The sequence below is a fragment of the Lepus europaeus genome, chromosome 15, assembly GCF_033115175.1.
Source record: "Lepus europaeus isolate LE1 chromosome 15, mLepTim1.pri, whole genome shotgun sequence".
NCBI lineage: Eukaryota > Metazoa > Chordata > Mammalia > Lagomorpha > Leporidae > Lepus > Lepus europaeus.
In genome coordinates, this window is record NC_084841.1 from 57,137,988 (window position 1) to 57,259,883 (window position 121,896).

Here is a 121,896-nt window from a genome sequence, read left to right on the forward strand (position 1 = left end):
TTATTGGAATACTTTGTGGAGGAATATTTTGATCAAAATCCTATTAGTCAGGTACGTAGATAAAGTAATAGAATTTGGAATTAAATTCCTGTTTTGTTCCCAAATATAGTTTTTAAATATATGATTATGATGTGATCCACATTGTGTACCAGTTTCTACAATACTTATCAATGAAAAACAAAGTAACTTTACAAGTTAAGGTACACTGAGCTCATAGCTGAATTTGTCAAAAACACTGAGGAAAAATTTCTCGTGTTGCTTATTTCTTTCATAGTGACTTTTATTGTGTTGTATGTTATTATCAAGAAGAAATAATCTGTTAATCATCATTTTTGTTTTTATTTTGAGATTGGAATAATTGTTACTAAGAGTAAAAGAGCTGAAAAACTGACTGAACTCTCAGGTACGTGTAAAGTTACCTCTGTTGGACTCTAGGCCTTGTAGCCCTGTTCGTATGACTGTCAAGTAACTGACGTGAAGGCTGTCTCTGCTCTCCAGGTGAAGCCACTTAGCAATGCCGCTCACCTAACTTTTGGGATGTAAGAGTAAATTGAGTTCTGCACAGTGCTGAATAGTATTCCATTGAATGTTAAGACATATTTTAAGATCTATCCATTTGTGTCCTGAAAATAGTAAAATAAACTTACTGTAATTATTGATGAAATCTACTTAATATTTTTTTAAAGATTTACGTATTTATTTTGAAGGTCAGAGTTACAGAGAGAGAAGGAGACACAGAGATTTTCCATCTGCTGGTTCACTCCCCAAGTGGCTGCAACAGCCAAGACTGGGCTATGCCAAAGCCACGAGCCAGGAGCTTCATCCAGGTGTCCCATGTGGGTGCCGGGGCTCAAAGACTTGGGCCATTTTCCACTGCTTTCCCAGGCCCATTAGCAGGAAACTGGATCAGATGTGGAGCATCCAATACTCGAACCAGCACCCACATGGGATGCCGACATCACAGGTGGTAACCTTACCTGTTATGCCACAACAACAGCCCCAATCCACTTAATCTTCAAGTTAATTTTTTTTAAAGTTAAACATGTAATTTACAAAGCAAAAAGCATAAAAATTACATTGTACTCATTGTTAGTGATTTGATTTTTCTGCTTCCATCACATACTTCACTCAATTTCAGTATCTTAAAGATAATAATGGCAGAGGCTGGTGCTGTGGCATAGTGGGTGAAGCCACTGTCTGCACTGCCAGCATCTTATATGGGCGCCAGCTTGAGTGCCTACTGCTCCACTTCTGATGTAGCTCTCTGCTATGGCCTGGGAAAGGAGTAGAAGATGGTCCAAGTGCTTGGGCCCCTGTACTTGTGTGGGAGACCTGGAAGAAGTTCCTGGCTCCTGGTTTCGGATCAGCCCAGCTCCAGTTGTTGCAGCCATTTGGGGAGTGAATCAGCAGATGGAAGACCCCTCTCTCACTCTTTCTCACTTTCTGTCTCTGCCTCTCTCTAACTCTGCCTTTCAAATAAATAAACAAATAAATCTACAGAAAAAAAAAAAAGTGACAGAAAGGGAGAGAGAGTGTGGTATCTTCTATCTGCTGTTTCACTCCCCAAATGCTAATTTATTCCCCAACAGCCAAGGCTAGACTAGGCCTGAGCCAGGAGCCAGGAGCCAGGAGCCAGGAACTTAGTCTGGATCTGTCACATGGGTGTCAGGGACCTGAGTACTTGAGCCATCACTTGCTGTCTCCCAGTGTGCATTAGTAAGGAGCTGTAATGGAGGCAGAGGAGCCAGGGCTTGAACCACACTTCTGTGTGGGATTTGGGCATCTCAAGTGGCATCTTAACTGTTGGGCCAAATGTCCACCCTGGGGTCTCCTTTGTAACGTCATAGATGTATAAATTTTAGGAAAGGCGTAAATTTCCGTAATGTATATGTAATATTTTGTTAAAAGTGGTTCTATTTGTATTTTAGGAAACCCAAGAAAACATATAACGTCTCTAAAGAAAGCTGTTGATATGACCTGTCATGGAGAACCATCTCTTTATAATTCCTTAAGCATGGCCATGCAAACTCTAAAGTTAGTACTTTGCATTTACTTCTAGTTGATTTGGAAGTTTTTTGTTTGTTTGTTTTTGTTTGTTTGTTTGTTTTGACAGAGTGGATAGTGAGAGAGAAACAGAGAGAGAGGTCTTCCTTTTTGCCATTGGTTCACTCTCCAATGGCCACTGCGGCTGGCGCATCTCGCTGATCCGAAGCCAGGAGCCAGGTGCTTCTCCTGGTCTCCCATGCGGGTGCAGGGCCCAAGGACTTGGGCCATCCTCCACTGCCTTCCCGGGCCATAGCAGAGAGCTGGCCTGGAAGAGGGGCAACCGGGATAGAATCTGGCACCCCAACCGGGACTAGAACCTGGTGTGCCGGCGCCGCAAGGTGGAGGATTAGCCTGTTAAGCCACAGCGCCGGCCGGATTTGGAAGTTTTTTAATGAGTTAAGATGAAATGATAATATGTTAGTGTGGGGCGCCATCATCCCAGTTATTATAAAATCATTAAGCAGGAAAGATATGTTATGTATGATGTTAATTATGATGTTGGTTAGTAATTTATATTTTAGTAGGTGAGTTATATCCTGAAAGATTTTACAAAAATATGATAAAACTATAGGCATTATCAGCAGTACAGAAGAAATATGCTGATGGAGGAGTATTCTATTAAAAATTAATTACATGTGAAATTTAGTGTATCATATTAATTGTGAGTTGGTTATGCCTTTATTGAAATTTATTAACTTACCTTGCTATGTGTCAGTAAATTAATTGCATGCTTTTCCTGCAAGTTAACTATGTAGAATATGGTAGGAGCCTAAAGAAAATATTCAATATAATTAAAGCTCTTATATTTTGTTTTTGAATAATCTGTCCTGGCTGAGACTTTGTATTTTTTTAGTTTCGAAGTAGACAAGGAGGTAACACCAATATTAAAGATAAGCACAGTCCAAGATCTGCGAACAGAAATGAAGAGCCCAACAATGAAAATATAATTAGGAAAGCTGTAACTGATGAAACTGTCCCCAGAATAATGGAAATTCCTATTTAGTACTCAGGAAAACAGCTGTCCACGTCTTAAAACCTATACACTATCATTTAGTTATTTAATTAATGGCATGTGAAATTGATGTTTATAATTTTTATGACTAAGAATTATCATGAGGCTAAATTACAGTCCTTTAGAAAGAACCATGTTACTGTTATTAAACCATATATATATACAACTTAAAGTTGATATATGTGATAATTGTATTTTTGAATCTACACTTTAGACTGTATGAAATAAATTTAATAGAATATAAGTTTTGTGATGTTAGGAACCTTGTCAATCTATTTAAGAAAATACCCCTGAAATATTTATTTCAGGAAATAATTTTTTAAAAATATTTATTTATTTATTTGAAAGGCAGAATTACAGAGAGGCAGAGGCAGAGAGAGAGGTCTTCCATCCACTGGTTCACTCCCCAAATGACCACACGGCTGAAAGTGGATCGATCCAAAACCAAGAGCCAGGAGCATCTTCCGGGTCTTCCACGTGGGTTCAGGGGTCCAAGGACTTGGGCCATCTTCCATTGCTTTCCCACACCATTACAGAAAGCTGATTGGAAGTGGAGTAGCTGGGATTCGAACTGGCGTCGATATTGGACGCCAGCACTACGCCAAAGTACTGGCCCCATAGGGAATAATTTTTTAAGTGCATATCTTATTTTAGGAAAATTTACATTAAAATGTTTAAACTAGACTCACAATTGAATCCTTGCAATGCTGAAACAAATAAGGTATTCTGTAGTATAATTGTGTAAACCATGTGTGCTATCCTGTCTGGGTGAATTTTTTGCCCATGATTGGTTACACCTAATTGGAATATATTTTATCTTTCTTTAGACACATGCCAGGACATACAAGTCGAGAAGTTCTGATCATCTTTAGCAGCCTTACAACTTGTGACCCATCAAACATTTATGATCTAATCAAGGTAAAGACAATAAGTGAACACCAGAGTTACAGCATTAAAGAAAATTTTCTATTAATTACTGTTTTTCAGAGAATTCTTTATTTTTCAAATACATTAATTCGTAAAATATTTGTTTTCTTCTCCTCAAACTCTCCATTTACCTGGATTTTATAAAGACTCTAAAGGCAGCTAAAATTAGAGTGTCTATTATTGGATTGTCTGCAGAGGTTCGAGTTTGCACTGTGCTTGCTCGTGAAACTGGTGGTATGTATCTGATATATTCAGTATTTATCCATAGTTATTGTTTAAGAAATCGCTTATGAATTAAATTAGGATCTTTTAATCCTTCTTATGCTACTAAACTGAAATGAATTTGTTTTCAGTAGTCCAAAATATGGGCAAATATATCATTGATTTCACAAGAAATTTCAAAATAGAAGGAATTACCAGTAGTTGTGTCAGGGTTTGAGGAAGTACACTCTTGAAAAATGGAGTTTTCAGCATGTGTAATACTTTGTGAAGATTTTGTATCTTGGTTTTAATGAGTTATTTATTTTTTAAAGATTTGTTTGTTTATTTAAAAGGCAGAGTTACAGAGAGAGAGAGAGAGCACAAGATCTTCCATTCACTGATTCACTCCCCCCCAAGAGATGGGCTGGTCCGAAGCCAGGAGCCAGGAGCTTTTTCCGGGTCTCCCATGTGGGTGCAGGGGCTCAAGGGCTTGAGCCATCTGCCACTGCTTTCCCAGGCCACAGCAGAGAGCTGGACCGGAAGTGGAGCATCCAGAACACTAACTGGTGCCCGTGTGGGATACCAGCACCACAAGCACTGCTTTACCTGCTATGCTGTGGTGCCGGCCCTTAATTATTGTTATAATTACATCTATTCCTAGAAAAATTGATTTGGAGATACTATTTAAATAAGCTTAAGCAATAATGTAGCTTAAATTGTTATTTTGAAAATGTTGGGCTGGCACTAGGCTAATCCTCTGCCTGTGGCGCTGGCACTCCAGGTTCTAGTCCCGGTTGGGGCGCGGGATTCTGTCCCTGTTGCTCCTCTTCCAGGCCAGCTCTCTGCTGTGGCTCAGGAAGGCAGTGGAAGATGGCCCAAGTGCTTGGGCCCTGCACCCGCAAGGGAGACCAGGTTGAAGCACCTGGCTCCTGGCTTCAGATCAACGCAGTGCGCCAGCCGTGGCGGCCATTGGAGGGGTGAACCAACGGAAGGAAGACCTTTCTCTCTCTCTCTCTCTCTCTCTCTCACTCTCACTCTCACTCTCACTGTCTAACTCTGCCTGTCAAAAGAAAAAAAAAAAAAAAAAAGAAGAAAATGTTACACATTTTGATGACAAAAATTCTACTGCATTACATAGACATTGCAATTCATTGTTGTGCCTGCAAACCTGATTGATTTTTCTTGGGTTGCTTTTCCTCTTGTTAGGCACATACCATGTTATTTTGGATGAAAGCCATTACAAGGAACTGCTGACACATCATGTTAGCCCACCTCCTGCCAGCTCAAGTTCTGAATGCTCACTTATTCGGATGGGTAAGTGTTTTCTTACTTTAAAATAGGATTTAAAAAGTATGTTTATTTGCTCAAACTAAGCTGTTTGTTTTAATTTGCACAAGTTTCAATTTTTAACTCTTAGGAATTTCTTTTTTTAATGATAATTAGAAAAAAAGATTATTGAAAGAATTTTGGAAAGTGCAGAGAAGTATAAAGAGGATTAAAATAATTAATCCTGTCACCCAGAGAACACTACCGGCTTTCTGTATTGTAAAAGAAAGAAATATACAAAGACAGTGTTTATAGAAAAATACTTTTGTTAAGGAATTTTAAAAAATAAGCTTCAAAATCCTCTGTACTGTATGATTAAAGTTATGTTGTACAAACTATGCAGACAAATGTTCCAGATAAGCATACCAAAGGACTCCAAGTGATTTCCTTCAGGGGAAAGAGAATGATTAGTTTCAGATTATTTTAAAAATATTTCATTTTCCTCATTTTCCAAAAATTTCATGATGAGCATTTATATTTACATTGAAAAAGAAGACCAACTTTAAAAAAAACTATGAAATAAATTGTGTTTGTTAGTGAGGTAGAAGGCTTTTTCATCTTGTTTTTGGCCTTTTATGTTTTCTCAGTGGTCCACCTTTTTCTGTTTACTCATCTATAAAATGATATAGTATTTATCTGATTGTGTGTGGCAGAGATAGAATTAATATAGATGACATATTAGAATAATGCTTAATGTAAACATTGAATACATTTTAGGTACTGTGTTGACTAACCTTATTTGACTTAGTGATAATCTTTTTTTTTTTTTACTGATACATTTCTTTTTCTTTTTTTCTTTTTTTTTTTTTTGACAAGCAGAGTTAGACAGTGAGAGAGAGAGACACAGAAACAGAGAGAAAGGTCTTACTTCTGTTGATTAACCCCCCAAATGGCCGCTACGGCCGGTGCGCTGCGCCGATCCGAAGCCAGGAGCCAGGTGCTTACTCCTGGTCTCCCACGCGGATGCAGGGCCCAAGCACTTGGGCCATCTTCCACTGCCTTCCCGGGCCACAGCAGAGAGCTGGACTGGAAGAGGACCAACCGGGACTAGAACCCGGTGCCCATATGGGATGCCAGCACCGAAGGCAGAGGATTAACCAAGTGAGCCACGGCGCCGGCCCCACTGATACATTTCTTTACCCCTTCTTATAGATATTATTTAAACTTATAATCTATAATTTATTTTTCAGATTGATTTGTTAGAGTCCTTTAGGAATATCAAGTCTTAGTCAGCTGATAAAAATATTTTCCAATTATTTTCCTGCTTTTCCTTTGTTTTGATACATAAAGATACATGCATTAACTTTTATGTAATCTTTTTAATGGTTTCTGCTTTATCTGAACATATTTACCATTAAAAATTATACATGAAAAATAAAATACATGAAGGGCTTGGACTTTCTAAAATTTAAGCACAGAGGTATGTGCTGCTGTGGTGCAGTGAAAATGTGATGTAATGTATGCTAAAGTGACTGTAATATAAGCTTCAGTTCAGTCAGAAATGATACAAAAATTACAAACTTTTTCTTTTTTAAGATTTATTTGTTTATTTGAAAGGCAAAGTTACAGAGAGGCAGAGAGAGAGAGATAGAGAGAAAGGTCTTCCATCCCCTGTTTCGCTCCCCAGATGGCCGCAACTGCCAGAGCTGCACCAGTCTGAAGCCAGGAGCTAGGAACTTCTTCCAGGTCTCCCACGTGGGTGCAGGGGCCCAAGCACTTGGGCCATCTTCTACTGCTTTCCCAGGCCATAGCAGAGAGCTGGATCAGAAGTAGAGCAGCTGGGACTTGAACAGGCGCCTATATGGGATGCCAGCACTGTGGCTGGCAGCTTTACCTGCTATGCCACAGCCTCGGCCCCCAAACTTTTTCTTTTTTAAAGATTGATTGATTTGAAGGCTAGAGTGATGGAGAGATCTTTCATCCTCTGGTTCACTCCCTGAATGACCTTAACAGCCAGATCTGGGTCAGGTTGGAGCTAGAAGCCAGGAATTCCATCTGGGTCTCTCACATGGGTGGCAGAGGCCCAAGCAGTTGGACCATCTTCCACTGCCTTCCCAGGCACCTGAGTGGGGAGATGTAGAGCTGGGACTCAGACTGACACTCCAGTGTGGTTTGCTGCCATCACAAGCAGCAGCTTACCCTTCCATGCCACAATGCTGGTCCCCAAACTTTTCTTTTTAAAAGTGGTGTTGGTGGCCAGTGCTGTGACACAGCTACCTGCGATGCTGGCATCCCATGTGGTTGCTGATTTGAGTCCCAGTTGCTTCACTTCTGGTCCAGCTCCCTGCTCATATGCCTGGGAAATTAGCAAAAGATATCCATGTGCTTGGGCCCTGCCACCTACATTGGAGACCCACAAGCGGCTCCTGGCTTCAGCGTGGCCCAGCTCCAGATGTTGTGGCTATTTGGAGAGTGGACCAGTGGATAAAAGGTCTCTCTCTTCTCTGCTCCCTTTCACCATAACCTGCCTTTCAAATTAATAAATCTTTTTTAAAAAAAGTGTTGTTATTCAATTAGAAAATATAAACATTAGAATCTGAAGTCCTGCTTACAGAGAGATATTTTCCCTGTTTCATCTCCTTTTTCTTCTGGCATGGAAATGTAGTGAATTTCCTCATGTTATATAATAAGCATGTATGACTATGTCGAAGAGGCAAGATAGGGAGATTTTGTACAGCTTTGTTGACCTTCTGGTAGAACCATTTTAGTTTTTTGTCTTAGAATTTTGCTCTTTGCTTGGGAAAAGAAAGTAATATATTTTCTTCTATGAAGGATTTCCCCAGCACACCATTGCTTCTTTGTCTGATCAAGATGCAAAACCCTCTTTCAGCATGGCGTAAGTAAAGACCTTGAAATTGTCAATAATAAGCTCTGTTTTGAATTCCATCCTCTAAGTACAAATTGAAAGGGTAGGCTTGAAGGGTAATGGCTTCTACGAAAGATTCCCTTCTGTGTAGCTATGACAAAGAGCGAGGATTATCCCCAAATGCTTCTGTGCAGTGATCATCAAGGTATATTGCTTAGTGAAGCAGCAAGGTGGGGAGAAGTGCACAGTATGTTACTAGTCATCTAATAAGTGGATATGTGTGAGTAGATACACTTGTTTACCTTGCTGATAAAAACAATAGCCGTAGAAATAGAAAGTAAAACTAGAACAAAAAGATGTTTCTCTTGGTGAGTGTGTGGGGAAAGGCAAAGGAGTATACCCTAATATTTTATGAACTGTTGTTTTAACTTCAGAGCTTTGTATTTTTCTTTTTTGTTTTTAAAGATTTATTTATATATTTGGAAAGTCAAAGTTACAGAGAGGGAGGGAGAGACAGGGAGAAATCATCCATCCATTAGTTCACTCTTCAGATGGCCACAGCAGAGCCAGGAGCTTCATCCAGGTGGCCCAAGTGGGTGGTAGGTGCCCAAACAGTTGGGCCATCCTCTGTTGCTTCTCTCAAGCCATTGAAAGGGAGCTGGGTCAAGAGTAGAGCAACTGGTACCTGAACCAGCATCCATATAGGATGCCAGCATCACAGGCGGCATCTAAACCCACTACGTCACAACGCCAGCCCCCCAGAGCTTTACATTTTACAAAATTGTACAACGAAGGTAAAAAAGTAATTCTAAAAATTCACAGGCAAGATTTCTGTCTCCAGCTATGAACATTTAACAGGGATTAGATTTACCTTATTGCTAAAAAGGCAGAAAAAACACCTAAGCAATGGTTTGGATCCCTGAAAGAAGGGAAACAAATGAGGTGGAACCTGTGGGTGCACTGGCTTACTGCCAGCACCCAGAGTTTCCAGGTTATCCTGCAGAGCCTGGGAGTCCTGCTAAGTTAAAGGAACACAGTTTGCTCCTTTAAGTTTGGGGAAGCTGAGATGGCTGTGATGTTGCAGGGCAGAGTACCTGGAAGGAAAGAGCTGCAGAGAGAGAGAGAGAACTGTCTGGAGATCTATAGAGACTTGCCCTTAAGTCACAGCTCGGTATTGGTCAGCACGATGAACCTTCTGGAAGTAAGGAAACAACTGTGTACTGCAGCAGGCAGAATAATCCCAGAGCTCACATAGACAGGGAGTAGTTCATATTCTCATCAGTCTGTGGGAAGATGTTAACATGACAAGCTTTGAACAGAGTTCACAGTGATGGAACCAAATTAACTCGAGATTGATGAGTACTCTTAACCAGAGTTACAGTGCTTAAAAGCAAGGTTTGAACAGATCAAACTGTTTCCAAGTTACTTAAGTATAGTATTACATAACAAAGCCCAAATATTTAGGGAAGTTTTAAAAAGCCAACACCCAAAGGAAGGTAAAATTCACAGTATCTGAGATCCCATAAAAAATTATGAAGCCGGGCTGACACTGTGGCCCAGTGGGTTAAAGCCCTGGCCTGCAGCGCCGGCATCCCATATGGGTACTGGTTCAAGTCCCAGCTCCTCCACTTCTGATCCAGCTCCCTGCTAATGCACTTGGAAAAGCAGCAGAGGATGGCTCAAGTCCTTGGGGATCCCTTGTCTCCACATAGGAGACACAGAAATAGCTCCTGGCTTCAGATGGGTTCAGCACCAGCTGTTGTGACTATTTGGTGAGTGAACCAGCGGATGGAAGACTTCTTTCTTTTTCTCGCTGTAAATCTTTCAAATACATGGCCGGCGCCGTGGTTCAACAGGCTAATCCTCAGCCTAGCGGTGCCGGCACCCCGGGTTCTAGTCCCGGTCGGGGCGCTGGATTCTGTCCTGGTTGCCCCTCTTCCAGGCCAGCTCTCTGCTATGGCCAGGGAGTGCAGTGGAGGATGGCCCAAGTGCTTGGGCCCTGCACCCCATGGGAGACCAGGAGAAGCACCTGGCTCCTGCCTTCGGATCAGCGCAGTGCGCTGGCCGCAGCGGCCATTGGAGGGTGAACCAACGGCAAAGGAAGACCTTGCTCTCTGTCTCTCTCTGTGTCCACTCTGCCTGTCAAAAATAAAAAAAAAATTTTTTAAAAATCTTTCAAATACATTAAATAAATCTTAAAAGAATTATGAAGCATGCGAAAAAAATGTGACCCATTAACCAAGGAAAAAATCATCGAGAACAATTTTTTTTAAGATTTAATTATTTAGTTGAAAGTTGGAATTACACAGAGAGAGAAGGAGAGGCAGAGAGAGAGAGAGAGGTCCCATCTGTTGGTTCACTCCCCAGTTGGCCACAATGGCCAGAGCTGAGCCAATCTGAAGCCAGGAACCAGGAGTGTCTTCTGGGTCTCCCATGCGGGTGCAGGGGCCCAAGGACTTGGGCCATCTTCTGCTACTTTCCCAGGCCATAGCAGAGAGCTGGATTGGAATTGGAGCAGCCAGGACTCGATCCAGTACCGATATGGGATGCCAGCACTGCAGGCAGCAGCTTTACCTGCTATGTCACACTGCCAGCCCCCATAGAGAGAATTCTTTAAAAAAAAATTTATTTATTTGAACAGCAGAGTGACAAAGAGAGGAAGGGCAGAGAGAGATCTATTACTGGTTACTCCCCAAATCACTACAATGGCCAGGTGTGGAGCCAGGAATTCCATTCTGATGACCCATTTGGGTGGCAGGAACCGAAGTACTTGGACCATTTTCATCTTTCTTCCCAGGCCTATTAGTAGGAAGCTGGATCAGAAGCAGAACGGTCAGGACTTGAACCAGCCCTCTCATATATGATGCCATCATTGCAGTCATAAGCTTAACCTGGTGTAGCACAGTGCTGGCCCCCATAGAGTGAAATTGTAACACACTTAATAGAGTTCGTAGACAAAGGTGTTAGACCAGGGATTGTGAGTGTACTTCATCCATTCAGAGTAGGAGAGGATGTGCGAATAAGAAGAGATACAAAAGGTATAGAAAAAACCCAAATAAAACTTCTAAAGATGAATGCAATGCCTGAAGTAAAAAATACATTGGATGGGATTATAGCCGATTAGTCACTGCAGAAGAAAAGATTATTGAATTTAAATATAGTAATAGAAACTTCCAAATAAAAATGAAGAGGGAAAAGGACAAAAAGTGAATATAGTGTAAGTGAGGTATAGAACAGAAATATTTCAAAATAGAGTTAAATTTAAAATGGATTTCAGGTTTTAAGATTGAGGTAGCGTATTTTCTTTGGCTGTAACTTTCCACATCTCTGTGTGTCACCTTTTCAAACTAATCTTTCCCCACAGGCATTTGGACAGCAGTACTGAGCCAGGGCTCACATTAGGAGGCTATTTCTGCCCACAGTGTCGGGCCAAGTACTGTGAGCTTCCTGTTGAGTGTAAAATCTGTGGTAAGAATACAACTATTTACTATCAATACATTAATCTTGAATAGCTTCTTAGTCTGTATTGCTGCTAAAGTAAATTTTGAGTATGCCTGTATTTCAGGATTTAATCTGTATTGAGAGAAATAGATTATTATTTTCATTGAGTGCCTAGTGCTTTGTTTCCAAGAATAAACATAGCATCCTAGAAGAGTGTCTTAATTTCTCTTTCTTTAAAAAGTATATTCTTTAAAAGCAGTGCAATAGAGCCAGAGGACATTTTTCTAGCTCTCTTGTAAGTAAAATGAGAAGTAGTAGAAGTCTAGGAATTTATTTCATTTGTAAGTAAGCACATAGGCCAAGAAAGGTCACACACTTAGTGATAGAACTAAGACTATACTGGAATCTCCTTTGTAGTCACAGGTAAAATGAGCAAATGAATACCTGCAGTCCAAAAAACACACAAATATTTAGGCAAAGTTTTATCATTTGGATTTTTGGCCATTGTCCTTATGAGATGGTGATTATTAAACACGTATGTGCCTTATGTGTTAGGTCTTACTCTGGTGTCTGCTCCCCATTTGGCTCGGTCTTACCATCACTTATTTCCTTTGGATCCTTTTCAAGAAATTCCCCTAGAAGAAAATAAAGGAGAAAGGTATGTGGGTTTTATTATCTAAGTGGTGAAAACTAATGTTTGAATATATTATTATTGCTTTATAAAAGCTTATTCATATTAATTTGGGTAAGATTACTTCTAAGATTACCTCTAATTTAAAAGATGAGATGTAGAATACATTGACTACGATTTGAAATGACTCACTGTTAAAAGGATCTCTATCTCAAGAAATCTGTTAATTTCCCTAAAACCACCTCCATAGAGTAAGAATGATGGGTGGTGTAATGATAAATCTCTCCAAAAGAAAAACAAAACCCTGATTAGGATTTGCTGATTTCAATGGTATAAATACTCCCATCATGACCAGTCTCTAATTACTGGCCATTTAATAACCAGCTCTCAAAATTCCTGAATATTTTCACAGTTGACTCTCTAAAGCTAAAACATTCTAGCTCTAGCACACCACTGAAAATAAGAGGCAGCATAACAATTAATCAAGAACATACAGATTTTTTTTAATGCGTTTTCTGTGAACTCTCACAAGTCAAGGCTGAAATAGCAGTAGTTAATCTATTGTAGAATAGTGTTTAGGAAACAAAGATTTAAATTTTAACAACTTCCAGGGTTTAGGAATCATATTAAAAAATTTCTGCCCAGTAGACAAATGTGTATCAATCCATCTCTTTGCTCTTCACCTTAAGTAATTTTGGAAATCATTTCATATCAGCATGTCTGGATCAATCTTAGCTTTGAGATTATTGCATATTTCATGGCTATATGATGGTTTGCAAGCCAGTTGTCTCCTGTTGAATATTTAAAATTGTTTCTTTTACTGTTCACAAATAATGCTTCTGTCTTTGAAGATGCAAGTATAAATGCATGGTAAATTAGTAAAGGTGGGATCAAAGATTATATAAATTTTGATAGACTTTGTAAAGTTGTCCTTCAAAGAGGATTCATTTATTGTTTTCCTGTAGTTGGCCAACCTTAAGTTTTATGAAACTTCTTGATATTGGCCAAAACTGACAAAGAAGTGTACTCATTGTTTTAACTTGTATTTATTTACTTATGGGTGAGGTTAATTATAGTAGAAATGAAAAACCCAGTAAAAGGATTGAGAGATAAAGATGAAGAAAAATACTGGAAAGCAGAGTAAAAGGTGGAAAAAACAAAGAGGGGTAACTTAGGAAAGATGAGAAAACTTATCCAGAAGGTCCAATATCAGTATAGCGTGAGAAAGAAAAAGATAAATCGTAGCATAAGGAATCATGAAAGAAATAATTCGGAGAAATTTTCTGCAATTGAAATATAGAGCGTTTTAGGTTGAAAGGGACTGCCGAGTGGCTAACATATTGAGGGAAAAGGGATCCACATTAATATGTATAATTGTGAAATTTCAGAATGTGCAACAAATACTAACCCTAAAAATTTCCAAAGATATCGGGTCTCATGCCAGAGGTCTGGAATTAAAATTGTATGCTTTATCAGCAGCACTGGTTGCTGACAAGGAAGTCACCTTCAAACTGTGGAGTGTAAATTATTACCAACTGTTCATATAGCTAGCCAAGCCGTTTTCAGACTTGGAAGGTCTCAAAAACAGACTTTCTAGAGTGAGTGATTTATAGGAACTGAGAAGGGTTGATTATGGTGCCGCAGGTTAAGCCACTGCCTGCAATGCCAGCATCCCACACGAGTGCTGGTTTGAGGGTGAACCAGTGGCTGAGAAATCTCCCTCTTTCTTTTTATTTATTTATTTATTTTTTAAAATTTTTTTGACAGACAGAGTGGATAGTGAGAGAGAGAGACAGAGAGAAAGGTCTTCCTTTTTGCCGTTGGTTCACCCTCCAATGGCCGCTGCACCCGGCACATCTCGCTGATCCAAAGCCAGGAGCCAGGTGCTTCTCCTGGTCTCCCATGGGGTGCAGGGCCCAAACACTGCACTCCTGGGCCATAGCACAGAGCTGGCCTGGAAGAGGGGCAACCGGGATAGAATACGGCGCCCCAACCGGGACTAGAACCCAGGGTGCCGGCGCTGCAAGGCGGAGGATTAGCCTATTGAGCCGCGGCGCCGGCCAAATTCCTAGATTTTCTGTCATTCTTTTTCTTAGTTGCTTTTTTGCTTTTTAAAAAGATTTATTTATTTGAAAGACAGAATTAGAGACAGAGAGAAGGGGAGAGACAGAGAGAAAGAGGGAGATTTCGGCTGGCGCCGTGGCTTAACAGGCTAATCCTCCACCTTGCGGCGCCGGCACACCGGGTTCTAGTCCCGGTCGGGGTGCCGGATTCTGTCCTGGTTGCCCCTCTTCCAGGCCAGCTCTCTGCTATGGCCCGGGAAGGCAGTGGAGGATGGCCCAAGTCCTTGGGCCCTGCACCCCATGGGAGACCAGGAGAAGCACCTGGCTCCTGGCTTCGGGTCAGCATGATGAGCCGGCTGCAGCGGCCATTGGAGGGTGAACCAACGGCAAAGGAAGACCTTTCTCTCTGTCTCTCTCACTATCCACTCTGCCTGTCAAAAAAAATAAAAAAATAAAAAATAAAAGAAAATCTAGGAATTTGTATCTAACTCAAAACAGGGTAAAAAAGAAGCCTAGCATGAGAGATCCCATAACAACACCTTGTGTCAGCGGTGCAGTCAGTCCAGCAGAAGGTCACAAAGCTCCAAGAGAAAGCAAAAGAACTGTGGAAATCCTAAGTTAATTGAACCTACTGAGAGGATATTTAGATTATTCTGGGACAGGTTGGGCTGAATTAGTGGTTTATTTTTATTTTTATTTTTTATTTTTATTATTTATTTATTTTTTTGACAGGCAGAGTTAGACAGTGAGAGAGAGAGAGACAGAGAGAAAGGTCTTTCTTTTTCCGTTGGTTCACCCCCTAAGTGGCAGCTATGGCCGGCGCGCTGCACCAGTCTGAAGCCAGGAGCCAGGTGCTTCCTCCTGGTCTCCCATGCAGGTACAGGGCCCAAGCACTTGGGCCATCCTCCACTGCCTTCCCAGGCCACAGCAGAGAGCTGGACTGGAAGAGGAACAACCGGGACTAATACCCAGGGTGCTAGCGCTGCAGGCAGAAGATTAGCCTAGTGAGCCACGGCGCCGGCTTTTTTTTAAAAGATTTATTTATTTGAAAGAGTTACACAGAAAAAGGGGAGGCAGAGAGAGAGAGGTATTCTATCAACTGGTTCACTCCCCAGTTGGCTGCAAGGACCGGAGCTGTGCCTATCAAAAGCCACGCCTATCCGAAGCCAGGAGCCAGGAGCTTCATTTGGGTCTTCCCATATAGGTGCAAGGCCCAAGGATTTGAACCATCTTCTGCTTTCCCAGACCATAGCAGAGAACTGGTTCTGAAGTGGAGCAGCTGAGTCTTGAACCAGCGTCCATATGGGATGACAGCATTGCAGGTGGTGGCTTTACCTGCTATGCCACAGCGGTGGCCCACTATTGCACTTCTGATCCAGCTCTCTGCTGTGGCCTGGGAAAGCAATGGAAGATGGCTCAAGTGCTTGGGCCCCTGCACCCACATGGGAGATCTGGAAGAAGTTCCTGACTCCTGGCTTCAGTCTGGCCCAGCACTGGCTGTTGTGGTTACTTGGGGAATGAACTAATGGACAGAAGATTCTCTCTCTCTCTCTCTCTCTCTCTCTCTCTCTCTCTCTCTCTTTCTCTTTCTCTTTCTCTTTCTCTTTCTTTAAGATTTATTTATTTGATAGGCAGAGATACAGAAAGAAGGTAAGAGAGATCTTCAGGGTGCTGATTCATTCCCCAAATGGCCACAATGGATATGGCTGGGCCTGTCTGGAGTAGGAGCTAGGATCCAGGAGCTTTTTCTAGTTCTCCAGGGCAGGTGCAGGGGCCCAAGCACTTGGACCATCTTCCGCTGCTTTCCCAGGCCATAGCAGAGAGCTAGGTGAGAAGTGGAGCAGCCAGGATTTGAACCAGTTGCCCATATAGAATGCCAGCACTGCAGGCAGAGGCTTAACCTTCTATGCCACATTGCTGGCCCCAATAAATAAATCTCAAAGAATAAAACAAGCTCTGGTTCTGTCTCTGTCTGTCTCTGTCTCTGTCTTTCTGCCATTTAAATAAATAAATCAGCCTGTTTTTAAAGAAAAATGGCAGGGGCTGGCATTGTGGTGCAATAAGTTAAGCCACCACTTTTTATACTAGCAAGCTGTGTCTGAGTACCAGTTTGAGTCCTGGCTGCTCCACCACAACCCAGCTTCCTGCTAATATACCTGGGAAAGAAGTAGTTGGCTCAAGTACTTGGGCTTTTGCCCCCCAACTGGGAAGACGTGTATAGAGTTCCTGGGTCCCGGTTTTGGCTTGACCCAATCTTTGCTGTTCGGGCCATTCAGAGAGTGAAACAGCGAATAGAAGATGTCTCTGTCTTTCTTTGTCTCTGTCTCTCCCTCTCTGATGCTCTGCCTTTCAAATAAGTAAATACATCTTTTTAAAAAGACAATTATTAATTTAAATGATTCTAATTGTTTAAATTTGATGAATTATTATAATGAATGATTTCTTTTAAGATTGCTTCTTGAACTTTCTTTTTCAGATTTTGCTATGGCTGTCAGGGGGAATTAAAAGACCAACATGTAAGTTCATTGACTTTCTAAATGTTGAGTAATATGGTAGTACAATAAATTTTCCACAGCTTGTTGAATACCAGCCTGACATCAGGTTTTTCCTCATGCATATAATTACAAGAGGTAGAGGTAAAGTGGGAGCAAAATAATTTAATCATTAATAGTTTTATCATGCTACATTCTAATTTTGCTAATAAATATATTTTTGTTCTTTATCTTCATTTTCAGGGTAAACTGAATTATTTTGGAAGTACATAAAATTTGTCTTCATGTTATATTTTAGGCTCTGTCATAACTCATTTTGAAGTTACCATTTCAGGTGGCCACACATTGGTGTGATTCCTCTTTTGTACCAATGAGAAAATGTTACAATTTTGGAGAGGGTCAATTTGAATATATAAACTTGTATAGGGGCTAGGGCGCAGCTGATTAAGTGGCTACTTAACGATGTTAGCATCTCATATCAGAGTGTCAGTTTGAGTCCCATTTGTTCCATTTCTTTCTTTTTTTAAAAGATTATTTATTTATTTGAAAAAGATACAAAGAAGGAGGGAGAGACAGAGAGAGAGAGAGAGAGATCTTCCATCTGCTGGTTGACTCCCCAGATGGTCGCAGTGGCCAGCGCTGGGCAAGACTGAAGCCAGAAGCCAGGAGCCTCCTCCAGGTCTCCCACGGGTAGCAGGGGCCCAAACACCTGGGTCATCTTCCTCTGTTTTTCCCAGGCCATTAGCAGAGAGCTGGACTGGAAGCGAAACAGCTGGGACACGAACCAGTGCCCATATGGGATGCCAACATCACAGGCAGTGGCTTCATCCACTACACCATGACGCTGGCCCCACTGCTGCACTTCTTTTTTAAGATTCATTATGGGGCCGGCACTGTGGCACAGCGGGTTAACGCCCTGGCCTGAAGTGCCGGCATCCCATATGGGTACTGGTTCTAGTCCTGGCTGCTCTATTTCTGATCCAGCTCTCTGCTGTGGCCTGGGAAAGCAGTAGAAGATGGCCTAGGTCCCTGGGCCCCTACACCTGCGTGGGAGTCCCGGAGGAGGCTCCTGGCTCCTGGCTTTGGATTGGCATAGCTCTGGCCATTGCGGCCAATTGGGGAGTGAACCATCAGATGGAAGACCTTTCTCTCTACCTCTCCTCTCTCTCTGTAACTCTGACTTTCAAATAAATAAATAAACCTTTAAAAATATTCATTGAAAGGCAGAGTAACAGAGTGGCAGAGGCAGAGAGAGAGAGGTATTCCAGCCGAAGGTTCACTCCTCAAATGGCCATAACTGCTAGAGCTGACCCAATCCGAAGCCAGGACCCAGGAGCTTCTTCTGAGTCTCCCACCAGGGTGCAGGGGCCCAAGCACTTGGGCCATCTTTCACTGCTTTCCCAGGCCACAACAGAAAGCTGGATCAGAAGTGTAGTAGCAAAGACTTGAACCAGCACTCATATGGGATGCTGGCCTTGCAGATGTTTGCTTTACCTGCTATACCATTGCACCACTTCCTGCCCTGTAAGTTTTATCTGAAAGCACCAGTACCCGTGTTTGTAATGCTGATTAAAAAAATGGGTTTTTGTTTTAGTTGTCTTAATATGTGTCATTTGACAGATTCTTTCAAGTTTTGATTGAAAGAAAAATATCAGTTTTCCAGTTCTGAAGTCCTTCCCTAAGAGGGATTATCTGTGTTAAATTTTGGTGCTTTTCTTTCTCTCTCTCTTTTTTTTTTTTTGACAGGCAGAGTGGACAGTAGAGGGAGATAGAGAGAAAGGTCTTCCTTTTTGCCGTTGGTTCACCCTCCAATGGCCGCCGCGGTAGGCGCGCTGCGGCCGGCGCACCGCGCTGTTCCGATGGCAGGAGCCAGGTGCTTCTCCTGGTCTCCCATGGGGTGCAGGGCCCAAGCACTTGGGCCGTCCTCCACTGCACTCCCTGGCCACAGCAGAGAGCTGGCCTGGAAGAGGGGCAACCGGGACAGGATCGGTGCCCCGACCAGGACTAGAATCTGGTGTGCCGGCGCCGCAAGGCGGAGGATTAGCCTGTTAAGCCGCGGCGCCAGCCTCTCTCTCATTTTTTTAAAAGATTTGTTTATTTGGCCAGCGCCACGGCTTGCTAGGCTAATCCTCTGCCTGTGGCGCTGGCACTCCGGGTTCTAGTCCCGGTTGGGGCGCCAGTTCTGTCCTGGTAGCTCCTCTTCCAGTCCAGCTCTCTGCTGTGGCCCGGTAAGGCAGTGGAGGATGGCCCAAGTGCTTGGGCCCTGCACCCGCATGGGAGACCAGGAGGAAGCACCTGGCTCCTGGCTTCGGATCGGCACAGCACGCTGGCCGTACCAGCCATTTTGGGGGTGAACCAACGGCAAAAAGGAAGACCTTTCTCTCTGTCTCTCTCTCTATCATTGTTTAACTCTGCCTGTAAAAAAAAAAAAAAAAGATTTGTTTGTTTATTTGTTTGAAAAAGCAGAGCCACACAGAGAGAGGGAGAGACACAGAGAAATACTGATAGCTCTTCAGTCATATGGTTCATTCTTCAAATGACTGCAATGGTCAAGACAGGACATCCTAAAGCTATGATACAGGAACTCTGTTCAGATCTTTCAAATGGGTGGCAAGAGCCCAGGCACTTGAGCCATGTTCCACTGCCTCTCTAGCACATTATCAGGGAGCTGGATCAGAAGCAGAGCAGCCAGGACTTGAGCTTAGCCCACTGTACCACAATGCCAGCCCCTGTGCTTCTGTTTTTAATTGAACCTGCTGGGAGATACTCTAAACCTGAGGTGGGGAACATCTGGCCTGCAGGCTGAATAAGGCCCATGAAATCATTTGGTCTCACCTTGCCAAAGCAACCACAGGCAGGACTTGAAATTTAGTAAATGTAGGCTGGCGCCATGGCTTAACAGGCTAATCCTCCGCCTTGCGGCGCCGGCACACTGGGTTCTAATCCCGGTTGGGGCGCCGGATTCTATCCCAGTTGCCCCTCTTCCGGGCCAGCTCTCTGCTATGGCCCGGGAAGGCAGTGGAGGATGGCCCAAGTGTTTGGGCCCTGCACCCGCAAGGAAGACCAGGAGAAGCACCTGGCTCCTGGCTTCGGATCAGCGAGATGAGCCGGCCGCAGCGGCCATTGGAGGGTGAACCAACGGCAAAAAGGAAGACTTTTCTCTCTGTCTCTGTCTCTGTCTCTCTCTCTCTCTATCCACTCTGCCTGTAAAAAAAAAAAAAAAAAAGAAGAAAGAAATTTAGTAAATGTAAAGTAGGCTACTTTTAAAAAAAAATTTTTTTTTTTTTTGACAGGCAGAGTGGACAGTGAGAGAAAGAGACAGAGAGAAAGGTCTTCCTTTTCCGTTGGTTCACCCTCCAGTGGCCACTGCGGCCGGCGCACCGCGCTGATCCGAAGGCAGGAGCCAGATGCTTCTCCTGGTCTCCCATGCGGGTGCAGGGCCCAAGCACTTGGGCCATCCTCCACTGCCTTCCCAGGCCATAGCAGAGAGCTGGCCTGGAAGAGGGGCAACCGGGACAGAACCGGTGCCCCAACCGCGACTAGAACCTGGTGTGCTGGCGCCACAGGTAGAGGATTAGCCTATTGAGCCGTGGCACCAGCCATACTTTTTTTTTTTTTTTTAAGATTTATTTATTTATTTGTAAGGCAGAGGCAGAGAGAAAGGTCTTCCATCCGCTGGGTCACTCCCCAAATGGCCACAATGGTTGGAGCTGGGCTGATTTGAAGTCAGGAGCCAAGAGTTTCTTCCAGGTTTCACATACGGGTACAGGGGCCCAAGGACTCGGGCCATCTTCTACTGCTTTCCCAGGGCACAGCAGAGAGCTGGCTTGGTAGTGGAGCAGCCGGGTCTTGAACTAGTGATCATATAGGGTGGCAGAGTCCCATGCGGAGGCTTAACTTGTCACATCACAATGCCAGCCCCTTATTTCCTCATTTTTAAGGAATAGTTTTGAGGGAAAAAAAAAAGTCTCCTTGGTTTTTTTTTTCTTTTGATTTTGTTTGAAAGGCAGAGATGGAGAAATAGGGATCTGCTGGTTCACTCCTCAAATGCCCACAACTGCCCACGCTGGCCTAAGTAAGCCAGGAGCCCAGAACTCAATGGGTTTTCCAGGTGAGTGGGAGTGACCCAAGTACTAAAGCCCCACTTGCCGCCTCCTAGTGTCATTAGCAGGAAAGTGGATGGGAAACAGAGTAGTTGATACTTGAACCAGGATCTCTGATATAGAATACAGGCATCCCAAGCAGTGACTTTAACTGCTGCACCATAGGCCTACTGCAGTTGCCTTAGATTTGAGAATATATTTTACAATGGAAATGGGTAGGTGAGTAGGGAAAAACTGATAAGGATATATAAGAACAAAGCTACTTGGATGTCTTTTAGCTGTGCTGTACTTAACTTTGGGAAATCACTTAACTTCTTTTTCTTCTTTTCAATGCAGGTCTATGTTTGCTCTGCGTGCCAGAATGTTTTCTGTGTGGACTGTGATGTTTTTGTTCATGACTCTCTCCACTGTTGTCCTGGCTGTATTCATAAAATTCCAACTCCTTCAGGTATTTGATTCCAGCTTGTACTATACATTGTATGTGTTAAAAAATCAAAGGTATGAATGTTTAAATGGTTCTTTAGAGGAAGCTTCAATGAAGGCACAAAGAGTAAGTTGAAAAGAAACATCTTAAGAAAATGTTTGCTTAGCAAATATATTTTATTGAATTTTTTGTCATAGAAATTTCTGGAATTTAGTAGTATTTCATTTAATTAGTTTTTTCCATTTAGTCAGAATTTTTCAGTCAATATGCATTGTATGTAACTTATTTATAATATTAAGCTGTAAGAATTTCATTTTTTGAAATTGAGATTTTGCAATTCATTATAATTCAAAAACTTATTTTAAGAATCAGGCACACACACATACACACATGAAAAAAGATAGACACAGAGAATGAACTATCCATTGATTACCTCCCCAAATGTCCACAATGTCTGGGGCTGGGCCCAGCCAAAACCTGGAGCTGGGAACTCAATCCAGGTTTGATATGTTGGTGGCAGGAACACAATTACTTGAGCCAGCAGTGCCGCCCCCCAGGTTCTACATTGGCAGAAAACTGGAGTTGGGAGCCAAAGCTGACTGTTAAACCCAGGTACTGCGATATGGGATAAGCAGTGTCTTAACTGCTAGGCTAAACGCCTACCCCACAATTTGTTTTGATTTGTTAACTTAGTGTAAAAAGAAAGTTAAGTGTAAACATAAATCCAATGTAATATGAACATTAGTTAATAGTTATGAAATTAATACATATGAAATGAGGCTTTAAAACATTTGGAATATAATTATAAAATTGGTACAACTGAAATTAATTATGGCTATGATCTCTTTAGGTTAATCCTTTAAGCATAAGTACTGCCATGGCCACACTTGGTGCCAGCAGGGCAGCCCCAAGTGGTTCTCATTAGCCATAGTCCTCCTAGCATAGTTCAGCTGCAAGGAGATGAGATTCTCTGGGGCCATCCAAGAGCCAGGTTGTCTTCTAGCACAGCTTCAGGGTCCTCACAAGAGGTGTGTTCATTTCAGCAGCCACCACTCGGGAAGCCTGGAGCATGAGGTTGCCATCAGGTTATTTATAGTACATCTCAGTCCAGATGTGATTTCTCAATTAAGAGTCTTTCTTTCTTTCTTTTTAAAGATTTACTTATTTATTTGAAAATCAGAGTTACACAGAGAGAGAAGGAGAGGCAGAGAGAGAGAAGTCTTCCATCCGCTGGTTCACTCCCTAATTGGCCGCAGTGGCCAGAGCTGCGCTGATCCGAAGCCAGGAGCCAGGAGCTTCTTCCAAGTCTCCCACACGGGTGCAGGGCCCCAAGGACTTGGGCCATCTTCCACTGCTCTCCCAGGCCATAGCAGAGAGCTGGATTGGAAGTGGAGCAGCGGGAATTGAACTGGCACCCATATGGGATGCCGGAACTGCAGGCGGCAGCTTTACCCGCTGTGCCACAGCACCAGCCCCCAAGAGTCATTTTTCTATAAGCAAAGATACCACAAGGCTAGCTGATACTCTTGCCTTTATCATTTACCATAGTGGCAGAACTAGAAAGCTTTGCTAAGGGTGAGATTCAAATGCTGTGAGGGAAAGCATGTTGTCCAGCCCTTTCACTCTCATATACTAAGCCTTTTGCTTTAAAGGTTACTTTATAGTGCTTGCTTTGGTAACACACATACTAAAGGTTACTGTATAATAATTGGTAAAGTATTTTACTTGGTGGGGTATATCTAATACAAACATTTGGTTCTTTGCTATCTGAGACTGTTTTGCCTTATAGTTCAGGCTAGAAAGGCCAGAGTTGTGGTGTCTATCCCTGTTAACTTTACTATATTTCCTACTCAGGGACTATTTAATTTGTCTCTCAACTTTCCCACTCTGAGTCATCAGAGAAACTTAGATGAGAATATATGATGTAGTCTGTGTTTTAGATTCAAAGCAAATACATAATATCATTATGAGTAAAATTCTTCCCAGATTTACTCTGTTGGGAGTGAATCCACCTTCCATAGAAAAGTATTAAAGCGGCTGGCGTCTGCAACGCCAGCATCCCATATGGACACCAGTTTCGGTCCTGGCTGCTCCACTTCTGATCAGCTCCCTGCTAATGCGCCTGGAAAAGCAGCGGAGGATGGCTCAAGTGCTTGGGCCCTGCACCCACAAGGGAGACTTTGAGGAAACTCCTGGTTCCTGGCTTTGGCCTGGCCTAGCCCCACTCATTGCAGCTATTTGGGAAGTGAACCGGTGGATGGAAGATCTCTCTTTCTGTCTCTCTCATTCTCCTTTCAAATAATTAAATTTTTTAAAAAAAGAAAAAGAAACAAAAAAGTATATTATTATATCTACGGACTTTAGTAACTCTAAATTGAGTTTCAATATGAAATTTTTATTTTAGGTATGCTTACTAAGGAACATGATCAGTAAAGATAATGTAATTCTACCCTGAAGAGCATATTCAGTTTATTTTTGGTAGAGCCCGGAAGTTAGCATTTTCAACAAGTGTTCACACACACACACACACACACACATACACATACACACACAGATACATGACCAAACAGGTGTTTTTCTTGGTTCATTATATGGAAATAAATTTCAGCCATAGGTAACCTGAAAACTGCTAACTTCCTTCTGTTTATCAACAGAGATATCAGTGGCTTGCAGGAGATAGCTTTAACAGTGTCAGAATTTTCTTTCTCAACCCTACCTGGCTTAGAAAGAAGACCTTGAATAGTTACCTCCTGAAAAATTACTAGAACTATATTAAAGACTCATTTTCCCAACCTAATATAGTTCACAGCTTTATTTCTTTATAGTTTTATCTCTTTATAGTTTTATTTGCATATTTGATCATGCTTAAGGAAGAACTATTTTTTTCACAATAATTGAGAAAATTTTAAGATTGCAGCAATAATGTAAGACAGTTGTGGCCTCTTAATTTCCTTCTTGGAACACCACAATATGTTGTATTAGTGAAAACTATGTAACATTAGAGATCTTTCTGAATAATATGTCTGAGTTCCACTGTTCAGTTAATTAATACTTAAACTCCATTATGAAAATTAGGCTTTAAATACTTTCAAATGTATATATCTTTACTTAATGTTTTTATTTGGTGTGACAGTCTTTGTCTTAACTGAAGCATTTAGTCCATTTATATTTAGTATGTAAATTAAGTTTATTTAATAAAGGTAAATATATGTATTATTTATGTATGAAAATATACTCATATTTTACCACTTGTATATTTACATCTGTCATCTTTGTGCTGTTGGTTTCAATTATTTCATCTTTCCTTTTCTTTCTTGTCTTCTTGTGAATTGATTATTTTCTTTCTTCATCTGTTTTTCTTCACTGGTTCCCTTAAAAATTAAAACAGAAAGACCTTCTTGTTTTGGGTCCTATAACATAGAACCTGAGGCAAAGAAGCAAGTATTTTTACTTTATTTGGGTGGTTCAGACTGGGGAAGGTGAGAGTGAGGAAGAAAAGGGAAAGCAAGGCAAGGAACAACATGATGCATTGTGTTTTCACAGTGGCCAGCTTCGTGACAGGCTATGAAGAGATATTGGAATCTTTCAGCAAGTGAGTGTGAGACTTCTCTAGAAAGTCTGTGAGGAGACACTGCCCCTCCATGCATTCCCTCAAGGGGAGGGAGGAAAGATAACTTATTTTCTAGCATCTTCTGTAGCCCATTCCCCTTGGTCATAGTTTGCCCGGAAAGTTGTTTCTCTCAGTACTTCAGTGGCTGCTCAGGAAGCCAGCACAGTGGCACTGGCAAATCTGGTCAGATGGGCCTGGTGCCAACCAACTCAGGAGACTGGACACAAGACAGCAGCAGTGCAGAGTCAAAAGCAGACTGCACCTTTGGAAAGGAGGGAGGCAGTCCAGGGAATCTGAGGATGCATGGGAAAGTTCTGTCCAGTATGCACCCACAGCTTATCCAAAGCTAAAGTTATTGTGTAACTTTGTAATCTCTCCACTGACAACACAAGCACAGAATACCTTAATTCCATTTATTACTGTCTTCATATAAATATTATTACTGTTGTATATCTAACTTTTAAAGGATTAATACTTGTTATAAGCAGCCCATATTTATTAATTAAGGTTAATCTTAATCTTAAGATTTAGTCTTACATATTTATCACATTCTTGGCTCTTCATTTCTTCTTGCATCTCCTATCTATTTTTAAAAAATATTTATTTATTTATTCGAAAGTCAGAGTTACACACAGAGAGAGAGAGAGAGAGCATCTTCCATCCAAAGGTTCACTCCCCAATTGGCTACAACGGCCGGAACTGTGCTGATCTGAAGCCAGGAACCTCTTCCAGGTCTCCCACGCGAGTATAGGGGCCCAAGGACTTGAGCCATCTTCTGTTTTCCCAGGCCATAGCAGAGAGCTGGATGGGAAGTGGAGCAGCCGGGTCTCGAACTGGCGTCCATATGGGGTGCCAGCGCTTCAGGCCAGGACGTTAACCCACTGAGCCACATCACTGGCCCCTTTTTTTTTTGCATCTCATATCTTTTTTTTTTTTTTTACAGATAGAGTTAGACAGTGAGAGAGAGAGACAGAGAAAGGTCTTCCTTCCGTTGGTTCATCCCCCCAAATGGCTGCTACGGTCAGAACTATGCTGATTCGAAGCCAGGAGCCAGGTGCCTCCTCCTGGTCTCCCATGCGGGTGCAGGGGCCCAAGTACCCGGGCCATCATTCACTGCCTTCCTGGGCCACAGCAGAGAGCTGGACTGGAAGAGGAGCAACTGGGTCTAGAACCCGGCACCCATGTGGGATGCCGGCGCCGCAGGCAGAGGATTAGCCAAGTGAGCCATGGCACTGGCCCTGCATCTCATATCTATTTAAGGACCATTTTCCTTCTACCTGAAATAGATCTTTCAGAAAATACTAACATTTAGAGGATATCATATACTACCCATTATGTAAGAAAGGAGGAAATGTGTGTGTGTGTGTGTGAATAAAAAGAAGTATGAGGGAAACAATAGAGAAAATCAGTAAAACCAGAAGTTGGCTCAATAAAATTCTCATATCCTTAGGTAGGTTGGCGAGCAAAAAAAGCGATGACTAAGATCAGGAATGAAACATGAGGTATCACTACAGACCTTGCAGCTCACATATTCACCCTAAGAAGAAATTCCATACCCATTAGCATTCAGCCCCTCTTTAGTTGTTCTTCATGTGCCCTTCAATTCTTTTATTTTTGTGAGTTATACATGCGGTATGTGAATTCTGTTGGGTTTTTTACTTTTTTTAAGAAACAAAGCACTATGCCAAAACAGGGGTCAGTAGGGCGGCTACTGCTCAGAACAGAAGTAGAAAAGAACTGTAAGGATTTGTCAAGATTTCTCAATACTTTGCAACTTCCTCATGTTTGTGGTGATGTCTGTATTCAGCTTTCTGTATCTCTAATGACTGGCCAATTCCTAACCTGAAATGATTTCATAAGGGTGAGAAAGAAGGGATATAACCAGCACTTGGGAAGTGGGTTGGTGGAGTCCCAAGGCCTTTAGTGAGTGGCAGAAGTTAGGAGAAAGGGCAAGAAGTTTGAGTCCCTGCAGGAGGCTGTCACACTGGGGCCTCTTTTGAGTCTGGTTCTTTAAGGACGGAGGATACATTATTCTCTTGTCCATTCTGCTCCAGGGAAGTGTATTACAGGATGGACTGGGGTCTGCTGGCATCCGTAGGGTACTAAAATCTCACTCTGGCCCGAGCCCTGGGAACAGTATCCAATTTGTTCATTAATTTATAAATTCACCCCAAAAAAACTTGGACATCTTGTTTAAGTCTGATAGCATTCTAGACATTAGGGATGTTGACATTGAACAGAGGACATAAACCCTGACCTCATGGATCCTGTGAACCTTCCAGTCTTAAGACTTGTAAAGAAGCCCATGTGAACGTGCTAACAATATGTCGAGTGTTGTGGGAATGCCAAAGAGCAGCCATACAAGGAGGTGGATGCAAACCCTATGTCAGGTAATGCAGCTGTGTGAAAGGAGACCAGGGCAATGCAGCGTGGTGGCGTCTGGAAAGCCCCTGCCCCCTCCAGAGCCTCAGGGCTGCTGTGTGTGGGTCACATGAAGATCGTTTTTACTGTACCTCCATTTGTACTTTTTGAATGTTATACATGTATGTTTGTTACCCAGTTCAAAAAACAAATTTTCCTTGAGGCAACCATTTCCGCCCCAGCCTATTTTTCCTTCTGGGCATGTAGGTGTTCTGGTGCCATATATAGGGGAAGTAAAACACTGGGTTTTTGAAGTGAATTCTCCTAAGTTTTAAATGCTGCCATCTAATTTTTTAAAAACTTACAGGATAAATGAAACTGACCTCTGGGCCAACAGCTTGCAGACATTGGCTTGTGCAGTCTCGTCTCTGCCCCTCAGCATCAGGGCAGTGTTTTGATTTTCAGGTGTTACCGTTCCTGGGATGTACCCTCTTGGGACTAATGCAGCTCATATTTTCAGGTATTAAGAATTGACTCTGCAGGAAGAGGGGTTTTTCAAGAGCTTCTGTAATCAGTGATTCTCATTGGAGAGCTTGGACTGCTAGTATCGGCGTCATCTGGGAGCTCATTGGAAGTGCACATTCTTGGGCTCCGTGACAGACCTGTTGAATCAGAAGCCCCACGGTTATGATGAATGGCCAAGCAGAAGAGTTACAGAGGCATGTTGGTCACTTAAAAACGGGTCCTATGGATAGAATTCTACTGAATTAAAAAAAAAATTCAGGTAGATAAAACAAGACCCAAACATGGAATTACTTTCTCACTTTCTAGATTTTCTGTTAACTTAATGTATTTGCATACATATTTAGAGTTTTAAAAATTTAATTGTAGTTAACATAACGTGCTCCCGTTCTAAGTAACGGCGTGCTTTTGACAAATGTACAAGTATATACCCAGGCAGCCATCACCACAGTCAAGAGACAGGGAGTTTTCATCACTCCAAAAGGATTCCCCTGCAGTCGTTACCCCCAGGACTTCCAGCACCAGGTAACACTTTTTGTTTTCTCTATCACTGTAGATTAGTTTTGTCTCTTATAAGTTTCTTATAAGTTGAATTATATAGTCTGTGTGGCTTCTTTTGAGGTTTATTCATGTTGTTGCATGTGTCAATAGTTTGTTCGTTTTTACTTCCGATACTTCATCTGTATAAATACTTTATATATGTTTATCATCAGTGGACACTGAGGTAATTTCTGTTTCTTTTGATTGTTAAGAATAACGTTACTATGAACATTCTTATATAAGCCTTTGTGAGTTCATGTTTCCATTTTTCTTGGGTAAACCTATAGGAATGAAATTGTTAGAATGGTAAATGCATATTTAACTTTGTATGACTCTGTTGACTATTTTTCTAAAGTTGTACCATGGGGCCAGCGCTATGGTGCAGGGGGTTAAGCCACTGCCTGCAACGCCATATGGGTGCCAGTTCGAGTCCCAGCAGCTCCATTTTGGATTCGGCTCCTTCCTAATGGCATGGGAAAAGCAGTGGAAGATGGCCCAAGTGCTTGGGGCCCTGCACACATGTGAGAGACCTAGAAGAAGCTCCTGGTTCCTGGCTTCAGATCTGCCCAGTAGCTGTTGCAACCATTTAAGGAGTGAACCATCAGAAAGAAGACCCCTCTCCCTCTCTCTCTGTAACTCCTCCTTTCAAATAAAATAAATAAATAAATATTTTTAATTGTACCATTTTACATTCCTACAAGCATTGTTGGAAACTTCCATCTGCCCCATGTTATCAACCAACAGGTGAATTGCTCAGTTCAAATGTCACTATTTAGAGCACCTGCATGAACTTCAGAGCAGATGGTGCACAAAATTAAAAATTTCTGCACTTCAAAAGATACCGTTAAAAAAATGAAAAGGCAGGTCACAGATTGAAAGAGCACATTTACAATGTAGATATCTAGGACCAGTAACCACAATCTATAAAGAATTCCTGCAATTCAGTAATACAAAGGTGGGAACCATGCTGTGGCACAGTGGGTTAAGCTGCTGCTTGCAATCTGGTATCCCATTTCTGAGTGCTGGTTTGGGTCCCAATAACCCCACTTCCCACCCAGCTCCCTGCTAATGCTCCTAGGAAGGCAGCATTTGATGGCCCAAGTCCTTGGGGCCCTGCACCCATGTGGGAGACCCAGATGGAGTTCCAAGTCTCTGTCTTCAGCCTGACACAGCCCCGGCCATTGTGGCCATTTGGGGAATGAACCAGCAGATGGAAGATCTTGCTGTCCCTTCTCTGTCATTCTGCCTTTCAAATAAATATCTTTTAAAAAAAAAAAAAATACACTGGGGCAGTGTTTTGGCATAGCTGGTTAAGCTGCCACTTGCAGTGCTGGCATCCCATAGTTCTATTCGTGACTGCTGTACTTGCAATCCAGCTCTCTGCTAATGTGCCTGGGAAAGCAGTGGAAGATGGCCCAGCTGCTTGGGCTACTGCACCCACGTGGGAGACCCGGCAGAAGCTCCTGGCTTTGGCCTGGCCCAGCCCTAGTTGTTGCAGCCATTTTGGGAGTGAACCCAGTAAATGGAAGACCTCTCTTTCTCTGTCTCTGCGTTTCAAATAAATAAATCTTTTTAAAAATAATTTAAAAGTAGGTAACTTTAAACTAAGGGTGATTAAGAAGATATGAGGGGCCGGCGCCGTGGCTCACTTGGTTAATCCTCTGCCTGTGGCACCGGCATCCCACACGGGCACTGGGTTCTAGTCCCGGTTGCTCCTCTTCCATTCTAGCTCTCTGCTATGGCCCGGGAAGGCAGTGGAGGATGGCCCAAGTGCTTAGGCGCCTGCACCAGCATGGGAAGAAGCACCTGGCACCAGGAAGAAACACCTGGCTCCTGGCTTTGGATCGGCGTAGCTCCTGCTGTAGCAGCCATTTAGGGGGTGAACCAACGGAAGGCTTTCTCTCTATCTGTCAAATAAATAAATAAATAAATATGACCAATAAGCAATTAAAACTGCAGTGATGAGGGCTGGCATTATGGCATAGCTGGTAAAGCTGCCATGTGGGATGCCAGCATCTCGTAAGGGCTCTGGTTTGTGTCTTGTCTGTTCCACTTCGGATCCAACTCCCTTCAGTCCTGCTCTCTGCTAATGCACCTGGGAAAGCAGCATAAGATGGCACAAGTACTTGTGCCCCTGCACCCACATGGGAGACCCAGATGAAGCTCCTGCCTTCAGCTTGGCGCAACTCTGGTCAATGCAGTCATTTGGGGGAGTGAACCAGTGGATGGAAGGTATCTTTCTCTCTCTCTATATATATATATCTCTCTGTGTGTGTGTGTGTGTGTCTAAATCTGCCTTCCAAATAATTAAATAAATCTTTAAAAACATTAAAAGTGTAGACTCTAGCAAGACCGTTTTCTTACCTGTAGGGTTGAGATAATATCTAACTTATTTGAACTGTTAAAGGAATTATATGGACACATATAAAGTGCTTAGAATTGTGACTGGCATGGGTGGACGTTTGGTGTACTAGCTGGGATGCCATATCCCATATCAGAGTGTCTGGGTTCGAATCCCGGCTCTGCTGATTTCAGCTCCCTGCAGGTGCACTCCCATGTACTTCAATCCCTACTATCCAACATTAGAGGCCCAGGTTTCAGCTCCCTGCAGGTACACACCCATGTACTTCAGTCCCTACTATCCAACATTAGAGGCCCAGGTTGAGTTCCCGGCACCTTGTTATTGACTTCAACCTGGTCTAGCCCCAGCTGTTGCAAGCATTTTTGGGAATGAACCAGTGGGTAGAACATATCTGTCTCTTTTTCTCTGTGTTTCTCTGCTTTTCAAATAACAACAACAACAACAAATCTATGGCCAGCATTGTGGTACAGAGGGCTAACCTGCCTCCTGCAGTGCCAGCGTGCCATATTAGAACACCAGTGCAAGTTCTAGCTGCTTTGCTCCAGAGCCAGCTCCTTGCTAAGGTACCTGGGAAAGCAGCAGAAGATAGCCCAAGTTGTGGGGGACCTGGATGGAGTTCCTGGCTCCTGGCTTCAGTCTTGCCCAGCCTCAGCCATTTGGCAAGTGCGATGGAAAATCTCTTTGTCTCTTCCTCTCCATCACTCTGCCTTTCAAATAAATCTTTAAAATAAAAAAGGGGGGCCAGCATTGTGGCATAGCAATTAAACCTGCTGCCTATGATGCCAGCATCCCATAGGAGCACTGGTTGGTGTCCTGGCTACTCCACTTCCAATCCAGCTCCCTGCTCATGACCTAGGACAAGCATCAGAAGATGGCCCAAGTGTTTGGGCCCCTGCCACCCATGTAGGAGACCTGGATGGAGTTCCAGGCTCCTGGCTTCTGCCTGGCCCAGTCCTGGCCATTGTAACCATTTGGGAAATGAATCAATGGATGGAAACATCTCTGTAACTCTGATTTTCATATAAATAAATAAAAAGAAAAAAAAAGAGTCTATGGTCATGCCAAACTGTGTACCTGGTCTCATCTCAGAAGATGAGCAGGGTCTGGGCCTGGTGGTTTTCCTGGGTGGGAAACTTGTGCCTGGCAAGAAGTAGGCTGTGATACTGTGGCATAACAAATATGCATGGTCCCCATCTTGTTCCTGGCACAGATCTCCAAGAAACTTTGTAATTTCCTGAGTGATTGGACTGATAGGAACTTTAGAATATTTGGTCTTAGTCCCTGGTTCCTGACACACATGCCTCTAAGACCCTTGAAATCTTGCTATCAAAAGACGGAGGCATGATCAGAGAGCTGGAAGGTTCAGCCCCGCCCCTCGACCTTCAGCATGACTTTCATCACCAGTGACTGACGTGTGGTTTAAACAATCAGGCCCACGAGATGGAGGCTCCATAAAAGATTCCTAAGCCTCAAGGTGTGGAGAGTTGCTGGGTTGATGCAGCCCCAACTCCGTGGGGACAGAGCCCCTACAACTGGCAGTTACCCACCCCTTTATAATACCCCTTATATCAAAGCAGTAAATACAAGGAGCCATTGGTAGCCAGTTATCAAGCTGGGGTGGGGGGTGTTGTGAGAACACCTGATTTGTGGCCGAGTCAGAGGAGAGTGTGGGTGTTCTGAGGACCTGATGCCATGGTTGCTGTCTGAAGTGGGGGCGCAGACTTGGGGAGCTGAGCCCCTGCTCTGTGGGGGCTGCACTGACTCTGGGATGTGTCGGAATTGAGTCCACTGTGGGACGCTGGGTTGATGTTAACTGAGCATGTGAAAAACCCACACAGCTGATGTCAGAAGCATTTTAAGTGGAAAAATGTTTTTTTCTTTATTTAGGGTCCAGGTAAATTTAGTTTTTAATCCATAGTAATTACACAATATAATTGATGTGATATTTAGAAGTATGAACCCATAAATATTAAGGAAAAAGGCAGGACTATCAGCACACAAAATATTCTAATAAATTTTTGGAAGGTGGAAATTAATTGGAATAGTAGCAATCGAGGAAGTAGATGAGGGGTGGGTATTGTGGCACAGCGTCTTTCCTTTTTTTAAAAAAAATATTTATTTATTTGAGAGGTAGAGTTACAGAGAGAGAGAGAGAGAGAAAGGTCCTCCATCCGCTGGTTTACTCCCCAGATGGCTGCAACAGCTGGAGCTGAGCCGATCTGAAGCCAGGAGCCAGGCGCTTCCTCCAGGTCTCCCACATGAGAGCAGGGACGCAAGCACGTGGGCCATTTTCTGCTGCTTTTCACAGGCCATGTCAGAGAGCTGGATCAGAAGAAGAGAAGCTGGGACTAGAATCAGCAGCCATATGGGATGCTGGCACTGCAGACCGAGGCTTAGCCCACTACCCCACAATGCCAGCCCCTTTATGTATTTTTCAATAAAAGGATCCTGGGGGCAGCGCTGTGGCGTAGCGGGTAAAGCTGCTGGCTGCAGTGCTGGCATCATTTGGGCACCAGTTCGAGTCCTGGCTGTTCCACTTCCAATCCAGCTATCTGCTATAGCCTGGGAAAGCAGTGGAGGGTGGCACAAGTCCTTGGGCCCCTGCACCCACATGGGAGACCCAGAAGAAGCTCCTGGCTCCTGGCTCCTGGCTTTGGATCGGCCCAGCTCTGGCCATTGTAGCCATCTGGGGAGTGAACCAGCACATGGAAGACCTCTCTCTCTGCCTCTCCTTCTCTCTCTGTGTGACTCTATCAAGTAAATAAATAAATCTTAAAAAAAAAAAAAAAAGAATCCTTCAAGAAGGGCTGGCGTTGTGGCACAGAGGGTTGAGCCACCACCTGCGATGCTGGCATCCCCTATGAGCTCCAGTTCATGTCCCAGCTGCTCCTTTTCCAATACAGCTCCCCACTAACAGCCTGGGTAAAGCAGTGGAGGATAGCCCAAATGTTTGGGTCCCTGCCACAATGTGGGAGACCCAGATGAAGATGCTGGCACCTGGCTTTGGACTGGCCCAGTCCTGGCTGTTGTGGTCATCTGGGGAGTGAACCCGCCGGTCTCTCTGTCTCTCCCTCTCTCTTTGTGGCTCTGACTCTTAAATAAATAAATAAATAAAAAAACTATATAGGCTGGCGCCATGGCTCACTAGGCTAATCCTCTGCCTGCGGCGCCAGCACCTCAGGTTCTAGTCCTGGTTGCTCCTCTTCCTGTCCAGCTCTCTGCTGTGGCCCGGGAAGGCAGTGGAGGATGGCCCAAGTGCTTGGGCCCTGCACCCGCGTGGGAGACCAGGAGAAGCACCTGGCTCCTGGCTTTGGATTGGCGCAGTGCACCGGCTGTAGCAGCCATTTGAGGGGTGAACCAAAGGAAGGAAGACCTTTCTCTCTGTCTCTCTCTCACTGTCTGTAACTACCTGTCAAATAAAAAAAAAATCTATATAGAATAAAGTACTTGCTGCTGTGGGACTTGGTAAGTTTTGTTTCCTTTCCGGTCCTGACTAAACCCTGTTGTTGCAATACCATGGAGCGGTCACTGGTGACTTCTCCAATATTAGTTCCTCAAATCTGTCCTCATTGCTTCCAACCTCAGAACCAGCACAGAGCCGTCTTCCACCGGCCAGCAGTCTTCCACCGGACGGGACTCCCAGTCCACCCCCAGGTAAGGAAAGGATCACCTCCAGCCAAGGGGCTTTTCTTCCACAGCTAGACTTGCAGCCCCATGCTTGCTCTCGCTCTTGTTTCTGTCTTTGGAGGCAGACTGTATGGGGGAAAGGACAGGAATGGGAGCCACACAGACTTGGGTTTAAACCTTAGCTCCACGACATAGCTGCTTTGATAGCATTTTTGGTTGGCACTTGTAGTCAACCAAGTGTGAGCCTTGTGAATCATCGCTCCTCCCTAGAAACAGCCTCAGGACCTGCAAAATTCACCCTTGAACTTCGTCTCACTACAAAGTTGATCTCAGCTGGTCTGTGGCAACCCTGAGCTTCGCTGCTGTCTGTTGGCCGATTCTGAATGAAATGCATGAACCAGGGGCACGAATAGCCCTGTGCCCGGGTGTGAGACACACCAGAGCGGCCTCGCTCAGCTCGTTTCCATTTTGAGTTTGGTTATGCATCCCAGTTTTGGCCACCTGACCACAGGGGCATAAAAGACCCCCACCTCAGGCGGGGTTATGGCTTCTCTGAGACTGAGGTATCCTGCAGTGTCAGGTGGCGCATCACCTAATGGTAAAGCAAGTAAAGCACACGTCCCGGGGGGGGGGGGGGTGTCGTGCGGCAGTGGGTTCATCCGCTGCTCGGGACGCCCACATCCCGTATCAGAGCACTGTTGGGTCCCAGCGATGGAACCTCCTGTTGATGCATCCCGGGAGGCAGCAGGTGCTGGCTTAAGTGCTTGGGCCCCTGTTCCAGACACCTGGCGTCAGTGTGGCTGGCCCAGCCCTGGCTGTTGTGGGCTTTTGGGGAGTGAACAAGCAGATGGAAGATATTTCTCTCTCTCTCTCTCTCTCTCTCTCTCTCTCTCTCTCTTTCTCTCTCTTTCTCTTTGTTCTGCCTTTCAAGTGGATGAAAATAAGCCTTTTTCTTGAAATACATACTTCCTGTGCAACTGAGGAAGGCCTGGTGTTTCCCTGTGCTGTGTATCTGAATGTATCTTTACCTTAGTAAAGCTTTATGGAAATATACTTTGTGAAGTCCTGTGACTTTTTTCCAATTACCCAATTCTGTGTGATCACTGAAGATGGCACTGTGAAAGAGATACTCAGAGCAATTTTTCACTTGACAGTTTAAGTGATGGCTAAGATTTTGTGGGAGCAAGAAAGATAAAAATTGGCAAAAGATTCAGAGCCGCTGGTGCTGGCGGGTTGCTCTGGCATCCCTGGCTTGCATTGCTCTTGCTGGGAGGGAAAGCCTATCAGTGAACTTGAAGGTGGTGATGTGAAGTCAGAAGTCATAGCTAAACTGATGTATAAAAATTCAGACACAGAGTAAGTCAGCCAAGAATACTGGATCTTGGCAAAATGAAAGGAATGAAGAAAGAGCCGCAGGGCTTAAAATTGCTTAGACCCTTGGCCGGTGCCGAGGCTCACTAGGCTAATCCTCCACCTTGCAGTGCCGGCACTCCAGGTTCTAGTCCCGGTTGGGGCGCCGGATTCTGTCCTGGTTGCCCCTCCTCCAGACCAGCTTTCTGCCATGGCCAGGGAGTGCAGTGCAGGATGGCCCAAATCTTTGGGCCCTGCACCCACATGGGAGACCAGGATAAGCACCTGGCTCCTGGCTTTGGACCAGCGTGGTGCGCCGGCTGCAGCGTGCCGGCCGCGGCAGCCATTGGAGAGTGAACCAACAGCAAAGGAAGACCTTTCTCTCTCTCTCTCTCACTGTCCACTCTGCCTGTCATAAAAAAAAAAAAAAAATGCTTAGACCCTGTGTGGCCTTACAGTGGGAGAGCGGGATCTTGGGAGTGTGGCCGTTGCAGCCCTTCTACCACATTTGCTCCAAACTGTGCAGAATGACCAAGAGAAATCAATATAGCACAAGAGAAAGAAACAATAGACTAAGAAAAAACCTCAGGACAAGTCAACCAGTTGGGAATGTTTAGGTGGATGATTAGAAATAATACGAGAAAGAAGGAAAGAAATGGGGTTACTACTAAAAATATTTTATTTTTAAAAAAGATTTATTTATTTATTTATATGAAAGTCAGAATTACAGAGAGAGAGAGGGAAAGACAGAGAAAGAAAGATCTTCCATCTGCTGGTTTACTCCGCAGATGGCTACAAGGCCAGGGTTGGGCCAGGCTGAAGCCAGGAGCTTCATCCGGGTCTCCCACGTGACTGCAGGAACCCAAACAACACTTGGGCCATCTTCCAAAACCTTTCCCAGGCCATTAGCAGAGTGCTGGATCAGAAGTGGAGCAGCCAGGACATGAACTGACGCTGCAGGTGGCGGCTTTACCCACTATGCCATGATGCTGGTCCCGCTCCCAACATTTTAGTGTATGACTATCAGATGATTCATTACAGTTGTCTATCTGCTCCACCAACTCCTCAAACTGTAAAAAGTCCACAACAGATGCCTTATTTATCCTAAACCTGATGAATTAAGAAAAATTCTTCAGATGACACAAAAGCAGTGTGACATGAAGAAGAAGATGGCCAGGGTCTCTTGATGTCACTCAACAGGGACCTGAGGACTCTCCACTGGTACAGATAAAATGGTCTGACAGTGGTGAAAAAACTACTGGCATTACTGAGCCATGGTGCACAATTTATTGTCATATATCAACCTGCTAACGAAAAGTTAATGGGCAGTTAACTCGTGTGATATGACAGTGCAACGGTAGGGTGAAGAACAAAAAATATTCACATGAAAATGTTTACATGAGGAGCTGCTGTGATGTATATCCCATATGAGCTCTGGTTCAAGTCCCAGTTGCTCCACTTCGATACAGCTCCCTGCTACTGCACCTGGGGAAGCAGCAGAAGATGGCCCAAGTGCTTAGGCCCCTGCTACCCATGTGGGAGACACAGATAGAGTTCCAGGCTCCTGGCTCTGGCCTGGTCCAGCCCAATCTTTTGTGGCCATTTGGGGAGTAAACCAGTGGATGGAAGATACCTCTCTCTCTCTCTCTCTCTTTCTCTCTCTGTAACTCTGCCTTTCAAATAAATAAATACTAGGAAAAAAAAGTTTTTACATGAATGCACACAGCAGCATTATTTATAATAGCCAAAAAGTGTAAACACCCAAATGTGTGCCAACCAGGTTGATGAATGGGAAAACAAATGGGTATATCTATATAGTGGAATAGACTTGACAGTGCAAATGGGTATGAAGTACTAATGCATCTATAACATGTACCTTCAAAATAATATGCCAAGTGAAAGCAACCAGACACAGAGGATCACCTACTGTATGAGTTAATTCATATGAAATGTCCAAAATAGCAAATCTGTAGATAGAAGTTATATCTACAGTTGCAAGAGCTAGAAGCATTGGGAAGCAAGTGCTAATGGTATGGGTTTCTCTTGGGTGTGATGAAAATGTTCTAAACTATGCTGAATGTTGCACAAGTCTACACATATGCTAAAATCCACCGAATTCTATATGTTAGATGGATAAATTTTATGGTGTATGAATCAATATCAATAAAACTTATTTAAAAAGTGAAACATGGCTCAGAGGCCAGCATTGTGGCATAGCGAGTGAAGCTGACTGTGACGCCGGCATCCCATATGGGTGTCAGTTCGAGTCCTGGCTGCTCCTTCTGATCTAGATCCTTGCTAATGTGCCTGGGAGAGCAGTGGAGGATGGCCAAAGTTTGGGTCCCTGCCATTCATGTCGGAGACCTGGAAGAAGCTCCTGGCTCTTGGCTTCAACCTGGCCCAACCTTGGCTGTTGTGGCCACTGGGGAGCAAACCAGCTAATGGAAAATCTCTCTCTCTCCCTCTGTCTCTCTCCTTCTCTCTGTAACTCTCAATTTCAAATAAATAAATCCTAAAAAATAAAATTAAAAAGTGAAACATGGCTCAAAGTAGGAATTTGTGTGAGAAAATTTTACTTGATTATTCTGTTGTGTCTCCCTGATACATTATTGGAATGGACATGATCTGTGAATGAGGAACACTTCCCTTACCCAGGCCTTTGAAGAAAGAAATTTCATGAAAATCTGGTGTTTATCTGTTTTTAACTTTAGATTATAGATAGGAATACAATTACCTAAACCTACTCAAGTACTTTAATATAAATATTATTGGGGCATCCCATATCAGAGCATGAATTCCAGTCCCTACTGCTCTGTTTTTTTTTTTTTCTTTTAAGATTTATTTTATTTATTTGAAAGACAGAGTTACAGAGAGAGGTAGAGAGAGACAGAGGTCCTCCATCTGCTGGTTCACTTTCCAAATGTCTGCAACAGCCAGAGCTGTGCCAATCCGAAGCCAGGAGTCTCTTCTGGGTCTCCTACACAGGTGCAGGGGCTCAAGCACCTGGGCCATCCTCCACTGCCTTCCCAGGCCACAGCAGAGAGCGGGATGGGAAGTGGAGCAGTCGGGACTTGAACCAGCGTCTATATGGGATGCTGGTGCTGCAGGCCTGGGCCCCAACCCGCTATGCCACAGCACCAGCTCCACTGCTCTACTTCTGATCCAGCTCCCTACTATTGCATCTGGAAAAACAGCAGAGGATGGCCAAAGTGCTGGGCCCCCGCACCCAAGTGGGAGACCGGGATGCAGCTCCTGGCTCCTGGCTCCTGCCTGGCCTAGCCCTGGCTGTTGCAGTCACTGGGGCAGTGAACCAGCAGACAGAAGATCTCGCTCTCTCTCCCTCTCTGTGTCACGCTGCCTTTCACATACATAAGTAAATATTAAAAAAAAAAAAAAAAAAAAAAGGAAAGAAAGGAGTAGGATTTTTGGAAGACGTTTGATCATTTCCTAAACCAATTCTCTTTGGCCTTGAAAACCCAGGCATCCCTTCAATTCCCAGCTTCATCCGGAACACCAGGAAGAGCTCCTGCAGCGAGCAGTCACCAGGAGCCGCCAACCAGCTCTTCTGTCCCTTCTCAGAAGATGGCCGCCCCCGAGAGGGCTTCCCAGGACAGGATTTCCCGGTTCGATTACGATTTGCTGCCGGAGCTGTCGGTGCTCCTGGGCATAGATGCGGTTCAGTTTGTAAAGGAAATGGAAGAGGAGGAAGAGAAAGACCGCGAGGGGATGGAGAGAGGCTTCCGCCCGCAAATGCGCAGCGAAGCCAAGAGGCTGCAGACCTTCGTGACCTATCACCCGTACAGCTCCTGGACCCCGCAGGAGATGGCCGCGGCCGGGTTTTATTTCACCGGGACCAAAAACAGGGTTCAGTGCTTCTGCTGCGGCTTGATCCTCTGCGGCTCCAGGCTCCGGAGACGGCCCCTGGACAACCACAGGGAGTTAGGGCCAGACTGCGAGTTCCTTTCGGGCAAAGATGTGGGGAACATCGCCAAGTATGATGTCAGGGTGAAGAGTCCAGGGGGCGAGCTGAGCGCCCACCACGTGAGGAGCCAAGATGAGGAGGCCAGACTCGGCTCCTTCCGGCTCTGGCCCTTTTATGTCCAAGGGATATCCCCGCGGGCGCTCTCCGCCGCCGGCTTCGTCTTCACGGGTAACGCGGGGTTTGAGGGTCAGCTTCCAGCTTTCAGCTGTTTGGGCCACACTCTGTGAATCTCTCTTCACTTGCTTACTTTGGCTCTGCTTTATACCAGGTTCCGCATGTGTGAATTTGCAAAAACATTTATAAAACAATAAACGTCCTTTTGTTTAATCTGGACCTTGGACAGTACCTGCCGTATCCCTAAAGGCTCCGAGAAGGGACCATGATGTCCCCCTGACATCGGTCTCTTCCCCCATGAGCAGCTCTCTATTGCTTTTTTTTTTTTTTTAACAATTTTATTCATTTATTTGAAAGGCAGAGTTACAGAGAGGCAGAGAGAGAGAGAGGGTGAGACAGAGAGAAAGGTCTTCCATCCACTGGTTCACTCCCCAAATGGCCAAGACAGCTGGAGCTGGGCCAGTCTGAAGCCAGGATCTGGGAGCTTCTTCCAGGTCTCCTACACGGGTGCAGGAGTCCAAGCACTTGGGCCATCTTCCACTGCTTTCCCAGGCCACAGCAGAGAGCTGGACCAGAAGTGGAGAAGCTGGGACTAGAACCGATGCCCATATGGGATGCTGGCACTGCAGGTGGTGTCTTAACCTTCTGCACCACAGTACCAACCCCTCCTATTGCTCTTACATCATCTTTCCTGGGCTCTTTTCATTTCTGCAGTACTGGCGGTGGGGGAGGGGTGGAGAAAGGAGGGTATTGTTTATTTGTTTTAATATGAAGTCTAACTCCAATAGGGAAAATTGCCTTTCAGAAAATTGCTCTTTCTTTGGCTTATCCTAGCCACACTATGGATATCATAACAGATGTGAATAACTGAATAACTACTTTATGCTAGGCATGGGTTGAGCACTAATCCTAATCCAACCAAGTTGTTCCTTTACCCTCATTTTACAACCGGGTTCACTGAAGCTTGAAACATTTACAAAATGTGCCTGCATTTCTATAATATAGAACCAACGTTGTCATGGCAATGCCAAACACGCGGTCTTTTAATGGTGCTGCTCTGCCTCCATCACTCTGGCCCTGGAAGCTCAGATAACAAAATGCCAACTCTGGGGGCTGGTGCTGTGGCATAGCAGGTAAAGCCGCCACTTGCAGTGCCGGCATCCCATATGGGCACCGGTTCTAGTCCCAGCTTCTCCACTTCTGGTCCAGCTCTCTGCTGTGGCCTGGGAAAGCAGTAGAAGATGGCCCAAGTCCTTGAGTCCCTGCACCCACATGGGAAGTAGCTCCTAACTCCTGGCTTCAGATCCTTGCAGCTCCAGCTGTTGTGGCCATTGCTTCCATTTGGGGAGTGAACCAGCGGATGGAAGACCTCTCTCTCTCTCTATCTCTATCTCTATCTCTATCTCTCTGCCTCTCCTTCTCTCTGTGTAACTCTGACTTTCAAATAAATATAAATCTTTAAAAACAAAACAAAACGCCAGCTCGGGGAGAGAGGGGTCAGGCATATTGAGGTAGACAGTTTAGGGTTCCGCCTGTGAAGTGTGCTGTGGCCAAGGGGAGGGATTTCACAGCGTGGACAGTGGTGCTTCCGGGCAGCAAGGCGGTGGATGAAGAGACAGCCAGATGAGCTGAGCTAGGGGACGAGCTGGAGCGTATCTCCCTCATATACACAACAGTCACCTCTGGCGACACACCCCTGGTGCCACTGCTGGGCAACTGAACTGTTGTCCTTCCTGTGCAGGTAAAAGGGACATTGTGCAGTGCTTTTCCTGCGGTGGATGTTTGGGAAACTGGGAAGAAGGAGATGATCCTTGGAAGGAACACGCCAAGTGGTTCCCCAAGTAAGTGGATGAATGTGTTTTGCTTAGAATGTTCAGGTTTGGCCGCCGCCGCGGCTCACTAGGCTAATCCTCTGCCTGAGGCACTGGCACCCAGGGTTCTAGTCCTGGTCGGGGCGCCGGATTCTGTCCCGGTTGCCCCTCTTCCAGTCCAGCTCTCTGCTGTGGCCCGGGAGTGCAGTGGAGGATGGCCCAAGTGCTTGGGCCCTGCACCTGCATGGGAGACCAGGAGAAGCACCTGGCTCCTGCCTTCGGATCAGCGCGGTGTGCTGGCCGCAGCGGCCATTGAAGGGTGAACCAACGGAAAAGGAAGACCTTTCTCTCTGTCTCTCTCTCTCTCTCTCTCTCTCTGTCCACTCTGCCTGTCAAAGAAAAAAAAAAAAAAAGAATGTTCAAGTTTATTTTTTTTAAGACAAAAACAGAGGAAAGAACCACCTTCAGTTCTGATTGTCCCCTTTCCAAACCTGGAACACCTTAGAAGTTATTCAAGCAGGAAAGGCATGATTACACCATAAAAAGCTTAAATTATATTACTTTATATAATTTTTCAATGTTGTTTTATTATCCCAAACACTAAGATAGTTTTGCCAAGAAGTTTCATGAGTGCCTTAACTAACAAATGATAATTTACACAGGGATTGTATAAAATGGTGTATAAAGTTGGAAAGTAAATACAATATTTTTCAAAATTTTTTTAAAGATTTATTTTATTAGGCCGGCGCCGCGGCTCACTAGGCTAATCCTCCGCCTTGCGGCGCCGGCACACCGGGTTCTAGTCCCGGTCGGGGCACCAGTCCTGTCCCGGTTGCCCCTCTTCCAGGCCAGCTCTCTGCTGTGGCCAGGGAGTGCAGTGGAGGAGGCCCAAGTGCTTGGGCCCTGCACCCCATGGGAGACCAGGAGAAGCACCTGGCTCCTGCCATCGGATCAGCGCGGTGCGCCGGCCGCATCATGCCAACCGCAGCGGCCATTGGAGAGTGAACCAATGGCAAAAGGAAGACCTTTCTGTCTGTCTCTCTCTCTGACTGTCCACTCTGCCTGTCAAAAAAAAAAAAAAAGATTTATTTTATTTATTTGAAAAACAGAGTTACAGAGAGAGGTAGAGACAGAAAGAGAGGTTCTTCCATTCACTGGTTCACTCCCCAGATGGTTACAATGGCTGGAGCTGTGCCAATCCTAAGCCAGGAGTCTCTTCTGGGTCTCCCACGCGGGGGCAGGTCCCAAGGACTTGGGCCATCTTCTACTGCTTTTCTGGGCCACAGCAGAGAGCTGGATCGGAAGAGGAGCAGCCAGGAGTTGAACTGGCGTCTACAGGGGATGCTGGCGCTTCAGGCCAGGGCTTTAACCTGCTGCACCACAGCGCTGGCCCCAGTAAATACAATATTTAAAATATTGCAAATGGGCCAGCACCGCGGCTCACTAGGCTACTCCTCCGCCTGTGGCGCCAGCACCCCGGGTTCTAGTCCCGGTTGGGGCGCTGGATTCTGTCCCGGTTGCTCCTCTTCCAGTCCAGCTCTCTGCTGTGGCCCGGGAAGGCAGTGGAAGATGGCCCAAGTGCTTGGGCCCTGCACCCGCGTGGGAGACCAGGAGGAAGCACCTGGCTCCTGGCTTCGGATCGGCGCAGCGTACCGGCCGTAGCAGCCATCTGAGAGGTGAAGCAATGAAAGGAAGACCTTTCTCTCTGTCTCTCTCTCACTGTCTAACTCTGCCTGTCAAAAAAAAAAAATATTGCAAATGGTTTCATATACTGCTGGAAGAATTTTTCAAAGATTCTATTTACTTATTTACTTGAAAGGCAGAGTGATAGAGAGAGGGAGAGATAGAGAGAGATCTTCCATGTGCTGGTTCACTCCCGTCCAGTGCACACAATAGCCAGCAATGGGCCAGACCAAAATCAAGAGGCTGGAACTCCATCCAGGTTTCCCACATGGGCGGCAGGGACCCAAGTACATGGGCCGTTGTCCACTGCCTCCCAGGTGCGTTAGTAGGAAGCTGGATTGGAAGTAGAGTAGTCAGGACTCAATCCCCAGCACTCTGATTTGGAATGTGGGCATCTTAACTACCCAGCTAAATGCCCAACTCTGGCCCCAGTTTCTGACAGTTCCAGGGAAGTTCAAGAAAATTCAATGGGACCGGCGATGTGGCTCAGCACCGTTAACAACCTGGCCTTGGGCGCCGGCAGCCCATATGGGTGCTGGTTCTGGTCCCGGCTGCTCCTCTTCCGATCCAGCTCTCTGCTATGGCCTGGGCTAGCAGTGAGGGTTGGCCCAAGTCCTTGGGCCCCTGCACTCACATGGGAGACCTGAAGGAGGCTCCTGGCTCCTGGCTTCAGATGGGTGCAGCTCCGGGCGTTGTGGCCATCTGGGGAGTGAACCAGCGAATGGAACACCTCTCTCTCTGTCTCTACCGCCCTCTGAAATTCTTTCAAATAAATAAAAATAAATCTTTATATAAAAAAAGAAGATTCAGCAATTCAATACTTCTTAACAAAAGTTTATTGTCATATATGTCTGTCATAGTGTTGGGTACGCTTTAATTATAATTATCAATTGTAGATGTGAATTTCTTCAAAGTAAGAAGACTTCAGAAGAAATTATCCAGTATATTCAAAGCTACGAGGGATTTGTTGACGTGACGGTAATTTGTAACAACAAAATGTTTTCTCAAGTTGTATTTTGATGACCAAATAATATGTGAATCAGAAGGGGACGACTTCCTTTTTCAGCCATGGGTTCTGTTTGTTTCCCTCCTTCACATTTTATTCCCTTGCCTCTCTTCTGCAGAGTTAAAAAAAAAAAAAAAAAAATCCTGCCAGCGCCATGGCTTAACAGACTAATCCTCCACCTTGCGGCGCCGGCACACCGGGTTCTAGTCCCGGTTGGAGCGCCGGATTCTGTCCCGGTTGCCCCTCTTCCAGGACAGCTCTCTGCTGTGGCCCGGGAAGTCAATGGAGGATGGCCCAAGTCCTTGGGCCCTGCACCCGCATGGGAGACCAGGAGAAGCGCCTGGCTCCTGTCTTCGGATCAGCGCAGTGCGCCGGCCACAGTGGCCATTGGAGGGTGAACCAACGGCAAAAAGGAAGACCTTTCTCTCTGTCTCTCTCTCACTGTCCACTCTGCCTGTCAAAAAAAAAAAAAAAAAATCCCACTCTCTTTTTGAACTGGACCCCTTAGAATTTCTTTGTCCAGAGTTGGCATTTGATTGGTTCTGCCTGCCTTCCTGGTAATCTTGCTCTCTTTGACGGAGGTCACCTCCCAGCTTCCCTTGGCTGCCGCCATCTGAGGATCTGCTGACCTGGCACCACCACGCACAGAGGGCCTCAGAGGTGGCTCTGAGATAGGCAGAGAGACAGAGAGGGCACCTGTGCACAGATGCCACACAGCCTGAGCTGCCTCAGGCTAGGAGTCGGGACCCCAACCCAGGTCTCCCACATGGGTGTCAACAACCCAATTACTTGAGCTGTTGCTACTGCATTGGTAGTTAGCTGGAGTCAGGAGCCAGTGATAGGAAAGCAATTCAGGTACTCCAGTATTAACCACGAGGCTAGGCCCACTCTCTAGTTACTTATCTTTTTTTTTTTTTTTTTTTTTGACAGGCAGAGTGGACAGTGAGAGAGAGAGAGACAGAGAGAAAGGTCTTCCTTTTGCCGTTGGTTCACCCTCCAATGGCCGCTGTGGCCGGCGCACCGCGCAGATCCGAAGGCAGGAGCCAGGTGCTTCTCCTGGTCTCCCATGGGGTGCAGGGCCCAAGGACTTAGGCCATCCTCCACTGCCTTCCCGGGCCACAGCAGAGAGCTGGCCTGGAAGAGGGGCAATCGGGACAGAATCCGGCGCCCCGACTGGGACTAGAACCCGGTGTGCTGGCGCCGCAAGGCGGAGGATTAGCCTGTTGAGCCACAGCGCCAGCTGTATTTATCTTTTATTGGTAAGGATTTCCTAGGGGCAAGTGATGGAAAACCCAACTCAAACTGACTTAAGGAAAAAGAGAGAATGTATTGGCTGACAAGACCCAGAAGACCAGAACCCTGTCAAGAACAGGGTGAGAGTCGGACAGGAAGGGGTTTCCTGGGAAAGCGGATGGATGTGGTTATCCGAGCTGCATCAGTTGCGCAGCACCTGGCGCCCTTCTGGGTTGAGGGTCCTCCCTGTGTCAATGCGCATCGGTGGTGTCTGAGTGCAGCTCCGCTTCTCAGCTGGGTCTCTGGAAAACGTGACCGGGAGAAGGTTTCCTGTTGGTCACGGTAGACATGCGTGGGTTTTGCTGTGGTTATTTTGCACTGAGAGAAAACAGTTCCAGCAGCGACAGAAATCAGAACTAAGGGAACGGCCCTCCGGCAACCCTGCGCCTCCCTCCACGCTGGGGGAGGAGGCTCTCCCAGTTCTTGCTCGCAGATAGGCGAATACTTTAATAAGTCAGACATTTCATTGCCTGAATGCCATTTCTTTCAGGGAGAACATTTTTTGAAGTCCTGGGTGCAAAGAGAATTACCGATGCCGTCAGGTAAAGTTCAGACAGATTCAAAGCTTCCGCTTCTCTATTTCTTCTTCTGTTTTGGTTTCTTTTTTGGTCCCTGTCTTTTTTTTTTTTTTTTAATTTTTGACAGGCAGAGTGGACAGTGAGAGAGAGACAGATAGAGAAAGGTCTTCCTTTGCCATTGGTTCACCCTCCAATGGCCGCCGCGGTAGCGCGCTGCGGCTGGCACATCGCGCTGATCCGAAGGCAGGAGCCAGGTGCTTCTCCTGGCAACCGGGACAGGATCGGTGCCCCGACCGGGACTAGAACCCGGTGTGCCGGCGCCGCAAGGCGGAGGATTAGCCTAGTGAGCCGCAGCGCCGGCCGGTCCCTGTCTTTACTTTTTAACCTGTCCACATCCATTTTTCTGTCTCATTTTACAGTGCCATAACTCTATTTTTAAAAACCATTATTGAGGGATTTCTGGTCTTGTGGTGTGCTGTATTTTTTTAGTATGGATGGCCTAATGTTTATTAGGTAGTATTGGTTCCTGGACTTGACCCTTCTGTTCAAACAACTAAAATTTCTGGAGGGGCCGGCACTGTGACGTAGTGGGTAAAGCCGCCACCTGCATTGCTGGCATCCCATGTGGGTGTCGGCTTGAGTCTTGGCTGCTCTACTTCCAATCCAGCTCTCTGCTGTGGCCTGGGAAAGCAGTGGAGGATGGCCCAAGTCCTTGGGCCCTGCACCATGTGGGAGACCAGGAGAAGTTCCTGGCTCCTGGCTCTGGATTGGCCCAGATTTGGACATTGCAGCCATTTGGGGAGTGAACCTAGTGGATGGAAGACGGATCTCTCTCTATCTCGCTCTCGCTCTCTGCCTCTGCCTCTCTGTAACTCTGCCCTTCAAATAAATAAATAAATAAATAAATAAATAAATAAAACTCTTTAAAAAATCTCAATAAGGCCAGCACCGTGGCTCATTAGGCTAATCCTCTGCCTGCGGCGCCGGCACACCAGGTTCTAGTCCCGGTTGGGGCGCCGGTTCTGTCCCAGTTGCTCCTCTTCCAGCCCAGCTCTCTGCTGTGGCCCGGGAGTGCAGTGGAGGATGGCCCAGGTCCTTGGGTCCTGCACCCACATGGGAGACCAGGAGGAAGCACCTGGCTCCTGGCTTCGGATTGGTGCAGTGCGCCGGCTGCAGCAGCCATTGGGGGGTGAACCAACGGAAGGAAGACCTTTCTCTCTGTCTCTCTCTCTCTCACTGCCTAACTCTGCCTGTCCAAAAAAAAAAAAAAAAAAAAAATTCTGGATAAAATGTTTTTGAAAACACTCTTAAACAGCTCGATGTGCTATAAAGTAAAGGCGGATTCCATATGAAATGACAGCCAGAACCCCGGGATTACACGGAACACTAAAGGACGCCTTCACATTCAGGAAATTTGTAAAACCAAGTTAATGCAAGTTTAGTTTTCAAGTCCCCACGGCTGGCAGAAGACAGAGGTGAGGTTTAGGGCCAGAGTGGCCATCCCGGAAAACAAGAAATTAACCTGTCTGTTCTTAGGGAGCCACAACGAAGGCAGCCGTCCTCAAATCTTTTTGTTTGTTTGCTTGTTTTAGTTTCTTTCAAAAAAAGAGATTTATGGGGCCGGCGCTGTGGTGCAGTGGGTTAACACCCTGGCCTGAAGCGCTGGCATCTCACAGGGGTGCCGGTTTGAGACCCGGCTGCTCCACTTTCCATCCAGCTCTCTGCTATGGCCTGGGGAAGCAGTAGAAGATGGCCCAAGTCCTTGGGCCCCTGCACCCATGTGGGAGACCCAGAAGAAGCTCCTGGCTCCTGGCTTCGGATCGGCGCAGCTCTGGCTGTTGTGGCCAATTGGGGAGAGAACTAGCAGATGGAAGGCCTCTCTCTCTCTCTCTCTCTCTCTGCCTCTCCTCTCTCTGTGTAACTCTTTCAAATAAATGGATCTTTAAAAAAAAGAGAGAGATTTATTTATCCAGGTCTCCCATGTGGGTGCAGGGGCCAAAGGACTTGGGCCGTCTTCTGATGCTTTTCCTAGGCCATGAGCAGGCAGCTAGGTTGGAAGTGGATCAATCGGGACCCCAGCAGGTGCCCATGTGGGAAGCCGGCAGTGCAGGCATGAGCCTAAGTCACCACAGCGCCGGCCCCAGTCTTCAAATCTTGACACTGACTTTGGCAGCAGGGGACTCTCCTCTATTTTTTGTTTTTCTAGCTTTCTTTTGATGCTAGATGATAAAGAGATCATTTCGAAACTTGTTTTAGGATGGGCAGTTTCAAACACACACAACAATAAGACCACCGCAAGTCCAGCAGGTGGTCCGTGTTGCCCCCGTATGTCCCTTCCTTCTCTTCTCACCCTGCCTGTAATTGCTCTTAGGCCCACTCCGCCCGTGAGCTGAGATCCTTCCACCTGAACACAGGAAGGGCTGGGTGCTAGGGCCCGCTGGACTCAACTTGCGCCTTCTCTTCCAGCTTATGGCAACGACAGCGTCTTTGCTAACGAAGACCTCCGGCGGGATTCCTTTAAGAACTGGCCCCACAAGTCACCTGTAGGGGCTGCGGCTCTGGCCCGAGCGGGTCTTTTCTACACAGGTGAGTCCACACAGTGTGCTCCTCGTTCGCTCGACCTCACGCCCCACACAGACTGTGCCATCCCGGGCTGCCCGCACTCACACGCAATAGTGTCCGCTCTTCTCACTGCTCCTGCGGGATCCCTTCTTTTTGCTGCCTCCTCTCCCAGTTTTCCACACCTGTCATAGGTGGTGAAGCTCTGGACTTGAAAGCCTAAAGTTTGGACTGACCGGGAGTGCATGTCTTCGCTTGGGGATAATGATCACATCTTTCTCTTTCTACACATTGATCTCCTACCCCCTGGAAAGCTCCCAGAAACTATCACAGGGTGCTGCTTATATTTCTTTATTTTATTTAAATTTTTTTATTTATTTGAAATGCAGAGTTACAGAGAAGGAGAGAGAGAGAGAGAGAGAGAGAGAGAGAGAGAGAGAGAGAGAGAGAATCTTTCATTTGCTTGTTCACTCCTCAAATGGCTGCATTGGTCAAGGATGTGCCAAGCCAAGCCAGGAGCTGGAACTCCATCTGGGCCTCTCATGTAGGTACAGGGGACCAAGCACTCAGGCCATTGTCCGCTGCCTTCCCAGGCACATTAGGGAGTTGGATGGCAAGAGAAGCTGCCAGGACTGGACATGGCGCTCTGTACCTGCTGCACGGCGACCACCAGTGCTCCTTGCTCTCTATCATACCATTGTCACACGGCCACATCTAGCTGGAAGAAGAGTGGGGAGCCTAACCAGTTTCCTGGGCGGGGAACTGCCCAGCCGTGAGAGACTGAGAAACAGTGCTGCCATGGGTGGCGGTCTTTGCCACACTCTGGTGGAGCAAATCAGCACCATGCATTCTCATGGTTCCAAAGCACGCGGAGTCCCCCACCAGCTCACTGCTGGTCCTTGGCAAGCTGCACCCTCTCATCTGCCAGGTCATCTGGTTCCCTTCAGCGAGATCTCTGCCTGGGGTACAGCAAGGTGAGCACAGGGAGGGAGCTGTGCCATTCCTGGGTGCCCTGAGGGCTTTCCTCTGAGCACACACACACGAACACATGAGCTAGAGACCAGGTACATCAGCTGAGGAGCCAAGTAGCCACCACAGAGCAGCCGCGAACAGAGGCATGCCCTTGTCACTTTCCCTAACACACACAATGCACTGGCACAAAAACTTTTTTTTAAGACTTTATTTATGTGAGAGGTAGAATTACAGAGAGGGAGAGACAGAGATAGAGGTCTTCCATTCGCTGGTTCACTCCCCAGATGGCTGCAACAGCCAGAGCTGGGCCATTCCAAAGCCAGGAGCCAGGAGCTTCTTCCGGGTCTCCCATGCAGTTACAGGGGCCCAAGCACTAGGGACATCTTCCTCTGCTTTCCCAAGCCATAACAGAGAGCTGGATCAGAAGTGGAGCAGCCAGGACTCCAACCAGTGCCGGTATGGGATGCCTGTGCTGCATTCACAAAAGCTCCTAATGTCTCACAGTCTTAAGCCTCAAAAGAGAGTGCCCTGGGGTGGGTTTTGTGGTACAGCAGCTTAATCCAGTGTTGCAGCACTGGCATCTCATACTAGAGTGCTAGTACAAATCCGGGCTCTTGGGGGCCACGCTGTGGCACAGCGGATTAATGCCTGGCCTGAAGCACCAGCATCCCCTATGTGCGCCAGTTTGAGTCCCAGCTGCTCCTCTTCTGATCCAGCTCTCTGCTATGGCCTGGGAAAGCAGTGGAAGATGGTCCAAGTCCTTAGGCCCCTGCACCCACGTGGGAGATCTGGAAGAAGCTCCCGGATCCTGGCTTCAGACTCATCCAGCTCCATTTGGGGAGTGAACCAGCAGATGAAAGACCTTTCTCTCTCTGCCTTTCCTTCTCTCTCTTTGTAACTTAGACTTTCAAATAAATAAATCTTAAAAAAAAAAGAAGTCCTGGCTCTTTATTTCCAATCCAGCTCCCTGCCATGTGCCCAGGAAAGCAACAGGTGATAGCCCAAGTACTTAGGCCCCTGCACCCATGTGGGAGACCCAGATAGAGTTTCGGGCTCCTGGCTTCAGTCTGGCCCAGCTCCAGCTGTTATGGCCATTTAGGGAATAAGCCAGCAGATTAAAGATTTCCTCTGTCAGCCTTTCAAATAGAAGAATACTGCTTCTCTGGTGATTCAACCAGTGACTTTGCCACAAAATCCAATTGGAGAAGCGAGTAAGGTTGCAGTGGTAAAGGTCTGGTGGTTATCACCTGCTCGTCACTTGCCAAAGACACATGCTGGTGGCACTGAGGACGCTGCATTCCTTCTAGGTATAGAGGACGTCGTCCAGTGTTTTTTCTGTGGAGGATGTCTTAAGAATTGGAAAGAAGGTGATGACCCCTTGGAAGATCATACCAAGTATTTTCCCAAGTGAGTACAACAAATGTTTGTTGGAATTTGGATTCACTTTAAGAATCTGCCCTCCTGTTCCCAGCGTGGTACTGTGGCACAGTGGGTAAAGCCGCCACCTGCAGTGCCAGCATCCCATATGGGCACCAGTTTGAGTCCTGGCTGCTCCACTTCTAATCCCGCTCTGCTATGGCCTGGGAAAACAGTAGAAGATGGCCCAAGTGCTGGGGCCCCTGCACCTGTGTGGGAGACCTGGAAGAATCTCCTGGATCCTGGCTTCAGATTGGATCGGCTCAGCTCAGCTCAGCTCCAGACATTGCAGCCATTTGGATAACGAACCAGCAGATGGAAGACTTCTCTCTCTTATGCATGCTGCCTCTGCCTCTCTGTAACTCTGCCTTTCAAATAAATAAATAAATCTTTTATTTTTTTAAAAAAAGAATCTGTCCCCCAATTTTATCTATAAATTAATTTTTTTCTGTTTTTAAAATTTTTTCATTTTTTTTTGGAAAGGCAAAGAGAGAGAGAGAGAGAGAGATTTTATCCATTGGTTTTCTCTACAAATGCTGGGAACAGCCAGGCCTGGGTCAGGTGGAAGCTAGGGAAACCAGAGATCCATCTGTTTGTTTGTTTGCTTGTTTAATTTTTTGACAGGCAGAGTGGACAGTGAGAGAGAGAGACAGAGAGAATGGTCTTCCTTTACCATTGGTTCACCCTCTAATGGCCGCTGCGGCCGGCACACCGCACTGATCCGAAGGCAGGAGCCAGGTGCTTCTCCTGGTCTCCCATGCAGGTGCAGGGCCCAAGGACTTGGGCCATCCTCCACTGCACTCCCGGGCCACAGCAGAGAGCTGGCCTGGAAGAGGGGCGACTGAGACAGAATCTGGCGCCCCGACCGGGACTAGAACCTGGTGTGCCAGTGCCGCAGGCAGAGGCTTAGCCTAGTGAGCCGCGGCGCCGGCCTAGAGCTCCATCTGTATATTCCATGTAGATGGCAGGGGCCCAAGCACTTGGGCCATGTTTCATTGCCTTCCCAGGCCTATTAGGGAACTAGATGCGAAATTGAGCAACCGGGGCTTGAACTGGCATTCTGATATGGAATGTTGGCATCGCAAGCAGTAGCTTAACCCCCTGCACCACAATGCTGAACCCTGTTTGCACCATTTTATGTTGCCAGCAGCAATGTAGGAGGCTTCTCTATATCTTTGTCAATACATTTCCGTTTTTTCCCTCCATAAATTAAAGCAATCTGCTTAGCTTTTAAAGTGTACTTAGTACCAGTTCATATTCAAATTCTCCCAAATGTTTAAACCTCCCCTCATGCCATTCAGACTAATCAAATATATCATCATTTTCATCTTCTTGAAGGAGACTCACTGACATCTTCTACCCTGTTGCAATATGAATGCAATATTGTCTTACAGTCTTCCTGGGACCCTGGGATCCTGACATCCGGGAGATTCTCCAGTGTTGTGTCTCGTGCTTCTTGGAGCCAATCTCATCCTCCTTTAGTTTTTTTTGTTTTTTTTAGTATAGAAGCAGGTGTTGTGGTGTAGCTGTTAAGCCACTATTTGAGACGCCACATCCTTGCCTCTGCTTCTCTCTCTCTCTTTTTTTTTTTTTTTTTTTTTGACAGGCAGAGTGGACAGTGAGAGAGAGAGACAGAGAGAAAGGTCTTCCTTTTTGCCGTTGGTTCACCCTCCAATGGCTGCCATGGCCGGCGCGCTGCGGCTGGTGCACTGTACTGATCCAAAGGCAGGAGCCAGGTGCTTCTCCTGGTCTCCCATGCGGGTGCAGGGCCCAAGGACTTGGGCCATCCTCCACTGCACTCCCGGCCATAGCAGAGAGCTGGCCTGGAAGAGGGGCAACCGGGATAGAATCCGGCACCCTGACCGGGACTAGAACCCAGTGTGCCAGCGCCACAGATGGAGGATTAGCCTAGTGAACTGCGGCGCCGGCCCTCCTCTAGGTTTATGACTTGTTTTGATGGGACATTCCTCCACGGTTCCCTGGGAAATCTGCATAAGAGAGACATGTTTTAACTTAAAATTTTTTAATTTATTTAAAAATAATTTTTTTGTTTAAAAGGCAGAGTTACAGAGAGAAGGGGAGAGGCTGAGAGAGAGATCTTTCATCTGTTGGTTCACTCCCTGAAATGGCTGCAATGGCTGGGGCTGGGGCAGGCTATAACCAGGAGCCTGGAACTCCCATCTGGGCTTCCCTCACGAGTGTCAGGGGCCCAAGTACTAAAGGCATCTTCTGCTTTCGCAAGATATTAGCAGGGTGCTGGAAGCGGAGCAGCTGGGACTTGAATCAACACTTAAATGGGAAGCCGGTGCTTAACCCACTGTGCCGCAATGCACAAGCTCTGAATCTTTTTCTTAAATATTTTCAATTTATTTAGTTGAGGTGGACAAAGAGACAGACAGTGAGAGAGAGAGCTCTCATCTGTTGGTTCATTCCCCAAGTGCCCATAATGGCCAGAGCTGTGCCGGGGCCAAAGCCGAGGCAGGAGCTCAGTCCGGGTCTCCCACAGGGGCGGAGTAATTGAGTTACTTTAGCTGTTACTGATGTTTTCCATAAGCTACATTAGTAGGAAGCCGGAGTCAGGAGCTACAGGTGAGTGTTCAACTATGGGATGTGGTCCTTTTAACCACTACGCCAAATAACCCCCACCCCTTCTGATTTTTTTTAAATTTATTTATTTGAAAGGCAGAGCTACAGAAAGAGACAGGGAGAGATAGAGAGAGATTCTAGCAGTTGGTTCACGCCACAGATGGCAGCAATGGTCAGAGCTGGGCTGACCCGAAGCCAGGAGCCAGGAGCTTTCCCCAGATCTCCATGTAGGTACAGGGATCCAAACACTTGGGCCATCTTCCACTGCTTTTATAGGCTATAGCAGAGAGCAGGATTGGAAGAGAAGCAGCTAGGACTCGAACCAACATCCATATGGGATGCCAGTACCACAGGTGGAGGCTTTGCCCACTATACCACTTCTCTGGCCCCCAGAGTATTCTTTATTCTTAAGTCTTTATCTGATATTAATATTGCCACTTCAGCTTTTCTAAAAGATTTATTTATTTATTTGAAAGGTAGAGACACACACACAGAGAGAGAGAAAGTGAGAGAGAGGGAGAGAGAGAGAGAGAGAGAGAGAGAGAGAGAGAGAATCTTCTATCCACTGGGTCACTCCCCAAATGGCTGCAAAGCCGGGAACCAGGAGCTTCTTCTAGGCCTCCCATGTGGATGCAGCTGCTCAAGCACTTGGACCATCTTCTGCTGCTTTCCCAGGCACATTAACAGCGAGCTGGATCTGAAGAGGAGCAGCTGGGACACAAACCAGCACTCTTATGGGATGCCAGTGTCGCAGACAGAGGCTTAACCTTCTACGCCGCAGTGCCAGCCCCTCCAGCGTTTTTAGAATTAGTTTTTACAAGTTATATCTTTTTTAAAATCATTTTTTTTTGACAGGCAGAGTGGACAGTAGAGGGAGACAGAGAGAAAGGTCTTCCTTTTGTCGTTGGTTCACCCTCCAATGGCCGCCGCAGTAGGCACGCTGCGGCCGGCGCACCACGCTGTTCCGATGGCAGGAGCCAGGTGCTTATCCTGGTCTCCCATGGGGTGCAGGGCCCAAGGACTTGGGCCATCCTCCACTGCACTCCCTGGCCACAGCAGAGAGCTGGCCTGGAAGAGGGGCAACCGGGACAGGATCGGTGCCCCGACCAGGACTAGAACCCGGTGTGCCGGCGCCGCAAGACAGAGAATTAGCCTGTTAAGCCACGGCACCAGCCCTAAAATCATTTTAATTCTTATATATCTGCAATTATATTGTAAGTGAACTTCTTGTAGCAGCAAAGTTGGGTCTTGCTTTTTTATCAGTCTCACAATATCTGTTATAAGAAAAATGAGTATGTGTACAATATTAATGTAATTGTTGATAAATATTTTGGCATTCATTTTCTTTTTGTTCCATCTCTTCTTTCTTTTTTTTTTCTTTTCCTGACTTTTTGGGGTTTGAGTACTTTTGTCTTTTAATAACAAATCTTTAGTTTATTTGAAGCAATTCAGTTTCAAAAACTTTAAGTTACAGCAGTCACAGACAAAACAGGGTAGTCAGAAACAGTAAAGAACAATCAGGAGTAGTGTATTTTTTGTTTGTTTTAAAGATTTATTTGTTTATTTGAAAGGCAGAGTTACAGAGGGGGAGAGACAGAGGCTGATAGAGGTCTTCCATCCTCTGGTTCATTCCCCAAATGGCTACAATGGCCAGGACTGGGCCAGGCCAAAGCCAGGAGCCAGGAGCTTCTTCCAGGTCTCCCATGTGGGTGCGGCTTCCCAAGCACTTGGGCCATCTTCTGCTGCTTTCCCAGGCACATTAACAGGGAGCTGGATCGGAAGTGGAGCAGCCGGAACTCGAATCTGCACCCCATGGGATGCTGGAACTGCAGACAGCAACTTAACCCGCTGTGCCACAGCACCGGCCCCCTTTTGGTTTGTTTTTAACACTGCCATGGCCTTATTCAAAACGCAGTTGCACAAGAATATTAGCAAAGTTTTTAAGGAGAAATTCTGTAGGAACTTAACACACTATCTACATACTGCCATACAAAGAACAGAAAAACAGGTACAAAATATACAAACATACAAAATATTAAACCCACTCTTACTTATTTTCATGAGAGCACCACCCTCAAAACTAAGTCTGTCTTGAAAGTTAGCTGCAGGCTCTAAATATTGTTTTCATACCAAAGAACTCTTAATTTTGATTGCACAATATGATAGTTTACAGAAAGTTAATATATAGATTTTGTTTTAAAAATAGGTATTTTATCATCTGGCATAGTATGCAGTGACAATTATTAGGTACTAAAACAGGAAATTTGAACTCTTAAAATTAGGAGGAAGATGTTAAAGTCTTTTGGAGATTCCAATCTCCCCACTAAATTTATCCCAAATGTTTTATTTCAGTCAGTTGTACAATTTTTTTTTTAGTTTCTTTGCAAATAACTGCACTTTTAAAAGCTTGAGTATTTTTAATACTTAATTTTATCGACATTTTTGATGTATTAGCTATTCATCTTTGTCTTTTTAGTACTTTCTCTAGGTTTTATGATAGGCATGTTTAATATAGCATAGTCATCTTCAAAAAGGACTAAAACTTAACAGAAAATATATGAACCATACAACAGTACAGTTCCATGTCTCTCCTCTTAATACTTTGTGCTGTTATTATACATTTATGATGCTTTACAAGGGGCAGGTATGTGGCCTTTAAGGTAACCAGCGATTGGCAAACACGCATCCCGTATCAGAGTGCTTGGGTTCGAGTCCTGGCTCCACTCCCAAATCCAGCTTCCTGCTAGTACACACTATGGAGGAGGCAGAAGGTATCTCAAGTAGTTGGGTTCATGCCACCCACATGGGAGACTTGAATTGAGCTTCAGCCTGGCCCAGTTATATCCGTGGCAGACATTTGGGGACTAATCCCATGGATGGGTGCTTTCTCTGTCTCTCAAATAATTTCTTTAATAAGTTCACAGAAAATGGAATTAATGAGGGGCTGGCACTGTGGTGCAGTGGCTTAAAGCCCTGGCCTGCAGTGCCAGCATCGCATATGGGCACTGGTTCTAGTCCCAGCTGTTCCTCTTCTGATCCAGCTCTCTGCTATGGCCTGGGATAACAGTAGAAGATGGCCCAAGTGCTTGGGCCCCTGCACCCATGTGGGAGGCCCAGAGGAAGCTCCTTGGTTCCTGGCTTCGGATTGGTGCAGCTCCGGCCATTGCGGCCATTTGGGGAGTGAACCATCGGATAGAAGATCTCTCTCTCTGTCTCTACCTCTCTCTGTAGCTCTGTCTTTAAAAAAAAAAAAAGAAGAAGAAGTGGAACTGGTGCTCCGGTATGGGATGCTGGTGTCATAGGCAGGGGCTTAACTCACTGTGCCAAATGCCAGACACTAAAAAATTATCTTTTAAAGTACTTTTATAAGCAGCGAAAAGATGTCATTTGTATTTACCCACTTAGTTACCATTCCTGACACTCTTCTTTCCTAGGGGTAAATTCAAGTTTCCTCATCATATAAATTTCCTGCTAGCTGAACAGTTTCCTTTCACACTCTTTGTGGAGCAGGTTCTCTGGCAACTCGCTTTACTGGGTTTGGTTGCATGAAAAAGTCTATATTTTACCTTCTTTCATTACCCTTTTGCTTGATGGGTCTATTTGTCTCTTGATTTGTCTCTCTGTGGCTGATCTTGGACAGAAATAGGAAAAGTCCTCCTTGCTGTTTTTCTGTTGCTATGCTTGTGTTCTTGGTCTCATCTTGAAGTCATCTAAGGAAGATGAAATGAACTCTCCCCTTGCTTGACCTGCTGCTCGCCTGTGATTCCATAGTGTGGAGATGGGCCCGAGACAGTTGATGCTTCTAGTTTTTTCTGTTGACCTCCCCACATTTACGGTTCTCACCTGTCAGAGTCAATACTTGCAGGTAAAGCTTTCTTGAATTTTCTCTCTTAGTTCAGCAGACATCATACCTGAGTTTAGAAGGTGTTTGCATCCCAGTTTCTTGCTGTGTGGCAAATGGATTTTAGAGAGTATGTTTGTGATAGTTTTCAGTTTAGATATTGATAAGAGTTTTCTAGAAAAAAATAATCTTTTTATTTGGGAATAATAACATTTACAGAAGAAATAGCATAACACAGAGTTTCTTTTTCTTTTTAAAGATTTATTTATTTATTTCAGAAGTAGAGATACAGACAGTGAGAGGGAGAGACAGAGAGAAACGTCTTCCGTCCACTGGTTTACTCCCCAAATGGCCGCAACGGCCGGAGCTACGCCAATCCAAAGCCAGGAGCCAGGAGCCTCTTCCTGGTCTCCCACGTGGGTGCAGGGGCCCAAGGACTTGGGCCATCTTCTACTGATTTCCCAGGCCATAGCAGAGAGCTGAATGGGAAGAGGAGCAGCTGGGATTAGAACCAGCGCTCATATGGGATGCTGGCACTGCAGGCAGAGGATTAACCTACTGCACCACAGTGCTGGCCCCCAAGAGTTTCTACATATGCATATTAACTTACCCAGCTTCTTCTGATGCTGGCGTCTTACGTTACCATGGTACCTTTGTTGAAGTTTGGAGTTGCTGCAGTGGTCCCTTTCTGTTAACCAAATTCCAGCCTTTATTTGGATTTCACCAGTTTTTCCTTTTTTGTGTTTTGGGATCTGTAAGTGGAGGAATTTTCTTCTCTCTCTCCCTCTCTTTTGATTCTTTAAGTTCATTTTTATTGGTTCCATGGATGAGCATTAAATATGTACTCATTCCACCAAATTTCCTAGATATCCTCACCATCACTTCATAAACCACTTTCTATGGCCGAGAGCCACAGAGAACACCTGGAAATGTTAGTCTTATACTTAATCTTTGCCCCCTGAAACTCCAGCAGGACTTTTTACAACCCAATGTGAAGCAAATGTTTAATTGCCTATAACTGGTTTTATAACTGTTACCCTTTGTGTTTAGTTGTCAGTTTCTCCAAACTTTGAAGTCTTCTGCACAAGTGGCTCCAGACCTTGAAGGCCATGGTGAACTTCCTGAATTAACGGTAATGACCCCTACCATCCTGCTTGTTTTCAGCTGTCCATGATCATGTATGTGACTGAAAGCTCTTCTGAACAGGGATAACTCATCATAGATAATAAATAAATTCTACAAATATCTACTGAGTAACCATCACACATCGGGTGTGGTCGGGAGGAACAGGGTGAGCCAGTGACCCAAGGCCCGGCTTCAGGAAACATGTGGTCTGTCCCTCCTGCTGCAGAGTTGAGTCTGTCACACTCAGGGCTGAGCTGCATGCAGCCTGCTGGGTCCCACGTGGGATCTCCCACTTGGAAGGCAGTGAGGCCTGACCTTCCACTTGGCTTTGTTCAAGGCTCGGAAGGTCTGTTTCTTTAACCAAAGAAGAAACCTAGATAACAGGTTGACCTATCTACACTGTTCTCTAAGCTACAGGTCGCTGTCCCCTTACTACACACACACATCCCCACCATCTGATTTTGGAGCTGTGTGTTAGGTATGTAACGTTCGTGCCACAGGAAGAAAAAGCAGACTGTTATGCACTCAATCCACCTTTCATATTCATGAATCAGAAAGTGACATGGGAGGAGGAAAGTTTATGTAATATTAAAAATGTAGGGAATAACTCAGGACAGAGGCTGCACGTTAGAGTTTTTGACGGGTTCTTGCTGTAGACTCCATGAGTCTGATGAGCAAGGATAGGACTCACCCATGGGGTGTAGCCTATGTGTACCATCTGGGAACACCCCCTCTCACAGATGTGTGCAGATTGTTTCATATCTGGGACACACCCCCCTTCAATCACCATGCATACCCGAGGATGGGCTGGGTTTAGAAGATGTTCGGTCCCCATTTATAACACAATGTCCCATGCTCTGATGCAAATTTTGATTCAATAAGGGCTTTTATTTTTCAAAGGAATCCACCAAGGGAAGCAGTCCCAAGGAATCAGTAGAATTTAATTCTACAGGGCCAGGTAAGATCCTTGAAGTAGCACAATGGGATTATATATATGTGTAAATCTAGTTGTTTAGGGGTGGGGATTTGACAAGAGTGATGAGTTGGAATTGTCCAGAGAGCTCCTAGAGAGAAGCAGTGTTGGAATGGAGCGCGTTCTGTGTGAGGGCAGTCGGGATTCTTGTAACATCTCCAGAGTGGACGCAGGACCAAACTGATAGTGGTCAGTGAGTCTCAGATGCAAACAAAACAGTGTTTAAAGCAACAGTCATGGGAGATTATAGAATTCCATGGTGTTCCTACTAGGTGCACCTGATGTCTAGGACCCCGTGCCAAGTGAGGTACCTTTGGCATAGAACCCCCCCCCCCCATTCTGATTTTGTAGGAAGCACTGTGAAAGGATTGAAATCTGGGAATCAGAAGGCCACAGCAGGTCCCAATCCACCCATAGCGGATGGGCAGAATGGTATTAGGATTGAGAGATGTGCACGTGGTGCCCAGCCGTGCCCCTGTCTTCCCGCCACAGAGAGGATGCAGGGTGAAGCCCAGTGGCTTCAGGAGGCAAAGAGTCTGAGTGAGCAGCTGAGAGCAGCCTACACTGACGCCACTTTCCGCCGCATGACTCTGCTCGAGGTCTCCTCCAGTCTAGCCACGGACCCCTTGCTGGGCTGTGACCTGTCCATTGTCACAAAGCATGTCAGCAGCCCCATGCAAGAGCCTGTGGCATTACATGAGGCCTTGGCCGCCTTGAACTCTGTCATGTGCGTGGAGGGCGAAGCTGGCAGTGGGAAGACGGTGCTGCTAAAGAAGATAGCTTTTCTATGGGCGTCAGGATGCTGTCCCTTGTTAAACCGCTTCCAGCTGGTCTTCTACCTGTCCCTTGGTTCGACCAGACCGGACCAGGGACTTGCCAGCATCATTTGCAGCCAACTCCTAGGGACAGAGGGATCTGTTACTGAAATGTGCCTGCGAACCATCATCCAGCAGTTGAAGAATCAAGTCTTATTCCTTTTGGATGATTACAAGGAAATGTGTTCGCTCCCCCAAGTCATAGAGAAACTGATTCAAAAGAACCACTTGTCACAGACCTGCGTACTGATCGCCGTCCGCACAAACAGGGCCAGGGCCCTTCGCCGCTACCTGGACAGGACTCTGGAGATCACGGCGTTCCCTTTCTACAACACCGTCTACATACTACGGACGTTCTTTTTGCATAACATCAGCCGTCTGCAGAGGTTTATGGTTCACTTCGGAATGAATGAGGATTTGCAGGGAATTCAGAAAACCCCCCTCTTTGTGGCTGCGGTCTGTGCCGACTGGTTTCGGCGTCCGTTCCACCAGTCCTTTGACGACGATGCGGTGTTCAGGTGCTACATGGAATGCCTTTCCTTAAAGCACAGCACTTCCGCTGAACTTCTGAAAGCAACCGTGTCCTCCTGCGGCGAGCTGGCCTTGAAAGGGTTTTTTGCGTCTTGCTATGAGTTTGATGGCAGTGAGCTCACAGAAGCAGGGGTTGATGAAGATGAAGAGCTGACCATGAGCCTGATGAGCAGATTCTCAGCCCAGAGACTGAGACCAGTCTACCGGTTCTTAAATCCTGCATTTCAGGAATTTCTTGCTGGGATGAGGTTGATTGAACTCCTGGATTCGGACAGGCAGGAGGACCAAGATTTGGGACTTTTTTATTTGAGACACATTGACTCATCCATCATGGCTGTAAGTCCCTATGCCAATTTCTTAAACTACATCTCTAGTCACACTTCAACAAAGGCGGGACCGAAAATTGTATCTCACTTGCTCCAGTTGATGAGTAATGAAGCATCATTGGAGATTATATCTGAAGATGATGACTACGCGAAGCGGCATCCGAGGATGTCAGAGAAGATGCAAATATTTAGGAGCCTGTGGCAAGTATCTCCGCAAGCTTACTTTTCACTGGTTTCAGAACACTTCCTGAGTCTCGCCTTAAAAATCGCTTATCAAAGCGACACCGTGGCCGCGTGTTCTCCATTCGTTCTGGAATTCCTTCGAGGGAGGACCCTGACCTGGAAGGTACTGCAGTTACAGTACTTTTTCGACCACCCAGAAAGCCTGTTGCTATTGAGGAGTATCCAGGTCTTGATACAAGGAGTGAAAGGGGAGCCTAGGCCAGATTTTTCAGTCATGGCAGCATGCTTGGACAAATCGCAGGCACCGACTATAGATCAGGACTACGCCTCGGTCTTTGAACCCATGAAGGACTGGGAGCAGGAGCTGGCTGAAAAAGAGGAGAGCTTGAAGAACTTCCTGAAGATCCGACGCCAGGCACCACCGGACCTCGGTGCCGGCTACTGGAAACTCTCTCCAAAGCAGCCCAAGATTCCGCTCCTGCAAGTCCACGTGACCAGGGCCGACGCCGTGGACCAGGACACGCTCAGGGCTCTAACGGCGGCTTTCTCAGCTTCGCAGCACATCGAACTCCATTTAAGCCACAGCAGAGGCTTTATTGAAAGCATCCGTCCAGCTCTGGAGCTGTGTAAGGCCTCCGTCACCAGGTGCTCCATAGGCAATGCTGAGCTCAGCCCAGAGGAGCAGGAACTGCTTCTCACCCTGCCTTCCCTGGAATCACTTCACGTTGAGGGGACGCCCCAGTTACAAGGTAACTATGTTTTAGGTGACCATTCCCATGTGTGATTCTGTTTCCCCACTGTTAGCTTTAGGTGGATGAAAACGTCTGTAGGCACAAGAACATAAATGCTCCTTTAAAATAAAAAGATTTATTTATTTGCAAGGTAGAGTTACAGAGAGAGAGAAGGAGAGACAGAGCGAGAGAGAGAATCTTCCATCCGCTGGTTCACACCCCAAATGGCTGCAATGACCAGGGCTGTGTTAGGCTGAAGCCAGGAGCCAGGACCTTTTTTTTTTGGGTCCCATGTGTGCGCAAGGGCCCAAGCACTTGGGCCATCTTCCGCTGCTCTCCCAGGTGCATTAGCAGTGAGCTGGATCAGAAGTGGAGCAGCCGAGACTCCAACTGGAGCCACAGGCTTAATCTGCTGAGCCACAGTGCCGGCCCCATAAATGCTCCTTAACAGATTAGATATAAGGGGCCGGCGCTGTGGCGTAGTGAGTAAAGCTGCTCCTATGGTGCCGGCATCCCATATGGGCGCCGGCTCAAGTCCTGGTTGCTCTACTTCCGATCCAGTTCCCTGCTAATGCACCTGGGAAAGCAACGGAAGATGGAGTGAACCAGCAGATAAAAGACCTCTCTCTCTGCCTCTTCCTCTCTCTCTCTCTGTAAATCTGCCTCAAAAATAAATAAATAATTTTTTTTAAAAAAGACAAGATACAAAATAAACATTCACTAATTTTTTTTGTCAGTAGTATGAATTAGTGAATAACAGAATGGTTTTCAAGTAACTCAGATAAAGTATTAATACTTAATTTTTATGTTCTCAGTAATCAGACATGAATTACTTGTTATTTGTAAAAGGATGATCACTAAGCGTAAGATGCTGCTTGGGTGCCAGTGTTGTGGTGCAGCAGATTAAGCCGATGCATACGACGCTGCCATCCCATATCAGAGTGCTAGCTGGAGTCCTGGCTGCTCTGCTTCCAATCCAGCTCTCTGCTGATACACCTGGGAGAGCAATGGATGATGGCTCAAGGCTTGGGTCCCTGCCACCCACATGAGAAACCCGGAAGGAGTTCTGGGTTCTTGGCTTCAGCCTGGTCCAGACCTGGTTGTTGCAGCCATTTGGAGAGTAAACTAGCAGATGGAAGATCTCTCCATCTCTCTCTCTCTCCCTCTTTCCCTCTGTCTGTCTGTCTCTCTCTCCACCACCCCTCTCTGTCACTCTGCCTTTCAAATATGATACAAGGGGCCGGCGCTATGGCATAGCAGGTAAAGCTGCCACCTGCAGCGCCAGCATCCCATATGAGTGCCGGTTTGAGTCCTGCCTTCTCCACTTTCGATCCAGCTCTCTGCTATGGCCTGGGAAAGCAGTAACTCTGTAACTATGTCTTTCAAATAAATAATCTTTTCTTAAGATTTTATTATTTATTTATTTTAGAGGTAGAGTTACAGACAGCGAGAGGGAGAGACCGAGAGAGAAAGGTCTTCCGTTGGCTCACTCCCCAAATGGCCGCAACGGGTGGAGCTGTGCCGATTCAAAGCCAGGAGCCAGGAGCCAGGAGCTTCCTCTTGGTCTCCCATGTGGGTGCAGGGGCCCAAGCACCTGGACCATCCTCTACTGCCTTCCCAGGCCACAGCAGAGAGCCGGATCGGAAGAGGAGCAACTGGGACTAGAACCGGTGCCCACATGGGATGCCGGTGCCGCAGGCAGAGGATTAACCTACTGCACCACGGCGCCAGCCCCCAAATAAATTATCTTTTAAAAAAAAACAAATACAGGCCGGCGCCATGGCTTAACAGGCTAGTCCTCTGCCTTGCGGCGCCAGCACACCGGGTTCTGGTCCCAGTTGGGGCGCCGGATTCTGTCCCGGTTGCCCCTCTTCCAGGCCAGCTCTCTGCTATGGCCCGGGAAGGCAGTGGAGGATGACCCAAGTCCTTGGGCCCTGCACCCCATGGGAGACCAGGAGAAGCACCTGGCTCCTGGCTTCGGATCAGCGAGATGCACCGGCTGCAGCGGCCATTGGAGGGTGAACCAACGGCAAAAAGGAAGACCTTTCTCTCTGTCTCTCTCTCACTATCCACTCTGCCTGTCAAACAAACAAATAAAACAAAACAAAAAACAAATACAGTACATAAATCCTATCTATCTATCAAAGCTTGAAAATTACCCTCACCCTAACTACCTGTTGGGACAAAGGACTTGGCCTCTCTGGGAAATAGGTAAACAGCAAATAATGTATCATATTTATTTGCTTTGCTTTAGCCTATATAAGCAATATTTGATAGTTTTCAGGGAGGACTTTATCAGTCTTCCATTAAATTTATTCATAGGTAGGTAACATTTTTTGGATAGCAGTATAAATGACAACAGCCAGTTTTGTTTGTTTGTTTTTGTTTTTTTGTTTTCTTTTCTTTTCTTTTCTTTTTTTTTTTTTTTTTTTTTTTTTTGACAGGCAGAGTGGATAGTGAGAGAGAGAGACAGCGAGAAAGGTCTTCTTTTTGCCGTTGGTTCACCCTCCAATGGCTGCTGTGGCTGGGGCGCTGCGGCCGGTGCACCGCACTGATCTGAAGCCAGGAGCCAGGTGCTTCTCCTGGTCTCCCATGGGGTGCAGGGCCCAAGAACTTGGGCCATCCTCCACTGCCTTCCTGGGCCACAGCAGAGAGCTGGACTGTAAGAGGAGCAACTGGGAGAGAATCCGGCGCCCCGACCGGGACTAGAACCTGCTGTGCTGGCGCCGCAAGGCAGAGGATTAGCCTTGTGAGCCGCGGCGCCGGCCCGACAGCCAGTTTTTATATTCTGTATGTTGCTCACATAACTTTGGCTTTCATCAGTTTCCCTGTTACATGCCAACTTGTACTTTGTTTGTACGTGAACCTTTTGGATCTGTGGGTTGATATGTATCATCCAATTTAGAAAAATTGCTATATTTTTCTAAATAAAATTTTCTAAATAAAATTTACTTTTTAATTACGGTAAAATGTATGTAACACATCCTGATTTTAACCAGCTTAAAGTCTACGATTCAGAGCACTAAGAGCTTTCACATTGTTGTACTGCCATCACCGCCATTCAGCCACAGTTTTTTTCATCTTGCAGCATTGAACTACTTTAGCCATTAAGCAGTGACTCCTCCCTCCTACCAGCCCAGTCTGGTAACTTCTATCCCACTGTTAGCCTCTTGGAATGTGCCTTTTTTTTTTTTTTAAAGATTTATTTATTTATTTGGAAGGTAGAGTTACAGAGAAAAAGAAAGAGGGAATCTTCCATCTGCTGGCTCACTCCTCACATGGGCACAAAGGCTGGAACTGGACCATTTTGAAACCAGGAACTTTGAAACTTCCGGGTCTCCCAAGCGAGTACAGGGGCCGGGGTACTTGGGCCGTTTTCTGCTGCTTTCCCAAGTGCATTAATAGCTGGATTGGAATAAAAAAGTGGAACAGCTGGGACTTGAACTGGCATTCATATGGGATGCCGGCACTGCAAGTGGAGGCTCACCCTACTATGCCACAGCACCAGCCCCTAGATATTTTATATACATAGAGTTGTGGAATATTTGTTCTTTTGTGTCTAACTTATGTCACTTAGCATAGAATTTTCAAGATTCACTATCTTTGTAGGATGTACCAGAACTTCATTCCTTTTTACAGATGAATAAGATGGCATTGTATAGATCCATCACTTTTTGTTTGTTCACCTGTTGATGGACACTTAGATTATTTTCATCTCCTGGCTACTGTGAGTAATGCTGCAATGAACATTGAGATTACAGCATCTGAGTCCCAGTTTACAATTAATTAATTAATTAATTGAGTCTATACCTAGTAGTGGAATTTCTAGTTCATATGGTGATTCTATGTTTAACTTAAAAGTGTTTTAGAAGTTTATTTGAGGGCCAGTGCCGCGGCTCAATAGGCTAATCCTCCACCTGCGGCGCCAGCACCCCGGGTTCTAGTCCCGGTCAGGGCACCAGATTCTGTCCCGGTTGCTCCTCTTCCAGTCCAGCTCTCTGCTGTGGCCCAGGAAGGCAGTGGAGGATGGCCCAGGTCCTTGGGTCCTGCACCCGCATGGGAGACCAGGAGGAAGCACCTGGCTCCTGGCTTCGGATCGGCGCAGCGCGCCTGCCGTAGCAGCCACTTGGGGGGTGAACCAATGGAAGGAAGACCTTTCAGACACAGAAAGCACCCATATGCTGGATCACTCCCCAGATGCCTGCTATGGCTGGAGGCCTGAGGCCAAGAGCTGGAAACTCAATCCAGGTCTTCACGTGAGTGGCAGAGACTCAGCAACTTGAGCCATCACTTCTGCCTCCTAGAGTCTGCATTAGCAGGAAGTGGAATCAGGAGCCGGAACCAGGGATTGAACCCAGACACTCGGTTACGGCATGGAGCTGTTCTAACTGGCGTCTCGCCTTTTTTGCTGGGCCAGTCAGCTGCCTCTGTGTTTAACCGTGCTGATTAAACTGATGGTGCCATTTTACATTCCCACAGCAATCTATGAGAGCCCCAGCCTCTCCACGTTCTTGTCAACACATGCTGTTTTTTGTTTAGAGTATCATAAAGAGATTCTATGAAGGGGCACAAAGTGGTCACTCCTGGTTTTTTTTTTTTTTGACAGGCAGAGTGGACAGTGAGAGAGAGACAGAGAGAAAGGTCTTCCTTTTTGCCGTTGGTTCACCCTCCAATGGCAGCTGCGGCCGGCGCACCGCACTGATCCGATGGCAGGAGCCAGGTGCTTCTCCTGGTCTCCCATGGGGTGCAGGGCCCAAGGACTTGGGCCATCCTCCACTGCACTCCCGGGCCACAGCAGAGAGCTGGCCTGGAAGAGGGGCAACCGGGACAGGATCCTGTGCCCCGACCGGGACTAGAACCCGGTGTGCCGACGCCACGAGGCGGAGGATTAGCCTGTTAAGCCACGGCGCTGGCCTGTTTTTGTTTTTTATTTATTTATTTTGACAGGCAGAGACAGTGAGAGAGAAAGAGACAGAGAGAAAGGTCTTCCTTCCGTTGGTTCACCCTCCAATGGCCGCTGTGGCCGGCGCATCTCGTTGATCTGAAGCCAGGAGCCAGGTGCTTCTCCTGGTCTCCCATGCGGGTGCAGGGCCCAAGCACTTGGGCCATCCTCCACTGCACTCCCAGGGCACAGCAGAGAGCTGGCCTGGAAGAGGGACAACCGGGACAGAATCCGGCGCCCTGACCGGGACTAGAACCCGGTGTGCTGGCACCGCAAGCGGAGGGCTAGCTTAGTGAGCCGCGGTGCCGGCCTCCTTCTGGTTGCTAATGGCATCAAGCATCTGCCCTTTGCTGTGCTTATAGTGGATGTTGATTGAACTTTTTGGGAGGAATATCGATTCAAGTCCTCTGTCCATTTTTAATTTGTGTGTGTGTGTGTGTGTTTTGACAGGCAGAGTGGATAGTGAGAGAAAGAGAGAGACAGAGAGAAAGGTCTTCCTTTTTGCCGTTGGTTCACCCTCCAATGGCCGCTGCGGCCGGCGCATCTCGCTGATCCGAAGCCAGGAGCCAGGTGCTTCTCCTGGTCTCCCATGCGGGTGCAGGGCCCAAGCACTTGGGCCATCCTCCACTGCCTTCCCGGGCCATAGCAGAGAGCTGGCCTGGAAGAGGGGCAACCGGGACAGAATCCGGCGCCCCGACCGGGACTAGAACCTGCTGTGCTGGCGCCACAAGGCAGAGGATTAGCCTGTTAAGCCACGGCGCCGGCCAGTTGTGTTTTTTGTTGTCATTGAGTCGTAGGAGTTCTTTGTGTAGTCTGCATACTAAGCTCTTATCAGATACACAGTTTGAAAGTATCTCTCGGCCGGCGCCGTGGCTCAACAGGCTAATCCTCCGCCTTGCGGCGCCGGCACACCGGGTTCTAGTCCCGGTCGGGGCACCGATCCTGTCCCGGTTGCCCCTCTTCCAGGCCAGCTCTCTGCTGTGGCCAGGGAGTGCAGTGGAGGATGGCCCAAGTGTTTGGGCTCTGCACCCCATGGGAGACCAGGATAAGCACCTGGCTCCTGCCATCGGAGCAGCGCGGTGCGCCGGCCGCAGCGCGCTACCGCGGCGGCCATTGGAGGGTGAACCAATGGCAAAGGAAGACCTTTCTCTCTGTCTCTCTCTCTCTCTCACTGTCCACTCTGCCTGTCAAAAATAATTAAAAAAAAAAAAAAAGGAAAGTATCTCTCACTCTGTAGATTGTCATTCCATCTTATTTTTTAATGTCCTTCCATGCACAAACATTTTGAAACTTTGGTGAAGTCCAGTGTCTCTATTTTCATTTTGTTGTCAGTGCTTATGGTGTCATAGTTAGGGATCTACCACCCAATCCAAGGTCGTGATATTTTCTTCTAAGATTTATACGGTTCTAGTGCTTGTATGTAGGTTGTCTGTAGGTTGTATGTATGTAGCTCTTTTGAGTTAAGCTTTTCTGTGTGGCAGGAGGCAGAAGTCTAACTTCATTCTCTCGCTGTATTCCCACGCCACTTGCTGAAGACATGTGGGAACCAGACAGCACCAGAGTCCAGAGTAGCTCAGGGCCACTCAGCCAGGATTCAGCATCCCGTCAGTAAGTGCTGCCAACAGCAGTGTCTTCAACGTTCTTCACATACGCCCTTTCAAAAGCAGAATGCCATATAGTATGTAAAGGGTTTTCACTTGAAAAAGTGAAAATAATGAAAATGACAGTTCCACAACTTCCTCCTGCAACTGTTTAGATTAATCATGGGAAACTGTGTGCTGCTTTCCAGACCAAATCTTTCCTAACTTGGACAAATTTCTGCACCTGAAAGAACTATCTGTGAATCTACAGGGCAAACTAAATGTTTTCTCGGTCCTCCCTGAAGACTCTCCAAGCTTCCACCAGATGGAGAAATTACTGGTCCGCGTGTCGGCTGAGCGTGATCCTTCCAAACTAGGTAAGGGCGGCACTTGGATGTACTTCTTTTCGCCTCAGTTGAAAAAGCTACTTGGCCAGTAACTTCCCAGGGAAAGCTTCCGGGCACTAAGAGAGGGTGGGGCCTGTGTATCCATGGTAACTTGTGGGCACAGCACTTTCTTACAAAGAGGGCCGAGAGTTCTTCCCAATAGTGGAACCTCTGTTTGATGTTACTTGTTTTAAGCACCTCCCAACAATCAACTTATTTAGTCTTGCTATCCACTCTGTCGGGTAAAGGTGCTATTAGACTGCCATTTTACAGCTGGGGAAATTGGAGCAAAGAGAGATGGAGTGCTCTGCTCAAGAAATGTAGATTGAAACACGGGAATTTTGACTTCAAAGTCTGAACACTTAACACCTGAAATACTGCCTGTCCAAAATCATTTCTAGAGTTCTTTTGTTTTTGTATCAGTTACTCAGGGCGAAGGAAACACGCTGGGTGGGAGGATGAGACGCATTCCCCTGACCCTTACCAACCCATCCTCCTGGTTGATAGACAACCTGTGAATTGTTCTGAAATTCATCATCTGGCACGATGACTCTGCACATCAACTCCTTAGTTTAGTCACAGTGAACACTGAAAGCTGAAGAAATGGAGCTCTATGGAAGGGACGTGCGCAGCTGCATGCAATGTTTTCACTGGTGCTGAAGCTGGAGGTGGTACCTTTCTTACACACGTCAGAAATTTTTGCAGCACATTTAGGCTGTGTTTCAAAGCTGTCACTCCTCGGGCGGTGCTCTGTGCAGTACGCATACCACGTAACAGCAGTGCACAGCCTAAGAGGCGTTGGGATGTTAAAGCTGAAGGTGATCTTCCTAAGTCAAAGCCCTTATTTTGTCCCGGTTGCCCCTCTTCCAGTCCAGCTCTCTGCTGCGGCCCAGGAAGGCAGTGGAGGATGGCCCAAATGTTTGGGCCCTGCACTCACATGGGAGACCAGGAGGAAGCACCTGGCTCCTGGCTTCGGATCGGTGCAGCGCACCGGCCATAGCGGCCATTTGGGGGGTGAATCAACGGAAGGAAGACCTTTCTCTCTGTCTCTCTCTTTCTCACTGTCCACTCTGCCTGTCAAAAAAAAAAAAAAAAAAAAAAAGCCCTTATTTTATTGAAGAGAAAACTGGTCCCCAGAGAGGGTCAGTGACTTGACCAAGTTCACACTTCAGAGTTGCAGAACCTACAGTGAAGGCCAAATTGGACCAATTTTTAAATTATTACATCATGGTGCCTTGTTTTAATTAAGTAATGTTGCGAGAAAACAATAAATTATAAACAAACTATTCTAAGGGCATTTCATCTCTAATTTCTTGAATTGAAAATACGATAATGTAAAATATCTTGATATTTTATAGTCAAAATGATTCAGAATTCTCCAAATCTTCATGTTTTCCACCTGAAATGTGACTTCTTTTCGGATTTTGAGTCTCTTACCACTGCACTCGCTTCCTGCAAGAAACTGAAAGAAATTGTGTTTTCTGGATCATTTTTTAAAGCCATCCCCTTTGGTAAGTATTATCATCTTAAAATTTTGGTTTAAGGTGTTTTTTTGGACAAAGGCATATCAATACTCTTTTAAATATGAGGCAATTTTTTATAATATTTATTTATCTGAGAGGCAGAGTTACAGAGAGAGAGAGAGAGAGAGAGAGAGAGAAAGATCTTTCACTCATGGGTTCACTCTCCAAATGGCCACAAAAGCCAAGGCTGGACAAAGCAGAAGCCAGGAGCCAGGAGCCTAGAGCCTCCTCTGGGTCTCCTATGTGGGTGGCAAGGACCCAAGCACTTGGACCATCTTCTGCTGCTTTCCCAGGAGCATTAGCAGGGGGCTGGATCACAAGTGGAGCAGACAGGACTTGAACCAGTGCCCAAATGGGATGCTGGCGCTGCAATCAGCGCCTTTACCCACTGTGCTACCGCACCGGCCCCATCAGGCAAATTTTTAAAAAATATATTGATGTGAGGGGCTGGCACTGTGGCTTAGTGGGTAAAGCCACCACCTGCGGTGCCGGCATCCCATATGGGGGCCAGTTGGAGTCTCAGCTGCTATGTCCCAAGTGCTTAGGCCCCTGCACCCACGTGGGAGAGCTAGAAGAAGCTCCCAGCTCCTGGGTTCAGATTGGGACAGCTTTGGCCATTGTGGCCATTTGGGGAGTGAACCAGCAGATGGAAGATGTCTGTCTCTGTGCCTCTGCCTCTCTGTAACTCTGCCTTTCAAATAAATAAATAAATGTTTTTTTAAAAAGTTAAAAAAAAATATATTGATGTGAAAGACCAAAACTGTTACCTACTCTTAAATAAATTTCACCAATAAGGAGACATTTCTTTCTAGAATTTAAAATATTTCTAGTTACTAAGATTATTTCCTGAGCAAAAATTTGTTTTCTCTGCTTAGTCATACTAATTAAATCAGAATTATAAGAATTTTGATTATTTTTTAAATACTCTCATTGTGAAGATGTTATGCAGTTATGAGAAGTAGCTGACATCACTGAATTTTTATTTTTCCTCTTCTAGTCACCATTTTGCCAAATTTTATTTCTCTGAAGATATTGAATCTTGAATTGCAACAATTTCCTGATCAGGAAATATCCGAAAAATTTGGTATGTTTATGAAACAGTGCTTTTTCACTTAGGACTCCTACCCTCCAAATGCCCTCACTATTTTTTTTTTAAAGATTTTATTTATTTATTTGAGAGGTAGAGTTACAGACAGTGAGAGGGAGAGAGAGAGAGAGGTCTTCCATCTGCTGGTTCACTTCCCAAATGGCTACAATGGCTGGAGCTGTGCCGATCCGAAGCCAGGAGCCAGGAGCTTCTTCCGAGTCTCCCATGCAGGTGCAGGGGTCTCAGTACCTGGGCCATCTTCCACTGCTTTCCCAGGCCATAGCAGAGAGCTGAATTGGAAGAGGAGCAGCCGGGGCTAGAACCAGCGCCCATATGGGATGCTGGTGCTTCAGGCCAGTGCCTTAACCCACTGTGCCACAGCGCCGGCCCCCTTCACTACTGTTTTTATAGCATTTCTCACACTTTACCTCATTCAAAGCAACATTGCCAGAGTTGAGGCAGGGTGGATAGGGAGCTGGTCTAGAGTGGCAACACTAATGATGTTGCTAACATTACTGATGTCACCTCTCCCTCTCGACAAGACACAGCCACGAGCAACGAAAGATTGAGCCACTGGGCCCCAGTCGCCTCTTTGCTGAGCGAGCAGCCCTCTTAACCACTGACCAGCCTTTGCTTCATTATAATAGTAAAATCACAGGCCCTGGGAGGAGACTGAAGATGCTAATGAGCAGACATTGTATGGTAGAACACGATATCCCCACTGGGCTTGGGCAGAGACCCACCTGGGCATGGTGAAGGGTGAGTCCAAGCTGGAAACAAAACAAAACAAAACCAAACCAAAGAATCTACTGCAGCCCCCGGGGTGCAGCTCATCCTCCAGTGGGAGCACACTCATACTCAACCCCCGGCGTGTCCTTTCGCTGGCAGTGTACCCTGTCTTCCTAACAAGAACTTGAAACACTGGCAGCACACGGAAGCCCATTCTGGGGCAGATGGTGTAGTCTGAGCACTTGCAGCAAGAGCAACAGCCCAGTCTGGATCGATGGATCCCGTGGAGCTGCTTAGGACTGACCCATCTTGCTCGCGGAGACTCAATGGGGCAAAAGGCCTAGATCTCGGTTTCTCAATACTGTCCTCTCTTCAGGGAGCCAGAGCCCAAGGAGAAACGGCTGATTCAAGAACTGGGCCAGGGAACATCAAAGACAACTTGGAACAATGTGTTATGCTAGAAAGCGCTGGAAGTATCTGAGGCTTTTGTCAGGAGAGAGCTGTCAGCCATCAAGTGATGCATAGAGCGCCATGCTAAGGAGGGGTCCAAGCTAAACGAGTGATGTGAGGTTTTAGTGCTGGGAGGCAGATGGGAAGCCCCTGAGGATGACAGCTGGAGAGGGGGTTGGGAGGCAGGGGGCTGAAGGCATTGCAGAGCTAGAATGACCTGCAAGCCAGTAGAAGTCTCACTGTAAGAGGAAGTGGAAATATGCTAGAAGGCTCGGGCTTAGTGCAGGAGAGCCCAGCTGGCGGGGGGGGTGGGGGTGGGGGTGGGGGGTGGGGGAGGGATTGTCTGGAGGTGGCGACAGGGTGGCTAACCCCTTTCTCTGGCCTTTGGAGAGGAAGAGGAATGGGCCCCACATGACACAGGGCTTCCTAGAACGTTGTGCGCCAGTTCCAGGGTGCAGATGACCGGTGTATAGGAACAGTGCAAAGACAAACACTGTTTTGTCTCTTCTGATAGCCTACACTTTAGGTTCCCTTCATGGCCTGGAGGAACTGATCCTTCCTACTGGGGAGGCGATTCATCAGGTGGCCAAGCTGATCGTCCAGCAGTGTCAGCAGCTTCCTTGTCTCCGAATCCTCAGGTTTTTCCAGATTCTGAATGATGACAGCGTGATGGAGATCGGTGAGCCACCCCGAGATCCAGTGTGACCACTGGCCTGGAAGCCGGCGGTCTCGCTCCAGCTTCTTGCTGCGAAATGTCTACGAGAACGTTTGCCTCTCTCAGGACTTTGAACCCACGTCCTCATTTCCACTGTCCTGCTGCTCACACTGATGTTCGGTCGGACCTGGGAGCACTAGGAGGCCTTCCAGTGGAGGCTCCGCCCGCCCTCCAGTCTGTGTTCTTGACCGGTTTCAGACCCGTGGCCCCCTACCCTCCAAAGCATGCCTCTTCTTAATTGCAGATGAACACACACAGAGAAAAGTGCTGACTTTCCAGTGACTATGCCTGGAGCATTTTGTTACCCAACTTCAGCAGCATTCAGCCCGATTAGAATGCAGGAATCACTAACTGCCACAAGACTTTTCCCTTCTTCCCAAAGGGGACCTCTGTGCTGCTTTCTATCACGGTGGACTAGTTTTGAACATACATTCTACGTGATGCAATCCTACACAGTAAACACTGATCTCCACATTATATTTATTTATTAATAGCGAAAGGTACGACGAGCAGGCTTTACTTTTCATGACATGACTGTACACACACTCCACTTTATTTATCCAACCCAAGCTGTTTACCCAAGAGCTTGAGTTGTTTCTAATATTTGCCCACTGTCAATAAGGTTTTTATGAACATTCTTATACACAGCCTTTGGTGTATGTATAAATGTATTTTTTAAGATTTATTTATTTATTTTTTGACAGGCAGAGTGGATAGTGAGAAAGAGAGAGACAGAGAGAAAGGTCTTCCTTTTGCCGTTGGTTCACTCTCCAATGGCCACTGCGGCCGGTGCATCGTGCTGATCCGAAGCCAGGAGCCAGGTGCTTCTCCTGGTCTCCCTTGCGGGTATAGGGCCCAAGGACCTGGGCGATCCTCCACTGCCTTCCCGGGCCAAACCAGAGAGCTGGCCTGGAAGAGGGGCAACCGGGATAGAATCTGGCGCCCCGACCAGGACTAGAACCTGGTGTGCTGGCGCCACAAGGCGGAGGATTAGCCTGTTGAGCCACGGCGCCGGCCAGTGTCATATTCTTAAAATCGTATCTCTGGGGGGCCGCTTGTGATGCAGCTGGTTAAGCTGCAGCCTGCAACGCTGGCATCCCATAGTAGCACCAGTTCAAGTCTAAGCCACTTCACTTCCAATCCCGTTGCTGGGAGACCTGAATGGAGTTCTAGGTTCTTGGCTTTGGCCTGACCCAGCCCTGGCTGTTGTGGTCATTTGGGGAATGAACCAGGAAGTGGAAAACCTCTCTCTCTCTCTTTCTCTGTAACTCTGCATTTCAAATAAATCAAATAATCTTTTAAAAAAAAATTGTACCTATGAACTACATTGAATCTGCAAAACAAAAAGAAATGTGGTTCTTAATTCCAGATATTGGAAGATTTTCTATAATCTTTCTGTTGCTAATTTCTAGCTGAATTTTCTATACATAGACATAAATTCCATGGTTTCAATTTCTTAACTTTTTAGATTTTTGCATTGTGGCCCAGCATATGATCAGTTGTAGTAAGTACTTCATTTTCACTTAAAAATAATGTCTTTTTTGAAACTAGAATCAAGTGCTAAAGGTACATTAAATCCTTGATATCTTTACTAACTTTGTTGGCCTGCTTATTCTATCAGTAAAAAGGGGAAAGGTATGTTAAAGTCTCCCATTATGACTATTGATTTGTCTTCTTTTCCTTCAGCCATTTTAAAAAAATATTTTAAAGGTAGGTGCATACAAATTTAAAACAGTGACATTGTTCTTTTTTTTTTTTTAAGATTTATTTATTTATTTGAAAGTCAGAATTACACAGAGGAGAGGCAGGGAGAGAGAGAGAGAGAGGTCTTTGATCCGCTGGTTCATTCCTCAATTGGCTGCAATGGCCGGAGCTGAGCTGATCCAAAGCCAGGAGCCAGGAACCTCCTCCAGGTCTTCCACATTGGCTCAGGAGCCCAAAGACTTGGGCCATCTTCTACTGTTTTCCCAGGCCATGGCAAAGAGCTGGATCAGAAGTGGAGTAACTGGGACTCGAACCGGCACCCATATGGAATGCTGGCACTGCAGTCAGAGGCTTTACCCGCTACGCCACAGTGCCAGCCCAACATTGTTCTTGATAGATCAGCCCTCTTCATCTCTAGTGACAGTTCTTGCCTCAGTTATGTTCTCATGTATTAACATAGCCAGTCAGCATTTCTTCCTTTTACTTTTTTGTTAAGATTTATTTATTTATTTGAAAGGCAGAGTTACAGAGAAGCAGAAGCAGGGAGAGAGAGAGAGAGAGAGAGAGAGAGAGAGAGAGAGAGAAAGAGAGAGAAAGGTCTTCCATCTGCTGGTTCACTCCCCAATTGGCCTCAACAGTTGGATGCAGGCTGATTTGAAGCCAGGAGCCAGGAGCTTCTTCCGGGTCTCCCATATGGGTGCAGGGGACCAAGGACTTGGGCCATCTTCTGCTTTCGTAGGTTGCATTAGCCGAGGGCTGGGTTGGAAGTGGAGCAGCTGGGACTTGAACCAGCCCCCGTATGGGATGCCGGCGCCGCAGGTGGAGGCTTAACCTGCTACACCACACATGACACCTCTTTCTATTAATCTTTTACTTCTAATTCAAGTCGTAATCTCTTTACATTTAATGTGCAATTATTATTATTGCTTCATTTGTTAGCCTATTTTCCCACATCTATTAGCTTATTATACTTGCTTTTTCTAAAAATTTGGCCGGCATCACGGCTCACTTGGCTAATCCTCCGCCTGTAGTGCTGGCACCCCAGGTTCTAGTCCCGGTTTGGGTGCTGGATTCTGTCCCGGTTGCTCCTCTTCCAGTCCAGCTCTCTGCTGTGGCCTGGGAAGGCAGTGGAGGATGGTCCAGGTGCTTGGGCCCTGCACCCGCATGGGAGACCAAGAGGAAGCACCTGGCTTCTGGCTTCGGATTGGCGCAGCACGCCGGCTGTAGTGGCCATTAGGGGGTGAACCAATGGAAAAGGAACACCTTTCTCTTTGTCTCTCTCTCTCTCACTGTCTAAATCTGCCTGTCCAAAAAAAAAATTTATTTGAGAGAGATGGAGAGCTAGAGGGAGAAGAAGACAGAAGAGAGTGAGTGTGCAAGAGCACCGGCTCCCACCATGGGTTCACTTCCCACATACTTGCAACTGTCTTGTCAGGCTGAACCGGGAGCTCAATCTGTGTCTTCCACATGGGTGTCAGGTCCCCCACCACTTCAGCCATTACCGGATGCCTCCCAAGGTCTACACTGGTGGGAAGCTGATCAGGAGTTGGAGCTGGGGCAGAACCCAGGCACTCAGATGTGAGATGCAGGCATCTTAGCTACTAGGCCAAATACCTGCTCCCTAGTTAAACATTCTCACCCTCTGGGCAGTATTCTGGATATTAACATTTGTAGCTCTCAGTTACTAGATACTATAGTGCCTTTGCCCTTTCACGAGCAAGGTAGGGGCCTTTGCAACATTTTAGTTCTATTTACTCTCTTCTAGCTTTCTGCATTGTTGTTGTCCTTTGTTTTATTTCTACATAAATGTAAGCTCCACAATTGTTAATCTGATACTAATTTTCCCACATATCTCTGTTGTTCCCCTTTCTCTTCTGCATTTCCATCCAGTAAGGATCTTATTTCTTCCACTAGAACTCCTTTAGAATTTCCTCCCACGAGGGTCAGCTGGGAACACACGGTCTCGCTTTCTGTCTGGGAATGTGTTGACTTGGCTCTCATCCGGAAGCGTCACTTCTCAGTGGGTGCAGAATTCGACACTGGCGCTACCTTTCCCTCGCAGTTTTAGCCTCTGTCACTTTGGTTGGGCAGTCAGCGGTCAGTGTTCCTGTTGTGGCCTTGAAGGTGAGGTGCCACAGCCGCCTCCCAACTTGTGACTTCAGATTGTCTTTGTTTTGCTTTGTGGCAGGTGCCATGGATTTCCCTGTCCCTGCCTGCTCCCAAAACCCACGTGTTGAAGCCCTAGCCCCCAGGACAGCTGCATTTTGAGATCGGTCATTTGTTACGGGCACCTGAGCAGACGGAAATGGTACTTGTGCCTAGGTGTGGTTTCCTGTACATGAACTCTGGAGTTTGTGGAGCTGATGGAATCTGTGGCTTAGTATTTCTTATCGGTTTGGGGAAGTGCTTGGTCAATACCTACACAGCTTTTGCCCCACTCTTTCCCCTTCATTCTTTCTCTCATTTGCATTTAACAGAACTCGACTCAGTTTAGGGTCAGGGAAGGCCTCTTTGAGGAAGAGATTTCTGTTGAGACCTGAAGAAAGAAAGAATGGCCGGGCACGTTGGGAGAGGAGGGAATTGAAGAACTTAAGGAAAAGGAACATCTGGAGTGAGAGGCAGGAGTCAGTTGTCGGCCAAGGAACTGGAAAGGGAAGTCGGGTGGAGCAGGGCTCTGCAGGCTGTGTTAACAAATGTTGGATCTCGTTTTCTTACTGCTCAGCACTAACCATGACGTGTGGACTTTCCCTGGAAGCTTCTCTCCCCCTCCTTAAGGGAAGACTTGAATAACATTAGATGTGGTGATCTCCCTCATCCCCCGTTACTATAGGTCATTATTGTATCTTGCTCTTCATGGAACGTTAGGTCAAAGCCTTCCTTGGAACTTGAGTCTCACACACGGATGCAAGACCGGTGATTCCTGGCCCTCTCCCTCCCGAGGGCCGATGTTTTCTCTTCCCAGCACTCGGCACAGCGTGCCTGGCACATGCTGGGTACTCACCAAATGTTTCTTGACCGTGTAAACAATGCCTCTTTCCCATGGCTAATTTTGATGGACAGCTGACGGGCTAGTTTGCCAGCGGTGAGTCCTGCTTAGACTTTACCCGTAGGAGAAAGCACTTGTTCACGTCCCACAAGCCACTGGAGCTGAGGCTGTGAAGACCACAGGGAGAACAGGCAATGAAGGCGAAAGGCCAGGGTTGTTCTTGCGGTCCCTCCGCAACTGTCTTTCATGTGAGGAAATGAGAACTGTCCTTTAGGTATCACCGAGGACATCCACCTACTCAGGACGTCTGAAGACATTCTCTCTGCACCTCCATCTCTGAACGCGGTCAAGCTGCAGCTGTGGGTTCTGGAGTCAAACTAACTTTTGTCCAGATCAGGAAAAAAAAAAAAAAGAGGTGGAGCAATTAAAAACAAAAAACTCTGTGAGGCACCCACTTCCAAAGTCAAGTCAACTTGTTAATCAAGAACTTTCTGTGTGCCCAGCTCCCAGTTCCTTCAGAAGCCGTAGTCTCAGTAACGTGATGGTCCCTCTGGGCCACGGGTGTAAGGCACGGTAGTTGACAGCGAGGAACTGGTTTTAGGAATGCCACACCTTTTCTGTAAAAGGCAGTCATGAGGGCCACAACCTCTGAAGTCCCTTAGAATCTGATCTGCTTCTCAGGCGCACCGTGCTTTGCGCCCTCTTGTGAGACAAAGTGAAGCCCAGATTTGCCCCAAATGTGGCTTCAAGTGCCCTGGGGCTTGGTTCTACCTCTTTGGTCTTTCCTTGACCCTCGGATTTTGGCCAGGAGGCTCTTTGGGGTTTTTAAGGAGGTAATTTTAAAAATTATTATATTAGGTATTTCCTGCTTTCAATGGTGATGGTGGTGGAAGAGGAAACTTGTTCAAATAACTTAGTCTACTGTTATTGACGTAACTGTCGCCTTATGCCTGTTTTCATGGATATTTTGTTTTGGCAGCTAAGGTAGCAACCAATGGAGGTCTCCAGAAACTTGAGATATTAAATCTTTCCATCAATCATAAGATCACGGAGGAAGGATACAGAAATTTCTTCCAAGCCCTGGATAATCTGCCGAACTTGCAAGAGCTGAACATGTCCAGGCACTTCACAGAGTGCATCAAAGCCCAGGCCCCGACAGTCAAGGCGCTGAGTCAGTGTGTGCCCCGACTGCCGCGCCTCACCAGGCTGCACCTGTTAGGTTGGCTCCTGGACACAGAGGACATCACTCTGCTTAGTGTCACGAAGGAGAGACATCCTCAGTCCAAGCACCTAACCATTCTCTGGAAGTGGAGACTGCCATTCTCTCCAATCATCCAGAAATAAAAGATTGCAACTACAAACTACAGCATCTAGAAATTTTTTGTCAACAATTCTGAAACCTAATCATCCAAAACCATTTTATTAAATATTGTATACAGAAGAATAATGATGTGTAAGGTTTGTGATTCAAATGGGCAGGCGCTGTGGCATAGTGGGTAAAGCCGCCGCTTGCAGTGCCGGCATCCCACATGGGTGCCAGTGTGAGTCCCGGCTGCTCCACTTCTGATATAGCTCTCTGCTATGGGCTGGGAAAGCAGTAGAAGATGGTCCAAGTCCTTGGGCCCTTGTACTCACATGGGAGACCTGGAAGAAGCTCCTGGTTCCTGGCTTCGGATTGGCCCATCTCCAGCTGTTGCCGCCATTTGTGGAGTGAACCAGCAGATGGAAGACCAACCTCTCCCTCTCTCTCTGTAACTCTGCCTTTCAAATAATAATAATAAAAAAGAAACCTGACTTGGACAGGAGAAGCAATAACTTAGTAATGATTAAGAGTTGAATGGGGCTGGTGTTGTGGCATAGTGGGTTAAGTTGCCACTTGAAATGCAGGCATCCCCTTGGCCGGCGCCATGGCTCAACAGGCTAATCCTCCGCCTAGCGGCGCCGGCACCACAGTTCTAGTCCCGGTTGGGGTGCCGGATTCTGTCCTGGTTGCCCCTCTTCCAGGCCAGCTCTCTGCTATGGCCCAGGAAGGCAGTGGAGGATGACCCAAGTGCTTGGGCCCTGCACCCCATGGGAGACCAGGAGAAGCACCTGGCTCCTGCCTTTGGATCTACGCGGTGCGCCGGCCGCAGCGGCCATTAGGGGGTGAACCAACGGCAAAGGAAGACCTTTCTCTGTCTCTCTCTCTCTCACTATCCACTCTGCCTGTCAAAAAAAAAAAAAAAAATTCATTCTATGGTGGGCAGTTGGTAATTTCAGTTTGACTAATTTATAAACCTGAAAATTATACTAGCATGGATAATAGCTCTTTGGCATAAGAATTTTCCAATGCCAGTGTTTCTGCTTAGCTGAGATGAAACTTTATTAGAAATTTTCAGTTGGTGATTTTTTTAAGGAACTATTTATTTGTTTGAAAGGCAGAGTTAGAAAGTGAGGGAGAGACAAAGAGCTTCCATCCACTTGAGGCAGGGGCTCAAGCACTTGGGCTTTCCCAGGCACATGTGCAGGAAGCTGGATGGTAACTCAAACCAGGGCTCATATGAGATCCCAGGGTCACAGGTGGCAGTTTAACCCACTGCACCACATCAGACTCTTCTATATCACCTTAATAAGGGCAAGAGGAGCAGTGATATTATATTCTACAAATATACTTAAAAGAGAGGTCTGGCTTCATCTCAGTCTAGAAACTCATTCAAAACTAAAAATGTTATATACACGTAAGCACATACACCTCACGTTGTATGTATATATACACAATATACACAATATATGCACACCCAGTCTGTCAAATTATATACAAAATTTCTATTCAGGATTTTTAAAATAAACAGGAGGCAGACATTTGGCCAAGTGCGGCTTGGAATGGCCAAATCCTATATCAGAATATCTAAGTTAGAGTCCTGGCCCCACTCCTGTTCTAACTACCTGCTAATATTCACTCTGGGAGGTGCACTCAAGAGCTTGGGTCTCTACTGCCCACATGGTAGAACCAGATTGAGGTCGGCGCCATGGCTCAATAGGCTAATCCTCCGCCTAGCGGTGCCGGCACACCGGGTTCTAGTCCCAGTCGGGGCGCCGGATTCTATCCCGGTTGTCCCTCTTCCAGGCCAGCCTCTGCTATGGCCCGGGAGTACAGTGGAGGATGGCCCAAGTGCTTGGGCCCTGCACCCCATGGGAGACCAGGAGAAGCACCTGGCTCCTGCCATCGGAACAGCGCGGTGCGCCGGCCGCAGCGCGCTACCGCGGTGGCCATTGAAGGGTGAACCAACGGCAAAGGAAGACCTTTCTCTCTGTCTCTCTCTTTCTCACTGTCCACTCTGCCTGTCAAAAAAAAAAAAAGAAAGAAAGAAAGAAAGAAAGAAAGAAATGCAGGCATACCCTATTGGAGCACTTGTTTAAGAAAGACATCTTCCATTTGCTGGTTTCCTACCCAAATGGCTGGGCCAGGCTGAAGCCAGGAGCCAGGCAGGAAATGGGATGCTGGTGTTACATGTGGCTGCTTAAGTCACTACACCACAACACTGGCACCCGTAGACAACTTTTTTTTGTTTTTTTTTTAATTTTTATGTGTTTACTTGAGAGGTAGTTACAGAGAGAGAGACAGAGAGAAGTCTTCATCTACTGGTTCACTTCCCAAATGGCCATAACAGTTGGAGCTGTGCCAAAGCCGGGAGCCAGGAGCTTCTTCCGGGTCTCCTTATGTGGGTGCAGGGGCCCAAGCACTTGAGCCATCTTTCACTGTTTTCCCAGGCACATTAGCAGGGAGCAGGATTGGAAGTGGAGCAGCCGGGACACGAACCAGTGTTCGTATGGGATGCTGGCACTGCAGGTAGATGCTTAACCTACTGAGCCACAGCGCTGGCCCAGCAGACAACTTCTTAACTGACACAAGAAACTAAGTGACTGACTTCAGGGAGGAGCTCAGGATGGCTGGTGAGCAGGGGAGGGAGGTACGATTACTTTTCTCCCCTGTATGCCCTTTTGTACCACAGAAATTTCTTCTCCTGCACACATACGGGGCCATCAAAGAAGGAGGTACCCTTCTCCGAAGGGAGGAGAGAACCTCCACTTTGACTATGACCCTATCGGAATAAGAACAAAGTCAGCGAACCCTAAAGGCTTCCATAGCCCTGGCAACTCATGAATAGAGCCTAGGGAGATTACTGACGCCATGAACAGGAGTGTCAAATTGTTAAGTCAGCAACAGAAGTCACTGTGTACTTACACCCCATATGGGATCTGTCCCTAATGTGTCGTCTAAAGCGAAGTGATGCTATAACTAGTACTGAAACAGTATTTTTATACTATGTGTTTCTGTGTGGGCACAAACTGATGAGGTCTTTACTAATTATATACCGAATTGATCTTCTGTACATAAAGAGAATTGGAAATGAAAAAAAAAAAAAAAAACAACCTGGTGTTAAAATGGAAATGGCATAGAAAATTAATTAATTTGAAAAAAAAATTATGTAGGATCTCTGTCTTTAATGTGCTGTACATTGCTATTTAATGCTATAATTAGTAATCCAATGGTAGTTTATTCACTTTACGTTGCTATGTGGGCAAAATGTTGAAATCTTTACCTAATATATACTAAACTGATCTTCTGTATATAAAGAGAATTGAAAATGAATCTTTACATGAATGGAAGGGGAGAGGGAGCGGGAAAGGGGAGGGTTGCGGGTGGGAGGGAAGTTATGGGAGGGGGGAAGCCATTGTAACCCATAAGCTATACTTTGGAAATTTATATTCATTAAACAAAAGTTTAATAAAAAAAAAAAGAATACTCCACTTAATGGGTGAATTACAATTTGTTAAATCAACATTTAGATTATCTCCAGTTCTTCTTACACCAGTACAGTAGGTGATTCTAATAAATATCTATGTGCAAAAAAAAAAAAAAAAAAAAATCATACCTGAAAATCCTCCTGGATTCTATGCAAAAGATCTGTCCAAGAGCTTCAGGTCATGACTTTTATTATAAAGCAGGAATCAGCAAATACAGCTAGAGCCCTTGAGCAAAAAATGATTTTCATATTTTTAAAGGGTTAAAAAAAGATGTGAAGCAGGACCATCAACAGCCAAAGGAAACTAAAGTGTTCAGTCTGGCCCACTACAGAGAAATGAATTATCCATGACACAGTGTGTCTGTTTCAAAAGCTCACCGTGGCCGGCGCCATGGCTTAACAGGCTAATCCTCCGCCTTGCGGCGCCGGCACACCGGGTTCTAGTCCCAGTTGGGGCGCCGGATTCTATCCCGGTTGCCCCTCTTCCAGGCCAGCTCTCTGCTATGGCCCAGGAAGGCAGTGGAGGATGGCCCAAGTGCTTGGGCCCTGTACCCGCATGGGAAACCAGAAGCACCTGGCTTCTGGCTTTGGATCAGCGAGATGCGCCAGCCACAGCGGCCATTGGAGGGTGAACCAACGGCAAAAAGGAAGACCTTTCTCTCTCTCTCTCTCTCACTATCCACTCTGCCTGTCAAAAAAAAAAAAAAAAAAAAAAAAAAGCTCACCGTGCCTACTAGTCCAGTTCGCACCAAGGTCATTCCTCACCCTCTGATGTGCACCCTTAGGGTTCTGAACTGCCTGGTTTCTGAGCACATACCCCGGCCACTCCCACCCACCACCCACCATCCTTCCACTGTGTCTCCATGAGTAAAACCCCCTAATTTCTCAGCCTCTTTGCTGAACAGTCCCTGTACGTTCTTGATCTAATTCCTTATTTTAAAGCTTTTTTTTTTTTTTTTAAATTATGACTCACAGTAAGAAATTTTACATCAGGGCTACCTGTGATGCCAGCAACCCATAAGTATACCAGTTTGAGTCCTGGCTGCTTCACTTCTGATCCAGCACCCTACTAATGGCCTGGGAAAAGCAGTGGAAGATGGCCCAAGTGCTTGGGCCCCTACACCCATGTGGGAGACCCAGGAGAAGCTCCTGACTCTTGGCTTTGTCCTGGACCAGCCTTGGACATTGCCACCATCTGGGGAGTGAACCAGTGGATGGAAGAGCTCTCCCTCTCTTTCAAATAAATAATTTTCAAAATGAAGTAATAAAAGCTTTCATATAAAAAAAATTTTACATCAAAACAGTACACAACAGATATTTATATTACATACTGTAGTTTCATAAAAATAACTTACCTGGGGCCAGCACCATGGCACAGTTAAGTTGCAGTCTGCAATGCCAGAGTGCTGCTTCAAGTCCTGGCTGCTTTGCTTTTATTTAAGATTTATTTTATTTTTTTGACAGGCAGAGTTAGTGAGAGAGAGAGAGACAGAGAGAAAGGTCTTCCTTCCGTTGGTTCACCCCCCAAATGGCTGCTACGGCTGGTGTGCTGCGCTGATCCGAAGCCAGGAGCCAGGTGCTTTTCCTGGTCTCCCATGCGGGTGCAGGGCCCAAGCACTTGGGCCATCCTCCACTGCACTCCTGGACCACAGCAGAGAGCTGGCCTGGAAGAGGGGCAACCGGGACAGAACCGGTGCCCCAACTGGGACTAGAACCTGTGGTGCCGGCGCCACAGGCGGAGGATTAGCCTAGTGAGCCACAGCGCTGGCCAAGATTTATTTTCTTATTTATTTGAGAGGCAGAATTTACAGAGAGGGATTCAGAGACAGAGATCAGAGAGCTGGACCAGAAGTGGAGCAGACAGGACTTGAACAGGGTGCTTAACCTGCTAAGCCACAACACAGGTCCGTTTCACTGCTGATGCAGCTCCTGGCTAACGTGTGTGGGAAGGCAGTGGTAGACAACCCATGTGCTTGGGCCCCTGCCACCTACATGGGAGACCCAGATGGAGTTCTTCCTGTCCCAATCCTAGCCATGGCAAATATGTGGGGAATGAACCAGTAGATGGAAACTCTCACTCTCCCCTCCTCTGTTGTTCTGCCTTCCAAGTAAATTAAAAACAAAACAAAGAAAAAAAAAACCTCACTAAACAAAGCTATCTAAAAACCTGATTTTATCAATACCTGAATATAGTGAGAGCTCAGAAATAGCTTTTTGGTTGCTTACCGCACAGCTAACTCTTCTACTCTCTCCACATGAGCTTTTACCTCTTCCACTCCACCAAACACCTCTTCATGGGGCATCAATGACATTACTAAATGCAGCGGGTCTTCAGCCTCCTCCTTCCCTGTGGGTAGCAGCTAACCTACAGGAACCTACAGGAAGCTTGGATAGTGTCTACCACTGCCACCCTCTCAAATGCTTTCTCCATTTGCCTTCCAGGGCATCCCTCCAGACTTTCCTCCTCACTCACTCCGAGCTCCTTCCCAGTCTCCTTTGCATTTTTCTTCTTATCTGAGCTCTAGCCTTCGGCAATTCTCTGCCAGCTCCTCTAAGGGCACTTCCTGGGCCAGCTCATCAGCTGGATGGTTATGTTAACTTATTCATTTCCATACCTGGCACACACTCTCCATTCATTTCCAACTATTATTAACGGGCATATCACATCTCACTGGTCTAAAACCCAACACCTGTCACAAAAGTACTCCCTGGGTGGACGTCCATTTCACAGAACTCCAACTTCATCCCTCTAGTGGACTAGGCCACAAACCTTGGAGTCATCCGTGGCTCCTCTCTATGCTGCATGTAACCTACTGGCAAATATGGCTAGCTCCACTTGCAAGGCCCTCAGATCCAACTATTATGACCCAGTGCTTCCTCCCTTGAAATCTATAACGTTCAACATAGAAGTCAGAAGGCTCTTTTTGTAACATCAGTCACATCATTATATATCATACTGTACCTTTGGTTCAAAATCTTCCAAGGTGGGGTCAGTGTTGAGGCACAGTGGGTTAAGCTGTGCCCTGCAATGCCAGCATTCCATGAGAGTTAATTGAATCCTGGCTGCTCCAGCTCCAATCCAGCTCCCTACTAATGTGCCTGGGAAAGCAGTGGAAGATGGCCCAAGTAGTTGGGCCCCTGCTACCCATGTGGGAGACCCAGATGAAGTTCCAGCCTCCTGGCTTTGGCCTGGCCCAGCACCAGCTGTTGAGGCCATTTGGGGAGTAAGCCAGTAGATGGAAGATCTCTCTCCCTTTAACTCTGCATTTCAATTAAATAAATAAATAAATAAATAAATAAATAAATAAATATTTGAGAGGCAGAGTTACAGAGGAGAGACAGAAAGTTCTTCCCAAATGGCTGCAACAGCTGCAGCCGTGCTGATCTGAAGTGAGGAGCCTGTAGCTTCCTCCAGGTGTCTCACCCGGGTGCTTGGGCCATCCTCTGCTGCTTTCCCAGGCCATAAGCACAGAGCTGGATTGGAAGAGGAGCAGCCGAGACATGAACTGGTGCCCATACGGGATGCTGGTGCTGCAAATGGAGGTTTAGCCTACTACACCACAGCACTGACTCCCAATAAATTTTTTAAAACTATTTCTTTTTGAAAGTCAGTTACAGAGAGAGAAGGAGAAAGATCTTCCATGGTTCACTCCCCAAATGGCTTTTTCTGGGTTTCCCACACAGGTAAGAGGCCCAAGTACTTGGGCCATCTTCCACTGCTTTCCAGGGCACATTAGTAGGGAGCTGGATTGGAGGTGGAGCAGCCAGGATTCAAATTAGCTCTCATGGAATGCTGGCATTGCAGGGCACAGCTTAACCCACTGTGCCTCAGCACTGACCCCACCTCGGAAGATTTTGAACCAAAGGTACAGTATGATGTGATGATGTGACTGATGTTACAGAAAGAATCAGTGCCCATATGGGATGATGATGTTGCAGATGGCAGCCTTACCAGCTATACCACAATCCTGGCCTGCTGCCAATATTTGTTTTAAAAAAATTTTATTTATTTATTTGAAAGTCAGAGTTACAGAGAGACAGACTCAGAGAGAGAGAGAGGGGTTTTCCACCTGCTAGCTCACTCCCCACAACAGCTGGAGCTGTGCCAATCCGAAGCCAGGAGCCAAGAGCTTCTTACGGGTCTCCCACGCGGGTGCAGGGGCCCAAGCACTTGTACCATCTTCTACTGCTTTCCCAGGCCATAGCAGAGAGCTGGATCAGAAGTGCAGCAGCTGGAACTCAAACCAGCACCCATATGGGATGCCAGCACTGCAGGTGGTGGCTTTACCTGCTATGCCACAGTGCCGGCCCCTGCCAATATGTTTTTAAGAGGCTGATTTGTTTGAAAGGCAGAGCAACACATAGAGGACAGATTTTCTGTCTGCTGGGTCACTCCCCAAATAGCTGTAATAGCTAGTGCTGGTCCAGGCCAAAGACAGGGGTCTAGAACTCCATCCAGGTCTCCTATGTGGGTGGCAGGGTCCCAAGCACTTGGGCCATCTTCCACTGCTTTCCCAGACACATTAGCAAGGACCTTGATTGGAAATGAAGCAACCAGCACTCTGATATGGGGTGCAGCATTGCAACCAGCTGCTTAATCCACCATGCCACAATGCTGGCGCCATCCTGCCAACAGTTTATATAAATATGCTGACTGTAGAAAATATTGGTTGTCAGAAAATATGTTTTTATAAAACTGCACTTGTTCCTTATACAAGAAAGCTTTGTCATAGAACATCCTTATCTGCAAAGCTTACTTGAATATCTAGTGAGTTCTTGCAGTTACTAATATACCAGGGGAGCTTAACTGATTCAGCCTGCTCACCCGATACCTCTGAAGGGAAGAGCACTCACAGTAACATCTTCCTCCACCAAGTAGACTGGGGAGGATCCCAGGTGCATGGACACCATGAGGCTACACAGAAGCAGTGACAAATGGAGAGGGTAGTAAGGTCAATGAATGGCTGGGTAGCTAGCTGTGTTAGGCAGCAGGTGAGAGGGAGAAGCAGAGACAAGGGAAGGTAGAGAAAGAATGACGTGACTCCTAAGAAATGGAAGCCTTGGGGGCTGGTGTCGTGGCACAGTGGGTTAATCCTCTGCGGCACCGGCATCCCGTGTGGGCGCTGGTTCTAGTCCTAGCTGCTCCTCTTCCAATCCAGCTCTCTGCTATGGCCTAGGAGAGTAGAAGATGGCCCAAGTCCTTGGGACCCTGCACCCATGTGGGAGGGAAGCACCTGGCTCCTGGTTTTGGCTCGGCGCAGCACCGGCCGTGTGGCCATTTGGGGAGTGAACCAATGGAAGGAAGATCTTTCTGTCTCTCCTCTCACTGTCTGTAACTCTACCTGTCAAATAAAATAAATAAAAAATCTTAAAAAAAGAAAGAAAGAAAAGAAATGGAAGCCTTGGTTCCTGACTGCCAGACCAATACTTGTGACACAGCTTAGGAGCCTTTGTTCTCTAACCTTGGATGATCAGCAAGGTCCCTCCCCCCGCAGTCAGGCTGGTTCATAATTGGCTCTACCTTTATAATACTACCCTTCACCCAAATAAGCCCGAGTAGTTTTCTTTGTACATCTTTAGACAGACTCAATATATACTCTATATTCTGAAGAAAAAACTGATAGTCAAGGTTTAAAATGGTTTTCTTTATTTTTAAAAGCAAGAATAGAAAGCTTAACATACTTAACTAAGAAAGTTACACTATACAAAAATGTGCTCCATCACAGTTTTGGCAGATTGACTTCTGTGGTCTGAATGCGGCACTGAGTTTCTTTTAATCACTTACATTTGCGTGTTCAGTTAATCAGGCTGTTTTTAAAAATACTTCGCTAGTTATTTAAGTATGGAATACATACAACAAGAGCAAAAGTGCAGATGATCGTGTCACCAACCCAGTGTTCCTCAAGAAAATGATGAGCCTGTTATTCATATCGGCCAGGGAACTTCAAGATACCATTCTCCTTGGGAGACAGCTGTACCTGAATTTGAAGGAAAAAAATTCTAGATACACTTACAAAATATAAAATCCTATTTTCTTATAAAATCATAAACATATAAAATAAAGCAGTATATTTATTTCATCACAGTAAGCAAAATTAAATACAAATATAAAATATACAATTTTTACACAGAAATACAAAGAATAAAAATATTCTAATGTTAAGATCTAATATAATACTAATTTAAAAACATTAAGGAGTACTGGTACTTAGTCTGTCCTACTAGAATATAAACATTTTAAAAATAGTGATTACAATAGTAAAACAATATTCTCCTACTACAATATAATGAGGCTAGAAATAAAACCCAACAACCCACATCAGATATTAAAACTTTGAAGCTTTCTACAGTTGAAAACAAAATTCACAATTTGAGATTTCTAGAAAATGATAAAAATGCCACAAATTGGAACCTACAAAATACAACTAAATCACTACTCAGAGGAAAATTTATGGTCCTAAAATGTTCATTGTAATAAACGACAAGAAGAAATTAAAAATCTTACAAATAAATAAAAGGAAGAAGATGAAAATTAATCTCCTATAGATTAAGGCCTACTGAGCCCAATTTTAGTCTTTGAGTTTTTTCTTGAAGAATGACAGGGAGGCACACAGATCGCCCATTTGCTGACTCCCCAGATTCCTCCTACAGGCAGGGCTTGGCCAGGCCAAAACCAGGAGCCTGGCACTCCATTCTGGTATCCCACACGGTGGCAGGGACACAGGTACACGGGTCACTGCCCACTGCTTTCCTACATGCATTAGTTGGAAGCTGGGTCAGAAGTGGGTGAGCCAGAACGCAACTGGTCCTCTGATATGGGATGCAAGCATATCAGACAACAGATGAACATGCTGTGCCACAATGCCTGGTCCTAGCGTTGGTTTCCTTTGTGAAGCAGTTGTTGAACTATTCATAACGATTCCTAACATTCTTAGAGGTCTGCCAACCATCTAGGTATTCCCGCGTCAGCCTCATGTTGACTGTGGGTGGGCACTGAGATTTGCATGTAAAGAACAGAAAAAGGTGTAAATGATGGTATATCACTCAGAGCCCAAGTTATAACAGGGACTGTGGCATTGCTGTCTCTTGAATTCTTTATTCTGGGAAAAGCCAGCTGCCATAGTCAGAGTCTCAAGATGCCTATGGAGCGCCCCAAGTGGCAAGGAACTGAAGCCTCCTGCCAACAACCATAGGAGTACGCTTGGAAGTGGATCTCCCAGTCCCAGGAGGGCAGGGGAAGGCTATAGTCCTGGATGACAACCTCACTGCAGCCGCATGAGAACCAAGAACCAGGGCTGGCACTGTTGTATAGTGGGTAAAGCCGCTGCAAGTGGTGCCAGCATCCCATATGGAGGCGATTCGAGTCCTGTCTGCTCTACTTCCAATCCCGCTCCCTGCTAATGTGTCTGGGAAAGCACTGCAGGATGGCCCAAGTGCTTGGGCCCCTGTACTCACATAGCAGACCTTGAAGAAGCTCCTGACTCCTGGCTTTGGATCAGTCCAGCTCTCATGGGTGCAGCCACTTGGGGAGTGAACCAGCAGATGGAAGAACTCTCTCTCCCTCTCTTTGTAACTCTGCCTTTCAAATAAATAAATCATTGAAAAAAAACAAAAACAAAAACATCCGGATAAGCCGCTCCTGGATTGTGGGTTTGCAGCACAGAGGGCATTGCCTGGCACACTGGCTGTGTTAGGCCCGCCCAAATCATTTGATCTGGCCCTGGCGAGAACTGCAAAAGGGACTTGAAATTCAACAAAGCCACAACAGGCTAAAATTTTTTAAGTTCATAATTTTGTATGGCATGCAAATAATTTTATGAATATCCAAATGATGCTTGGCAGAAAAAAGGTTCCCCACCCCTATAAAGGGGCCGGTGTTGTGGTGCAGCGGGTCAAAGTCCAGGTCTGCAGCCCCGGCATCCCGTATGGGTACCGGTTTGAGTCCCAGCTACTCCACTTCTGATTCAGCTCTCTGCTGTGGCCTGGGAAAGCAGTGGAAGATGGCCCAAGTGCTTGGGCCCCTGTACCCTCATGGGAGATGCGGAAGAAGCTCCTGGCTCCTGATTGACTCAGCTCCAGCTATTGAAGCCATTTGAGGAGTGAGCCAGTGGATGAAGATCTCTCTGTATGTCTCTCCTCTTTCAAATTCAAAAAATAAAAAAAGAGGAACTTTAAGGCAGTAAACACTTGGTGTTTTAAATTACTAAGTTTTAGTGGATGGCACTGTGGTGTAGTGGGCTAAGCCTCTGCCCACAATAAGAGCATCCCACATGGGCGCCGGTTCGTGTCCTGGCCGTTCCTCTTCATATCCAGCTCTCTGCTATGGCCTGAGAAAGCAGCAGAAGATGGTCCAAGTGCTTAAGCTGCTGCACCAATGTGGGAGACCTGGAAGAAGCTCCTGACTCCTAGCTTCAGATAGGCTCAGCTCCAGCTGTTGCAGCCATTTGGGGAGTGAACCAGTAGATGGAAGACCTTTCTCTCTGTCTTTACCTCTGTCTGTAACTCTACTTCTCAAATAAATAAAATCTTTAAAAAAATTACTAAGTTTTTGGCCGGTGCCGCGGCTCACTAGGCTAATCCTCCGCCTTGCGGCACCGGCACACCGGGTTCTAGTCCCGGTCGGGGCGCCGGATTCTGTCCCGGTTGCCCCTCTTCCAGGCCAGCTCTCTGCTGTGGCCAGGGAGTGCAGTGGAGGATGGCCCAAGTGCTTGGGCCCTGCACCCCATGAGAGACCAGGATAAACACCTGGCTCCTGCCATCAGATCGGCGCGGTGCGCCGGTCGCAGCGCGGCAGCCATTGGAGAGTGAACCAATGGCAAAAAAGGAAGACCTTTCTCTCTGTCTCTCTCTCACTGTCCACTCTGCCTGTCAAAAAAACTAAAAAAAAAAAAAATACTAAGTTTTAGGGCAATTTGTTATACAGATACACTAATTATTTCCACTTAAGCTTTCAAAAAAAAAAGACTAAAATACTAAGAACATGGAAGGGTGTAATCATGTAAAAGGTTGATGAAACATCATTATATCAGTTTTCTTTTCTGTTGCCCAAATACTACATTATATTTCAAAAAGTTTTCAGGTAGTCTGGTGATACCATCCTTGTAGTCATTTTTTTTTTTTAAAGATTTATTTATTTATTTGAAAGAGTTACACAGAGAGAGGAGGAGAGACAGAGAGAGAGAGGTCTTCCATCCACTGGTTCACTCCCCAGATGGCTGCAACGGCTGGAGCTGCGCTGATCCAAAGCCAGGGGCCAGGAGCTTCTTCTGGGTTTCCCACGTGGGTGCGGGAGCCCAAGGACTTGGGCCATCTTCTACTGCTTTCCCAGGCCACAGCAGAGAGCTGGATGGAAAGAGAAGCAGCCAGGACTTGAACCGGTGCCCATATGGGATGCTGACACTGCAGGCAGCAGCTTCACCCGTTACGCCACAGCGCCATCCAATAGTCACATTTTTTTTTAAAAAAATCTTCACCTGGAAGCAATTCAAAATTTAGAATTTTAAATTTTTTGTCCATAATAGTAGAGAAGAAAATTGACAGAGGCAGTAATTTCATAATTATTAAACCAATCACAAAATGACTAAAAAGAGCTAGTCCAGCTCTTGGAAAACTAGAGCTTAAAATATTTGCTATTTAACTTTGGTTGACACTGGCTCTAGACTAGTAATGATGGTGAAACTGTTCATACAAATTTCTCAAACTCAAGAACTAATATGTTTATAAGGACAAACAGGAAATATAGTAGTCTTATCTGGATACTCACTCAAAAGAAAGAACTTTATCATATAATATTTTGTGATAAAAATCCAAACCATCCTATTTTACTAAAAGAACATGTGACATTGTTCTTTGATCATTTATGCCTGTGTAGCAGAATTTACCTGCTACTGTTTCTAAGTAGACAACTGTGGAAGACAGATGTATACAGAGTATGAAAGGAAAGAGGATGTAGAAATGAAAACCAATCACTGGAGTGTTCATTGTATTTCATATTTATAAATGTTTTCATGCTCTTAAGGAACAAAGAAGACAGCCATCATCTATTTTTTCTGACAAAACTATGAGTCACGGAAGTTCCTAAATGTATTGCATTTTGACAAACTAAATGGATGAAGAAGAATCAAAGGAGTAAGTTAAAATATGGTAGACACACTTGAAATCCGGAATCACTATGTATAAGACAGTTATGCTGCGGGTTTGAGTATAACAGCTGAGGAACAGTTTTGGTCAAAGATGCTACCCCCTTCTGATATCCATAGACACTGAAAACAGAAAATACAGACTTTTTGGGTTTTCTGCACTTGAATTCTCATTAAAATTGCTAACAAAGTTAATTTTCACTATTTTTTTTTAAAGATTTTATTTATTTATTTGAAAGGTAGAGTTACAGAGAATAAGAGGGAGAGGCAAGAGAGAAAGGTCTTCCTTCTATTGGTTCACTCCCCAAATGGCCACAGCAGCTGGAGCCGTGCCGACCTGAAGCCAGGAGCCAGGAGCATCTTCCAGGTCTCCCATGTGGGTGCAGGGGCCCATCTTCTACTGCTTTCCCAGGCCACAGTTGAGAGCTGGGCTGGAGGAGGATCAGCCAAGACTAGAACTGGTGCCCATATGGGATGTTGGTGCCGCAGGCAGATTAACCTACTGTGCTAAGGCGCTGGCTCCTGTATTCTATTATTATAAAATGTCTTGCAAAGGAACACAGTCCATTCTCCTCATTCAAAGTAGTTACATTCGTGGGATGGTGCTGTGGCACAGCGAGTTAATGCCCTGGCCTGAAGCGTCGGCATCCCATGTGGGTGCTGGTTCGAGACCCAACTGCTCCGCTTCCCATCCAGCTCTCTGCTATGGCCTGGGAAAGCAGTAAAAGATGGCTCAAGTCCCTGGGTCCCTGTACCAGCTTGGGAGACCTGGAAAAAGCTCCTGGCTCTGGCTTTGGATCGGCACATCTCCTGCCATTGCGGTCAATTGGGGAGTGAACCTTTGGATGGAAGATCTCTCCCTCTCTGCCTCTTCTCTCTCTGTGTAACTCTGACTTTCAAGTAAATAAACAAATCTTTAAAAAGAAAAAAGCAGCTACATTTTATAAATATAGTGTCAGATATACTGTAAGCCTCTGGTCACATTTTAATCAAAGCCTATCAACATGTGTTTTGCGTGTACTTCTGTTTAAGAACACTACTGACTCATTAGCATTGAACTTACACCAATAGGAATACAACTCGTGCTCAAATGAAGCTAAACTAATGTATGTGTCAGTATTTTCACCATTAGGCACACAGGAATACTAGACAATCCTTCAGAACAGTGCTTTGAGGCCATTTTAAAATCACAAATAGAAAGCTCAATATGTGAAAAGATGTGGCACTAAATAAACTGTTTTTGAAACACACCTGTTAGCAGTATGAGACCTGAAATAAAAAAAACAGAGTCCATTGGGCCAGCACCACCTGCAATGCCAGCATCCTAAGTGGATGCTAGTTTAAGTTCTGGGTTAAAATATGGTAGACACACTTGAAATCCGGAATCACTATGTATAAGACAGTTATGCTGCGGGTTTGAGTATAACAGCTGAGGAACAGTTTTGGTCTCATTTGGTGACTCATTTCAATCCAGCTCCCTGCTAACGTACTTGGAAAAGCAGTGGGAAGATGGCCCAAGTGCTTGGAACCTGTACCATGTGAGAGACCCAGAAGCAGCTCCTGGCTTTGGCCTGGCCCAGCCTGGCCATTGCGGGGGGAGTTTTAAACCTGCAGATGGAAGATATATCTATTTCTTCCTCTTGCTCTCTAGCTCTGCATTTCATCTAAATAAAGTAAGTCTTAAATACACACATACATACACACACACACACACACAAACACCCCTCATCTGGCAATGTCTAGATCAACTACTCAAAATCCTTTGCCTGTTTGTCCATGAATAACCATGAAAGTGCCATGAGTTTTGATTTCATGGTTCCAACTAAATTTTGCCAAGTAGGTGTATTTGCAAACATGTAATCCACAAATAATGAGGACTATAAATAAGAAAACAATTTGAAAAAGAGATAAACAAATATATAAAATCTTATTGGGGAAATTACTGTTATACAGGGGAAAAATCTGCAGTGTCAGCATCCCATATGGGCATTGGTTCATGTCTCGTCTGCTCCACTTCCAATCCAGCTCTCTGCTATGGCCTGGAAAAGCAGCAGAAGATGGCCCAAGTCCTTGCGCCCCTGTACCCACGTGGGAGGCCTGGAGGAAGCTCCTGGCTCCTGACTCCAGATTGGCGCAGCTCGGGCTGTTGTGGCCAATTCAGGAGTGAGCCAGTGGATGGAAGACCTCTCTCTCTCTCTCTGCCTCTCCTTCTCTCTCTGTGTAACCCCGCCTTTAAAATAAATGAATAAATCTTAAAAAAAAAAAAAAAAACAGCAATAACTAGAAGCTACCTAAACTTTCACCCACAAGAGCATAATTCAGTAAGTATGGTACACCATACCCTGCAATTGTTTAAGCTTGAGACAGTTTCACATACTGATAGGGAGTGTTCTCCAAGATATATTGAGGAAAAAGCACTTAGCTATTAAGGAACATTGTCTCAATTACCTATAAGAATAAAAAAATTTAAAAGTTGAAAGTAGTAATAATGTATTTATTTTTTAATTATGTTTTTAATATTTTACAATAACTGTACGAGACAAAAAATTTTAAAAATGCTAAAGGGTGCAGTGTGAAGTCTCCTTCATATCCCTGTTCTCTATATTACCTTCAAGCATAATCTGAGATTGGTTGAGGATAATTCCCATCCACACATATTTACATAAATGGCCATTAAAATAATATACAGTTTTGCATCTTACTTTCTCTATTTACACATGTCTTCCTATCAGAGTGCAATACATACAACAGAGCAACAATGTTTAAAAAAAAACTTTTAAAGGGATTAAAATGTTAAACAGATTCAAAGATTTACTTTTATTTCATAAGTAACAATGAAGAAAGAAATAGCTCTAAAATAACAAGTAGAAACTATAACAATTAGATGGATGTGAAGAATGAGCACATTATTAACTAATTCATTCTTCTGAGGTTAGCAATATAAGAACACGTGATGATCTATGGAACAAGAAGTGTGCTGTATTCTAATTTGGAGACTAGGAGCTAACATCCAAATTACTCATCCATATATAAGAATACTTCAATGGAACTCTGTTAAGCAAAAGAGGCCAAATTTATTTTTAATTTTTATTGCCATGTAGAAAAATATCAATGAGCCCAAATGTGACACCTAAATTTTACATACTTGAGAGGTCGGGAGTATAGTATCATTGTTCAGTACATTTTATTTTAGCTATCACAAGAGACTAATCTTTGAGAAAACGCCAACAACTGAAAAATTAACTGTGATGAACTGGGCCATCCAGCCAAGTATTCATGAAGAAAAAGATAAAACATTTGTTCAAACCAACTAGTCTTTAATAAAAGGCAAAGAGGTGCTGGTGGATGTATTTTCCTGACACAGACTACAAACTGGGCACAATAAATGATGTAACTGTCTTCAAGCACTGGGCACCAGGGCGGAGATCAACAAGGAAGGGAAATACAGTGAACTTGGCATTCTGCCTTTCTGGTTGGATATGGTTCCAAATTGGCAGCACAGACCTGGGAGCCCGAGATTAAACAGAGTTCCCAAGTCTTGGAGGAGACAGGGATGGGAGTTCAGACCTTGGAGTAAGACAGCTGGCATCTGAGGAGGCAGAGTCAGAGAGGAGGGATTTGAAGAGAAGGAGCCTTGGATATCAGTGTTCGATTTTCACGTGGGTCCTTGCCCAAATCCTAAGCAGTAGACATGTAGGAAAAGACTCCACAGGGCCCGGCAAAAGCAGTTCTTGAGGAGCTGAGAGCTGGAGAGAGAGTTCAGAAGTCACACAGAGTCCATGATCTACCTTGGGACCATGGCAAGCATTTGACTGTTTTCTCATCAGTAAAATGGGAATAGTTGTATCTAATTTGATGGGTGTCATAGAATTAAATTAACTGTAACACAGGTAACCACTCAGAAAGTATAGCTAATACTACTTACAAAGGGAAGGAAAATTCATGTGGCAGTTTCTAGCTTTAACAATAAAAACCCAAATCAATAAACACATGTTGAAGAGTCTATTGAAATCAAGATCTATAAAACAAGAGTTTATTTATTCTTCACCAGAAGTCTTTATTGAAACACAAAGAATCAATAATGCTCATAGTGCACATTTGCCTTTCATCTAGTAATTAAGAATACCTCATTAAAAATGGAATATAGTTCAGCTCCAAATCACAGGTCGTTTTTCAATGTAAACTTGTGACGTGGTAATTAGTAATGAATGGATCGGAACTTCAAAACTCAGAAATTAGTTTTTCAGGGCTGGTGTTGTGGCATAGCAGGTTAAGCTGCCACCTACAGTGCTGGCATTCCATAGAGGTACCAGTTCATGTCCCAGCTGCGCCACTTCCAGTCCAGCTCCCTGTTAACATGCTTAGGAAAGCAGCAGAGTGCTTGGGCCTCTGCACCCACATGGGAGACCTGGAAGAGGCTCCTGGCTGTGACCTGGCACAGCCCTGGCTGTTGTTGCCCTTTTGGTTCTCTCTCTGTAACTCTGCTTTTGAAATATATAAAATAAATCTTAGGGGGAAAAAAACAAATTAGTTTTTCTAAGTTTCTCCAAATATACTAATAAAAATTTTTACCTTGGAAACATGCTATATGCATATCTGAAGACAATAGCTGAACCCGTAAGTAATCACACTTCAATAAAACAAGGCTATCCAAGAGAGCATGCCATGATTCTACGGTCCAAAGGAATGAAGTAGGGGAAAGTCATCTTTGTTCACAGAAGTCAGAACAGCAGCTGCCAAGGTGGGCAGGCACGGTGAATGGAGGGACTTCCTGGGTTGAGGGAAGTGTTCTTTATCTTCCTTGAGTGTGTTAGCACTACCGTTGGCAATACTAATCACACTCCTCACTAAAATTGTACATTTTATTGTAATATAAACTTTGTGCCACCCAAAAAAAAAAAAAAAAAGAATCAGAAAAACACAAATAAGGCCGGCGCCACAGCTCACTAGGCTAATCCTCCACCTGTAGTGCTGGCACCCCGGGTTCTAGTCCCGGTTGGGGCGCTGGATTCTGTCCCAGTTGCTCCTCTTCCAGTCCAGCTCTCTGCTGTGGCCTGGGAAGGCAGTGGAGGATGGTCCAGGTGCTTGGGCCCTGCACCCGCATGGGAGACCAAGAGGAGGCACCTGGCTCATGGCTTTGGATAGGCGCAGTGCGCCGGCTGTAGCAACCATTTGGGGGGTGAACCAATGGAAGAAAGATCTTTCTGTCTCTCTCTCTCATTGTCTAACTCTGCCTGTCAAAAAAAAAAAAAAAAAAAAAGACAAAAAATAAATACAAAAATTCAAGTCTCTCAAAAGGCCATGATTTACACAGAAAAAATGACCTAGTCAAGTAGCTGATGAGGTAACTATGTAAGACATCTTCATCTTAATTGACTGGTGTATATAAAATATGTACCTCCACAGGAGCAGGAGATACTCGTTAACTCTCAGAATTTGACTTTTTAATTGAATCCATTGTTTTCCTACTCACCAAGAGTTTTAAAAACCATAAGACTTAAGTTGATTAAAAATAAACAAAGACCCTTGGGGGCCAGTGCTGTGGTGTAGTATGTTAAAGCCTCAGCCTGCAGCACCAGCATCCCATATGGGCGCCAGTTCAAGTCCTGGCCGCTCTTCTTCCAATCCAGTTCTTTGCTATGGCCTGGGAAAGCATAGAAGATGGCCCAAGTCCTCGGGCCCCTGCATCCACGTGGGAGACCTGGAAGAAGCTTCTGCCTCCTGGTTTCGGATCAGCTCATTTCTGGCCGTTGCGGTCATTTGAGGAGTAAACCAGCAGAACAGAAGACCTCTCTCTGGCTCTCTCTCTGTAACCGTCTTTCAAATAAATAAAATAATTCTTAAAAAAAAAAAAAAAAAAAAAAAAGAAACCCTATAGTTTAGTTCTGTTAACAGCAGGCATGAAGAAAGGCTAAACTTACAAAAAGACTCAGATAAAGCAATCTCCGGCTGATCGCTTAAGGCAGGCTCTCTGAACACACCCTCTTTTCTGTGCCTTCTGAATATAGGCACTGCAGTGGCTGTAAAATAGACCATGGAATTTTCTTTTTAAGGATTTATTTATTTGAAAGGCAGAGATACAGAGTGAAGACAGAGGGAAAGGTCTTCCATCTGCTGATTCACTCCCGAAATGGGGAGTGGGCCAAGCTGAAGCCAGGACCAGGAGGTTCTTTTGGGTCTCTCATGTGGGTGCAGGGGCCCAAGTACTGGGACCATCTTCTGCTGCTTTCCCAGGCCCATTAGCAGGGAGCTGGATTGGAAGTGGAACAGCTGGGAGTTGAACCGGGGCCCATATGGGATGCCGGCACTGCAGGCAGAGGCTTAACCTTCTATCCCACAGCGCTGGTCCCAGGCCATGGAATTTTCTTCATGGAATTCCTTGTAACTGCAAGGACAATCACTACAATGAAAGCCAGAAAACTAGCTGTTTTGCCTTTATTACTAGGACTAGTCTAGACATACAATCTGGTGGCTTGGTCTGTACTAATACTTATTCAGTATTTAAGTTACATGGTACCTGAAACTCACTTTAGGTCAAACAGTATTATGTAACTAAACTCTCAAAACCATTCACCTAATGCATAGTTGACTAAAAATCCTTAAAACTAACAAGAAAGTGAATGATGCCTAACCCGCTACATGATGAATGACTGACTTTTTTAAAAAATGTATTATTAGAAAGAGTTGGCCGGCGCTGCGGCTCAGTAGGCTAATCCTCCGCCTTGCGGCGCCGGCACACCGGGTTCTAGTCCCGGTCGGGGCACCGATCCTGTCCCGGTTGCCCCTCTTCCAGGCCAGCTCTCTGCTGTGGCCCGGGAGTGCAGTGGAGGATGGCCCAAGTCCTTGGGCCCTGCACCCCATGGGAGACCAGGAGAAGCACCTGGCTCCTGCCATCGGAACAGCGCGGTGCGCCGGCCGCAGCGCGCCTACCGCGGCGGCCATTGGAGGGTGAACCAACGGCAAAAAGGAAGACCTTTCTCTCTGTCTCTCTCTCTCACTATCCACTCTGCCTGTCAAAAAATAAATAAAAAAAAAAAAAAAAAAAAAGAAGAAAGAAAGAGTTACAGGGAGTGGGGCAAAAGGTGCCGGGGCAGAGCAAGAGATATCTTCCATCCACTTGTTCATGCCCCAGATGGCTGCAATGGCAAGGGCTGGGCCAGCTAAAATCCAGGAGCCAGGAGCTTCTTCTGGGTCTCCCATGTTGGTGCCAGGGGCCCCAGCACTTGGACCATCTTCTGCTTCTTCTCCCAGGCCATTAGCAAAGAGCTGGGTCAGAAGCACAGCAGTTGATACTTGAACTGGCACCTATATGGGATGCTGGCATAGCAGGCGGCAACTTTATCTGCCATGCCACAAAGCTGGCCCCAATGATTGATCTTTAAACAACTCTGAAAGTCCTCTTCCATTTACCATTTCCTTTCTTCTTTGCCATTCTCTCCAGTCTATGTTCTAAGCCCATGCTCAACTTCAAAAGATACCAGATACTGCAGACACAGTAAAGATTAAGATGTAGTCCCTTTCCACTAACAACAAAGGAGAGACTGATATGTAAGCAATGAAGACAACAATGTGAAAAGCCAGAAAGTTCAGAGAGGGGTATTACCTGGACGGAGGTGGTGGCTGAGAAGGTGGGCAGTATGAAACGTGGTGATGACACTGGGCTGCCTTGTACATCTGATCGTACTGTACCCTGGTGCCTCTGACCATGTGCATCCTCTGCCTCAAGAGTGAGTCTCACTCATTCCATCCTCTGCCCAATTTTTCTATTCACTCTTTTAGACTTGGCTGTACAACCCAGTACTGGTAAAGAACTTTCATCAAATGAAGTTGATTTTAACCAAAGAATGAAATGTGGATAATTATAGGTTTAAATATGATGATTTATATAATAATAGTACTAACAATAGAATTCTTCCCAGGTCAGTGTATCTCCCATTCTGAAAATTGAAAAAACAGGATTTGTAAAGATTTGCTTTTCAGGAAAAAGCACATCTTAGATAAGGAGATGTCTCTTTCCCCAAGATGCCAGCTCCTGGAAATATATTCCTTCCTCTTACCAAAAAAAAAAAAAAATTTGCTCTTCATGGAAGCACTGATATAATCCACTAATAAATATATAATATCTACAATCACTTATCAAAATCATAATACAGAAATTTATCCTAAGGTTATGACAGAACAGAAACAAATTATTTCATGTATGAAAGGTATTCACTGTAATGGTACCCAGAATAGCGAAACCTCCTGCACTAAAGGAATAGTGGCACATAATGAGTACAAAGGCAAATAATCTGGCAGGAAGAATAGATAAAGGTATAGAAAATATGACATTAAGTGGACACACACACAGTATGCTTGACGGCATTCATTTTAAAAAAAAACATGAATATGGGCCAAAAGTGTAAAATAATATGCAAAAAATGAATACTATGACAAATACATAGCTAATTTCTAATTTTTAAAAAAGTTTTTTTTTTTTTTTTTGACAGGCATAGTGGATAGTGAGAGAGAGAGACAGAGAGAAAGGTCTTCCTTTTTGCCGTTGGTTCACCCTTCAATGGCCGCTGCGGCCGGCGCATCATGCTCACCCGAAGCCAGGAGCCAGGTGCTTCTCCTGGTCTCCCATGCGGGTGCAGGGCCCAAGGACCTGGGCCATCCTCCACTGCCTTCCCGGGCCATAGCAGAGAGCTGGCCTGGAAGAGGGGCAACTGGGATAGAATCCGGCGCCCCAACCGGGACTAGAACCCGGTGTGCCGGCACCGCAAGGCAGAGGATTAGCTTGTTAAGCCATGGCGCCGGCCCCAAAAAAGTATTTTTATTATATACTTTTAAACATACATATAATAGAAAAAATAGTATAGTGGACGTCCACATACACACTATAAGATTCATTAACAGTTAGCCACAAATGCATAATAAACTCACACATACACTTTGCTAAATCTTTTCAAAATATATTGGAAACACTAACACACCTCACTCCTAAATCCTTCAGTGTGCAAATTAAGACACTCTTCTACAAACTACGTGGTTCTTATCCTAGCAATAACTGTCATTTAAACCCAATCCATACTCAAATTCCCTCAGTGCTCCCTTGCCAAGTCTATACAATGGCTTCTATTAAAAAAAAAAAAAAAAAAGACATTTATTTGAAAGGCAGTAATACAGAGAGAGATTGATCTTCCAACTACTAGTACATTCCCTAAATGGCCCCAACAGCTGCAGCTGCGTCAATCTGAAGCCAGGAGCCAGGAGTTTCTTCCAGGTCTTCCATGTGGGTGCAGGGGCCCAAGGACTTGGGTCATCCTCTGCTGCTTTCCCAGGAGCATTAATAGGGAGCTGGATTGGAAGCGGATCAACCGGGACTCCAACTGGCACAAACATGGGATGTGAACACCGAGGCAGAGGCTTAGCCTTCTATGCCACAGCGCCGGTCCCTACAATGGCCTCTTACCCAAGCAGTCCATTCAAGAATCCACATTATATTTGGCTATGACATCTCTTATCTAACATTATTTTCTACAACATTCTGGATCTATCCAATCATTTCTTTAATGGTGTCATTTAACTTGTTGCATTAGCCCCAGGATTTCCTGAAAATGGGAAATCAGTTCTAAAGGGTCAACTAAAGTCTGGTACAGTCATGTGGACAGGAGCACTTCATTGATAATACAGCATACTGCACACTGTATTACAAATCAAAAAGCAAGTCTGGCAGTGTGACTACCAGTAACCAGGTGTCTTCAGATCCTAAGGATCTACACATTATAAAAGTGTTTTTTCCACCCAAACAACCACCCAGCCAGCAAGTATTTGTTGAAAATCCTAGTGGGGTACAGGTCAATCTTTTATTTTCTAGTTTTGTCACTAACGTATTTTTACTGTTGCTGTGTTTTAACTTTTCAACTTTTTCACATTTCTGTTTCTTAAATTACCGAAACATTTGTTTTCCACAAACCACAGCATTTATAGCAAAGGTACACTTTCTAACGATGCACTTACTCCTTAATTGAAATGTGAGCATCTTCCCTCTTTCTGACTTTGCTTGAAGCCCTGCAGGAAAAATAAAGGAAGTCAAAAGAACAACATAGCACTTTATACACATTTCAAACATGTTCCCAGAAGACATCTTACTAAGTTTATTTAGCAAATGTCATCAGAAAATAAGTTAACAGTCTTCTGCTTCAATAGTGACTCCAAAGTAAACAAGCATTAAGCTGTAATTGTAAAGTTTCTTTTCTTTCCCTAAGTCCAACAATATTCACAGTCCACTTAAGGGGCCGGCGCCGTGGTTCACTTGGTTATTCCTCAGCATGCAGTGCCAGCATCCCATATGGGTACCAGGTTCTAGTCGTGGTTGCTTCTCTTCCAGTCCAGCTCTCTGCTGTGGCCTGGGAAGGCAGTGGAGGATGGCCCAAGTCCTTGGGCCCCTGCACCCGCATGCGAGACCAGGAGGAAGCACCTGGCTCCTGGCTTCGGATTGGCACAGTGCCGTAGTGGCCATTTAGGGGGTGAATCAACAGAAGCAAGACCTTTCTCTCTGTCTCTCTCACTGTCTAACTCTACCTGTCAAATAAAAAAAAATTTTTTTTAAAACTTATTTTCATCAAATACATACAATGAGCTAAGAACACTTGTGTCACAATTTTTTTCTAAATATTTATTTATTTGAAAGGTACAGTTACACCTAGAGGGAGGGAGGGAGAGAGAGAGAGAGAGAGAGAGAGGGAGGGAGGGGGAGAGGGAGAGGGAGAGAGGGCGGGGGCCCCAAGAACTTGGGCCATCTTCCACTGCCTTTTTTTTTTTTTTCTTTTTTTTTTTTTGACAGGCAGAGTGGACAGTGAGAGAGAGATAGAGAGAAAGGTCTTTCTTTTGCTGTTGGTTCACCCTCCAATGGCCACCGCGGCTGGAGCGCTGATCCGAAGGCAGGAGCCAGGTGCTTCTCCTGGTCTCCCATGCGGGTGCAGGGCCCAAGCACTTGGGCCATCCTCCACTGCACTCCCGGGCCACAGCAGAGAGCTGGCCTGGAAGAGGGGCAACTGGGACAGAATCCGGTGCCCTGACTGGGACTAGAACCCGGTGTGCTGGCGCCGCAAGGCGGAGGATTAGCCTATTGAGCCATGGCGCTGGCCCCACTGCCTTCTCAGGCACATCAGCAGTGACCTGGATAGGCAGAACAGCCAGGACTCGAACTGGCGTCCATATGGGATGCCGGCACTGCAGGCCAGGGATTTAACCTGCTACACCACAGCACTGGCCCCGAGGAAGTTCTTTATACATAAACATGCCATAGTTATATAAGTCAAACAGTAGATTTAAATTAGCATAGTCATAAGGGAATGCACTCATGATACACTTAAAAAATTATACCTGCAACTCAGTTGTTTATTTTCTTCTATACTCACTAACTATAAATTCAAAGACCTATAATATCACAATTTTATCATGGCACAATCACCTTCTTTTACAAATAATTTTAGGATTTTGCCTAAAATAATAGGTCTACAGTAGAGGGATGCATAAAATGCTAATTTGAAGCCTCAGTTACTGAGGTCTAGTTTGATGCATACTATGCCAGAATTTTCTCTAAGAACACAAAAAATTTTCTTTTGCAAAAGATTATGCCTTCTTTTAGCATTCCCTATTAAAATAAAAAAGCATAATTCATTTTTTAATTTTAATTTTTTTAAATTTTATTTACAGGCAGAGTAGACAGTGAGAGAGAAAGACAGAGGGAAAGGTCTTCCTTTACCGTTGGTTCACCCTCCAGTGGCTGCTGCGGCCGGTGCACTGCGCTGATCCGAAGCCAGGAGCCAGGTGCTTCTCCTGGTCTCCTATGTGGGTGCAGAGCCCAAGGACTTGGGCCATCCTCCACTGCTCTCCCGGGCCACAGCAGAGAGCTGGCCTGGAAGAGGGGCAACCGGGACAGAATCCGGCGCCTCAACCGTGACTAGAACCCGGTGTGCCGGCGCCGCAGGCGGAGGATTAGCCTATTGAGCCACGGCGCCGGCACATATTTCATTCTTATTTCAAGTCCAAGCAGAGAAACTACTGAGACTGAAAAATAATTTAGACAAAAATAATTCACCTGAATTAGAAAAGTAAAATTGGGGCTGGCGCTGTGGTGTAGTGGGTTAAGGCCCCAGTCTGCACAGCCGGCATCCCAAATGGGTGCCAGTTTGAATCCTGGCTAATCTACTTCTGATCCAGCTCTGTGCTATGGCATGGGAAAGCCTGTAGAAGATTGCCCAGGTGCGTGGACCGCACCTGCATGGGAGACCCAGAAGAAGTTCCTGGCTCCTGGCTTCGGATCAACACTGTTCTGGCTATTGCAGCCATTTGGAGAATGAACCAGCAGATGGAAGACCTCTCTCTGCCTCTCTGTAATTGTCTTTCAAATAAATAAATAAATAGTTAAAAAGAAATGTAAAATCAGGGGCTGGCACTGTGGCATAGCATGTTAAGCCACTGACTGCAGCGCTGGCATCCCATAAGGGCACGGGTTCCAGTCCTGGCTGCTCCACTTCCAGTCCAGGTCTCTGCTACTGTGCCTGTGAAAGCAGTGGAAGATGGCCCAAGTGCTGGTACCTGCATCCACATGGGAGACCCGGAAAAAGCTCCAGCCTCCTGGCTTTGGTCTGGTCCAGCTCCAGCTAGTGCGGTCATTTTGGAAGTGAATAAGCAAATGGGTAATCTCTCTCCTCCACCTATCCCTCTCTGACTCTACCTCTCAAATAAATAAATCTTCCAAAAAAAAAAAAAAAAAAAGGAAAATCAAAATAATTGAATGGCAAAGATTTTTTAAAAATAAATTACAGTTGCACTTGGAAAAAAGAGTAATTTGAGACTTAGATAGTTGCATTTTTTTAAACTTCAAGGCAGTTTTTAACTTTTAGGATCTACATAACAAAAGTTATTTTACAATCACAAAAGTCACATAACTATAGAAAAATTGCAGAGTGTTCTCTTACCATGTAGTAGCCAGTATGATAGCCACTCATATACCAAGAGATTAACATACTTCCCAAGGCATCAGCATCATCAAGAGAATCTGGACATAGGGGAGGTGGTGGGGGAATCACCTAGAAATGGAAAACGATAAATTTTAAATCAAGTAAACAAAAATTGTGAAGTCTGGACATTCCTTTTATGTAGAGAATGCTAAGTGTTAATTGTATATTGTCCTATTTCACACATAATTTTCCTATTTAAATATTAAAAAAAAAAAAAAAGCAACATGCAGAGGGCACATGTAGTGGTACAAGTGGTTAAGCCACTGCTTACAATCGCAGCATGCCATATGGGAAGGCCAGTTAAAGTCCAGCTACTCTGCTTCCTATCCAGCTTCCTGCTAATAGATCTGGGAAGCCAATGGAAGATGGCCTAAGTGCTTGGGCCTCTGCTACCCATGTGGGAGACCAAGGTGGAGTTCCTGGATTCTGGCTTCAGCCTGGCCCTGGATTCTGGCTGTTGTAGCCATTTGAGGAGTGAACCAGTCACTGTGCCTTTCAAATACATAAATTAAAAAAAAGGCAACATCTGGAGAAAGTCAAGCAGAAACAACAAAATATCAACTAAATTAATTAAATTTAACAGGAATTAAAAGACAACAGGTGACAAAGTCTTTAGACATTCAGGTATAATAACAGTATTTTCCTGCTGCATGATGGAACTATGAGTTAAAGACCAAGCATAAACACTTGCTTTTTCTTAAAACAAACACAGGCACCACAATGCATTTCAAGGCAGATCCTAAGTCAAGGTCTTGGGTAGAACATCTGCCCCCAACAGTCTGCCAAAAGACATCCTTTTGTCTACTACCAATACCTAAAAATCTGCCACTGAAAGATCCGCTTTGCATGATCAGAAGTTACATCCAAGTCTATCCAGAAGGGTAAAACATTAATCCTGTAAATATAGCACATATTAAGTCCTTTCTAACAAGAACTAGCTCCCAATAGAATGGATATCAACTTCTGCCAGGAAAGAAGCGAGCAGTGAAAAGCTCAGAGTTGGGGCTCTAAGAGCACTGCTTCTGGGTGACACAGTAGCATTAAAAACAAAGCATTTTTTAGTGCTGAGTTCAAATTTTCGCCCATTAGAATTCAGCCCAACGGGGTCGGCTATTGGAGTGTGGGTTCGAGTCCTGGCTGCTCTGCTTCTGATGCAGCTTACTGCTAAATGAGACTGAGAAGGCAGTGGAAGATGGCCCTTGTCACCCACATCAGAGACCAGGAGGGGATTCCGAGTGCTTGGCTCCTCGCTTCCGCCTGGCCCAGCCCTGGCTGTTGTGGCCATTTGAGGAGTGGATGGGCAGATGGATGACTTCTCTCTTTCTACCTTTCAAATAAAATAACAAAACAAAACAAAAGATTCAAGCCCCAGAGATGGTCCAAGATGCTATTTTCCAATCCTCTGTTTTAGGCTCAAACCCAAATGACATATGAAAGCAGTTTCATCTGAGTTCTTTTGTACTTACTGGTGGCCCAGAAGGAAATGGGGGCAGCCAGCATGACAGGAAGTGGGGTGGTAGGGGTGGCAGTGGCGGTGGCGGTGGTGGTGGCCCACTGAATTTTAGACCTGGCTATAAAGAATATTTCAAAAGAAAAACAATTCACTAATGTCAATTCAAAACCAAAAGGATAAAAATAATTACCTAGAACAATATCTATATTATAAAAAGGGTACTTCAAACCTTCATGGAAAAATGAGTGAAAAGATATTTATTTTGTGAAAAAATTTTTTGAAATCCATCCACATTTTTTCATAATATTTCCCATGAATGTTTTGAAGATCCCTTTTCATGAATGGGTTTGAAAATTCTGTGTGCCAAAATAAGCATCTTTTAACTCAATTTCCTATGAACTTTCTGAAGTAAATCCATATATATTAACCAAAGTAAATGGAATTTCATATACCAAGTCCTCAAGTCAAATAGACTCAAATAGATAACCTTTAGATTTTCTCATTTCCTTTCTATGTAAACATGCAGCAAGCAAAAACAAAGATCTGTAATTAAGTAGTAAATCAGAGATTGGATTTAGCAAAAATATTTTAATCATAAAAGATTATATGCTCTATATTTTCACTACTTATGTTGTATTATCTTTTTATGGGAGCCCTAAGTTAAATGTGTTAACTTAGAGCACATTTAAAACTGATACACTCACACCTAACAAAAATCAACACCCTGAGATCAATGACGCATGATGTGTCTTTAAAGGTTTGATCGCTTCAATTTCATTTACCTATTATTTTATTTGAAAGATAGGGAAACAGATAAACAGACAGATTGTGATCCTCCCTCTGCTGGCTCATTCTCTAAATGCCCACACCTGTTAGGACTGGGACAGCCTGAAGCCGGGAACCTGGAATCAATGTGGGGTCCCACGTGGGTGACAGTGACCCAAGTACTCGGGCCATTACCTGCTGCCTTCCAGGGTACACAATAGCAGGGAGCTGAAATTAGGAGTGGAGCCAAGGTTCAAACTCGGTACACCAATATGGGATGCAGGCATCCCAAGTGACATCTTAACTACTGCATCTAACACCTGCCCCTTGATCATTTTAGATTCAACAAACTTTCATACAACATAAACTTCAATAAAAAACAATCACAGGGGTTGGCACTTAAGTGAAGTGGCTTAAGCTCCTCCTTGCTGTGCTGGTTCAAGTCCCAGCTACTCCACTTCTGATGCAGCTTCCTGCTAATGCACTGGGAAGGCAGTGGAAGATGTCCAAGTACTTGGGCCCCTGCCACCCTTGTGGAAGACCAAGATGGAGTTCCTAGTTCCTGGCACTGGCATGGCCCGGGCGTGGGTGTTGCAGCCATTTGGGGAGTGAAGCTGTGGATGGAAGCTCTCTTTCTCTGCCTCTTCAATAAATAAATCCTTTAAAAAAAAAAAAAAAAAAAGATAGCAAATGCAGAAAATTTAAGGAAAATAATGACTCATGCTTGATTTTAAAAAGTTATTATTTGAATACCATAACCTCAAGGTATGATTTCCCAGACATCACTGGTTTACATAAAAGTAGTGACATACCTTCGGGTTTCATGACATAACCCAGCCTATAAGAAAAATCTTTTCTGTTTGATTTCTTTTACTTGTAACAAAAAGAGCCATAAATGAAAATAATCTGAAAGCACCTCAGGACTTTACCCATGTGATACACATACTGTATTCTTCTGTTACACATCATATGCAGGTGACATGGGGAACGACCACCTATCATTCCACCAATGATAAAGTATTGTTATACTTTCTAATTTAAGTAAGTTTGCTTACTTATCAGCCCTAATACTCCACAAGAGTACTTGGGTGAGTCTTTCAACGTAAACTATTTTACGTCACTAACTTATTTTCTTTTCAAAGAATATGTATTCGTAACATCTAAAGACAGCTACAAAAGTTTCATGTGACAGCAACCACTCAGTGGAAGGGTTAAATGCCCCATACAAGGTTTCCTGAAGAAGAAGAAGAAGCCTTTTCTTGGAGGCAAGTTTACCTTTCCAGGTCCCATTCCTGATCCTGGCATGGGGGGAGGCGGAGGGAGGAAGGAGTTCCAAGGATTAGCTTTTGACTTGATATTATTTGGTTTACTTCCAGGAGACCTGGAGGAGTTCTCACTTTCATCTGTAGAAACTTGACTTTCATTTTCATTCTTTAAAAAGAAAAAAACACATTTTTGTTATGAAAGTATCGCTAAGGAAAATGTTAACACCTTCAAACTGACAATTGTTTAATTTCTTATCTAGTCTCTGCTTCCAGGAGTGAAACTGTCTGCACCCTTACCTCCTGAGCATTGTGTTCTATATTATTAGCCACTTCAGATGTTGGGGAAAGTAGATCAGACAGATTTTGCTCTTCTCTGTTTCCATATCCAGTGTAAACCACAACACAGGTTTCTCTCTTAAAATCAACTGAAGCAATTGTAGCGGGGTAGATGCAGCCATCCTCTGACCAAATGGCACAACATTTGTCGCCAACCTTCCACTACAAAAGAAAGCAAGGAAACATATGTGCATATATTTCTTTTAAAGAGGGCAAACAATCATCTAGTTTGGGTGGAGGGTTGAGGGTGAAGGGCAGTCTCCAATTAACTGATTTAGAAGGCAAAATCAAATAGTGAAAAGGCTTGAGGCCCAAAACACATAAATAAGAATTCATTTCTCTGAGTCTTCTTTTCCCCATCTGTAAGTCACTACACTACCATATAACTATCTCCTGCACCTGTTGTGAAAAATAGGAAGGAGGGAGGGTGTGTCAACAGCCCAGCACTCAGGTCTGACACAGAGCAAATGCTCATCAAACGACAGATCTCTTAACCTTTGGGAAATGCAGCAGCTTACTACCAACACACTTTTTTCAGCTACCAGAAATGATTCTACTCAGACTTTTTGGTTTCAAAAATAACAGTTTTAAGCTTTCTGAAGAAAAAGGAAAAATACTTATTTCTCAGCTTATGAAATAAAAAAAGAGGCCGGCGCTGTGGTATAATGTGTTAAGCTTCTGCCGGCAATGCCAGCATCCCATTTGGGCGCTGGTTTGACTCCTGGCTGCTCCACTTCAATCCAGCTTCCCTGCCAATGCACCTGAGAAAGCAGGGCAAAATGGTCCAGGTCCTTTGGTCACTGCCACCCACGTGGGAGACCCGGATGAAACTCCTGATACCGGCCTGGCCTAGCACAGGCCACTGCAGCCATTTAGGGAGCTGATGGAAGCTCTCCTGACCTTTCTCTCTCTCTGTAACTTTCAAATAAATAAAATTAATCTTAAAAATTAAATTAATAAAACAATGCCCTTAGATTCTCCTAAATAGCATCTTTCCTTATCCCCATGCCAAACAGGGTAAACACTGCTGGCTAGCGATTTATCATTCCCACCCAATTCCTTACACTTATTACTACTAACATGTGTGTTCCTGAAGAACATGGTTAGTAGTAAGATTAGTAGTTGTTTAAGTTTTATGGCGGCCGGTGCTGTGGCATAGCAGGTAAAGCCTCCGCCTGCAGTGCTGGCATCCCATACGGGCGCTGGTTTGAGTCCCGGCTGCTCTACTTCTGATCCAGCTCTTTGCTATGGCCTGGGGAAGCAATAGAAGATGGCCCAAGTCCTTGGGCCCCTGAACCCACATGGGAGACCCAAAGGAAGCTCCTGGTTCCTGATCAGCGCAGCTCCGGCTGTTGTGGCCAATTGGGGAGTGCACCAGCAGATGGAAGACCTCTCTCTCTCTCGCTCTCTGCCTCTGCTCTCTCTGTGCAACTCTGCCTTTCAAATAAATAAATAAATCTTTAAAAAAAAAGAAGTTTTATAGTTTTATGAATACATATACTAATCATTTAAGTTATTTTACATTATACTACTTGGTAAGGACAGTAACAAGAAATCCTTTAAAGTTGAATCTCTTTGTTTAAAGAAAAAAATCTGTTTCAGGGCAGGCATTTGGAGCAGTGGTTAAGATGCCACTTGGAGGATGGCCCAAGTGCTTGGGCCCTGCTCCTGCATGGGAGACCAGGAAGAAGCACCTGGCTCCTGGCTTCGGATCGGCACAGTGCGCTGGCCGTAGCGGCCATTTGGGGGGGTGACCCAATGGAAGGAAGACCTTTCTCTCTGTCTCTCTCTCACTGTCTAACTCTGCCTGTCAAAAAAAAAAAAAAAAAGCCACTTGGGAAGCTAGTGTCTAATACAGGAGTGTCTCAGTTTGAGTCTCACCTCTGCTTTTTTTTTTTTTTTAAAGATTTATTTATTTATTTGAGAGGCAGAGTTAGAGAGAGGCAGAGGCAGAGGCAGAAGCAGAGAGAGAGAGAGAGAGAGAGAGAGAGAGAGAAACAGACAGAGACAGAAAGTCTTCCATTGGTTGGTTCACTCCCCAGATAGCCCCAACGGCTGCAGCTGTGCCAATCTGAAGGTAGGAGCCGGAGTCAGGAGCTTCTTCCAGGTCCCCCACGTGGGTACAGGGTCCCAAGGACTTGGACCATCTTCTACTGCTTTCCCAGGCCATAGCAGAGAGCTGGATCGGAAGAGGAGCAGCCGGGACTGGAACTGGCGCTCATATGGGATGCTGGCACTACAGACAGGAGGTTTACCTGGTACACCACATGCCGGCACCTCACCTCTGCTTCTGATCTAACTTCCTGCTGATATACACCCTGGGAGGCAGCAGGTGATGGCTCAGAAACTTCGGTTCCTGGCAGCCTTGTGAGAGAGACAGATGGAGTTCTGATCGCTTCTCAGCCTTTTGGCTAAGATCAAGTGCAGATGGAGTTCTGGGCCTAGCCCAGCCCTGGCTGCTGCAGGCATTCGGGAAGTGCCAAATAAAGCAACAGATAGAAGATTTTTCTCTTTCTGCCTTTCAAATAAATGAAAAGAAACAAACCTGTTTCAAGGCAGTTGTGGTCTTCTTCTTTTGGCATTTATTCTTCTTAACAGGTTTTCTTTTAGGTGTGACTTTTGGTTTATCTGAAGTTGCACAAATGTCACCATTCTTCAGAGCATGCTGTGAGGAGATTAAGGGAACAGAAATGTACATGTTAGAGTGACATGCTATTTTAAAAAAGCCACTCAGCTGGTCTCAAGGTGCCCTCACCTCAGAAGGCCTCTGCTTCCTCTTTTCATCCCGCACTATGGAAACTGCTCTCATGCATCTGAGCAGCGGCTCTGCAGCCCCTGCTATCAGGCCTCCGGGCTTTAAGTCTCCATGTAACCTCAGAGCGCTGATCACCTTCACCGAGAGCAGTGCAGGGCCCCAGCGCTTTTCCTACTTCTCTGGCCAAGTCCTGAACGCAGGCCTTGCCAGCAAGACTGACCCTTGCTTTAACTGCTTAATCTACCTACTTCCATTACTTCAATTACAGTCTCTATGCAAACACACTTCCAAAGCTACTAACCAGCTCTGATTCTTCTCAGTCCAATCTCACACTTCCAATGATCAATTTCATACCTTCATAACCATACTCAGCATGACTAAAACTATCTCTCCCAAATCAGTTTTTCCCTCCTTTATTCAAATTACTTCTCCCTGCAATACCATTTGTAGGCCCATTTCAATCTGTATTTTAGACTGAACTCTTTTTTTTTTTTTTTTAATTTTTGACAGGCAGAGTGGACAGTGAGAGAGAGACAGAGAGAAAGGTCTTCCTTTTGCCGTTGGTTCACCCTCCAATGGCCACCGCGGTAGGCGCGCTGCGGCCGGTGCACCGCGCTGATCCGATGGCAGGAGCAGGTGCTTATCCTGGTCTCCCATGGGGTGCACGGCCCAAGGACTTGGGCCATCCTCCACTGCACACCCGGGCCACAGCAGAGAGCTGGCCTGGAAGAGGGGCAACCGGGACAGGATCGGTGCCCCGACCGGGACTAGAACCCGGTGTGCCGGCGCCGCAAGGTGGAGGATTAGCCTAGCGAGCCGCGGCGCCAGCCTAGACTGAACTCTTACGTTAACCCTTCCTCAGCCAACTTCTACCTTCAGTGTAAAATGAAAAGATAGCAAAGAAATGGAGACTTCAGCTGCACAGATGACACTGAAGCCTGACCCTATCCTCCTGCTACAAGAACTACTGACCTGTGTGCCCATGCTTGGTGCTCTGTATCAGTGTCTGCCCTGCGTGGTCAACCTAGCCTGGACTACCCTCCACCCACACCTGGTGCTCAACAAAGCAAAATACCCCGGACAGTGGCAAAGTGATGATGCTGCACAACTTTTCTGGCCACAGAACCAGAATACATCTTCTGAAGGCACTGCATATTCTTATTATCAGGAACACTGGACTTGGTACCCAGTGGAGGATTTGGGAGGTGTAAATTAACTGAGTATGTGTAAAGTACTTAGAACAGTGCCTGAACATCAACATTCTGCAGATACTAATTACTACACTACTACTATTTATCATCATCATGAGTATTTCATAAAAGGCTTATTAAATGCTTAAAACTGTAGGGGCTGGCATTGTGGCATAGCAGGTAAAGCTGCTGCTTGCGATGCTAACATCCCATGTTGGCGCCGGTTTCTGTTTCAGCTGCTCCACTTATGATCCAGCTCCCTGCTAATGGCCTGGCAAAAGCAGCAGATGATGGCTCAAGTGTTTCTGCCCTGTCACATATGTGGGAGACCTGGATGATGCTCCTTGCTTCCATCTGGCCTTGCCGTCACAGCCATCTGGGGAGTGACCCAGCAGTTGGAAGATCTCTGTCTCTGTAACACTGACTTTCAAATAAAATACATATTTTTTTAAAAAAAGCTTAACATTGTAATTCAGGGGTTGGCGTTGTAGTGCAGTGCATAAAGCCACCACCTGTGACACTGGCATCTCATTTGGGCACCGGTTCAAGTCTGGAATGCTCCTTTTCTCCTCCGATCCAGTTCCCTGTTAATGCACCTGAGAAAGCCCAAGTGCTTGGTCCCTGCAGCCATGTGGAAGACCTGGAAGCTCCTGGCTCCTGGCTTCAGACCAGCTCAGCTCCAGCCTTTGTGGCCATTTGGGGAGTGAACCAGTAGATGGAAGACCTCTCTCTCTCTCTCTCTCTCTCTCTCTCTCTCTCTCTCCCCCCCCCCTAACTCTGCCTTTCAAATAAATAAATAAATATTTTTAAAAAATTGTAATTCACTTTTTCCTACTAATTTGGTATAAAAGACCTCTATAGTTTAATACAGTATAAAAACATTAAGAGGGATAAATGTTTAAATTTCATTTAAATTGCCTCTGCAAAAGGAATGGCATTCTACATAGGCTATCAACACCTAAAAGAATACACTGTCTAGGAGCTGGCATTGTGACCAAGTGGGCCAAGCCACGGCTTGCAATGCCGGCTTAAGTTCTGACTATTCCTTCCCATCCAGCTCCCTGTTAATGTTCTGGGAAAGTAGCAGATGATTGGCCATGGCTTGGGTCATGGCTTGGGCTCCTGTTGTCTATGTGGGAGACTTGGATGGAGTTCCTGACTCCTGGATTCAGCCTAGCCCAGACCTGGCTGTTGTAGCCACTTGAGGAGTGAACCAGTACACGGAAGATCTTTCTATCTCTCCTTCTCTTTCTGTTGCTCTGTCAAATAAGTAAATAAACCTTAAAAAAAAAAAAAAGTGATTCTATTAACCCATATTATTATTGAATATTTAAAACTTCAATATTCTGCTGTATGTTATTAAATTTTCTTGTGAATAACCTGAAGTAAGAAAAAGAGTGAATATGGCCATTGGAGGGTGAACCAACGGCAAAAAGGAAGACCTTTCTCTCTGTCTCTCTCTCTCACTATCCACTCTGCCTGTAAAAAAAAAAAAAAGAAAGAAAGAAAGAAAAAGAGTGAATAAGTATTACATACCTTAAATGACGCTACAGCTTTATCATAAGCTTTTATCAATGCTGTATCATCCCAAATGTCAGAATCATCACTCTGGGAAGGGTAAGAAATAAAAACAATTCATGTTCACATGTTTGATCAAAAACTTATGCTAGCTAGAATCAAGAGCCATCCTAATCCAGACATCGCCAAATTACACTGAAAATGGGTGTCACAGATCCTAAATAAAACCACAGGAAGTCTGCTTGCTTAGAAGTTACTCCCAAAGCTATACATAAATGTTCTAAGAGATACATCACAAAGTAAATCCATGATTTGATTCCTGTTCACCAACTATAAGTAGGTATGTTTTTTTAAAGTTAACCCACACTTCAACGTCTCTGTGACTAGATTAAAGGTTTAGTTTAAGTGCAGGAATTGTGGTACAACAGGTTAAGTGGCTGCTTGGGACACCTGAATCTCATTGGACTGCTAGTTTGAGTCCTGGCACCTCTGCTTTGGATCCAGCTCTCTGCCAGGATTCTAATGTGCATGGGAAGACAATAGGTGATGGTCTAAACGCTCATGTCAGAGACCCAAACAGAGTTCTGGCTGCTAACTTCAGCCTAGGCCAGCTGTGGCTTTTTCCGCCATTTGGTGAGTGAGCCAGAGGATAGAAGATGTCTGTCTTTCCTTTTTCTGATGACTGCGTTCCAAATAAGTAAATGTTTAAAATAAAAAAGAAACAATTAGTCACATATTACAATTTCTAAACTTAAAAAAGTTAAAAAGACTGACCATACCAGGTCTCAAGGATGTGGAGCAAATGGAACTTTTATACACTGCTGGTTGAAATGTAAAATGGTACACCTGCTTTGAGGAAGAGTATGGTAACTTCTTATACACTTAAAATACTTTGGGGGGGGAGCAGCCCTATGGTGTAGTGGGTGGAGCCGCCCACCTGCAGTTCTGCCATCCCATACGGGCACTGATTCAAGACCTGGCTGCTCCACTTCCGATCCAGCCCTCTGTTATGGCCTGGGAGAGCAGTGGAGGATGGCCCAAGTGCTTAGGCCCTTGCACCTACACAAGAGAACTGGAAGAGGCTCCTGGCTCCTGGCTCTGGATCAGCTCAGCTCACCCACTGCAGCCATCTGGAGAGTTAGCAGGCAGATGAAGGATATCTTTCTCTCTCCCTGCAACTCCGCCTTTCAAATAAATAAATAAATAAATCTTTAAAATAATAAAAGTGAAATAAGGTACTTGGGGTGAGAAGGAATTTGGTGCAGATGTTAACACACAGTTTGTGATGCCGGTATCCCATACTAGAATACCTGGCTTCAAGCCATAGCTCTGGCCCTGATGCTGGCACTCCTGCTAATATGCACCTTGGGAGTCAGGAGGTGATCTCTGTCACTCCGATCAGACACTCGGATTGAGTTCTGAGCCCCGGCATTGTCATAGCCCATCACCAGCTATTTTAGGCATCTGCGGAGTGAATCAACAGATGGAAGAGCTCTCTCTCTCTGCCCTATGACCTAAGTATTTTCTGAAGTAAAATAAAAGCACATGTCATAATAAAGTATCATACTCTAATACCCAAAACAGCTCTATTTCTAATTGCCCCAAACTGGAAAAACCCCAAAGGTTCATGAACAAGCAAATGGACAAAGTATAGTATATATAAGCAATAGAACACCATTCAACAATAAAACTGGGCCGGCGCTGTGGCATAGTGGGTAAAGCTGCCACCTGCAATGCCGACATACCATATGGGCACCAATTTGAGTCTCGGCTGCTCCACTTCCGATCCAGCTCTCTGCTATGGCCTGGGAAAGCAGCAGAACATGGCTCAGTCCTTGGGCCCCTGCACCCACATGGAAGACCCAGAAGCCCCTGGCATCTGGCTTTGGATCAGCCCAGCTCTGGCTGATGCAGATGTCCAGGGAATGAACCCATGGATCAAAGACTTCTTTCTCTCTGTAAATCTGACTTTCAAATAAATGAATAAATCTTAAAACAAAAACAAAAACAAAAACACTGAGCGACCACATACATACAAAACAAAGTAGCTATGCCCAGTAAAAGTAGCAGACAAAATAGATACCCTGTGACTCCATGTTCATAAAAGTGCAGAAAAATGCAGGCTCATCTATGGTGACAGCAAGTGGATCAGTGCCTTTCTGGGGATGAGGGAGGTCGCTGGATGGGAAACAAGGATTACAAAGGCTGAGTCCACCACGTTATAAAGACAGGCAAACCGGCCGGCGCCGTGGCTTAACAGGCTAATCCTCTGCCTTGTGGCACTGGCACACCGGGTTCTAGTCCCGGTTGGGGCGCCGGATTCTATCCCGGTTGCCCCTCTTCCAGGCCAGCTCTCTGCTTTGGCCTGGGAAGGCAGTGGAGGATGGCCCAAGTCCTTGGGCCCTGCACCCGCATGGGAGACCAGGAGAAGCACCTGGCTCCTGGCTTCAGATCAGCACGATGCGCCGGCCACAGCGGCCATTGGAGGGTGAACCAATGGCAAAAAGGAAGACCTTTCTCTCTGTCTCTCACTATCCACTCTGCCTGTCAAAAAAAAAAAGGGCAAACCAGCCCAGACACGGAGACCACAGGCAGAACCTCTGAGACTACACCAAGACACCCTTGCAAACCCCAGCAACTCAGCCCCCAGCTGTGGCAGCTCCAGCAACCAGGAGGGGATGAACTAGAACTGCTCGCTCCTCACCGCTGACATCGGGGCGGAGAATAAAATGATCAGAGCTTCAGACCACTAAGTTTTAGGGGATCTGTTACACTGCAACATCATTCCAAACAGACCACCAGCACAGCCTTTACATCTAATTTTGGTCACCCCGAGCAGCCCAGGTGTCCCAAGTTCCTCCTCACGTTGTCCCGCCATCGTCGCCCACTTCTCAACTCCTGAAACTTCAACCGCACTCTCTTGGGTTTAGCAAAACTCCCAATCTTCAACCTTGCATCTGAGTAACTCCTGCCTCGTCAGCCTGGTCCCTGGCTTTCCCTGAGGATGCCTCCTTCCTGTGGCCATATAAAAGGACACGAGTTTTCCAGATACTCTGCACAGCACCTGGAATTAGCCTTGACTCTAACCTCCCTCATCGGACGTATCTAGAAAGCCTGTTGCTTCCGATTCCAAAATGTGCCCAGAATCCACAATCCCCGGTGGAATTCCACTGTTAGCTGCTCGACTGAAGCCTGGACGATTCCTACAGACTCCTACGTGTTTTCCCTCCTTCACCGTGGCCCTGGCCCCGCACGCCTCCCAATCCGAGCCAAGTGGACGAACCGAGGTGCGGCAGGGCCTCAGCTCAAATCCATCAGGGCGCCCAAGCTGCGCGAGGTAGGAGCCTGTAAATGGAGCTCTCCGCGAGCGCAGTGGGAAACCAAATAGAAAACATGTGGACCACTGCTACCCGGTGAGCGACTGCGTGGGTCCCGCCCGGCGGCCCGGGCCTCAGCGCCCGCAGAGACGCTGCGCCGGCCGCGAGCTCACCTGGCCCGTTCCGCGCCGGAACAGCACCGAGTCCTCCGGCTCCGAAACGACGCCGCCACTGCCCATCGCCATAGTGAGCCGCCTGCAGGCTGCGCGCCGCGCGGCCCGGTGCCTTGTGGGAGTGACGACTTCCGCCGCGGGGCCTCCTGGGAGCGGAAGAGCACGGTGGCCCAGAGGGCGGCGGGGCCGACTCGCCTGCGTCCTTCGGTTTTAGTTACCGCCCTCCGGACGTGGGGTGTGTGTGTGTTTTCCATTGCTCTCCTAATCCTTTAACCTTGTGGGATTTTCACAGAGTGCTTCCATCCAGGTGCCTTTTACTGAGACGTTTTTAAGTTTTATTTACACAGCCTCTTCTCTTATCCTAAAACACGTCTAAAGAGGTAAGAAAGGTGAATTACTTTAGTGCCAGCTAGGAATCCTAAAGATTTATTATTTTGTTTATTTGAAAGGCAGAGTTACAGAGAGAGGTGGAGACAGAGAGAGATCTTAGATCTGGTTCACGCCCCAAATGGCGACAACGACCAGAGCTTCTTCCGGGTCTCCCATGCAGGTGCAGGGGCCCAAGCACCTGAGCCATCCGCCGCTGCCTTCCCAGGCGTGTTATCAGGGAGGTGGATCGGAAGTGGAGCAGCCGGGCCTCCGCCTGGGGCCCATAGGGGAGGCGGGAGCTGCTGGCCATAGCCTTAACCCCCTGCACCACAGTGCCAGCCCCTAATCTTGTCCTGTGTGTTTGAAAATGGAACATACTCTTTCCTCAAGTGTTCTTTTATCTTTTCTTCAAGGTCTCCTCGGATCCCTAGTTCTAGTGATCTCTGGCCACAGGCGCTGTCCCCTCACTGCCTGGCCTGGCCTGGCCATCTACCCTGTTAGGAAGAGTAGTCCACTTCACTTCCTTCAGCGGATGCTATCCCAGTTGGCTGTGCAGTGAGTTACGAAAGCCAAGTCTGGTGCAGGTGAGCATTTGGGACTCCCAGATTTAATTTGTCCCAAATGACTGTGGTATTCCACTCTTCTCCTCTCTGGATTTTTTTTTTTTTTTTTTTTTTTTGTAGAAAAAACAATATTTATTTGAAGGAGTTAAAGAAGGGGTTGGGGTGGGTGGGAAAGATCTTACATCCACTGGTTCATTCCCCAGATAGCTGCAACAGCCAAGGTTGGACCAAGCCAAATCCAGGAGCCGGGAGCTCCATCCAGGTCTTCCATGTGGGTGCTGGAACCGACGCACCTGCGCCATTTTCCACTGCTTTTACCAGGCTGGTAGCAGGGAGTTGGGTGGGAAGTGGAGCAGTGGGGACTTGAGCCGGCACCCATGTGGGTTGTGGGCCTCTAAGGTGGTGGCTTGATCTGCTGTGCTACAATACCAACCCCATCCCTGAATACTTGAGGCAGGAAATTCCTAGTAGTTCAATAAGACAATAAAAAGGATATGTCCAAAATGTGTTTATTGGGAATATTTCCCACTAAACGGGTACTTTTAGTGCTGCTGCTCTTCTTCCTCTTCTTTTTGGTAGGATTTATTTATTTGAAAGGCATAGTTAGAGGGCAGGGACAGAGATTGAGATCTTCTATCCACCGATTCATTCCCCAAGTGGCTGCAATTGGAAGTGGCCAGGCCAGAGCCAGGAAGTTCACCAGGTCTCTCCTGTGGGTGGCAGGGATCCAAACACTTGGGCCATGGCAGAATGAGAAGGCTGTGCCAAGATGGCCGTTTGCAAGGGAGCTTCAGTTACTCAGGAATGGCTTCAGAACCCACCTGGCAACAGAGCCTGCGTGGCAACAGGCAGTGATTGGTTGCAGCATAAAATGCCCCTTGACCAGATTGGCTGCCTTAGCTATATAAGCTACTGTACCAAATGAAATAAACAAGCCTGCGAGCTGCTCGTCTCTAGCTCACTTTTACCTGACTCTTGACTCTCAGTGTCTGTGTCGTGACTCTGCACCTCTTGCCCCCACTGTGCTCCTCCTCTCAGACTGAATCCACAGCAACACTTCGAACATCTGCTGCACATTGGCAGGGAGCTGGATCAGGAGTGGAGCAGCCAGGACTAGAACCAGTGCTCATATGGGATGCCAGCATTGCAGGTGGTGACTTAACCTGCTGCTTCCTTCTAAAGGATTATCCTCTGCACACCTTGTTCTTCCTCCTGTAGGCTGTCAGGGGACAGTGGAGCAGCCAACACACAAAACTACCGTTTGTGCACAGCTAAAGACTGTGGTGATTTTATAGCTTCCTGGATACTTCACATCCATGAAGCAGGACCTGGGGCTCTGCAACATTTGCTGCTTCTCCAATTCTGGAGAAAGATGGAGGAGATCCTTGGTGAGAGGCGTGTTCCTGTGGGGAGGTCAGCAACACCGAGAAAGGATGCCTTTTTTTTTTTTTTAAGCAAAATTATCTTGGAAAATACTGTTTATTGCCGGTAATTTAGGAAAAGGAAATATGGGTAATATGATACACATCAGTTCAGAAGTAACCAATAATATAACTAGTTTTAAAAACACTCTTAAGAGCTTTATGTGCTTTTTTAAAAATACATTTTGTTGAAATACAGTATACTTATGTAGGAAATAAGCCCACCTGAGACCACCTGTCCAGCAAAGGATGTGTGCAGAAGCATTGAAGGAAGCAGAAAGTGACGGATTTATGGATACTCAGTCTTTTTTTTTTTTTTAAAGATTTATTTATTTATTTGAAAGGTAGAGTTAGAGAGAGGTAGAGGCAGAGAGAGAGAGAGGTCTTCCATCTGTTGATTCCCTCCTCAGATGGCTGCAAC

At 45.7% G+C, this 121,896-nt stretch overlaps 3 protein-coding genes across 12 annotated transcripts in view; 2 read left to right on the forward strand and 1 right to left on the reverse strand.

Annotated features, from left to right (window-relative positions):
• The window catches only part of LOC133774486 (general transcription factor IIH subunit 2), a 32,231-nt gene extending 3,050 nt beyond the window's left edge, over positions 1 to 29,181 (forward strand). Inside the window, exons 5-18 of one of the 4 annotated variants that reach the window (XR_009868078.1) lie at positions 1 to 51; positions 349 to 403; positions 1,929 to 2,034; positions 3,886 to 3,976; positions 4,132 to 4,219; positions 5,393 to 5,500; positions 8,285 to 8,348; positions 11,683 to 11,786; positions 12,315 to 12,417; positions 16,930 to 16,969; positions 21,385 to 21,496; positions 25,016 to 25,064; positions 27,964 to 28,490; positions 28,861 to 29,181. Coding sequence is in view for 3 of the 4 variants with exons in the window: in XM_062212221.1 (XP_062068205.1) it covers positions 1 to 51; positions 349 to 403; positions 1,929 to 2,034; positions 3,886 to 3,976; positions 4,132 to 4,219; positions 5,393 to 5,500; positions 8,285 to 8,348; positions 11,683 to 11,786; positions 12,315 to 12,417; positions 21,385 to 21,607 (993 nt within the window). In the remaining variant the exon portion in view is untranslated. Of the gene's footprint in view, positions 52 to 348; positions 404 to 1,928; positions 2,035 to 3,885; positions 3,977 to 4,131; positions 4,220 to 5,392; positions 5,501 to 8,284; positions 8,349 to 11,682; positions 11,787 to 12,314; positions 12,418 to 16,929; positions 16,970 to 21,384; positions 24,628 to 25,015; positions 25,065 to 27,963 lie in introns of those variants that run through there. The other 3 variants (XM_062212219.1, XM_062212220.1, XM_062212221.1) reach the window with 3 other exon arrangements.
• A 10,245-nt stretch (positions 29,182 to 39,426) lies between these two features.
• Positions 39,427 to 79,755, forward strand: LOC133774296 (baculoviral IAP repeat-containing protein 1-like). Its single transcript, XM_062211941.1, has 14 exons — positions 39,427 to 39,994; positions 41,682 to 41,781; positions 44,331 to 44,412; positions 46,224 to 46,275; positions 48,718 to 48,837; positions 51,090 to 51,189; positions 58,676 to 58,757; positions 59,651 to 59,708; positions 60,075 to 62,327; positions 69,041 to 69,208; positions 70,576 to 70,728; positions 71,738 to 71,824; positions 73,521 to 73,685; positions 79,391 to 79,755. The coding sequence occupies exons 1-14, from the start codon at positions 39,427 to 39,429 to the stop codon at positions 79,753 to 79,755; spliced, it is 4,353 nt and encodes a 1,450-aa protein (XP_062067925.1).
• Positions 79,756 to 88,822: 9,067 nt separating this feature from the next.
• LOC133774484 (survival motor neuron protein) lies at positions 88,823 to 119,235 on the reverse strand. 7 transcript variants are annotated; one of them, XR_009868077.1, is made up of 10 exons: positions 119,123 to 119,232; positions 115,651 to 115,722; positions 112,715 to 112,834; positions 110,131 to 110,331; positions 109,844 to 109,999; positions 107,817 to 107,921; positions 106,309 to 106,419; positions 103,340 to 103,390; positions 100,941 to 101,274; positions 95,840 to 97,083 (listed from the first exon to the last, which is right to left on the reverse strand). XR_009868077.1 is itself a non-coding variant. In XM_062212210.1 (9 exons), exons 1-8 carry the CDS (start codon positions 119,192 to 119,194, stop codon positions 103,343 to 103,345), a joined length of 885 nt encoding a protein of 294 aa, XP_062068194.1. In that variant the 5' UTR covers positions 119,195 to 119,232; the 3' UTR covers positions 88,823 to 89,176; positions 103,340 to 103,342. The 7 variants fall into 7 exon arrangements, 6 of the variants coding, with proteins under 6 accessions (XP_062068194.1, XP_062068200.1, XP_062068197.1 ...); XM_062212210.1 differs by lacking the exons at positions 95,840 to 97,083; positions 100,941 to 101,274 and adding an exon at positions 88,823 to 89,176; XM_062212213.1 differs by lacking the exons at positions 95,840 to 97,083; positions 100,941 to 101,274 and adding an exon at positions 92,316 to 92,540.
• Between the last annotated feature and the right edge of the window lie 2,661 nt (positions 119,236 to 121,896).

Coding starts and splice junctions, on each gene's coding strand:
- LOC133774296 (XM_062211941.1), top strand. CDS start 39,427: ATGGCCGCCCCCGAGAGGGCTTCCCAGGACAGGATTTCCCGGTTCGAT. Junction 46,276..48,717: donor AGAATTACCGATGCCGTCAG/GTAAAGTTCAGA, acceptor CTTCTCTTCCAG/CTTATGGCAACGACAGCGTC. Junction 73,686..79,390: donor TGACAGCGTGATGGAGATCG/GTGAGCCACCCC, acceptor TTGTTTTGGCAG/CTAAGGTAGCAACCAATGGA.
- LOC133774484 (XM_062212210.1), bottom strand. CDS start 119,194: ATGGCGATGGGCAGTGGCGGCGTCGTTTCGGAGCCGGAGGACTCGGTG. Junction 112,835..115,650: donor AAGCTGTAGCGTCATTTAAG/GTATGTAATACT, acceptor ATCTCCTCACAG/CATGCTCTGAAGAATGGTGA. Junction 110,000..110,130: donor TAGAACACAATGCTCAGGAG/GTAAGGGTGCAG, acceptor TTCTTTTTAAAG/AATGAAAATGAAAGTCAAGT.